The 144,179-nt window shown below is 35.7% G+C and overlaps 6 protein-coding genes across 12 annotated transcripts in view; 3 read left to right on the forward strand and 3 right to left on the reverse strand.

Annotated features, from left to right (window-relative positions):
• The first annotated feature begins 15,571 nt into the window (after window positions 1-15,571).
• LOC125657801 (uncharacterized) lies at window positions 15,572-73,527 on the forward strand. 2 transcript variants are annotated; one of them, XM_056148844.1, is made up of 17 exons: window positions 15,572-15,774; window positions 31,865-32,120; window positions 34,943-35,048; window positions 36,210-36,350; window positions 40,332-40,457; window positions 43,478-43,661; window positions 45,682-45,806; window positions 46,763-46,946; window positions 50,882-51,006; window positions 52,571-52,639; window positions 52,723-52,866; window positions 54,285-54,769; window positions 61,153-61,344; window positions 63,671-63,794; window positions 66,965-67,132; window positions 69,286-69,510; window positions 70,824-73,527. In XM_056148844.1, the coding sequence occupies exons 1-16, from the start codon at window positions 15,744-15,746 to the stop codon at window positions 69,484-69,486; spliced, it is 2,661 nt and encodes an 886-aa protein (XP_056004819.1). In that variant the 5' UTR covers window positions 15,572-15,743; the 3' UTR covers window positions 69,487-69,510; window positions 70,824-73,527. The 2 variants fall into 2 exon arrangements, with proteins under 2 accessions (XP_056004819.1, XP_056004818.1); XM_056148843.1 differs by having other exon boundaries at window positions 15,606-15,774; window positions 31,862-32,120.
• LOC130050094 (uncharacterized) lies at window positions 15,801-19,947 on the forward strand. 3 transcript variants are annotated; one of them, XM_056148847.1, is made up of 4 exons: window positions 16,236-16,496; window positions 16,691-16,709; window positions 17,193-17,492; window positions 19,928-19,947. In XM_056148847.1, exons 1-4 carry the CDS (start codon window positions 16,473-16,475, stop codon window positions 19,930-19,932), a joined length of 348 nt encoding a protein of 115 aa, XP_056004822.1. In that variant the 5' UTR covers window positions 16,236-16,472; the 3' UTR covers window positions 19,933-19,947. The 3 variants fall into 3 exon arrangements, with proteins under 3 accessions (XP_056004820.1, XP_056004821.1, XP_056004822.1); XM_056148845.1 differs by lacking the exon at window positions 19,928-19,947 and having other exon boundaries at window positions 15,801-16,496; window positions 17,193-19,370; XM_056148846.1 differs by lacking the exon at window positions 19,928-19,947 and having other exon boundaries at window positions 15,801-16,709; window positions 17,275-19,370.
• LOC125656675 (uncharacterized) lies at window positions 20,897-22,521 on the reverse strand. The gene is made up of 3 exons (XM_048887277.2): window positions 21,856-22,521; window positions 21,327-21,502; window positions 20,897-21,150 (listed from the first exon to the last, which is right to left on the reverse strand). Exons 1-3 carry the CDS (start codon window positions 21,957-21,959, stop codon window positions 20,975-20,977), a joined length of 456 nt encoding a protein of 151 aa, XP_048743234.2. The 5' UTR covers window positions 21,960-22,521; the 3' UTR covers window positions 20,897-20,974.
• Window positions 73,528-76,635: 3,108 nt separating the features above from the next.
• On the reverse strand, window positions 76,636-92,139 carry LOC125659927 (uncharacterized). Its single transcript, XM_048891732.2, has 7 exons — window positions 91,336-92,139; window positions 89,507-89,855; window positions 87,124-87,186; window positions 86,474-86,710; window positions 83,253-83,612; window positions 82,459-82,806; window positions 76,636-77,763 (listed from the first exon to the last, which is right to left on the reverse strand). The coding sequence occupies exons 1-7, from the start codon at window positions 91,438-91,440 to the stop codon at window positions 77,615-77,617; spliced, it is 1,611 nt and encodes a 536-aa protein (XP_048747689.2). The 5' UTR covers window positions 91,441-92,139; the 3' UTR covers window positions 76,636-77,614.
• Window positions 92,140-95,959: 3,820 nt separating this feature from the next.
• LOC125659643 (oxalate:formate antiporter-like) lies at window positions 95,960-116,332 on the forward strand. Of its 2 annotated transcripts, XM_048891381.2 has the most exons (11): window positions 95,960-96,127; window positions 102,999-103,188; window positions 103,368-103,494; window positions 104,698-104,837; window positions 104,989-105,106; window positions 107,838-107,944; window positions 108,818-108,932; window positions 109,189-109,311; window positions 113,301-113,510; window positions 113,697-113,796; window positions 115,759-116,332. In XM_048891381.2, the coding sequence occupies exons 1-11, from the start codon at window positions 96,037-96,039 to the stop codon at window positions 115,812-115,814; spliced, it is 1,377 nt and encodes a 458-aa protein (XP_048747338.2). In that variant the 5' UTR covers window positions 95,960-96,036; the 3' UTR covers window positions 115,815-116,332. The 2 variants fall into 2 exon arrangements, with proteins under 2 accessions (XP_048747338.2, XP_048747339.2); XM_048891382.2 differs by lacking the exon at window positions 102,999-103,188 and having other exon boundaries at window positions 95,987-96,127.
• A 16,061-nt stretch (window positions 116,333-132,393) lies between these two features.
• LOC125659645 (alpha-latrocrustotoxin-Lt1a-like) overlaps window positions 132,394-144,179 on the reverse strand; it is a 17,604-nt gene continuing 5,818 nt past the window's right edge. The window contains exons 1-3 of one of the 3 annotated variants that reach the window (XM_056148849.1): window positions 143,601-143,651; window positions 138,220-138,393; window positions 132,394-134,955 (exon numbers count right to left, since the gene is read on the reverse strand). In XM_056148849.1, the coding sequence (XP_056004824.1) occupies window positions 134,357-134,955; window positions 138,220-138,391 (771 nt within the window). In that variant the 5' untranslated portion in view covers window positions 138,392-138,393; window positions 143,601-143,651 and the 3' untranslated portion in view covers window positions 132,394-134,356. Of the gene's footprint in view, window positions 134,956-138,219; window positions 138,394-143,581; window positions 143,652-144,179 lie in introns of those variants that run through there. The other 2 variants (XM_056148848.1, XM_048891384.2) reach the window with 2 other exon arrangements.

Below are 144,179 nucleotides of genomic sequence, written 5' to 3' on the forward strand. Positions count from 1 at the left end.
AAACGGTCTTTTAAGGTATCCTCCACAATTTTATGGAATCAGTTGCCCGAGTCTGTCAGAAGCTGTGGTTCTATTACATCTTTTAAATCAGCATATTTGCAGCATTATTACTCAAATAAGTGATATATGTATAGATATGTATATGTTTATTTTCCCCCCAGTGATGTCGTGTGTATATTTTATGTAAATATTTTATATTATGCTATCTATTTTTATATTCTCTCATTTATCTGTCTGTGAATATGTTTTATACAGGACCACAATGTAAACTAGTCATTTGTACTAATTGTGCTATCCTGTCTAAATAAAGAATTTATTATAATTATTATTATATTAGCTCACATGAGAGATTGTACATCAATGGTGAAATGAATTTATATCAGTCATTTGTAATGAAAGGATGAAAGGAAATAAAATTGACCACACATTTCATTTTCTGATCTTTTTGAACAATTAATTTCTCAGCTTACATGCACGAAAGTATGTGCACATTGATAATTTAGCTACCAGAATATTCCAATCTTAGTCATTAAGTACCTATGAATAGATTGATATGATAGGGAAAACTATATGATGTGGGGTGCTTTATTATCTCAAGACTGATCCTATTTTTATGTGCCAATCCATTTGAAATCATATTGCATTCAAAAATCTTTTCTGTAAATTAGCTCACCTGAAGAGTGATAACCATTGCTTTGTAACAAAAGAAATCAACAAAGGAAATCTTTTGAGCAAGTGGTGTAAGGAAGCAGGATTAAATAATGAAACAAACACTTTCTCTGTGATATCTGGTGAATAATACCTCCATCCTGTGACTGCTATCAAAAATTGTGCATTAGCTCACCTGATTTTGACATTGCGCATAACCTACTGAAAAAAGTATAGCACGAGTTTTATGACTGCTTTTAGAGCTGTAATCTATGACGACAAGGCAGAAGGAACATCAAGATAAAGGACCCCTAGAACTATCATTCACCACTTTCAGTTTTGGGCCGTAGTGGTACCACCCGGTGGCTCCCGAGGGTCGGGACAGATTTCGAGTCCCCATTTGTACTCTAGGAGGAGTGACAAGGACAATGTATCCATTGATTGAGGTAGAGATACTAATGGGTACTCGATGCCATGTAAAGAAGAGCTCTGGGATACCTGGAAATATTGTTTAGCTCACCTGAACTTTGACAATTTTCGTTTCTCGTAATGAAAGAGGGGTTTTTATTACTGCTTTTAGAGAATTAATCTTTGAAGACAAGGCGGAAGGAACATCAAGGTAAGGTACAGGACCCCTAGGACTATCATTTACCACTTTCAGTTTGGGGCTGTAGTGGCACCACCCGGTGGCTCCCGGGAGTCGGAACAGATTTTGAGTCCCTATTTCTACTAATTCAGGGGAGACAAGGACAATGTATCCATTGGTTGAGGTAGAGAGTACTAAGGAGTACTCGATGCCATGTAAAAAAGAGCTATGGGATACCCGGAAGTATTGTTTAGCTCACCTGAACTTTGACATTTTTCGTTTCTCGTAATGAAAGAGTGGTTTTTACTGCTTTTAGAGAAGAGATGACAAGGCGGAAGGAACATGAAGACAAGATAAAGGACCCCTAGGACTATCATTTACCGCTTTCAGTTTTGGGGCCGTAGTGGTACCACCAGGTGGCTCCTGGGGTCGGAACAGATTTCGAGTCCCTATTTCTACTAATTGAGGGGAGACAAAGACATTGTATCCATTGGTTGAGATAGAGAGCACTAAGGGGTACTCGATGCCAAGTTAAAAAGAGCTCTAGGATACCAGGAAGTATTTTTTAGCTCAACTAAAGAAAAGGTTTGTGATACCGGAAAGTATTGTTTAGGTTGTCTGAATTTTTCATACATATATCTCATGTATAGAGACTACTCGGTATAATGCATTTCGTCTTTCCATCGTAAAGATTCTCCATTTCTAGACTTATCAATCCACGCATTCTTATTGAAGCCGTAGTGGTACCACGTGGGGGCCCTAGGGGGCCGTAACATATTGATGGTCTTTATGTCTAGTCTTTCATATACTAAGGAAGGGTCAAAGAGACGTGAGGTGGTGAGTCTTTGAGGAACAAGCAAATTATTAATAAAAATGCAATGATTTTCCTTAGAAAATTGCGCGTAGTACAAAGTATCCTTAGTATTGTGAACGAACATCGGTAGGTACTATAGAGAATTGATATAGATTTAGCTAACGACCGCCATTGAAATGAGCTGACGACCGCCATTTAATTTAAGTGGTGACTGCCATTCATTATCTGGCGGTGCAACTTAATTTAAGTGGCGGAATCCACTTCTTGTATGGCAACCGCCACTTATTATCTGGCGGTAGCCACTTAAGCTGAATGGCGTCCATCACATAATTCACCTGTTGTCTAACTGCCGGCGGTCACTTAAAGAGACACTACAGCTCATTTTGCGCAAAAATCATGAAATGACAATTTTCCCAGCGCTTTCTCAATTTTTGTTGCATTGTTGAAAGTATGAACTTTACGAAAATAACACTTATCTAAAGTTAAAAATTATCGTTTTAACGTAAAAATTAATACTTTTTGATGGCCTATACAAAAAATATCGAGTCTCCTCCTTTTAGTCTTCAGACGCATGCGCATAGACAGTAAACAGTGCAGCATGTCGTCCAGTGAGAGAAAGTGTAGTTGATAGATCTAGCATTTTGACAGATTCTGTGAGAAAAGAGGTAAAAATAGAATGAGATAAAACTCATGCGTGAAATAAAATTTACCTAGGGATCAGTATGACCGTTGGAAAACAGAGATCTCGGAGAAACGCATGTAACTCAGTAGCGGATCTAGAATTTTCGAAGAGGGGTGTGAAAGTCAAAGATTAGCCAAAGTAATCGGCCATTCGGGTGCAAAATTTTGATTTTCATTCACAATCTGTGGCGTAAAAAGGGAGGGGGGATACTGGCCCCCTAAATCTGCCATTGAGACTAGCTGCGAAGACACTACGTTTAAAAGTAAGTACGTGCTATTTTTATCTGAACATGTTAGTTGTAAAAACATCGGTCAATGGGAACATGGAAGGGTTTCTGTTGAAATAATTATTTATAATTAGTTATTATAAGGAGCAGGAAATAATCTTATGTACTTGAAAGGTGAGTGTGGACCCCCTTGAAGAGGAATTTAGATAATTTCCTACACAACACCTTTGCTGTCATTCAAAACCACGTGATGTAAATAAGCATTCAAAAGTCCGAGTCAGCATGAAGAAACCTTTGAATTCCGGACGATCTTCAACGCGCAGTTGAGAGTAAATTGATGCATCCCAAATGTTGAAAATTGTCAGTATCGATGTGAATTTTATCATTTTATCAATATATGGTTTAAAAAACACTTCATTAAAATGTGGAAAATGAGCTGTAGTGTCTCTTTAATTCAGTTATTGGCCGCGAAGTGATGATGGTTTTTACTTAATTTATATGACGACCACCACTTCAGTTACTGTAAACCAACTTTTATTCGCAGCTACTTTTATTTCGCGATTTACCTGCGGTAAACTGGTTCGCGGCGAGTAATTTTCGCGATCGACCCTTTTTCGGGCCTGTGACAGACGTTCAAGGACTGGTTTACGACTAGAGATATTCACGATAATGAGATTCTCGCAAATCTCGTGAAATTTTATCGCACCCGAATAATAGTTGGTTTACTGTATCTAGCTTTCTCTAATTTAAAGAAATGTATAATCAACTTTGTACTGCTGCATTGAGGGCCAAATTAACATAAACTCAAATAATAGAAGATATCTTTAATTATTTGAAGATATCATCAATTCATTTGATGCGCGCAACAAATCTATTATATATCTCCGCAAATAATTGCGCACATTAATTGAATTGTTAATAGCATTAATCATTCCGCTGAATTGATGAGCGCTATAATTGAATTGTTGCTCTCTTAAAATGATTTCATTTGAAGAGAGCAACAATTCAATTATTGCGCGCATTAATTGAATTGATGAGCGCCACAATTCAGTTGAAGAGAGCAATAATTCAATTATTGCAAGCATTAAATTAATTATTGTTCTCTTCAATTGAATAGTTGCGCGCATTTAATTCAATTGCCTGTGGTGTCTTTCGCTGATTCCATGTTGCCTATGATGTATTTCGCTGAATCTTTGTTGTCTATTAGTGTCTTTTGTTGATTCTGTGTTGTGTATGATGTTTTGTGCTGATTCTGGGCTGTCTATGATGTCTTTCGCTGATTCTGTGTTCTCCATTGTGTCTTTCGCTAATTCTGTTTTGTTCATGATGTCCTTTGCTGATTCTGTGTCCTCGGTGTCTTTTACTGATTTTATATTGGTATTCACGTCGCCTGTGTTGTCGGGTGTTCCGTCATGTCTATTGTTCTGTGTGAGAACTTGCTTTCTTACATTTTTTTTTGTATTTTGCTAGGCGTATTATCGTTACTACTATCAGAATCATAATTTCCCCCTTTGTGAGCCCGGCATAATATCATATCGTCATCACCGTCAAAGTCGTTTTCAGTTTCCGTCATATTTAGGCTAAATGTTGCGCAAAGTGACCAGTTTCTAGATGTTCTTTATACGCTTTGTTGTAGCATTTTATCTTATCAGACAGTATACCAGTTCTTATTTTAACCTTCAGTACATGGCTTTACCACATAACTTTTACTTCAACTGGCACCGAAGGATAAAATACATGGTCTTTAAAGGTTGTACAGGCCAAATTAGAATTGTTCAAACTAATTTCCTGTTGAATATATCGATTCGATATGTCCTTATGACAAACGGTATGAGCTTTTCCATCGTCAACTTCTCATATTTATGTACCAATATTCCATTATCACCTGCATATGGTGTTTCAAGAATTTGTTATACGTATGATCCGTTTTTAAATCGAGACACGCTACTTGCAAACAGATTGATGTTACAGGGGTTTAAACAATCTCGTGTAAAGTCAGCATTTCGCAACTTCTATGGTCGTTATAATAATCTAGTTTGCCAATACAACATTTCATTGGGTCAAATGCTGTCTGACGTGTTTCATACCAATTGTTAGGCAGTTCTTGGCACACTGATTTGACTACGGATTACACCGTTTACCTGATCAAGAGATAGTTCATTGTTGGTGTGACCGGTCAACAGAGGATACTCCGTCCTCCTAGGCACATGATTCCACCTCTGGTATATCCAGGGGTCCGTGTTTGCCCAACTCTCTATTTTGCATTCCGTTTAGGAGTAATGAGATTGATCACTGTTAGTTATCTTCACCTTTCATTACCTTCCCCATTTTCCCTTTTCTTGAATGTCTCCCTTTGGAGTCGTTTGTACAAACTTGAAATTCCTACACATAGGGATAGCGTGTGCTAAGGTTCGTTGAAATTAAACCAATGGTGCTAGAGAATATGAAATTATGAAAAATTTGACGCAAAGAAGACGTGAGAAACAAAACACATTTATCTGTCGATAGTTGATACCAAGAACAATTGTATGTAAAGCAATGATTACATGTAGTAATTATGCGCGAGTTTTACGATTAAGAGCATTGTTGTCGGTGAAACGTTTGGTTAATTTACAAAGTAGACCCCAACCCCCGCACCTTTGTAAATGTTTCTACGTTGTATATATTCAAGTTTTTGGTATCCCCGCGACTATAGTAGGGGTATATATATTGTTTTTCCTGTCGCTCTGTCAGAAATTTTAATCTGGCTCATAACGTATGAATGGTGAGTGATAGGGGTCTCATATCTCTTATGCAAATTCCTTATTTTCGTACCAAGTTTTTTTTAACCAGGTGAGCTTGGTATTTAACCCACGAGTACATTTAAGAAACCCTATTTAAAACATCCTGGACTATTTCAAGTAATGTTTTCAAAATTGCATATCTATTCCTTGTAGTAAGCCCTTAGCATTTCATGCATAAAAGGTTTACAAGGTCATAGATCATGCATGAAATGTTAAGGACTTACCACAGGAGAAGACGAAGGTAGAAATGGCATAGATCATGGTACTGCATGAAAGTTATTGCCATAAGGAATTTATATACAAAGTATGGAAGCTCTACCTTAAATAGTTAATAAGATATTTAATCGTTTAGGCTTTCTTAGAAGTAGGAGGAACTCGAAGGTTAACCTTCACCTTCTCCAGAAAAAACAAGGTTATGTTAGCCATAATGGTGCTCAGGCATGTTCTGAGAATTCAAGTGCGGTTATGACTTGATCTTTTGAGCCGAAGTTGTGGACACAATGTTTGAGCAAAATTAAAATTACATCAGGTGAAAATCAACAGAGCCAAGGTGACTCAGATGAGCGATGTGACCCATGGACCTCTTGTTTTATAGTAGTAGTGAATGGTAGGAATGGTAGGAATGTGAGCTTGAACTAAAGAACTGAACGCATGCTATGAAGGACGAACCACAAACCAAGCCTAATCAATGATATAGAAGTTTTGGTAAAAGAGAAATGTTTAGATAGTATTATGTTACATCTGACGAGAATTTTAAATAATTTTGAAGACAACTTCTGCACCTGTCGCCACCCCCACCTACCACCCCCACCCCCCACCCCCGAAGTATGAGCCAAGCAAAAAATATGTGGCCCGTAGAATGTCTACAAGCTTTTCTCAACAAGCTTCGAAGTGACATTGACCTTTTGACCCAAAAAGCAGCAAAACTTCGACAAAAGCTACACATTCAATTAGTGATAACTACCAGTTAAACTAAGTAGAGGCCACCAGATATCAAATAGTGGTTGCAAGTTAAATTAAGTGGCGACCACCATATAAATCAATATCAATTATGTATCCTTTCACTTGCCGCCTTTCGTACAAAATGCATAGTGTAGTTAGAACTACGGCAAATTCTCTAACAGAATTTGTTGCATACCAACCCTATTAAACCATTATCTTTTCTATGAGACACAAAAAAAAGGCATAGTTCAGGCGAGGTAAGCAACACTATCAGGTATAACGGAGCTTTTGTCTGTCTGGGATCGAGTAATGAATAGGATCTCCAGCAGTATTCCAACCAATTGAAACATTCGCCCTTAGCATAGTAGAAAAATGGAACTAAAGATCTCTCCCGAACCCCAGGGGCCACCGGGTGGTACCACTAAAACTCCAAACTGAAAGCGGCAAATGATAACTCTATGTTTTTTCTACCTTCTGTTGATGTCCTTTCCGTCTTGTTTTCAAAGATTAGTGCTCTAAAAGCAGGCACTAAATCCCTTCATTCTCTACGAGATACAAAAAATATCAATGTTCAGGTGAGCTAAACAATACTCCTAGGCATCACAGAGCTCTTCTTTACATGGCATCAAGTACTCCTTATCATGCTCTACTTATATCAATGTATACAGTGTCCCTGTCACCCCTGATAGAATAGCAGTCGGGACTCGAAATATGTCCCGATCTCCGGGAGCCAACGCGTGGTACCACAAGAGCCCCACACTGAAAGCGGAAAACGATAGTCCCGAGGGTCCTTTACCTTAACTTGATGTTCCTTCCGCCTTGTCTTCAAAGATTAATGCTGGAAGAGCAGTCATAAAACCCCCTCTTTCATTATGAGAAACGAAAAATGTCAAAGTTCAGGTGAGCTAAACAATACTTCCAGGTATCCCAGAGCTCATCTTTACATGGTATCGAGTACCCCTTAGTACTCTCTACCTCAATCAATGGATACATTGTCCTTGTATCCCCTCAATTAGTAGAAATAGGGACTCGAAATCTGTCCCAACCCCCGGGAGCCACTGAATGTAACCACTACAGCCCCAAACTGAAAGTGGTAAATGATAGTCCTAGGGATCCTCTACCTTGTCTTGGTGTTCCTTCCGCCTTGTCTTCAAAGATTAATGCTGGAAGAGCAGTCATAAAACCCCTTTATTCTCTAAGAGAAACGAAAAATGTCAAAGTTCAGGTGAGCTAAACAATACTTCTGAGTATCCCAAAGCTCTTCTTTACATGGCATCGAGTACTCCTTAGTACTCTCAATCTCAACCAATGGATACATTGTCCTTGTCTCCCCTCAATTAGTAGAAATAGGGACTCGAAATCTGTCCCGACCCCCGGGAGCCACCTGGTGGTACCACTACAGCCCCAAACTGAAAGTAGTTAATGATAGTCCTAGGGGTCCTCTACCTTGCCTTGATATTCCTTCCGCCTTGTCTTCAAAGATTAATGCTGGAAGAGCAGTCATAAAACCCCCTCTTTCAATAAAAGAAACGAAAAATGTCAAAGTTCAGGTGAGCTAAACAATACTTCTGAGTATCCCAAAGCTCTTCTTTACATGGCATCGAGTACTCCTTAGTACTCTCAATCTCAACCAATGGATACATTGTCCTTGTCTCCCCTCAATTAGTAGAAATAGGGACTCGAAATCTGTCCCGACCCCCGGGAGCCACCTGGTGGTACCACTACAGCCCCAAACTGAAAGTGGTAAATGATAGTCCTAGTGGTCCTTTACCTTACCTTGATGTTCCTTCCGCCTTGTCTTCAAAGATTTATGCTGGAAGAGCAGTCATAAAACCCCCTCTTTCAATAAGAGAAACGAAAAATGTCAAAGTTCAGGTGAGCTAAACAATATGTCCGGGTATCCCAGAGCTCTTTTCTACATGGCATCGAGTACCCCTTAGTACTCTCTACTTTAATCAATGGATACATTGTCCTTGTCTCCCCTCAATTAGTAGAAATAGGGACTCGAAATCTGTCCCGACCCCCGGGAGCCACCTGGTGGTACCACTACAGCCCCAAACTGAAAGTGGTTAATGATAGTCCTAGGGGTCCTCTACCTTGCCTTGATATTCCTTCCGCCTTGTCTTCAAAGATTAATGCTGGAAGAGCAGTCATAAAACCCCTTTATTCTCTAAGAGAAACGAAAAATGTCAAAGTTCAGGTGAGCTAAACAATACTTCCGAGTATCCCAAAGCTCTTCTTTACATGGCATCGAGTACTCCTTAGTACTCTGAACCTCAACCAATGGATACATTGTCCTTGTCTCCCCTCAATTAGTAGAAATAGGGACTCGAAATCTGTCCCAACCCCCGGGAGCTACCAAGTGGTACCACTACAGCCCCAAACTGAAAGTGGTGAATGATAGCTCTAGGGGTCCTCTACCTTGCCTTGATGTTCCTTCTGCCTTGTTTGTCTTCATAGATTAAAGCTTTAAAACCAATCATGAAACTCGTGCTATACTTTTTTCAGTAGGTTATGCGCAATGTCAAAATCAGGTGAGCTAAAGCACAATTTTTGATAACAGTCACAGGATGGAGGTATTATTCACCAGATATTAGAGAGAAGGTGTTTTTCCCATCATTTAATACTGCTTCCTTACACCACTTGCTCAAAAGATTTCCTTTGTTGATTTCTTTTGTTACAAAGCCATAGTTATCACTCTTCAGGTGAGCTAATTTACAGAAAAGATTTTTGAATGCAATATGATTTCAAATGGATTGGCACATGAAAATAGGATCAGTCTTGAGATAATAAAGCACCTCACATCATATAGTTTTCCCTATCATATCAATCTATTCATAGGTACTTAATGACTAAGATTGTAATATTCTGGTGAGCTAAATTATTAATGTGCACTTACTTTCGTGCATGTAAGCTGAGAAATTAATTGTTCAAAAAGATCAGAAAATGAAATGTGTGGTCAATTTTCTTTTCTTTCATCCTTTCATTACAAATGACTGATATAAATTCATTTCACCATTGATGTACAATCTCATGTGAGCTAAGTTGCCCATGAGTGTTGTGATTGACATTTACTAATTCAAAACATTTATTAAATTGAAAAATTCCTTTAGAATAGGTTTCAAATTAAATATTTTTCTATGAGTATTTTCAGTCCTTTGATGATTTTCCTTAGTGGCTGCTAGCTTCTACGTGCTTATTGGCTGCTGGTTAGTGGCTGCTAGCTTCAGCCTGGTCCTATGCTCGGCACTTACTGCCATTGGGCAGTGAGGGTTCTTTAGCGTGCCACACCTACTGTGACACGGGACATCCGTTTTCAAGGTAATCTCCGAGGACCCGTGACATTCACACCTGATGCCGAGCGTTTGGCGATGGAATTGTCACTACCTGTTTAACGACTTAGGTATGTCGAGGCTGGGATTCGAACCCCGGCCTTCCGCATGCGGGACTCCTAGTACAAAATATAACTAATATTTGTAAATTATTATAACACCAGCGATAGAAGCCATGTAAGGCGCCATTTAAAACTTTTAGTTAGTAAACAATCTGTCTTTATTGTTCTTGGAACTCTGTCTTCTAATGTTTTGAGAACTGCCCCGTGAAAGATTTCCTTCTCTAGGTGCAATATCACAAGAATAATATTTTGATCAATTTCAAGGTATTTGAGATTTTACGTATATCGGGTATTTAGTGCTTTCATTAAAATGGCAAATCTTGTCAACAGTTGATGCTGCTGAGAAAAAAAAAAGTCGTTTAACGTCTACACGAAGAACAATATTAAGTATGAGGAAGTAAGTAGCGTATAATTGATGTGAAATTTTAATTGACAGGTCCGACATCTTCCACACTTGTCTGAATTTCGCTGCTGTCATAGGCGAGAAACGACACCGTGACCTGGACCGGTAAATGTCCTAGTAAAAATAAACAAGTGAAATCGAGAGAACGATGACGTATATCTCTGTTATTTTAAGAACCAGTGGCTTGAAATTTGGCATGCAAGTAGTTAAAAGATTAATATATGCAAAGAAAACGACAAATTATGCATAGTGTACCTAGTTTAAGATTTGTTAGGCATTTGAAACGAGTGGTTAGTTTTTTTTATCTTGTTCAGAGTTAGACCCCTTTCTATATTTATGGTATCACAGAGTTCGGGCCCAAAATGGGCTTAGCCCCTGTGAGTTGAAGGAGTCGACTTGTTCTAAAATTTCGTTAGAATGATTGATAGATCCTCCTTTCCTGAATATTAGGATTTTGGAATTAGTATTGTTAACCATTTTTAACATTGTAGATATGCAACTTATTTCGAAAATGTTGCCTTTATGTACATGTATCTGATTAATTTAATCTTCAAAGCACCATATCATTACAAAATCAAATGGTTTTACAATTTGAGAAATAGATTGCTATCTGACATCACATGAGCTTTTAAAATGATAAATGGTTGCAAGAAAGAGGATTCCAATTTTAAACTCTCATTTCAATCAAGCAAAGGTTTTCTTGTGGTATATGTGGCAAAGCAATCTGCTCAAAATGCGTGAAGCATGATTTTTACATTTACAATTAATATAGACTTGGTTTATCAATAAAAGTATATTTCCCGAAATCTACACTTTGTTGTAGCAGCGAACATGCGGAGAGCGCTTCATTGATGAAAAGGCTGCAAATCAATTTTTGTGTGGATATATTATTTTCATGTGCCTTAGAGGTAGTTAACCGCCAAATTCCTTGAAGATACGTATCCATGAAAAGCGTTAAGAGTATTATGTAGCTCCTCGGGTGAGTTAGCAAATATTACGGTGTCATCTGCAAACATTTAAAAAACGAATAGACTTAGCTCCTGTAATTCAATAGATTGGCAGTTTTTGTTGATCAAATTGTTTTCCAAGTCGTTGATATACATATTGAATAATATAGGTGATAGAACTTCTCCCTGTAGTAATCCTGTGTTTACGGGAAATTCCTCGGATATATTGCCAGCACTCTTAACACAGGCACGTACATCTATATACATGTAAAGTGATCTAGTGATTAGGAAAAGCTTTCCACTGATTCCGATCTTCAATAGCTTAAACCACAATTTTGTCTGTTAATTGTGTCAAACGCTTTTTTAAAATCAATAAAACAGCAGTATAAGCGTTGTTTGTAATTCAACTTTTGCGCTATTAAGCTTTGTAGTGCAAATATTGCATCTGTAGTTGAGTGCCCTGTTTGGAATCCAAATTGTGCATTTGATAAAATATTTTCGTTGATATTCCATTCCATTATTCTTTTGTTAAGAATTAATGTGAAAATTTTTCCTAGGCTGCTGGTGATATTGATACCTCGGTAGTTTCCAGGGTCATTGGTGCTTCCTTTTCTATGAATTGGAATAATAACTGCTTTTGACCATGATGATGGAAATATACCAGAATTAACAATTTTGTTGAAAAGTGGCACTAAGATTGGAAGTATCATGTCGCTGAACTCCGTAAAGTATTAATTTATCAAATGGTTATTTCCCATGCTTTTGTTTGTTTTTAGCTTGCGGATACAGACTTCAGTGTCTAGAAGTTCAAATACAGGATGATCAGTATCCATGTAGTTAGCGAATGAAAAATATGTAGCTGGAGAATCATTTGCAAGGTTCCGGAAGTGTTAAAAAAAACTCGGACAGCGTGATTTAAAATTTTGTTTTTAGTTTCGTTTGCTGAAATGTTTGAAAAATTGTTTTGGGTTGTTTTTCTTTAGCTGCTGCACCATATCCCCTTGTTGTCTCCCGTATTGGTTTTTAAGTTTTTTCGGGAGCTTTTTGTATTCACTTTTTGCTTTATTAAGTCTATTATAGCTCACTATTTCATGAGACCCATTGTATTCTTCTAAAGCAGACATGTACCGATTATATAATACCTTACATTTACGATTGAACCATGGTTTATCTTCTTCAGTTACCTCTATAGGTGTATTTTAATTATTTTCATACAATACTTGCCTAGTGCAGTATTCAAATGCTCACTGAAGTTGTCAACAATTTGATTAATATCAGTTCCTTTTTCGATACAAGAATGTAAGGCACCCAATCTATTTATAAGATCCCTTCTCATTTGGATTCGGAATCGTTCGTTCCATCTGATTGTAGTAGGAGTATGGGAAGATGTTGGTTCCGAACCCGGAAAAGTGAATTACTTGTTTCCCATTTACATAAAGTCGATCTCTAACAAACATCGCTCGTTGGTTATTTTCTTTGGCCCTCTTGTATTGCGGGAGGAAACGTTTACGCCGGTCGCGATACTCCCTTGGCAGCTGTTCGCTTATGCTGTATTCCGTATGCTTGAGCTTCTTACTCGATTTACGAACCAGTTTCCTGTCTTGAACATTTTTGAATTTTACAAGAATTGGACGCCATCTTCCTTCGCTGGGTTTTCCGACACGGTACAAGCTATCGAACTGTAAATTGTCTGCGTCCCGAACACACAATTTGCTTTTACAAAAAATTTGAACGACTTCTACGCAGTTTTCAGCCTCAGTTTCTTCAATGTTGAAGAATAGTAAGTAATATTTCATTGCCTGACATTTGATATTGTAACAAGGTTTCTCCCAACAAGAATGACTAACGAAACGCCTGTAAGGTCCAGGTCTCAATATATATTTATTCGGACACAGTGATTGGACTTGACAATATATCTCTAAAGATAGCCCTGAAATATGATAAAACAACGATGCAAGGTGAAGATAACGAACAGTGATCAATCTCATAACTCCTATAAGCAATATAAAATAGATAGTTGGGCAAACACGGACCCCTGAACACACCAGAGGTGGGATCAGGTGCCTAGGAGGAGTAAGTATCCCCTGTCGATCGGTCACACCTGCCGTGAGCCCTATATCCTGATAAAACAACGATATAATACTAACTTAACAATCGAAGCCTATGCTAAACTATTATTAATCCTACTGATTTACATCAAGATACGTTTATCATTTAAGGGAGATAACTCTAAAGATACATCATTCTGCAAAATAGTATTTCTCCCGTGAATATTCATAAAAAGTAATTAATGAAATAAAACAATAATATTGTCATACCCTTCTATGGGAAGAAGCTTCCCTCAGTAAATTTACAGCTAGGTCAATATTATCAGGATTCAAGGATTGACTCTATAATTCAATAAAGTACCATGTATGTACAATGTAAAATCACTTTCATAAATTAAACTAAATATCTGCTCATTTTGAACAAAGTCATCAAATACTTTTGATAAGCATTAAGTCTATGTAAACTGATTTATATCACCTTACAATATAGTAATATATATAACTGAATTCTTTAATCGATATAATGAATAATTTCAACTCATTCATTCATTCTTTCAGTCTTTTAGTAAAAGTGCAAATGGGAAGTTTATATTGCAGATATACAGAATATACTTTTAATTAACTAGTAGCAATAGGAATTAGTATAAATACGTTACTTACCAGAAATCAAGGATTTTGCAGTCTGCTGTCAGTATTAACTCTTTCTAAAAAAAAAAAACAAAAAACAAACCCACGTCTATTCAAAATGTCTACCTAGCTTCTGAATAATATTAATACTGCTCAAAACTGGCGGTAAAACTATAGAACTGAGAAAACCAACCAAATGCAACTTGACAATCACTGACCAATAAAAACTCTTCATACAAAATGACCACACTCTGATCCATGACCAAAGCCCCCAGGGTATATGAATTGTAAGTGTACCTCCGTGTAGTGGTGTAAATAAAGGGGCGGATCTAAGATGTAAATATGTATGAATATAAAAACATATATTTGTCAGTAATGGATCATCAAAACTTAGTACTATTACAATATTAAGGATCTCATCATGTAATTTTGCATTGTCTGTCACAAGTTTACTGTTTTTATCTTTTCAAATTCGTTTTGCAGTGTAGCCATCTCCTCTGTCTGGGTCTTAGCGCTATTCTTGATTTTAGTCACCGATTTCTCGAGAGATTTTTGGTTCGAAGAATATTCATCAACATTTTTAGATTTTTTCTCTAAGGCATTGACTCTGATGTTTTAGTGCAGTTCTAGTGTCAAATACCGCGTGTTTAATTTGGTCAAGTTTCTGCATCCCCATCTTTATATCGCTAACTTGCCTGACTAATAACTGAGCCCAAGATGTTTCTTACGCAGTATTATTCCGTCAATTGAAATTATGTTGATGTAAATTAATAACTACAATTGTTTGACATATACTGTATCTATTTTGATTTCATGGTGAAATAATAACCATATCTTATACACATTGTATCTTATACATGTATTTCATTTGTTTTGTATATTTGTATATGTTTTGTCTTGTTTCATGAATAAAAATCTTGAAACTTAGAAAAAAAAATTGCTTTCAATTTGATAAGGATTTCCAATAATTTTATAAAGATAGAAATTGAAAATAGACATTAAATGTCTGACTATATATCTACATGTTCGAATTATGTATTACAATTATTTCAAGTGACCAGCAAGCTTATGGGGTTCTTGTTATATATATACACACGACGTTTTAGAAATAAATCATGTAACGGATTTGTCAAATGCGTAATTTTTAGACTTTTAATTGGCGACGAACCTATACGATATTTCATACGATATAATACTGCATTGTTAATTCTAAAATGAAAAGAAACGCATTTTGAGCATATCTCGACTAACGAGGTTTTGGAAACGCAGCGATGATGTGATGCTTTCATTTTCATGAATCTTGATCGTATAAACAATGACCGAAAACAGTATTTTCAGGACATTGTGGCAAACCATTCGATAATACAACATTGTTCAATTGCCTAATACATTCAAGGAATCATAATTCTTTATTCTGATAACTAAACACAGCGATCTGTATCACTGAATTATCTCGTGTCTAATTATTCGAGAGTCGAATTGCAAGGGTACCGCTACTGAGTTCTATTTTTAGAGCGACCAAATTCCTTTGATTTAAATTTCCGGGTGTTTCAGATATTCCTCTGTCATACGCATTTGCATTTCAAACAATGCCTTGGAATTCTAAATTCGTCTGGATTTAAATTTCTATTCTAATTTGAACAATGATGGCAACAGCAGCAATTCAGGAAGCAGGTTAGTGAATACAATATTGCACGAGAGTCCAAGTGAACAAAAAGATGCACAATATGATTGTACTTACTCTTTGGCCTGTTTTTGCTTATTGATCAAAACCACTGTGACATAATGCATTTATATACATGTATAACTAGGCTATATAGATTTAAAAAATGTTTTGATAAACGTTAGTTACGTAAAAGCGGAAATAGCCGCTTTTCCAAAAATTCAAAGCGAAAGTCTCCCTAAATAGCCCGTTCCCTTGTTTCTGTGGAAACGAGGGAGTTATTTATATTCGGTCTTTCTATCCCCCTCGTTTCTGTCCAAGCCCTCATATAGTATGTGGAAAATCAGTCGCGCTTCTGTTTGAATTTATTTCAGCTTACATTTGATGTGAATCGTTGGAAAACTTACATAAATCAATTCATGAATAATTTTGCCGCAAGGGGATACAATAGTTTCCGTTTCCGGTTTTAAATATTAGTCACGGTTTATGGGGGATACTGAAAACGCTTTATCAATTAGACGCTTGAAGTAAACAATGGTGAAATATTGTTGTGTTCCACTTTGTGGTGGTTTTGGGGGTCACAAGTTTCCCACAGATCAGGAATTACTCTTGAAATGGAGGGTAGCGATCAAACGGATGGATAGGAAAACAAAAAAATTATGGAACCCAGGAAAAGAAGACGTTGTTTGCCATATACACTTCACAGAAGATGACTACAAAATCACCGAATCAGGTTAGATCGAGGTCCTATCAATCAGTTATATAAAGCTGCATCGTCAATTGATTTGTTGAATTGTTTGAATTTTTCCTTCTTTCAAATATTGATTTATAAAGTTTCTTCATTTTGTCTTGTATTCGTGTATTGATAACGTTCTTTTTTACATTCTTGAATGCGTTGCTTTGTGGTTTGTTTTTACTCTTTTTCAGGTGCAACTACTGACATGTGGTATGTATCACAGTATTCATTTAATATAATACTAGGCTATATGACGAGACATATACTGCTTTGATAAAACGTTACAGGATGAAAGAGTGCTATGATACCATATATGTATATATATATACACACGTATAACCAGCTGAGTCCTGGTCTCCACACAATGTAATTAAAATTAGATCTTCCATCCGCTCCCCAAACTGGGGAGCGGATGGAAGATCTAATTTTAATTAGATTGGGTCTCCACATTAACAATCACCATTTTCTGGTGTTATTTTCATATATTTGGTGACCCCCCCCCCCCCCCCCCCCCCCACCTAATATTTTTTACAGTAGAAGTGACTGCTAAAAATGCAAGGTTGAATTTGCTACATGACTATTTATGTAAATCAATTATAACAAATCTAGTTTATAATTAGCGAATCTTAAAGCTTTTAAATATAAAGTATAACTTACAACCAACATTCCTGTAACATATTCAATTTGTGACAGGTGAACGAAGACGACTTAAGTATGGAGCTGCGCCCTCTGTTTTTGACTTCAAGAATACCAGTACTACCCAGGAGTCTGACAGAGCTAAGCGAAAGAGGCTGCGAGAGTCTACTCAAGATACATGTACTCCAATGATTGAAGACCTGCCCATGTATATGGATGAATTGATTGTACATCACGAAGTTGTCGTAGATCAGTCATCTACAAGTATGTCCACATCCATGCCAGAAGAAATGTGTTCAACAGCTGAGAAAGAAATCCAGTGTGACATACCTACCTTAGGTAGATTTTCAATTGAAGGTATGAAACTGGACACTAAGATGCTTTCTTATTACACTGGTTTGAATGGCTATGATCATTTCATGCTTCTCTTTAATATTCTTGGGCCAGCAGCTTTTGACTTGAATTACAAATGTGGCTTATTAAGTCCACAAGATCAGTTGTTTTTAACTCTGATGAAACTCAGACAAGCAAAAGAAGATGTGGAACTTGCTATGCTCTTTAAAGTCTGTGAATCTACTGTTTCTAAAATTGTAACAACTTGGATTAACTTCTTGTATTTTCAATTAAAAGAGTTAGAGGAACAATTCTGGCCTTCTAAAGACATCATTAAAGAACATATGCCAACAGATTTTGCTAAAAAGTTTCCCAATACACGCGTAATTTTAGATGCAACCGAGCAACCAATTCACAAACCATCAAATGTTGAGGCACAATCCAAAACATGGTCTTCTTATAAACACAAAAACACGTTGAAAACCATGGTAGGTGTAACTCCAAATGGAGCAGTATCTTATGTATCCTCTACTTATGGGGGCTCTGTGTCTGACAGACAAATCACTGAACACTCTACTCTGCTAGATGTAGGCAAATTTGATGCTGGTGACAGCATTATGGCAGATCGGGGAATTCTTGTTCAAGATTTATTTGCGAATCAGAATGTTTTTATTAATACACCTACGTTTCTCAAGGGCAAAAGCCAACTTGACCCCGAAGAAATAGTTAGAGATAGGCGAGTTGCCTCAAAACGTATTCATGTAGAGAGGGTGATTGGGCTTGCAAAGAGGTTCAAAATTTTGAAACATGAGCTACCAATGTCAAAAATCCCCCTAGCTTCCAGAATTGTGTACATTTGTTTTATGTTGTCAAATTTTAGGAATTGCATTGTTGATAAAAGTGCTTAAACATGTGCCAGTAGTATATCAAAATGTACATGCATACATGTCTAAGTTTAATAAATGTATGCCCTGCACATACAGTGAATCCCTTGAGAGTTGTGTTCATATTTCTGCTTACAAGTTTTAAATGTATCGTACATTTTTTGTATCCTTTATGCAACATGTGCTGTCAATATTCAAAGGGATACATCATACAAGGATCTTGGTAGACATATCAACTTTTAAGTGTAAAAGCTATTTACCTTGAAAGGGTCAAAGTACAATATCTTTTTTTAAAAATCAATTTAAAAAGTTTAACACTTTATATAACCAACATCTATGCATTGTTACATGTATATTGTCAATACAGAAAATTTCATATCATGGATATGCAATGTATTTCATCTGAAATTGATTGGCATTCTGGGCAGAAACTTAGGCAAAAAAACATGAAGAATCATTTGCAGACTCTAATGAAATCATGAATACAAAAAAGATTCTGTATAAAAAAAATGAACTGTCTCGATAAATCATTTAGAAGAAACTTTTACACAAGTTTGCATATATGCTTCCACTTTACAGCAAGGATAACAAGTATGGCATGAAAAATTTATCATAGAATACATCAAGCTTTGGAAGAAGAGAATTCTGGCAACATTCTACATCAATATGTACTTTCTGGATGAACAAATCTTTGAAAGTGTATACAACAAAATAGCAAATTTGTTTTTTGGCAATAAGCATTTGGCCTTGTATTTGGAAAAAATATTTAGAGGTGGGTTTCAATTTCATTTCACCAGTTACAGAGTCCATTGTTAGATATGGGAAGTACTTTCCAGGCTGAATCTTCTCAAAGCGACCAGCAAAGGGACATTTGACTTCAATTAGTGCATCATTGCCAACGAGTCCATCCGGTGATGCCCCCAAGTAAGGTCGATCCATATCAACAAAGAAACCACATCTTTGAACACCTTGGCCAGTCTCTCTTTCAAAGGATCTGTAATGAGAGATAAAAATAAGAAAAGGCATATAATATATGTAAATAATAATTTACTGATTTGACCAATGCTTATATAGAGCGTTAAGATTTACAAACCAGGTCTCTGCTGTACACGTGATTGTCTGACTAGCTCACACTAAAACATACCTAATAGCACGTGTCTCGTAGGTACTTCCATGGACTAGAGCTTCACTGCGAAATACAGCAGCAGAAGGCTGGTATAGGGACTCGCAGAGTTTCTGCCTATTACGCCTGTCTGTAGCTAAACAGATATCTCCAAATCTTGAGGCTGTGATCCGCCATGATCTCTCCTTGAACCAATTATTTGAGCTGGCTTGTCCACGTGTCTGCTCCTCAATGGCAACTACTTTATCTGCTGTTACCTTTAAAAAATTGTATATAACAAAAACCATATATCTTGTACTGTGTTTTGTAGTATAAAATTGCATGGTATTAGTAATACATATGAACATGAGAAAAAATCCTTGCAATCAATTTACATTGCACATTATATCTTATTTTAACACATATACAACATTTGCACAAATGTCATAAAATTTAATTTTGTTGAAATGCAGTTTAAGCCAATTAACAAAAGACCTACCTCAACAGCTCGTTGAACCCAATACTCTGTGAAGGGTCTTTCCAAATAATCATGGTCCAATACTGCTGCCTAGTGAAACAAAAGGTGTTACAGTTTGTTTGTTATTAAACACTTTATTTTATATGTGCAGTTTTACCCATCACTACTTACTGCTTTAGATTAACAGACTTATAATTTTAAAATCAACATTTTATATGCATTACTAATATAGCTTGCTATAAGTTCACTAGCGAGATACTTTTGACTTGACACTGCTTATAATTAGCGATGTACAGGGACATTAAGTGAGATTCTTGCTTGTGTGAGTAATGCATTTTCATGCTTATGTTTACCTGAATATTTGCTTTCTCGATGAGATATCTGTATGTCAGATTGTCTGAGGTCTCTGCACAATGGTTTAAGACCATATTGCGAACCCTATCCGGGTAACCAGCTACACCTTTTAGATGTTCAGGGCGGGGATCATTTAAAAAATCATCAGTCAGATTCCGCTTCCTGGGCAGATCTTCAGCTTTGACTGGTGAACCTATATCAAAATTTGAATATGTTAAACATGTGGAAAAAAAATAAATTATTGTACTTGATTCAATATATGGTCATAAAACTATTGCTTCTGTTCATCATGGAACATCACATAATATTCATGTATTTTTACCTGAGTATGAATGTTTGGGTTTATGAAATGTCTGCAGGTTTTCTGTGCATGATCTCTGAATCCTCAAACCTTTTCCTTCAGAACAAGAGAGTAAAACTATGGCAACAGCAGCAAGATGCTTGCAAGTTCCATGGGGACCTCGTCCTGCAGGACACTCACAATGGCTGTTCAAGATGTCTCCCGAGTTTTTGTCAAATTTTAATTTGAAGTTGTATGTTACCTTTAATTTGAAATACATACATGTATTCTGGGTAATATAATTTTTTTTAGTTATTTTTACAAAAATATCTCAGTACAGAGTAATAAAATAAGAGAAAATAACTGATAACATACATGGTACATGTACAATTAGTACTACAATGTATATTATATCCACAAATTAAATGTAATACTTGCCTTTGTTTTCATGGTTGCGCCAACAATGCCTGTAAAGAACAGGGAATTATCTTCCTTTAAATATGACACAGCCAAGACTCTATCACTTTCAACAAGCAGCCTTCCTTTCTCGATAGCCTTGACATCACCAGTGCTTTGTCTGTCACCTACACATAAGTACAAGCTCATGATTTTAAAATTTATTTACTTATAAACACATAATTATATATATGTACAAATTATTCTATAAGATATTGCACATTCATTAAATGACTCCTAATGTTAGATGTATGTTTTAAAAAAATGTTGTTCTTAATCATACAAGTAAATTATAAGAACAAACCTGCTAATCTATGTACAAAATACATGTCTATCTGCTCAATGCCTATCTCTGGGATTTCTTCTTTATGTGATTCCTGGAGCTGTTGAAATCCCCTCGTTGGCCAATCAACTTCCAAAGGCTCAGGTATATGAATTGGGTCATTCTTGAAATCTTTATTTCTATCATATGCCTTAAGCCTACAATAAAGTACTGTACAATGTCCACTTCCCATAAAAAAAATATTAGGTACCAAGACGTACTAGTACATGTCAGTGAATGCCATTGTATCATGTATTACAATATTAACAACAGTCCGTATAGTACTATAATTATTACGTATAATTGATGACATAAATATAACTTATATCACATTAATTTATTGAATTTTGATGCATTTTGATAAAAGAATTGTCGCACTGAGCATCAAAACAATAATTAGGCATAATCATGCCGGCGTAAACATCCTCCGTCGTCTGCATGGGTGCAGAGCTACGAATTTGTTGAAATATTACAAACGAAAATAACGGCTATGAGGTATGAAACTACAAACCTGTCTATAAGGTCGGCTTTTCTGCCTCTCGTGGTGGCTCCTTTTTTCTTTAACTCGTCTTTGAGTCGAGAGACGGAAAACTTTACGTAAGTTTCTCTTTCCATTTCAGTGTTTACAAGCGTCTAAGTGAAATAAAGCGTTTTAACGTATCCCCCATAACGACATAATTTTTAGAACCGGTAACGGTCGTCGGCGAATACCATTGAAACCATTTAATTCCACACGAAAGCAACGATAATCGTCGTCATTTCAAACACAACAGCCTTTCGCTGTCAAATTCGCCTCCATGATAAACAATTACTTCAGCGCATGCGTCACCTCATTTTGTAAAACAGCTTGAGACCCAAGAGGGGTGAAATGAGTTCCTATTAGTAAATCGCACACAAATCTAACTTTTTCAGTTTATTTCTCATCACACGCAATGCATTTCATATCTGTGAATGGACTTATTGTTCTGAATATCAAAATAATGAATTACTGGAAACAAAATAAGCAAAAAAAAAAAAAAAAAAAAAAAAAATGTAATTGGGAATAAAAAATATTTTAAAAAGACCACTCAAAGGTGCAAAATGGGCAGTGTGGACTGCATTCCTGAAATGGGATTAGATATCATTAAAGGAACCGCAGCTCATGTATCTGTTTTCCCCCTTTTATATTTATTCATTTTTATTTTCATATTTTGTTATTATTATATATTTATTCATTATACCTTCCTTTTTTTTGGGGGGGGGGGGGGGGGGGATCTTCTTATAGGGAATTTCATACCATGAATTGAAAAACAACAAATCTATGACAGAACAACAAACCTGTGACAGAAGAACTTTATCTGTTTATACAGACTGTTAAACTGGAAATCAATGAAGGTGATTAATTTCAGTCTACTTAACATTTATTGGCGGATCTCGACGGGGTGGGGGGGGGGGGGGTGTGCACGGTCTGCAATCCTTTTGATTTTGGAGTGGGAGAGAGAGAGTTTATTTATGCGGGGAAATTACTTTTAATCGCCCACGTCTCTCCAACACGAGGCCAGCGCTTGGAAACAGAAGTGGTCAGTCGTAGATTTAGTTGATACCAAGTTAAATGCTTGTCGGAATTCAATAAAGATATTTTCCAACCTGCAGAAATTATAATTCTTCATCGGCTGCACCTTACTCGTTACCAACTGCAAAGCAGAAAGGTCCTTTTCATTTCAACACTTACTTGTAAAGATGTACTTTACGTTCCACAATGGGCAAGGAGAGACTTTCTGGAGTGTCATTAATGAACGATTACCCCCAATATCAAACTGGACATTAATTATCTAACAAAGAGATTCATTCACATGCGTCCGAAAGAATCAATTGAACTCTTTTAGGGAAAATGTCAAATCATCAATGCTGGATCAAAACTTAATTTTAAATATTTATGGGGGAGGGGTTCGAAACTCCTGTAAGTTTATGCAATCCGACATCGATATTCATGTACACTGATTATTATTTTCAACATCATCAAATTTTGTTTTAAGGGGGGAGGTGGTGTTGATGAAGACTAAGTGAATTAAGTTTTTTGTCAGATATTGAACATTTATCAATGAGCATTGTAAATATAACGTTTGTCATATTTAATTCTTTTTTAAAGGATGTTTTAATCGGTAACTAACTTATAATACTGCAAGCATACGATAAAAAATAAGTACACTGTACAAAACACATATCATGGTATCAACAACAGTCAACAGATCCTCTGGTTCATCCTCTTTGAAAACCTATATCCGCGCCTGATATTATGGTCGAGATCAATCAAACAATATTTAATCCCATACATTTCAACACTTCTGTTTATCTTTTTTCTTTCTTTTTATTATTATTCATTCATTTCTTTCTTTTTTGTTTTGTTTTGTTACAACAATGATATTTTTTAAAACAAACAGCACAGCAAAAACAAGATGCGCATTTATTTCAGACAATATCGAACTTGCGATTACATTTAAATATATTAGTACATTTTCTTCTATTTTTCATTTCAACAAACACTTAGAATAATTTATGCAACAACTTCCTTTTTATCTATACTGTTTTCTGTATTTTCAAATTCAGAAAAATATGTCCATTCACAAAAATACTATACGTGTAATGAAAAGATAAACTGAAAAAGTTAGATTTGTGTGCGATTTACTAAAGTAAGAAATTTCATCCCTCTTGGGCCTTTAGGTGTTTTACAAAATGAGGTGACGCATGCGCTGAAGTCATTGTTTATCATGGAGGCGAATTTGACAGCGAAAGGCTGTTGTGTTTGAAATGACGACGAAAAAAAAAAAAAACCCCCAAAAAACAAACCGAAGTCTCACGGTGCCACTAGGCATGACTGCTATGGAGTATCCAATAGGGACAATAGATATTATGATCAGGATCACATGAACGAAGTTTTATTGGATTCTGTTTCCAAACCCGAACCGTAGTTTGGAGAAATGTCAGCTATGGGTCCATGCTTGTGGAAGCTTAGATACGTCTTTGATAAATATTCCCAGATCCGATTGAAACTGTCGCGTAATATATATATATATATATATATATATATATATATATATATATATATATATATATATCTTTATATATATATATATATATATATATATATATATATATATATATATATATAAAGAACGACATGCTATAGCATATATATAATTTTTGGGGTAAGAGGGGTTGATCATTTATTTCAATTCTTCGGTTAGTTTGATTATACTTCCACAACAATTAACTTCTACTATTTAAACAAAAACTCACGAGCCAGCCTATAGGTCGTAAACGTGTGGGCTAATCCCCACCTCTACCCCTTCAAAATATTGAATCGCACATGAAAAAACCCCTAATAACTAAAGCAGATTTCAACGGAAAGAATTAAGATTACATTAGATATGGATTTGAACATAATACATGTAATCAACATTGTTCAGGCGTGAATCTAGAAAATTTTTAGGGAGGGGGGGGGGGGTTGAACCTGAGGATTAAGTTTTCATATATCTGATATTCATTTTGTGTATTTTTTTCCGTCTACATTATGTTTTATAGGTTAGCTACCAAATATAAGTACACTTTAAAAAAGAATTTATAATGACAAACGAATTTACAAAGTGGTGTGATAAAAAGAAAAAGCCAAAAAAAAAAAAAAAAACCAAAAAAAAAAAAAAAAAACACCCCCCCCCCAAAAAAAACCCCAACAACAATAAAACTTCATATAATTTTCATTAACACCCCACCACTTTCAAACTAAATTTGATGAATGTTGAAGGTAATGATAATCAGTGTGTGAAAATCGATGTCGGATGACATAAACTTTTACCTCCCCCTTCCCATACGATTTAAATTTAGATTTTTATCCTGCAATCAATGCGATGTAGTAATTAAGTTCCCGGGAAAATATAAATACCATACTCTGGTATCTCTCTTTCTCTCACACTCTTTTTAAAACCATAATCAAAGGTGTATGTGTGTGTTGCAACATCCGTACTTGGTCATCATGGTCATCCAAAATATTGAAAATCAATAATGAAGATTTTATGGTTTTATGATATGCTAAAGATATCTTGACCCTGACCTAAATAAGTAGATGACTGATATTTACAGAATTTGTTGCATCATGACCCAACATTGCCTACGAAAAAATCACACAATAAACACATATATAAAATCAGTGACTAAAATTATTTGGGGAAATAACTCGCGCTGCATTGTGAACAATGTATTAATAGCTATAATATTCCATTTAGAGATCTCTTTATTCAGATACAAGAATTTTTAGCACGTGACATTACGGAAACTGCCAAGATCAGCAATTTTAACGTGCAACGTCATGGAAAAGAACTCATATTTAGTCGATGCGAAGTATATCGATTGATCGGACAAACGTATTTTTGTATCGATCGATCGGACAAGCCTGGATAGTCAAGATCGTAAGGGCTAACCTACAAATAGGGGATGGTGGCTGATTTGTGTCATTTTACAGTGTTGTCTTTTCGTTATTCTGAGGTGAACAGTAGCTAATAATATCATTTTGTCGTCTTTTCGGGACGAAAAGTTGCTAAATATCGTTTTGTTGTCTTTTCTCCACGAAATAATAAGACGATAAAGTGTAAAATACATTCCGTGCCCAATCTCAACATAACACGTCATGCAACGTTGTAATGTAAATTAAATTGCAGAATGTATCAGAGACGCTGCCGATGACCATCAATTTAGTGGACATCATATAATGTAACCATCTCCCAGCATCTGAAAGTTTATCTTCAATTTACATTAAGCCACAGTGTACGTCGTGCCTTTAAAATAATTAATTTGAAATTGTTGCAGTTTCACACACTCTCTAAACTCTTACCGTATCTTTCTCTCACTGACCCAATTTTTTTCTATGTATATATATATATATATATATATATATATATATATATTTGGTCATTGAATAAAGTGCAGCATGGAAACGATTCGAGCTGAAAATTTTCCATTTTTTGATAAATTCCATCAGTTCATACTATCTATTCAAGATTTATTACTGGATTCAGGTACTCTTCACACAATTGCTCTGAAAAAATATAGTTCCATTCATGATCAGCAGATACAACATTACAGCAAATGTTTAGAATATCGATGTGTATGTAATACGTAGAAGAAAACAAAATTAACGTCAAATGATTTTACGAAAATCACGTTTTCACCAGAAATGTGAATAAGAAGTATTCAATATTCCTACGCTAGCTGCCTCCTCAGTGTATTTCACGAAAATATATAGGTCATTCTTCGATAATTATCATACAATTTCTTCTGAGAGAGAATGTTAATCATTAATTTGTGTGTTTGTGTGTGTGTGTGTGTTTTCTTTTTTATATGGATTTCTATGTATAACAGAGCACTTCTGGTAAATGCCGATGATTTTGACATCGGCATTTGTCTTATACAATACGTACAACTACGAGTTATCGACCGTTATAAACAAGCATGGCGCTTTGTCAACACGGCTTCATAGACGCTGGTATTAAATATATGTAATCAGAGCAGAGGAAAACAACTGATCAGAAAGGAGAATAAATGTGATATCTAAAGGAAAACATGTTACGACTGGTAACGGTAGTTTTGAAAGACAAAAGGCTATCAAATCATTTTATTAAAGTAATACATATGTGGGTTTTTCCAACTTCTAAAAATATAACACATGTACGAAATGTACGAGTGACGAGATTTTAAAGGTACTCAACTTATCAACATTTATATTGCAATTTATATGATTTCTGCTTGTTGTCAGTGAACAAAGTAAAGAAACACGTGTAAAAAAATTTACACCTGCAATATTCACTGCAAGAGAGCTCGGTATTGCGTAGATGAGGTACTAGGTGGTACTTTTGCATGGAAAAAAAGTTTACGCAGAAAAGTTTATTTAGGTCTCTCGTTTACGAAATACCCTGCAATTCAAAATGATTCCCATGTTTTTTTCCCCCAACATATAAATAAAATTTATTAAGGCAATGTATACATTTCTTGTTGAATAAGTGCATGGGTTGTGATCCTCATGTACAAAATTTATGAATTCATAAGGATAAGAAAATACAAATATAACCATAACAGAGAAAAATTAAAAAAAATAGGAGGGGTGGATTAAAGGTTTGGAAATGAGATATTTCTACTATTTTTTTTTTTTATCAAGAAAGGGGACACACATTTGATTCTGGGGTGGGAATTTTTTCCAATTAAAAAAGAAATAACCTAGATTGGGCAATTTATTTTCTAGGAAATAAAATTAGATGGGGAGGTAAGATATCATAGTAAATATCTACAAAGTGATTTTCACCTTCTTGATTTTTGCATTACTCTATATATGTATTTTTCAGCTAATATAAAGACAAGATTTTAAATTATCCTTCTTTAGTATAATTTTTTAATATTGTTCATGTAATTGTACATTTTTTTCAAGGTTGAAAGGTCAAGGACAGGTGTGCGCACTGTTTGCTAGTGAAGCAAGACTGGTCACAGTATTTGCTACGAGTAAATTAAAAGTCGAATTTCTTGGATATGGGGTAACCCGTATCTATTCTTGTTATGTTTAAAATGCTTAGCTAAGGTATTTCTAATGGTCAGCAAAAATTTGAGTGTCAGCTGTCGAAGTACATGTACATGGGAGATACAGAGCTCACAATTCATTGTTATGTAAACAAGGCTGGTGCCATGATTTTGTTTATATAGGTTGAATATACTAGCAAAAAGTTCGTTTAAAGCAGATTTTTTAAATTTTCAAATTGATTAATATGAATACAATTAAATGGTTTCTAGTGTTTGGTACATCTCATTTTGTTTTAGACATGCTATTTTCTATCAAGCAATCTATACGTAAACAAAACATGGCACGAGCCTTGTGTACATAACAAAAACTTGTGAGTGCTGTATCTCGCTGATATACAAATTTTGGTCAGGCATTAGAAATGTTTCAGTTAAGCATTGTAAACAAACATGTAAAATAAAATTAGAAAATTTTCAGCTCAAATCGTGTCCATATCCCTTTAACAATTTTTTCCCCACTTATTTCGTTCATCTCCGGATTTGATCACAATTTCTCTAAATTTTACCAGCCTTCGCGTTGTAATTTTTTCGCGCTTTTAAACAAAGGAATTCTCTGAAAATATTTAGCTGTTACACTTCCCAAAAATTTCCGGCCCATAAATTTGGTGCCTGCACCAATGTTTCTTGTTGATTGATTGTATCATGTTTAACGCCCCACTCGAGAATTTTTCACTCATGTGGAGATGTCACCAATACCGGTTAAGGGCTTCAAATTTAGGCCTTTGCTCGGCCATTGAGCAGTGAGGGTTTGTTTTAGCGTGCCACACTTACTGTGACACGGGACATCCGTTTTTAAGACTCGTGCCATTTTCACCTGATGCCGAGTGTTTGATGATGGAACTGTCACAGCCTGTTTTAACGACTTACAGTACTCGGCTATAAGTAAGTTCCCTAAGAAAATTTCCATTATATATTTCATACAAAACCATATATTTTCAAACAATTTTTCTGAACGCATTTCTTGATCAATTTCGATGAAATAAAAAGCACTGATCTCAGAAGTATTCACAGTATCATCTAATAATTTCAGAATAATTATATAATAATCTATTGTAAAGATATGACAATTTTAACACGAAGTTTAATTTGAGTGTACTTACTCTTTATTTAAGTATGTGTAATTTTGGAATTAAAAATAATTAACATTATGAATAAAATGTTATCTCTTTGCAATATTTCATCGTACATGTAACATTGTTTAAAACTATAACAGTTACTTTTGATATATTTCTAAACAAAATGGTTTTTAATTCTTCCGCAAAGAGATAAAATTGGCTCCAAGACAAGATTTTGAAAAAAAGATAGATTTACATGGAATATATAGAGAAGATTTTCTTTGGGAACTTACTTATTACCAAGTACTGTAGGTTTGTCGCGGCCGGGATTCGAACCCCTTTCGCATGCTTTCTATCACGAACACTCTAACCTCTAGACCATCGTAACGGTGAATAATTGTTAACTTTTGAGAAGCGGTAGCGGATTCAAAACTGCAAATTTTGATTAGATTGAGCAAAACCTGCATCAGATTTTTTTTTGATTTGTTTGAAACCAACCTTCACGAAATGATAATTTTTTTTAAAGAACAGTAGAACCCTTCTACAATTGTGAAAAAATGTTATTATTTCGTGAAGATTTGTCTTTAACAAATCCCTTTTCGGCGTAGTGCTACAGTACTCGTTACAAAATAAAGTGAACAAGGAACATTCAACCATATTTCTGAAATTCTTGTGAAAGATTGCGTACTTTTGGAAGACTTTTAAAGGGACATGGTCACGATTTTAGCTTTAAAAAAAATTAATTTTATTTCTTCATTTTTGTTGTTTACAATGCTTAACTATAGTATTTCTAATGGTCAACCAAAATTTGAATATCAGTGTTTGAGTTACAAGTGAGATACAACACTCACAATTCTTTGGTATGTAAACAAGGCTCGTGTCATGTTTTTGTTTACATATAGATTGCGTAATAGAAAATAGCATGTTTAAAACAAAATGAAACGTGCCAAAAACTAGAAACTATCTAATTGTGTTCAGAATTAACTTGTAAATTGAAAAAAAAAATATATGCAGCATTGCTTTAACGAAAATATACTAGTTTAGTACATTGAAAAAAATATATGCTTTAAACGAAAATATACTTGTCTAGTATATTTAACCTATGTTAACAAAAAACAAGGCACGAGTCTTGTTTACATAATAAAGAATTGTGAGCTCGGTATCCTCCATGTATCTCGACAATTGGTGTTCAAATTTTTGCTGATCATTAGAAATACCTTAATAAAGCATTCTAAACATTAAAAATGGGAAAATAAAATTTGAAAAATTTCAGTTCAAATCGTGTCGATGTCCCTTTGAATTATTATTATTGTAAATATTGTTTTCTTTAAAATTTCGTGCACGCGATTTCTCGGATATGCGTCAAAGGAGTTTTATTCAGGGGATGTTTACTCCTAAGCACCTGATCCCACCTCTGGTTTGTTTGCCCCCAATCTCTATTTTGTATTGCTTGAATGGGATTTGTGAGATTAATTACTGTTCATTATCTTCACCTTTCAGGGATGATAAATATTCACTTAAACTCGGTTAAATTGTGTTTTTTAAGCTCTTATGAGCTGAAGGCTGAGACCGCTCAACAGAATTTCGTGAAACTTTGTAGTTATTAAGGACACACTGTGTAGATGTGCATATTCCAAGGAAATTCTGATTCAATAATTTTTCTGGGAGTTATGCACCTTTTGAACTTAGAATGTGGAGCCCATCTGTCTTGTTCTTGCAATAATGCATATCATTATCATTCATTATGTGAGGCATTGTCAGGCAATGTTGGAGCGTGGGTTATGGGAGCTTGCACACTTTTGCTTTCTTTCATTAAAAACTATTGAAATATTGTAACATTTCAAAATATAAATATTAAAGTTAGTAATTCTATCAAATACAATTAAATATGCTGGAATTTCTCATTTACATTATCTTCGCAGTCTTTGGTGATTAGGTCTTCCAACAGTCTGTTGGAATTCCAATGAGCACGAGTTGTGCTCCTTTGTTAGCTGACCTGTTTTTATATTCGTATGAAGCGAAATGTATTAAAAAAACTTCTACATGAGAAGAAAAGAATTTATTTTTGTGGCCTACAACTTGACATTTAGGTTTATCGACGTTTTTATAATAATTTTCATTCAGATGTCGATTCGATATATCCTTGTGGACTCGAAATAAATGAAACCACAGAGTCCTCCACATTTACTTCGTACTTAGATATTCTATTGAAAATAAGTATTAACGGCAAACTAACAATTCAACTTTATGACAAACGAAATGATTTTAGCTTCTCCATTGTCAACTTCCCGGGAAATATGTACGTAGCAATATTACATTATCGCCTGCATATGGTGTTTATATCTCACAATGGATTCGATACGCAAGAGCTTGTTCATCGTTTGATCAGTTTCTAAATCGTGGCAGGCTACTGACAAACAAGTGAATGTCACAGACGTTTCAACAGTCTCGTTTAAAATCAGCATTTTGCAAATTGTATGGTCGTTATAATGATCTAGTTTGCCAATACAACCTATATTTGGGTAAAATGCTATCTGACATAGTTCATACCGATTGTTAGGCCGGTCTTAGCACACTGATTTTGACTACAGATTACTCCGTTTACCTGATCAAGATATAGGACAAACGGCGGGTGTGACCGGTCGACATGGGATGCTTACTGCTCCTGAACACTTCTGGTGTGTCCAGGGGTCCGTGTTTGCCCAACTCTCTATCTTGTATTCCTTAAATTAGTTATGAGATTGATTACTGTTCGTTATCTTCACCTTTCATTTTCTATATAAAAAAACATTATAGAAATGATTTGAATATTTACAAATGTTTGTATTTTAAAATTGACCAGTAATGAATTATTTTTTTCTTTTCAAGTAGTTGTCCGAAGTTCATCGTGTATACAAGACGTAAAATCATTAAAAGGAGTACATTTCCCTACGACAGTACTACATGTAAAGGTCTTAGATGTTGGAGCTCCAACTTTAGATACTAATACGGAGTTACATGTAGTAACAGCCAGGATAGCAGACGAATCTTCCTACACAGATGTTCACGTTTACGACAGTGCTAAATTCCCACTGTTTAGAGTTGGAGAAGCCATCATCGTATCACATTTTGGAAAGAAAGCAGATGGGTAAATATACCTTTAATGATATGAATTATTTTTGTGTGAACCCTTTTCACAGGCCCAGCACAATTTTGATATTTATTTATATAGCTTTATCAAGCTTTTTAGCTTTATAAAGGTATTTGAAATACATGTAGTTTGATAAACTTATTTGGGATATTTGATCCAATCAATTTCGTAAATGCATAAGAATCAAATTTCACTTCCATATAACACATTGTAAGCAAAATATATATCTTAAACTACGTCGCTTAGGTACAATTTTGATTAAAAATTGTCAAATGTTTAGAATTATTAAGTTGGTAAGCAACAATCAATCTTCAGCAGAGGGTAAAAGTCCAAGAGGATCAAAGGAATAATGGGTAGACAATCAGGTTCCACATTGTACAGTCATCATACTCATCTATGCTTCAATGCACACAGGGTAGTGGAAAGTTAACAACACAAAAAGAAATTGTCCTTTCATGAAGATTCTTAAAACAATTTAGCATTGTTATGCAACTTTTGGGATATATGCCATTGAACTTTTAAATTCAATTGAACATAGATTATATATCAAAATTCAATTAATTTCAAAAATTTAAAATGTGACTGGTCAACAGGGTACTTCTAAGGTGTGACCAGTCGACAGGGGATGCTTACTTCTACTAGGCACCCAATCCTATACCTATGATATTTCGTATAGTAGCTATGAGATTGATCATTGTTCGTTATCTTTATATTTTCATTTAAAAGTAATAAAGCTATTATAGAGATTGTGCTGGACCTTTTTAACATTAAAGAAATCTGATGTTTCATTTAATTTGAAATGTGGTATGAAGACATTCATTTTGAAATTTTAGGACTTTTCCTTTGGATTTTTGAAATGCCTTAAACATACCACAATTTCTTTGAAAATCTTGGAAATGCTTTCTACTTCCTTTGGTATGTTTCACTAAATTTCAAGATCTAGTTATTTCGGGATGCATACATGTAATATTGATAAAAATTTGAATTGTTTTATTGTATATAACATTAATATGATTACAATTTAAATCATTTCATTTTAACCATATCTTGGAATATATGTATTAAAATAAAAAAAATGAAGTATATTATTTATTTCTTTGATTGCAAGTTGTTTCCTGTGTATTTGCATACTATTCATTCTAAACAATTTAGTAATGAACAGAATATTTACCATGAGTGTATCTATATGCTCCTTACATGGTGTTCTTTCTTAATTTAAAGGACACATGTTACTAAACCTTTTATTTGTCAGCAAAATGAATTTTTTCATGCATAAAACTACTTTAAATGTGTTTTAAAGGAAATATTTTGTGTAGTTTTCGAGTTTGGAAGCGATGAAATTCATATCTTGCGATATGCCTTATTTGCTTTCGATATTTTACGCGTCGTTATGTGTTACGTCATGCAGTACTTCGGACGAGACCGCAAAAACCGAGGTCCCGTGTCACAGCAGGTGTGGCACGATAAAAATCCCTCCCTGCTCAAAGGCCATAAGCGCCGAGCATAGGCCTAAATGTTGCAGCCCTTCACTGGCAGTGGTGACGTCTCCATATGAGCAAAATATTCTCGAGAGGGACGTTAAATAATATTCAATCAATCAATCGAGCGAGAAGGTTTGAAAACAGTTGTTAGTTATTTCATCAATTGATTAAATTTCATCTACAAAAAAAGCCAATTATCACATTAACGATTTTTAGATAACATTACATCCGGGGGGTTTGTACCGTTTACGGGTGGACTAGCTGTCAGTAGAAAGGATTTAGACTGAGTCCCCCCTCCAAATTTTCGAAGGAAGGTGTGAGGAAAAAAACGTGGATAATTTTTTGTCGGCGCAAGGGCTTTGCCGTAAAAAAGAAGAAGCAGGTCTCCTTTGTCCATGTACTTTTTCAAAAAAAAAAATAAAAAAAAAATTGAACAGAGATTCAGAAAAATTTCAAGAAAATGGTTATATTGAAGCTAAGTATTGCTAGGCATACAACAAATTTGCATTCTGTTGTTCGATACACACCTTCACTTTGTAACAACATATAACAGGTTTTTTTTTCCAGAATGAACTCAAATACAGTATTACGCCGTGCTCCCACCTCCTAACGGCGAGTAGATCACAATTAAAAGAAATGATAATTCTGTAATAATGAAATTGCCTTATCAAAATTTCCATTTTAGTTTGATAATTTTTGTTTATTTTTTTTCTTTTTCGGAACGTACCTGTGTCGTGTGACATTAGGCCTATAGTTGTGAACTATATAACGTACATGTATCGTAATTTGTCTAATCCAAAAATAAATAGTAATTGCACAATTTATTTGTAAAGCAACGCTAATTAATGAGGTTTAAAGGAATAACAATACTAAGAAGTGTTTAGACAGCGACCATGTTCACATTATTTACTCGCAATTGCCGAATTCATACTCTCTTTCCTCGCTAAATTTGGGTATTTACAGTGCTAATCGTATGCAATGGTGGCTAAAACTTGTAAGAATCGGGGAGTTTGTCAACATCGAAATAAATGTTGTCCACGGTGAATAAATTAGACCCTTCAAAGCTGAGTTTTTAAAGTATCTAACACTACTTTAACAATCGGTTGATCGAATAAGGTCGCATGTGACGTCACTGCACCACATGACTACATGCACCTACCTAATAAACAAGACTTTAAGAATTCGAGGCTTAGATTTAAACCCGTATTGTGTCTAATTATCGCAATATTAGAATCAATTGCTATAAGCATAAGGAAGGCAAAATGCATAGAATTATGTATACTTTGCAGACATGCGATGTGTCCTTTAATAGCCACGTTTTTACTTTCTAAATTTTAGAAGTCTGACTGTAACACAAACATCAAATGTCAGAACAACAAATAAAGATATGGTCACTGTACCAGAAGAAATCGTAGATTTATCGAAGAGGAAACCCAAAGTCAAGGTAAGGTTTGCAACAACAGGGAGATAACTCTTGCTGTACAGATATGTACATCTGTGCACTTCACACTATGACGTCATAATGAAAAAGTGCATCACGACATAAAGGAGAATATAGTTGCATCGTGGGGAAAATATCATATATTTTCTCGTTATCTATAACCACTATCAAATGTTAAGCGCTATATAAATCTGTGTGACAAATGTTTCCCACAAGATCATTTACTCCGTTTACCTGATCAAGGTATAGGACATGACCGATCGAGAGGTGATGCTTACTCCTTTTATAGACACCTGATTCCACCACTGTTATATACAGGAGTCCGTGTTTGCCCAACGCTTAACTTTTAATCTGTTACCATGGAAACAAAGCCCAGTAGGTGATCATCATTTGCTTTTATAAATGTTTATGATCCAGATATTATGTTGAAAGTGATTTTTTCTTCTGAAGTAGACCTTGTAAAGCTGCTCAATATGCTTTATTGTTGGCACGATAACCAATTTAAATGTTAACTGATTTTTGTGTTTTGAATTACAATTCCTGTACCAAATAGTATAATCTATAAAATAATGCTCTTTTTAGAATTTTTACTATCCACAACATCATTTCTCAAACATGGTACAAAAACTGTTCATTTGTTGTTACTGTCAATTTCAGCATTTGTTGACTGGTAAGATTTGATTGACAGAACAAATTTGAATTATAATCTTTAAATATCAAAATAATAAACATATGCACGGTTCATAATTTCAATCCCGCGAGGATCCGGGTTAGCATAGGTATTTAGTATATGTAGTCCTTGTTTGTCGTAAGAGACGATTAAATGTAGCGGTCCTTCGGACGAGACCACAAAAACCGAGACCCCGTGTAACAGCAGGTGTGGTACGATAAAGATCCCTCCCTGCTCAAAGGCCATATGCGCCGAGCATAGGCCTTAATTTGAAGCCCTTCACCGGCAGTGGTGACGTCTTCATATGAGTAAAAAAATTCTCAAGTGGGACGTTAAACAATATAAAACCATAATTCCAATCAGACACCTACCTTCCCACTTCTAAATATGCGGGTAGGTGAATAGGAAACCAACAACATTGTTTTTACGGATGTTTATTTAGTAAGTTTTCCTTCCAAGATTGGTTTACATATTAAGTTTTAATTCATTTCTAGACAGGTACACCCACCACAAAACGACTACAGAATACAAGAAAAGAAGTTCCTTCTAAAAGACTCAAAGTTAAGGATGACAATGAAGTGATAGATTTAACTTCGCCATCCAATGTATCTACGTCACGGAAATCGCAAACGAAGGTAAACCTCTCTGAATCTCAGTAGCTGTCCTGTTACCTTCATGCTTATGGTCAGTCCTCCCTTTCTTCCCCGCAATACTATCTGGTATTTCACGCATTTGTTTATATTGTATTGGTATACAAATGTACATTACAGTGTATAAAACGCATAAAACTGTTTAAAATCATATGCGTATTTAGATCATTTTGAATAGGTCAATTCATGTAATTTCGCAATGAATAATAATTAAGAATATAATTTTAATTTGAAAATCGTTAATGAGAATTATTTTTAACAAAAGATTTTTTTTTTATCGAAATCAAATTCGATAAGAGATCGCCGCGTTGTTTCAATGATCATGGCGTATGTGTACTGCATTTAGTACTCATACTTATATTTCAAACTACCCTTTAAAATGACGAAATTCTCGAACATCATGCATCAGTTATATACACATTTGATATTCCTGTCAATGGGATGGATGAATATGAGTTACTGTACATATGCTGAATTCCTCAACTTCACAAAAACTCTTACAGATATACATTGCTGAATCCAGTAAGTGCTCTACCAAGTTTCCATCTTTGCTTCTTACGAAAATGTTAACAGATCCGAAGGAGAAACTTCACATGTATTGTGCCACGTCGTATGTCAGAAGTGGTGTAGATCAAATTCGAATCTGCATTATGTCAGGAAGCTTTCATGTAAATTTCAGCTTTTCTGGCCCAGTGGTTCTTGAAAGGAAGATTTTTAAAGATTTATCCTATATATTTGTATGTAAAACTTTGATCCCCTATAGTGGCCCCATCATATCACCAAGGGCCATGATTTGAATAAACTTGAATCTGCATTATGTCAAGAAGCTTTCATGTAAATCTCAGCTTTTCTGGCTCAGTGGTTCTTGAGAAGATTTTTAAATGACGCTACCCTATTTTTGCATTTTTGTGATTATCTCCCCTTTGAAAGGGACATGACCCTTCATTTGAACAAACTTGAAAGCCCTTCACCCAAGGATGCTTTGTGGCAAGTTCGGTTGAAATTGGCCCAGCGGTTTTTAGAGAAGTCGAAAATGTGAAAAGTTTACGACGACGACACCGACAACCGACAACGGACAAATTTTGATCAGAAAAGCTCACTTGATCCTTTGGCTCAGATGAGCTAAAATGGAAGAAGTAAACATTCATATCTAGTGATGAATGATCCAAAAAATTTCTTTGTTAAACTGATTCTACGCACAAGTACTCTGAAATTGATGTTAAAATATGCTGGAGTTCCTCTTTGACAATATATTGCAGAATATTTTCAAATGCTTTTACACGAGAAGAAATAATCTTATGCTGTGACCTTCAACTTGAGATTTAGATATATTGATGAAGTTTTACCTATCAATAATAACTTGCAATGATACGTCGATTTAATATACCTCGGTGAACTCGAAATAGAAGGCACCACAGTCTTCCACGATTGTTTTTTACTTAGATATCGTATTTAGAATAAATGTTAAGGTCAAACTAACAACTAACAACTCAACCTTTTGACAAATGGGACAATTTCAGCTTCTCCATCGTCAACTTCCCATGTTTATGTAGCAATGTTTCATTATTACCTGCAGATGGTGTTTATATCTCTCAACATATTCGATACACAAGAGCTTGTTTTTCGTATCATAAGGTTTTAAATCGAGCCAGGCTACTGACAAACAAGTTGATGTTACAGGGGTTTCAACAACTTGTTTATAATTACCTTTTCGTATAACGACCTCGTTTGCCAGTACAACCTGTCATTGTGTGGAATATTTTCTGACATATTTCATATCAATTGTTAGGTAGTTCTTTACACACTGATTTTGACTACGGATTACTCCGATTACCTGATCAAGATACAGGAATCACTGCGGATGTGACCGGTCGACAGGGGATGCTTACTCCTCCTAGGCACCTGATCCCACCTCTGGTACATGCATATCCAGAGGTCCATGGTTATCCAACTCTTAAATTAGTATTCCTTATAGGAGTTTTGAAATTGATCACCCTTCGTTATCTACACCTGGTTTGGGTAAGTTTATACGCTGTTTTATAATCCGCTTCGCGGATTATAAAGCGTAAAGTGACCCAAACCACGTTATACTCGTATAACTTGCCACAGAATTAAAGTCATTTCTTAAATAACTGCTGACCTTAATGAAAGTTTGTAGAGGCTAAGATGTCAACCCCCTAGAATTTGAAAGAGTGAAAGATGTTTCAGGTTATAAAAAGGAATTTTTAAAATAGTAAATGTAATGTAATGTCCTCTAAAGGAAAATGATTCTTACCTTTAAGTGAAGCCCAAAAATGTTGCATTTGTATAAAAAAAAAAAAAGTTGAAAATCATTAAACGATATTTGACAATTGACCCAAATTCTAAGGTCAAGGATATAAGTAACAGACGTCAAAAATCACAACTGACTATCTAAATTAGTGTTCAAATATTATGACGTATGAAAAGAGGCATACTTGTCATCACAACTATGTTATTTTGTGATTTATTGCTGTAAAACTGGTATGCGGCACCTAAATTACATGATCCGCCGTGCGCAAGGAACGTCCTAACAATTGTATGGAATACTCCGGACAGCATTTGACCCAATGACAGGTTGTATTGGCAAAATAGATCGTTATAATGACCATAGAATTTGCGAAATGCCGAATTTAAACGGGACTATTGAAAACCCTGTAACATCAGCGTCTTTGTCAGTAGCCTGTCACAATTTAAAAACGAATAATAAGCAGAGCAAGATATTAATCACCATATGCAGTTGCTACATAAATATGGGAAGCTGATATCATCCCATTTGTCATAAAGTTGTTTTTAGTTTGCCTTTGATATCAAAGTACGAAACAGATGTGGAGATGTGGTGTCTTATTTGAAGTTCACAAAGATATATCGAATCGACTTATGAATGAAAATGATTATTGCTTATAAATAAAACGTCGACGATGTAGGCCACAAGAAGATATTTTTCTTCTGATGTAGCATCTTTATCGTGCCAACGCCTGCCGCGACACGGGACCTCCGTCACTGATGTTAAGAGTTGGTGCAGCGTAACGAATCAATAACCCTTGACTTTTGAAGATGCTGATGCAGAAGATTTTGAATAAATTCATGAGAATACAAAAACAGGTCAGCTAACGAAGGAACACAATTCATAGCGGTAGCTCAGTGATAAAGCGTACGCATCGTAACCGGGAGGTCGTGAATTCGAGCCCCGCTCGTGCCATGGCCGCGTCAAACATAAGACGTTAAAATAGGTAGTGATTGCTCCTTCGCCAAACGCTCGGCATTTAGAAGTGAAAATCATGGGTCTTTCTCGTATGACCTTAAGAACGGAGGTCCCGTGTCGCGACAGGCGTTGACACGATAAAGAACCCTCACTGCTACGGCCCTGAGCGATAAGCCTAGGTCTAAATGTGTGGTACTTCACCTACAGCTGGTGACGTCTCAATATGATTAACAATTTCTCGATGGAACGTTAAAAACAAACAATCAATCATTGGAATTTCAACAGACTGTTGGAAGATCTGACCACCAACGAGTTTGTGTGGTGACATCCTCATGTTGTGTAAATTGATATTCAGGTATACCAAGCTAAGTTGGGGTCACAATTTGGGGTCAATACATTTCATGGTAACAAAGATTTTTTTTTAGATCTTTTAAAAGCCACAACAGCTGAACAAGGTCATGTGTTCATATGTTGTTACTGTAAATTTCAGCATTTGTTCACTGATAAGATTTGCTTCAATAATGATAGTCAGAAAAAAAATAACATTTAGCAAAATGTCAAAATGATAGATATCGGTGATGTTTATAATTTCACCCCCCCCCCCCCCAAAGAAACCCCGACCTATCTTCCAACTTTTAAAAATATATGTATAGGTACAGAGCAAACTGGCAATTTTTAAGTTTTTAAGATTGACATTAGTAATGTTTATTTAGTAATTTTCCTTCCTAATGATTCACTTCTAGTCAGGTACTCCCACCAAACAACAACCAAAGAAAACAGAAGTTCCTATCAAAGGAGTGGTAGATTTGACTTCATCATCTAATGAGACTGATACCTCTGTATCTCCTTCACAGGAATCACACACGAAGGTAAATCTTTCCGAATTTCAGTAGCTGTCTTGTTACCTTCATGCCTGTGGTCAATTTTCTCTTTCTTACCAGCAATACTATTTGGTATATGACAGACTTGTACTGAACATGACTCATTGCATATACATAGTTGAAACTTGGACATGGGTATTGGCATTGCATGGTATTGATTCCGAGCTTCTGACCACATTTGTATAAATGCTTTCAGTGGGAGTGTGTGATTCTGGTGGTATTCCCACTGTGTGGTTAGACGACATTTTTGGTGTACATGTATTTTTGTTGAATGCATTGTCCGTACTGTTGAGGTACAGTATGTAGAGGTGATATGTGATTCATGTTTGGCTGCGTGATAGCATGCTATGGCATGACCTATAGTTCATACATGTACTGTTGTACCACATTAAATTGTTAAGATTTAATTCTGTCAATGACGTTTATGACGTTGGAAAAAATTAACAAACTACTGCTCAGCATCTCTGACAAAACACCCATGACAAATTCTGTGAATTACCTACAAAATCATACAATTTTCAGGTCAAATTTGGAAAGCACTGGTTTTACAACTGTGATACCTTATATGCCCATTCTTCACTGCCGACATTTGTCTCAAGCTTTGTAGTTTTACTTGGACAGTTTCAGGTGTCTTAACACACCCAAATCTCTTCTCGAGAAGTTCTATATTATTTCTGAACACAATGTGCCTTTCTATTGGCAACACAATGGCATGATACCCACTGACCTTATGCAAAAGCATAAATTGTTTCTAAACTTCGAAAGGATCCCAGTTCCTATGTTCTGCATTTCAAATTTCATATGAGAAGCCCTCCAGTTTCCCTTCTCATCAAACCTAAGTGTTTTAGCAGGTTTAGTAAAACGTTGAGGTGAAAGTTGCGCAATATTTGAAATTGGCACGTACAGCTGAAGTAATTGTTACTGCTGTGATTGTGCATGTTTTTGTTGTACTCATTATTGTGCATGTTGTTGCACGTGTGGTTGTGTATGTTGCAAGGTGTTTATGGATTTTGTTGAAAAAATGATAAATTAATTGCAATTTTGTATTTCTACTACGCTCCCTCCCCTCTTTGTGAAGATAATATTATGGCAGAGTAAAAAAGCAAATAACATGTTATGAATGAAAGATGAATATAACGAACAGTGATCAATTTCATAACTCCTATAGGCAATACAAACTAGATAGTTGAGCAAACATGGATCCCTGGACACACCAGAGGTGGGATCAGTTGTCTAGGAGAAGTAATCATCCCCTGTCAGCCGGTCACACCCGCCGTGGGCCCTATATCTTGATCATGTAAACGGAGTTATCTGTAGTGAAAATGAATGTGCAAAGAACGGCCAGTGTGTCCAGGGGTCTGTGTTTGCCCACCTCTCTGTTTTGTATTACTTATAGAAGTTATGTGATTGATCACTGTTCGTTATCTTCACCTTTCAAATAGAATATTAGTATTAATATTTGGTATTTATTGTGTAAACTTTAAACACCAAATGATGCCAAACAAAAGATCAATAAAAGATGTTTGATGTCTTTAAAATAATTGATGTTTTTCTTTTTATACGGATGTAAACTGTACATACCTGAACCTGGATGTTTGACCTACTTTTAATAAACATTCAAAATGCCCTGAACTATATCAGGTAGATATTCCATATCTTGTATGTAAATTTGTTAAGGCAAGATCTAGTGTTTCATATCATGACCTTTCACCTTGTGACCTTGAACTCAGAATTTTACCTACTTTTAATAAATCATAACTTATAACGTACATCCGCAACTTTTAGGTCACATAAGCTGAAAGCCTGTTATCCGTCGTCTGTCTGTCTGTAAACTTTTTACATTTTCGACTTCTTCTCCACTGGACCAATTTCAACTCAAATTGACAAAAAGCATCCTTTTGTGAAGGGCTTTCAAGTTTGTTAAAATGAAGGGTCATGTCCCCTTCAAGTGGAGATAATCACAAAAATGCAAAAATAGGGTGGGGGTCATTTAAAAATCTTCTTCTGAAGAACCACTGGGCTAGAAGAGCTGAAAATTACATGAAAGCTTTCTGGCATAGAGCAGATTGAAGTTTGTTAAAATCATGATTCCAGGGGCCACAATAGGGGATCAATGTTATACATGCGAATATATAAGTAAAATATTTAAAAATCTTCTCAAGAACCACTGGGCCAGGAAAGTATAAATTTACATTAAAGCTTCTTGAGATAGTGCAGATTCATGTTTGTAAAAATCAAGGCTCTGGGGGTAGGATAGGACCACAATAGGGGATCAAAGTTTTTAATTACTAATATACATGTATAAGGGAAATCTTTAAAAATCTTCTTAAGAACCTGGGCCAGAAGAGCTGAGATTTACATGAAAGCTTCCTTGCATAGTGCAGATTCAAGTTAAGTAAAATCATGTCACCCGGAGGTAGGATGGGGCCACAATAGGGGATCAAAATTTTACTTAGAAATACATATGGAAAATCGTTAAAAATCTTGTGAAAAATTACGGGGCCAGAAAGGTTTAAATTTACATGAAAGGTTCCTGGCATAGTGCAGATTAAAGTTTGTTAAGATTATGCTCCCGGTGGAAGGGTGGGACCACAATAGTGGATCAAAGTTATAAATACAAATATATAGGGAACATTTTTAAAAATCTTCATCTCAATAACCACTTTGCCAAAGAACTTTGCATTTATATGAAAGCTTCCTGACATAGAACAGACTCACATTTGTAAAAATCGTGGCAACTGGGGGTAGGTTGGGGCCACAATAGGAATCACAGTTTTACATGCGAATATGAGGAAAATCTATAAATATGGACCAAGGTGACTCGGGTGAACAATGGTGCCCTTGGGCCTCTTGTTTAGGTCAGGCTTTCATATCTCTCTCATTATGCTGAAAACTGATTGTAGTTGGCTTTCAAAGGGAATTTCTAGTTTTGGGGGGGATTTTGACAATTTCCATGAAATTGAATAATGAAATGATCATCTCTGAATTTTAGAATGTTTTTCTAATAGCATTTAAGTTCTACAAACTCGGTCCGGCCTCAGCAGAGTGTAACAATACAGCCTCCTACCTCGGCTATCACACAACAGGGGATTTCACAAGTTCATCTTAGTACTGTTGTCACCACTGCTACCTCTGTACCTAGCCTGGGCTGCAAATCAACATCATCGCCAGCCATTCACCCAAAACCATCAGGTAAGATGTGCAACTACTGCAAACCCCAATGTAGTATTTAATTTGTAGTCTATCGTTTAAGAATTATTTAATGAGGATCCAATGTTAGTAGTTTGGATGAGTTTGCTGACATCACTAAAACTGGATAATGCTGACAATTCTTTCATGCCATTATTGTAAATTCAAATTATTTTTCTCGGCAGTCAGCTCTTAAATTCGTATGATTAAAGAATTCTGTACATACTAGCATTAGTATGATTAAAGTCAGATTTCTTTATATCATCTTAATTAATCAGATATCATTCCTGAAGAAGAACCATATGATAATTTCAATGTGGCCAAAATTAAAACATGTCCTCATTTGATTAAACCTAACCTTGAAAATCTAATGAAGATTTAGACAATTATTTAACCATAATTCCTGTCACCCTAATATACTTCATTTCGAAAAGTCTAAACTCTTTACGTTGCATGTATCAGAAGTTTTTTCAAATTCGGAATGAAGAGGTTTGCTAAAATATCTTGCTAAAGTATCCGATTTAAAAAAAATGCAAATTTTCCATCTTGTTATAATTACCACTTACACGGTATTTACGCATAACTTCCATTCTATATTACCACTTAAAGAAAAGTTTTAGATTCTGATTATATTCACAGCTTATATTTGATTGTAAAAGAGTGATTCACATCAACATCAAATTTCATCATTGATAAGAAAATATATCAATTTAATTTTCCTCACCAAACAGAAAATTCATTTACATATCTTGTTGTAAATATTCAGAATGAAGTTACATTTGTGACGTCACTTGCGGCATAAGAGGGGAAATAATTCATATATATGTAATTGGTGATATCTATTGGATGAAGTAGTAAACGTGATCAATAAAAATAGTTTTGAAATACATCCTGTTTTTGTACTATTTCTCTGTCAGAAATGAGCCTAGTGACGACCATCTAACTGTCTTATTAGCATACTACCTGTAATTTTTCAAAACTTCTAGAATGTTGGCATATTTTGCTACCCTTCAGTGTTTGAAACACTATCTGCTATACTGAGCTGTGTGTGATAATCCCTTGCTTCTATATTTTCAGTAGATAAACTCGATTTCAAAACTTTCTGACGCGATCGTTTTCTTTCTGACCACTCGTGACATGATTTGTTAACACATGTTGTAAATATTGACAACGAACAAGATGTACATATTCAGACATAGCTTATTGGATTATATCATAATCATACCTACAGTTCAGAGGTAAGTTTTACCAAGTTTATTATACTATGTTTTAATAGTTAATACTTTGACAACGTTATAACGATCTACTTCGTCAGTACAACCTCGCATTGGGTCAAATGCTGTCTGACGTGTTTCATACCGATTGTTAAGCTCTTCTTGGCATACTGATTTTGACTGCGGATAACTCCGTTTACCTGATCAGGATATAGGGCTCACGGCGGGTGTGACCGGTCAACAGGGGATGCTTACTCCTACTAGGCACCTGATCCCACCTCTGGTGTGTCCAGGGGTCTGTGTTTGTCCAACTATCTATTTTGTGTTGCTTATAGGAGAATGACATAACAAATTTATGCATCAGATGTGAGTAATGTAAAACGTATACAGGTACCAATTTTGATGCACCAGATGCGCATTTCGAGAAATAATGTCTCTTCGGTGATGCTCAAGCCGATATTTTGGAAATTCGAAATGACAATAAACTTGGAAGAGCTAAAAGAAAAACTAAAGTGCCAAAAACTGGAGCCAAATTCGTCCAAGGGTCAGAGCTATGCATGGGGGAGATATAATCCTTAATAATTAATTAATATTGTTTTGTCCTGTCTATCATTCTGTAATTCTGTCTGAAACTTTAACCTTCCCAATTACTTTTGAACAGTAATTGCTAGAGCTTTAATATTTCACATGAGTATTCCATGTGACAAGACCTTTCCGTGGGTACCACCCTGTGACCTTGACCTTGGAGTTTGACCTACTTTTAAAATTTTGACATTGATCATACCGTTGAACTACTTTCTTCATTCTAGGTGTATCTCAACAACTTCCTAAGTCTGTGGGCGAAAGAAACTCGGCCATTATTGGACAGCCTACAGAGTTGTCATCCAATCCTACCATTTCTTCAGCATCTACGTCACAGAAATCACAATCAAAGGTATACCTCTGTGAATCTTAAAATATGTCCTGTAACCTTCCTGTCTGTGGTCAGTACTACCGCTCTTACGAGCAGTGGTATTTTGTTATGAAATAGCTTTACCTGCTTGCGAAATTATTGTTATAAATTGTCGAGGACAATATATGTATATATCTTATCTATTGGTAAAACTTTACACAGGAAATTATGCCAATGAAAAACTAGTTCTAATTGTAACGGGGACCGTTACATATGTTCCCCAAACCTCGCCCAAATAAAATGTGATGTCCTTGTGAATCTATAGCAAAAAATCATTTTATTTTAGCCTTTAATTACATGTAGTACGTTCAATATGGTCATTTCAGTACCAAGAAATGAAAGAAAGCGTTGCACGTGCACGTGCAAACTTTGTTTGGGGAACATAATAAATAAGACATATTTAATCTATATATGTAACAATGAAAATAAGTGATATTTATCATTGTAACGGATATAAATGGTGCATACAAGATCCTTTGACCCTCACCTCAATGTTTGACCTACTTTTAATGAAAATCCGACCTATTCAATCTACCCTGAACTATTTAAAGTAGATATTTTATAGTTTGTGTGTAAATTATTAAGGGTAAGACCTTTCATTTCATATCATGTCCTTTCACCTTGTAACCTTGAACTCGGAGTTTGACCTACTTCTAAGAAAATATAGCGTATTTTGTATATCCGTAACTATTCTAGGTAGAACTTTCATATTAATCTCCGCACATTGTATGCTGAAAACTTATTGTAGTTGGCCCTCAAAGGGACATTTTTAGTTGGCTTTTTTTTTGGACAATTTCCATGGGATTGAAACAAGTGTAGATTGTAGAATTCATCAAGATCTCCACAAAACTTTAATAATCATGTCACGACGTTCTTTTAAATGAAATAAAAACTTCAGATAATAATCACAGTTGAATTTTGAATCCTTTTTCTTATAGCGTTCAAGTTCTCCATGCCCTGTTCTCCCTCAGCAGAGTATGACATTACAGCCCCATAAATTGGCTATCAAACAGCAAGGGAGTGCACAAGTTCATCTTAGTACTGTTGTCACCACTACTACCTCTGTACCTAGCCTGGTCCGTACATCAGCCCCAGGATTCGGCATTCAATCAACGCCATCAGGTAAGATGTTCAACTACTGAAAACTCCAATGTAGTACTTTATTTGTACACTATCATTGAAGAATGTTTTAACAATGATCCAATTTTAGTATTTTGGGTGAGTTTGCTGTCATCTTTACTAAAACTGGATAATTCTAACAATTATTTCGTTCCATTATGGGAAATTAAAGTTATCTTTCTTGGCAGCCCTGCCACGACAATTACTCTTAAAATCGTATGGCTAACAATGCTTTACATATTAGTATTGATATGATTAAAATAGGACTTCTTTTTGTCATTCCAAATTGATTAAATTCCTGAAGAACGCTGGATAATTTTGATTTCGCAAAAAAAAAATGTTTAGAACATGACCTCATCTGATTAAAACTCACCATGAAAATCAAATGAATGATCAGAGAATTATTTATCCAAATGAAAGGTGAAGATAACGAATAGGGATCAATCTGATAACTCCCACAAGCAATACAAAATAGATAGTGGGGCAAACACGGACCCCTGGACACACCAGATGTGACACATAAGCCCTAAACTACTAACACATCTGCATAAATCGGTTCTGGTTTCGACTTCTAGTTTAAGGGTATTATTTGTTGTACGACAGTGCCTTTTCTTTGGTATTTTTTTTTATTGTATAGTGAATACCGGCACTTTATGGCACATGCTGAGACTTCATTGATACAAAAGTAATAAAAGTGAAAGTTAAGGATTATTTTCTCGGGATACCAGTACCTGTCTTCCAATAATTGTATGATTTATGCTTCCACTTTAATTCCCGTCATCCTAATATGCTTCATTTCGAAAATTTTAGACTCCTTACGTTGCGTGTCAGATATTTTTCAACTTCGGAATTAAGAGATTTGCTAGAATATCATGCTAAAAATACCCCATTTTAGCTCTTCTGAGCCGAAGGCTCAAAGAGCTAATCATATGGCCATATATGTCTGGCGTGCAGTGTGCGGTGTGCGTCAACTTTTTGTAAAAAGGGCTATATCTCAAGAACCCCTTAGCCAATTTTTGTCAAATTTGCCACAGGGTATCCTTGGCCCATGGGCTTTCATTTGTACTAAAACTAAAACTTTAACAAGGGGAGATAATTAGGAAAATGCAAATAAAAGTAGTGGTTGCTAAAAAATCTTCTCAAGAACCACTGGGCAAATTATCACCAACTTATGCATAAGGATGAGGATAGGTTGTAGATTAAAAATTGTTCAAGGCATCATCCTGGGGCAAAGGGTGTGGTCTCAAGGTGACTTCAAAGTTGACCTTAAATTTTGTTTTGTTAAAACTTTGATATTTTGCTTAGTATAAGGACTAGGATCATCAAATTTTGTCAGTTGATGCATCTTAAGGACCTAATATCATGTTGTCTCGAAAGTAGGTCATGGTGACCTACTTTTTGAATTTTGCAGGTAATTATTATTAAATGGATTTTGATGCATATCTTGGACACTTTTGAGCCTATGATCATCAAAAGTTGTCAGTTGATGGATCATGGGACCTTGAAGTGCGTCATGAGAAAAGTATGTCACCATGACGTACTTTTTGAATTTTATGGCTGATCATTTATGAATATATTTTAGGCTGTTATTTTAGATACCGAGAGGTTTAGAATCATCAATCCTTGTAAGTTGCGTATAGAGGCCTCGAAACATATTTATAAAAAAAGTAGGTCACAGTGACCTACTTTTTTAATTTTGCAGACATTCAAATTTCACATTTTCAATTTTAGATGCATATTTTGGACACTGTGAAAGCTAGGATCATCAAACTCTTTCGGTTGATGCATCTTGAGTCTTCATAGTTTGTTGATCAAAAAGTTGGTCACTGTGACCTATTTTTGGAATTTGACGGCTATATTTTAATATTTCAGATACTATTTGACTTACAATTATCAAACTTTGTCATTTGATGCATGTTGAGTCTTCAGAGTGTGTTGACTAAATAGTAGGTCACCGTGACCTATTTTTGGATTTTGACGGCTATATTTGAATATTTCAGATACTATATGACTTACAATCATCAAACTTTGTCAGTTGATGGGTCTTGAGTCTTCAGAGTGTGTCGACCAAAAAGTAGGTCACTGTGACCTACTTTTGGAATTTGTCGTTTATATCTGAATATTACAGATACTATTTGATTTCAATTATCAAACTTTGTCAGTTGATGCATCTTGAGTCTTTGGAGTGTGTCGACCAAAAAGTAGGTCACTGTGGCCTTCTTTTGCAATTTCACGGCTATATTTGAATACTATTTGACTTGTCAGTTGATGCATCTTGAGACTTCAGTGTGTCGACCAAAAGTAGGTCACCGTGACCTACTTTTGGACAGTTACATTTCAATTTTCAGGTACTATTTGACTTAACATCATCAAACTTTGTTAATTGATGAATCTTGGTTAGTGAGAATTTTTGCCTTTTCTACAATGTATCAGAAGAGCGATTCTAGGCCCATGGGCCTCTTGTAAAAATTCTAATTTTGCATCTCGTTAAAATTACCACTTGCACAATATTTACGATTTCATTATATATATCACTTCTAGAAAATTGTTAACTTCTGATGATGAATCAATACTAAAAGAGGTATTCAAATCAACATCGAATTTCATCATTGTTTCGAAAATACATGTATATCAAGATTTATTTTCCTTCACCAAACAGAAAATTTGTTTACATATGTTGTTGTACATATTCAGAATGACATAACAAACTCATATAAAATTTACTTACATTGGTGATGTTACATACGGTGTAGGAAAGCGTGGTGTAATAATTTACATATATGTAATTGGTGGTATCTACATGTGATCAATAAGAATAGTTTCAAAATACAGTCCGTGTTTTACTGATTTTTGTCAGAAATACCATATTACGTGCAATATTTCGAAAATGTCTAGGATCCGTGCATATCTAACTACCTATTTTAGTGCTTTACGCATAATTTATCATAATGAATTTAGTCTGATAGGTCCTTACTTCTATATCTACTGTTGATGAACTCGATTTCTAAACTTTCTGACGTGATCGTTTTCTTTCCGACTACTCGTGACACAATTTGTTAACACATGTTGTAAATATTGACAACGTCTAAGATGTACATATTCAGATATAGCTTCTCGGATTACATCATAAGCATACCTTTAGATCAAAGGTAACTTTTACCAAGTTTAATGTGCAATGTCTCTATATTTTTAATAGTTAGTACGTTGACATAGATGTGATTCAGAATGAGATAACGCATGGGGTATTTGACCAATGTTTTAGCTATTGCTGTTGTAATTCAAACAGGAAGAACAGTGCCAGATTGTCCCCATAGATGTAATACAAACATTGTTTACATTTATGTATTTTTATTTCCAATGTGTTTGCTTTTGATATCTTTACAAATTGAGATGCTTGCCATTTCCTGATGAATTACATGCAGTTGTGAACTCTTCATCAATATCGTACATCTATTTCAACAGTTCGACATACCACTAGATATTAAAGTATAATGCAAATACATGTTTGTTTTTTTCATTTTTAAAAATGCATCAGGGTATGAACTGCTAAAACGCTTCATGAGATTGATCACTGTGCCTTATATTTACCCTTTCATGAAGCATGTTGGTGTGCAGTATCTCAGTTCTTTCAATTATGTACACTATACATGTATTTTCATAATGAAATTGATTTTTTGAATGTTGCTGATATATTTGAAAGGTTGATTAAATATCTTGGTTGAGTATTACAGTAATATATACATGCTGTACATTTGGTTCTAACATCAATAAAGTAATATATCAGAATATGACCTATAATGGGGTCCTAATTTTCGATTTTATTAGCGATCATAGATGATTTCTACTCAAAGGGCATGCAAGTTTCTTCACTGAGCTGACAGGATTTTTTTATCATTGAATATTTGACATGCATTGTTGGACTAATTCCTTTATTTTAGGCGCACCTCAGAAATCACACGAGTCTGTCTGCGAAAGAAACTCAACCATTCTTGTTCAGCCTACAGGGTTGTCATCCAATGAGACGGCTATATTTGTAGCTACGTCACGTGAATCACAATTGAAGGTAAAAGAAAGACCTCTCTGAATATCAAAATATGTCCTCTTACCTTCATGCCCGTGGTCAGTCCTCTCTATCTTACCAGCAATGCTATTTTGTATATCACACTATTGTACTGGATATGATTCCGTGCATATACATGTACATGAATGGAACTGGGACATGGTAGTGGCTTTGCATTGTAGAAAATCAGAGCTTTTGACCACATTTGTATAAATGTGTTGAATCGCAGTGTGATTCTTGTAGTATTCCCAATGTGTGGTCAGAGGATAATGTTTGTATACATGTATTAGGTTTTTGTGTCTGAATACAATTTATGCATATGTATGACAGAATGCGTTGTCCCTACACAGTATGAACATATGACATGCAAGTCATCTTTGGCTGCATGATATTCCACTCTGACATGACATATGTACTGTTGTACCTGATTATATTCTGTCAATGACGTCAACGACGTTAGTCAACATTAATAGAACATTGCCCAAATCCCTGTCAAGACGTTCATCACAAATTATGTAAATTACCTGGGAGATCATCATTCTCATGTAGATTTTGAAAAGCACAGGTTGCCAACTACAATACCTTATCTGCCCATTCTTCAATGCTTTCCTCAAACATTTGTTTCAAGCTTTGGAACTTTACTTGAACAGTTTTCAGGTGTCTTAACACACCCAACTTTCTTCTCGATGCGTTCCATGGTCTTTCTGAACCTTAGGGGATCTTCCTTTTCCAACAGAATGGCATAATACTCACTGACCTTCCTCTCGAGGTAAAAGCATAAATTGTCTCTACATTGTAAAGGAATCACATTCGTAAGATCTGCATATTTTTCAAATTTCATTTGATCCCCACCCTTTTTGGACAGCTTACAGTTTTCATATTCTTTTAATGCAAAGTCAGTCTTTTTCATATCCAATGTTAAAAATATTGGTTGATAGCACCCCACTTCCCAATTATATTTAGATCTATAGTCTTTGAATAGAAGACAATGGAGCTTATGTTAACATTTGAAAGCTTGAAATAATGAATTGAACCCATGTAGGTGCTAGTGACAGCCCTCCTTTCGAATTTTTTAGTTATGGCAAATTTAGGCCTACCGCTAGTGACTTTTTAATAAGTAGGCCTATGATTTTCAGAAAATTGTTAAATCAATTTCTCCACTTTGAAAAACGATGGTACATGCTTTAAAGTTGTCTTAAATTTAAAGGTTCTTGTACAAAATTTAGAATTTTACTTTGAAAACGATGTACCTAGATGAAATAAAGACTATTATTGATCACCACCGGTTTTACGTACACCCACGATTCCTCAATATTACTTCTCCCACGAAATCATCTTCCTTCTATTCTATGATTCATAAATCGTTATGGATAGTAATGCGGTATATTTTCCTCATCCCACTCAACCAAAGAAATTAATATATGAACAATTAATGATTTATGATGGTCTTATGGTTTCTCCCCATCTAACAATAGAAATGAATACGCGACTTGGGAACAATAATACGTATCTACAAATATGAAAGTAGGATATTCCTTTCACTGTTGTATTGTATGTTACGTTTCAGTCGACAGAAACCTCAAAGGGTCTACCACAAACATGCGTCGGTGACCAACCAGTTCCCAAAGCAAGTGAGGTATGTCTACAAATTCTTAAAAGGGAAAAAAATACTATTACACTAATGATATCTTTTTATGACTTCGTGACGATTTATTCTAGGATAAAAAAGGCCCTAAACGAGACGGATCTTTAACAAGTCACCCGAACTATGACGGAGATCAAGGTGGAAACCAAGGTGGAGTTCGTGGCGAACATTGCACAAATGGGGGTGATCAAAGTGACATGTCCAAAGAAGCAGCTATGGTGAGGTTTTACGAACTAGCGCGATGTGAATAAAAACACTTGCCTCATTTGCGATCGATTAATGTACAGTATCCTGCAGATTAGTGACGATCCCGAAGAAATATTGTTGGGAAAGACAATTGAAACAGAATTAATGTAAATCATATTCTTATGAAGCAGAATTTATTCAAAAACTTTTACGTGAGAAGAACAAATATCTTTTGCTGTGGCCTTCAATTCGACATTTAGATACATCGTCGACGTTTTATCTATTAGCAATAATATGTCAGTTCGATGTGGACTCGAAATAAGAGACACTATACAGACGTCCACTTCTGCTTCATAATAATAATAATAATAACCTTTATTTATCCAGGATAACACAAATTAACATATAGCTAGTTTCCATTGTGGTCCTGCATTAAAATATATACACAAACATAAAATTAACATCTAAAATTAGTATCTAAACATGAATACAATATAAAAGGAAAAGGGGAAAAATATAGCATAAGACACACCTAATTAGTGATAAAATTATTACCTAAATATGAATACATGACATAAAAGGAAAGAAGAAGAAATAGCATAAGACACACGCACACACAGTGCCATATCACAACTACATTTGGCACACCTGAACAAAAAGAGGAAAGCACGACGTTTAAGTGCTACTTCTATGAAAATATTTCATCAAATACATAGCTTTAAAAATGCGAACCGAACCAGAGCTTCGAACATTTTGAGACAGTTTGTTCCAAAGGAATGCAGAAGAGTAGCTGTATGAACGTTTAAAATTTTCAGTTTTAGCTCTTGGTAAATATAATAAATTAGACATATAATCATTCGACCTGGTTTGGCGGCAACTCACATCTCTTGTATATTTAAACACGCTTAAGTAATTTGGCATTTGATTATTTAAAACTTTGAACAGAAAGACAAACTTTCTAAACATAAAATAATCCTGAATTGGCATCCAGTTCAAACAAGAAAATAAAAAGCCAGAAGAGGTCCTGATATCTCGAATATTTAAAAGTATTCTTGCTGCCCTCTTTTGTAGCTTGAATTTTTTTTTCTAAATATAGTTGATTTTGTACGTTACACCAGACAGTACAGCAGTAAGTAAAATGTAGAAAAACAATACTATTGAATACCTTGATATGTGCATTTGGTGGCCTAAAATAACTCACTCTCTTAAGTACAGCAAGTTTTCTTACAATTTTCTTTGCAATAGACTCCATGATGAAGTATTATCTATATAAACACCTAATAGTTTAGCCTGCTTCACAAATTCAATTTGTGCGTCTTTAAAAGCTATATTTAACATTCGACATTTCAAGTAGAAAATTACAAAACAAAAATGACGACGCGATTGACGCCGAAAGTGATCGTTAAAGAGCGATAAACACCCTTCTTTTCAATCATTAATCTTTTTTTAGCAAGAACGTCTGTCAGTACGAAAAGAGTCACCGGGAGGAGGGTCAAAACAAATTCAACGATCCTCATTTAGCGCATATCCTGCCTTGGGAAACAAAGGTGAACACCCGCGGACCACACCTGAGAAAAAATCATCTGCTTCTACGTTTACAAAAGAATCTCTTGAAAAATTGAATGTTTCGTATAACGAGAAACCTACGGAAATGAAGGATTTCTTTAAAATGGTAAAATCAAAAGCCACTGAAAAGATAAGTGGAGCAAATTTAAAGGAGACTATGGATACGTTTAAACGTATTACAAAAGAGCAGTTGAAAAGGTTTAGTATAGATCTTGATGATCTTACTGAAACCAAGAATCAGAACAATCATAATACCAAGTCTCGAAAAAAGGAAGTAATGCACCACATTACGTTTATAAATGATGAGATAGATATTTTCTTTAAAAAAGCTGTGCAAAAGAAAGAATACAAAGAACCAAGAATAATCAGGTGAGTTGACATATGTATGTTCCAAATGGGGAAGAAGGGCAAGGCATAAAACAAGGTCATCTTTAGAAATTGTTTGCCCTCTCCCTACCTAGTATTTAAAATTTGGGTAGGTAGGAAGGGAAAATATTTCTATGTTCCCGTAATCAGAGATTCGGAGGCATATGTTTTTTGGTTTGATGTTCATCTGTCTGTCTGTCCACAAAAACTTTAACCTTGACTGTAGCTTTTGAAAGTTAAGTACATGTATCAAGGCTTTCATATTTCACATGTACATTCCTTGTGACAAGACCTTTGAATTGGTACCAAACATGTTTGACCTTGTAACCTTTACGAATGAGTTTGGCCTAATTTTGTTGAACTTTAACCTTGACCATACCTTTCTTAATGATTAGTGATAAGTGATAAGAATTTCATATTTCGATGTATTTCTTATGACAATACCTTTCTTTTAGACGTCTTCATATGAGTGATAAAATTTCTAGTGGGACATTAAACCGGATCCCACGTTTGGTATATCCAGGGGTCCCTGTTTGCCCAACTATCTACTTTGTATTGCTTATAGGAGTTTTGAGATTGATCACTGTTCGTTATCTTCACCTTTTACAATATACAACCAACAACCTTTCTTTGATCACCAAAATGTCTAAAGCAACTTTCACACATTCACGGATGAGACGCCGGATTATCCCAGATTGTACGTGACAATCCGTCATCACCGTGTACAAACCGTGTTTGCATTCGGCGTCGTCCGGGACAATCCGCCTTGGCTAAGCCAAACCCAGAAAAAAGAATTAAACATTTTTAGGTCACCTGAGTAAACTCAGGTGACCTATTGCAATTGGTTTTCGTCCGTCGTCGTCTGTCGTCCGTCGTGCGTTAACAATTGAACATTTTTAACTTCTTCTTAATAACTATCAGTCCAATTCAAATTTGGTATGAAGTATCATTGGGACAAGGGGGACATAAATTGTAAAGTTCAGGACTTCAGCACCCCTGGGGCCCTAGGGGCGGGGCAAAAACTGCCCAAAATTGACCCATTTTCAAAAATCTTCTTCTCAAGAACTACACACATGTGAGAAAAACTAAATGCATAGTGATGTAGAGCAGTGAGGCTTCTACCAAAATTGTAAATTTCATGACCCCCAGGGTAGGGGTTCTGACCCCAGGGTGGGGCCAAACTTGTTATATAGTGTTTATGTGGAAAACACTTAAATAACATCTTCTTTAGTGCTATCGATACTAAATTGAAAGTAAATAGATATTTAGAAAGAACAGGTAGTCTTTTACCTGGCCATAAATTGTAAATTGTAAATTTGATGATCCCAGGGGTAAGGGTTTTGGTATCAGGATGGGGTCAAATTGGTCAGTTATGAAATGTGTGAACAATAAACATTTTTAACTTCTTGATAACTATCATTCCAATTCTTTTCAAATTTAGTATGAAACATATTTGGAACAAAGGGAACATAAATCATAAATTTCAGGATTCCTGCACCCCTGGGACCTATGGGGCAACTGCCCAAAATGACACATTTTCAAAAATCTTCTTCTCAATGACCACACACATATAAGAAAAACTAAATGCATAGTGATGTAGAGCAGGAAGGCCTCTACCAAAATTGTAAATTTCATGATCCCCGAGGTAGGGGTTCTAACCCCAGGGCGGGGCCAAACTTGTTATATAGTGTTTATGTGTAAAACACTTAAATTACATGCTCTTTAGTGTTTTTGACACTAAATTGAAACTAAATGGATAGAGCAGGTAGTCTTTTACCAAAATTGTAAATTTGATTTCCCTCAGAGTAAAGGTTTTGACCCCAGGGTAGGGCCAAACTTAGTATATATAGTATTTATTTGTAAGTTTACTGATACTGTATAAAATATAAGTGCATAATTAGAAATAGCAGAAAAGGATGTACAAAAAATATCGAATTTCATAACCCAGGGTTTAGTGTTATGACTTTAGGATGAGTCCAAATTAGTCATATATTTTGATGTTTTAATGTTAATACACCTCTTATTTAAAGCCTTTCATCAGTCTATGCACTTTTGAGGACAGTGAAGTTTTAAGAACACATCTTGTTTTATACTGTTACTGAACATTATAATTTAGCTTAGATACTCTAACAGGATTTTTTTTACTAGATTACATAGCCCATGGAAGTAGTGATACTTTTTCACTAGTATTCAGGTGACCGATAAGGCCTGTGGGGCTCTTGTTAATTTTTACCCCGGATCGTCCCGGAAGAAAATCCTCCGTATTGATCCGTGTAGGTACCGTGTACCACCATGTATCAACCGAGAGGTCCGTGTATTAACCGAAAACTCCGTATGGCCACCGAAGTAACCGTGTAAAGTCCGGGGTCATCCGTGCACGAAACTTTTCTTCTGAAAAACACGGATGTCTACGGTCTGTACACGGTTTGTTCGGGTAACTACACGGACATACACGATAAACGCAGGAATGAAAGACCGTGTATCTGCGTGAAAAACTGTGTATGGACCGGCAGTAACCGTGATCTTCCGTACGCTCCGTGATCATGCCGGCACCAACCGGGATTTTTCCCCGGGACATAAGGGTAGTTACCGTGCTTATCCGCAGAGAAACCGGCGTTTTCCGTGTCTGCATCGTGATAAGACCGTGTTGACATCGGATTATGACGTCATAGAACCCAAAGGCGTATGTATATATATATATATATATATATATATATATATATCCAATAATAAAAGTCAAGAAACACAAAACTCGAATAACATTTCACTGTTAGCGCTTTCGGCTTTAATTCCTCTTCAGACAGTTATAACTGTTTATAACTGTCTGAAGAGGCATTAAAGGCGAAAGCACTAACAGTGAAATGTTATTCGAGTTTTGTGTTTCTTGACTTTTATCATTGGATGTATTTACTGTATCAAATACCGAATTCTTTATTTACAAACTATATATATATATATATATATATATATATATATATATCGTAAATTATTCAGTAAAACTTACCAATTTACGTGTTTTTGCCAACAATCCGATACGCGTAACACAAGCTACGTAAATCCATATTGATTTTGGTTTTTTTGTATCTGTTAAAGAATCTTTCACTCATATGGAGACGTCATTATTACCGGTGAAGGGCTGCAAAATTTAGGTATATGCTAGGCACTTAAGGCCTTTGAGTAGGGAGGCAATTTTATCGTGCCACTCCTGCTGTTTTTATGGTCTCAGCCGAAGGATCGTCCCTTTTAGTCGCCTTTTACGATAAACATGGGGTACAGAGGACCTCATTCTAGTTGCAATAGGTGAAATAATGTATGATATATTGTACAGTCTCATGAATATGTACGTGCTATTATTTAACGGTGCTTTTACAAGATGGACAACATTTTTTGAAATTCCGATACCATTATTTCTGGTGATTTTTTGGGGGTGAAATTTGTTGGGTTTCTTTAAATATCGCTGGATTCAAAATACAAGTACATGTATTATCAATTCACATGTAATTCAATTTATTCTACTCAATTTCTGTATGAATGATGTTGGCAGAGCTTTTCAGTTTGTTTTCAATATATTCAAGTCAATAATATTAATTTAAATTTATGATTGCAATTGTAAGGTATTTACCAAACAAATGATTAGAATAATAATTTGAGTTATCTTAAGTTTCCTTCCTAAGAAATCAAGTTCAATTATGATATGCCTACCTCAAAATCAAGATTAGCTTCACCCCGTCATATTTCTACAGGAAGTTAGGTATTTGAATAACATTTAATTGCAGTGTTTGCAAAAAAAATCATTGACAGGTTTTTGAGGAGTGCTTCATTTAGTATCTGGACTACCCTGTTTTTAAGTACTAATTTCCACCCCCAAATCCATAAATTTTCCCAATTTCTTATTATGTGGTTATGTTTAAGCATGTTTTTATTATATGTTTTATATTTTGCATATATTCTAAAGATTATTGTAAAAGATATACTATTAGATAAAAATTCCATCATTTTTTTTTTTTTTAATTGAAAACCGGAATGATTTTGTAAAATTCACAATTTTCGAAAAGGGGGGTAATTCAAAGCTTATTATCTCCCTTATATACCTAGAAAGTGGCCATGAAATTTATACACATTGCACAGGACATCCTGATGGTGCTTCATGAAAATAAGAAAAAAAAATTCATCGACTAGGTATTTTTGGCCACATCGTCCCGCATGTCCTTAACTGTCACTACTATCTTCGCTGTAGATGAATAGGAACAATAACATTAACGTTAATAAAAACACCAGGATAGACTTACACAGTACTGACTAAATCTGGAATAATATTTCACTCGGTCCATCTTGGATGATTACTCAACAAACCACAAATCAACAGATTTATTGATATACATTTTAATTACCTATAACCAAAGTAATGCGATATAGATCTAGTGATTGATATTAGCGATTCTTCAAGCACTTTGATTTTAGAAACAATTTCAAGATTGCTTTAAAAACGAAATTAGGCTTTTAAAAACATATTCGATAGTCAATCTTTAATCTGTGCCTGTAGTATTTCACTGAAGATGTACGTACACTTAAACTTTATTAACATGTATCATTCTCTGTCACTACGGACAGCTGACGGACGTTTCAAAGATACGAGATCTCTGAGAAAATTCGAGTCACTAACCTGGTTGTTCGAATGTTCTCGCATTTTCTGGACACCTTATCGATATGTAAAGAAGTTTCTGGTGTATCTGTCTTTCCTGGCTGGATTCCCTCTCAAATATGACAACAATAAGCAGAAGTGTTTCCACAGACGAGTCGGCATCATCATCACTACGTCGATGACGCTCCGCTCAAAATTATAGTCAAATGTCAAGGCCAGTAGTGTCAATTTTTAATCAGTCTAAACGTTACACAAAGTGTAGAAGAATTTATTTCTACTAATTCTGGAATAAATAAACCCTACGTGACCACCCTATCTGCTATTTTAGAAAACCGAATCACATCCGTATAGTAACTTGCGTTTTTCTGCAGAAGTTTGGAAAGCCTGTGACAGTGTCATTATTCGTAGGGGAAAGTAGTCCCGGTCCGGAGAATTTGACGCTGTACGGAGTTTGACCACAAACTAATTGATAAACAATCACACCAATCAATTCGAGAAATCCCCAATCTCGTAAAAACGCTATTAAATCATCGCACGTATGTAGTTATGAGACTGTACGACATATCATAAATTATTTCACCTGTTTTAACCCAAATAATTTGATTTTAATTCGATGTTTACAAATAACCGCGTCACTCTGCCATTTCAAGTGACAGTCACGTGACCAGTTCAAACTTTCAGACCATCGATGGTATTATCTGTGTAAAGCTGTGTATTTTGTTATAACAGTACCGTACCATAAGTTTAATAGAAATGAAAATATCAAATACCTTTTAGTAATTCGTTGTTTTACGCTCTTTCAGCCTTAAAACTAGACAGTTGCGTACATCATGTTGGGATTCCCCTGACGCGCGTGGGTCTATTTATAGACGTCTATTATGGGATGATTTATATATGTAGCCACTATATTTACTTTCTAAATAATATTCGCACTGTTTTCTTTTACATGCAGATGTTTTGAAGCATGTAATTAAGGGAAAGTTAATAACTTTATAAAGTAATTAATCTGCTTTAAAGTAATTATGTACACCAAAAAAAATACATGGACATCGGGTCATACAGCTTTAAGTAGATACAGACTGGGCATATAACTTAACAATTCTGTTGTTTCCCGTCACAGTCTACAGCTACCTAATTTGAACCTTTTCTACTGTCCTATCACCTGGGAAAATCACCGAGACATTATCCCTGATACAAGTCACCAAGACACAATTCTTAAGTCACAAAGCTTATATTACAGTTGTATTGCTTTCCGACATAATCCCAATCTTGTCCAAATTACCAACTGAAGATTTTCGGTCAAACGACCTCATTGGAATTGGAACACAGTACTAAAAGACTAACTGAGGATGATAGGGCGGCTCTATTTATACCCTCGGGATTCTGGTTAATGCACAATGATTGACTATTTATATTATTATTGTGATTAGGTGACTGTACAATGATAAGAATTACACCATCTGATTGGTCTATCATAAAGTATGTTTCAATCCACTCTACAATAGTTTCATCACACAATTTGGTTTACTAAGTTTATGTTGTTGTTGAGTCGGAATTACTGAAGTGAAGTGAAAATTAAAAAAAAAACACGAACCCTTCAACATTTGATCTTTTTACCATGTTTAATAAACTTGAATGTATCGTATCGAAAATAGCTGTATTGTGCAGAATTCTACGATACGTATCATGTCGTGAAGGAAGAATATTGTTTCACCCCTAGAATATGATTGGTCTGTAATTTTAGGCTACTGACGCATTGGAAAACAGCTGTGGCCGAGTTCATGCAGAACTGTGCCGATGTTGTACACAGTATATTGCAACCAGAGATACTTCCACGATTGTTTCCTTCTGATAATGAAGTAGAGGAAAGTCCAGGTGAAATACTGTACCATAACCTGTTTATGAGTTTTTCAAGAATTTTCTTGCTTCGTCCAAGGTTAGTGCAACAGAGATCAAAATTTATGTTCTTCTATACAATGTGTTACTACATGTAGCTCTCGTGAGCTGCATGCTCATGTTAGCTCTTCTAATAATCTTTTGTCTATCGTATGTCTGTCCATCCATCTTTCTGTGAACTTTTCACATTTCCACACTCAAGAACCACTTGGCAAATATCAATCAAACTTGGCACAAATCATCTTTGATTGACGGGGATTCAAGTTTGTTTTTTAAAAAAGGGCAACAGTAGGGTGGAATCATATAAACGTCTTCTCTTCAAGAATCATTTGGCCAGAAAAGTTGAAATCCTGGCATAGAATACATTCAAGTTTGTGCAAATCGGGGGTGGGGGGTGGGTAGAGTGGGGCCAAAATAAGGAATCAGTTTTACATTAGTTAGGGATATATATATATATATATATATATAGGGAAAAACTTTTAAAATCGTCTTCTGAAGAACCACTAGGCCAGAAAAGTTGCAATATACCTGAAAGCAGTCATTCGGGTTCATTAAACTAAATCTGGAGACATTGATTTCTTTGGTTTGGGACGGATTTTTGGAATGAACAGCTGATTTATGACAGTTTGTAAACATTCTCGTGTGGAAATTCAGCTCTGCATTAAACCAGCATCGAACATTGATATTGTGTACATATCGTACGGTAGTAATTTGATATTGATATCAATTGTTATTACAAAGTAGTATAGCGCACTTGGTATGCAATTTCGCCTACAAAAATACTTTTTTCCTGAATATCATTTTTTACAAATATTCTGCTTTTTATGTCAGTTTGTACTTGTGATTACCCAAATTACTCAATAAAGATATACATTGCATATGTGTTGATAGTTTCTTTATTTGATAAGCATAAACATCACCGTGCCTATATAGAGTATATAGTAGATGTAACGCAATGGGCCTAAAAAATTCCAAACTGTTGCAAAAGGCCACTCTAAACCAGAAATAAAACACTGAAATTGTTTTATTTGAGTATCACTGTCCATTTTAGGAAATTTGGTTTAAGTTGGCCCTCTTGTTGAAAATGGCTAAAATATTTTTTTTAAATCGTTCTCAAAAATTTACCTTGAGATTTAGCAGCCTGTCAAACGTAAAACCCCTGGGTGGCCTAGTGGTTTAGGTGTTCGGTAATCTTACACTTAAGCATACATTGCGAGTTCAAGTCCGATATTTTCTCATTCAACCTTTTTGCCTTTCATTTTTTAGGGGTTCGTTTCCTTGGGGTAGGTATAAATGTGATACATATATATTTTATTTAACAAATATTAGTCATTTTCAAAAAATAAGTCAAGGGAGGAAAATAATTGTTATACAGTTTAACTTCTCAAAAGTAAATATTAAAACTAATGTAGCAACTGTCACATAATATTTAGGCAAAGGTAAACACTCGAATTAATAACCAAATGCAAATAAACTGATGTAATCTATTAAAGGTGCTGCAACCATGTCAGAAAAAGACAGTGAGCTAAGTGATGCCATATGTAAAATGGTTGTTGTGTGATATGAATGCACCTATGAAAATTTTGTACTATTCATCATTCCACATATGAACATGGTTTATTGATTAAAGAACGACTCGCATAAATGTCAGTAATGCTAAACCGCAGCAGTTATTTATCTTGGTTAACAAAACATTAAAAACGTTGGTCTATATTTAAAAATAATACGGAAGTCTATTATTGAAAACCGGCGTTTTCTTTTTAGATTTCTAAGTCGGCCGTTTCGTCAGAAAAAAGCGCTATACCTCTTTCTTTCCATAATTATATACGTCTCCATATGAGTGAAAAAGTCTCAAGCAGGACGTTAAACTACATACATGTACACCCAGCCAACCATCAATAATTGTAATAATTTTATTACAGTGTCCCCAGTATTACGTCATTTTATTATGACAAAATGGTAACGGTAATAATGGGATAATAGTATGTGCTAAACTGATTCCTGTGTTCTACTTTTATCTATTCATGTCCAACGCATACTTGACAAGATGCATCAGTAATCCGAGTGGTCAATCAGGCCTCAAGCCCATAAACTGATAATAGACTTAAATCAAAATGTTGATTATTTGTATCTAAAGATTTATCTTGCACTGATGTTTAAAAAAACTGCCGGTTCATCAAAAATATTATGCAAATTATTATTATAAATAATGCTTATGAAAATCAATTCAAAAGTTAATTAGATTCGACATTTAAATGTATTTCTATTCTCAGTTTATGATCTCGAGGCCTGGTAAAATGTAAGAAAATGTGTATTTTTTTTTTTATGTTTGTGTATATGATTGATATGATGCATATTTGTTTCAGGCAGCAAAGAAAAGTATACAATAAAATTAGGAAGGACATCATTCCCTGTCAATCAGACATGTGTTTTCTGCAATCATTGTTTTCGCCATGTACAGATGCTCCCAAGCTAGTAATGATGTGTGAGGTAATGTTTTAAACTCCCATCAACCATAAGGCTTTAAAAAGTGAGTAGTTTCTATAAAATTAAATGTAAAATTTCTGATTTCGACCAAACATGGCAGTTTGATTCAAATGTATTCAAAGAGATGGAACAGGGATTTATCATCACCTTCTCAAAAGCCGAAATTCTGCCCCAGTGTCCATAGCTTCTATTTCTATGTATAGTGAACAAAACCTGTTCATAGTCAAAAGCCGAAATTCTGCCCCAGTGTCCATAGCTTCTATTTCTATGTATAGTGAACAAAACCTGTTCATAGTCAAAAGCCGAAATTCTGCCTCAGTGCCCATAGCTTCTATTTCTATGTATAGTGAACAAAACCTGTTCGTAGTCAAAAGCCGAAATTCTGCCCCATAGTTTCTATTTCTATGTATAGTGAACAAAACCTGTTCATAGTCTTTTAGAAGGGCACTCTTTGATATATATATATATATATATATATATATATATATATATATATATATATATATATATATATAAAAGCTTTTATATATATATATATATATATATATATATACATTAAAAGAAATAGAATAAACAATACACAAAGTTAAAAATTTAACGCAAGCGCTTTCATTTTATAATCCTCAGGCGTTACATTTTAAAATGTAACGCCTGAGGATTATAAAATGAAAGCGCTTGCGTTAAATTTTTAACTTTGTGTACTGTTTATTCTATTTCTTTTAATATTTTATACCGGAGACTGTGATTTTTTTTAAAAAACACAATTTGGATATATATATATATATATATATATATATATATATATATATATATATATATAGGTAAAAAATAGGTAGAAAATAAAAATGATTTGAAATGAAAGCGCTAAAGCTTTACTAAACGTCTTCGTGTATCTTTTTCATTTTTTACCTATACTTTTACCGATCATTGCGAAAAGTAATTATTATCTATCTATATAAAAAGTAATTATTATCTATCTCTCTCTCTCTCTCTCTCTCTCTCTCTATATATATATATATATATATATATATATATATACACATAACACCAAACAGAGATTTACGTCGATGGCATATTTTCCAATATTCTCAAAAACCAAACAGAATTTTGTAAGCTTCATTGAAGCAAAAGTTGTTTGTTTTAACGTTCTGTAAGTGGTTATATTAGCAAAATGATAATTCATTACATGATGAGGCTTTATTGGGGAATAATGTACAAACTTTAATGCTTTCTGTCCCTTAAACGGCAAAACATATTTTGTAAAAAAAACAACAACATTTTAAAGCATAAATGGGACTCCAAACAATATAGCATCTTCAAATTTTGTCTCGAATTCCCTTTAAAGGAATTCAAGGGATGACCTCTAAAACAAAATATGTTGTCTCTGTTGAAAATTGAAAACATTTTGTTAAACGTTGTAATACAGAAGTTGTAGTCAATGACTAAACCTTTCCAACGATATCAAGTGTTGTGTTATGTGTAAACTCCCCAAATAAGGGGCCAAGAGAGATGAAAAGTATTTTCTGAACATCTCAAAAGCTCATTTAAAGTTCATTAATGATCTAGTTGGCCAATATTTGTCAAATGCTGTCTGACGTGTTTCTACCAATTGTAAGTCTTTCTTGGCACACGGATTATGATTACATATTACTCCGTTTACCTGGTCAAAATATAGGGCTCTCGGCGGGTGTGACCGGTCGACAGGGGATAATTTCTCCTCTTAGGCACCTGATCCCACCACCTCTGGTATATCCAGGGGTCCATGTTTGTCCAACTCTCTATTTTATATTTCTTAAAGGGGTTATAAAATTGATCACGGTTCGTTATTTTCGTCTTGAAGAGATTAAATTCAGGAGATTCGAAATTCTCACAGGATTTATTCATTTTATTTTATTTATCAAGTTCAACAAATGATATTAGAAGATTTTTCAATGATATTTCATGAAGAGTTTAGAATGTATATCAATTTTAATTTCACTATATTACAGTCGTTTTAGATAAATATGTCCAACTTGCTATAATTCTATAAAAAGAGTTCTTAGAAACATAATAGTGAATAAAGAGATTGATCACTGTTCGTTATCTTCACCTTTCCTGCACATTTTAGGGATTTTAATTCTAGTATATATTAGTGAAAGTGAAGACAATGAACAGTGATCAATCTCATAGCACCTATAAGCAATACAAAATAGAGAGCTTGGGCAAACACGGACCCCTGGATATACCAGAGGTAGGATCAGGTGCCTAGAAGGAGTAACCATCCCCTGTCGACCGGTCACAACCGCCGTGAGCCCTATATCTTGATCAGGTAAACGGAGTTATCCGTAGTCAAAATTAGTGTGCCAAGAATGGCCTAACAATCGGTATGAAACAAAGTTTCAGAAAAATATCCCTTTAGAATAATAATCCTATAAAAAGTTGTAAATGTTTGCCTGTTTGAGGTATTCTGTTCCTATTTTCATTTTTCTGTCACATATCAAGCTGAAATAGCCCTTTGTGGGTCACTCTAGGTCATATTGCAATTTTGATTCATTTTGACTTTTCTTTACCCCTTTATTTGAAAATTCATATCAGTGGAGGATACATAATGTGTCCGGTTAACTCGTCCCACAATTTTCAAGTGAGGAATTTCTTGTTTTACGGAGTGTTTGAATGGATATTGTATATGAAAAAGTATTCTCCAGAACCCAAATAGAATCATTAATTTGCAAAAAATCCCAAGGTCCCTGGATTCAATGAATTCGACATAATGCATGTATAAAATCTTATCTGTGACAGCAAGGTAAGATGTTAGTAATACCGGTATTGATATTTGTTTGGATGAAGCCACAGTGTCATTAACAGAACAAGATTGGGGTAATCTTTTAGACATCTTCTGAAGAACAGCAAGGTGACTCTGGTGAGCATCGTGTATCATGGATCTCTTGTTTATATAACTTGAAATGTTCTTTCATTTTTAACCCTGAAAATATTAGGGTTAAAGTACTAGGAGATCTTGCAGTGTATTTAGATGTGCTTTTGTAAAGTCATGTGAAAATTTTGTTGGCATGATAACCCCAACGTTAGTATGGGATTAATGTTTAGCATGGGAAAATAAACTGCTTTTATAAACCTCTCGGTTTTTAACAGTTTTAATGGTCAAAACTCATGGAGTGTATGATTTGTTTTCACAGGTAAAAAGAAAGGAACCTTTCAAACGCGGAAGACAAAATAAATCAATATGGATAGAGAAGAAAATTGATTCCAACGCTATGGGGCAAATTGGAATGGAACTTCTCTCCGAAAGTACTGGTTCCTTTTTTTCTCCGGGTGTTGCTGGAATAGCATGCTTGAGATCAGAGGTAACTGATCACCATGCCCATCTCTGTATGTTAGCATTTTCTGCAAGATTGCATTCAAAACTAAAAAATATATGTACATGTACATAAATATTCAAACTTGGATGAAATAATACTCATACATGTATATGTATATGAGCTTTGTGAGATTGTGATGGAGAATTGAACGGGAGAAGTTATCATGAGTGTGATAAGACATAGGCTAATTGAGTATTCAACGTACATGTATTTCTAAAACTAAACAGTCAGTGCTTCGTGTTAAGAAAATGGATGTATTGTGTGTGTGTGTGTGTGTGTGTGTGTGTGTGTGTGTGTGTGTGTGTCGCTCCAATGGTCACGCCAAAGTGCAATGATCTGCGCCAAAGTCGATGTTTTGTTAACGTTACGGACGCCAAAGTGCGATGGTCACGCCAAAGTCCATTGGTCTCCTATAGACATACAACGCCAAAGTGCGATGGTGTGACACGCTCATGGTGGGGGTTTAGTAACGTTTGTGACGTCATGTTATTATGACGTCGTTCGTAACATCTCTCAAAATCAAACCGAAGAAATACAAGGTTCTTTCTGCTGGCATCGTCGTCTTTGGGATATTGTAAGAAGGCACGGATGACTAAGATTGACATGTACGATAGCAAGGGCAAGGTTTACACTGTTGAGGATTGTGAGAACAGCAAAGTACATTTCTTGTCGAAATATCTACTTTGCCCGAGCATGCTTTGATTCATGATCATTTATTACTTGTGATGTACATGTAATAAATGCATGGGGGTATGATATAATGCAAAATATTCTTTGCGATTTCGCGTTTGAAAAGTGCGCTTAATATATGAAATAAGTTATTATTATTATTTTGCATGGATTTTGCATTGGTATTTTGGTTAAACAACACACAGTTGGTACACAATGTACCAAAACACTGTCCATTCAGTTTTGCAAACTAACAGATTTCGGTATGTCACTCCATCGTACTTTGGCGCATTAATGTGTACCATCGCACTTTGGCGTGTCACACCATCGCACTTTGGCGCGTTCGTCTCACACCATCGCACTTTGGCGTGTCACACCATAACACTTTGGCGCATGAGAGTGGACCATCGTACTTTGGCGTACACACCATCGGGGTTCGACGCAGACCATCGCACTTTGGCGTGGCCATCGCACTTTGGATTCCCATCGCACATATATATATCCAGGGGGTCGTGTTTGCCCAACTCTATTTTGTATTGCTTATAGGAGTTATGAGATTAATCACTGTTCGTTATCTTCACCTTTCATATATTACTTTCTCGATTCAAATTGCGCACCATGTTTGGTGAACTGAAGCTGAACTTCCCTTTGTCAAGTTATTTGCATAAGCACATATAGCGTAGTGTTTACATCCGTGTATATGTACTTGTAAGGAACAGAAAGCGCTTCCCTGATATCTTGAAAGTAAAACAACGAAAGAACAGCAGAGTGTAATTTTTTTCTGCCATCATATGATTTTCCTTTCTTTATCGGAATGACTGGAGTCCATGTAGAAGAAGTACATTTTAGTTGATTCCCAACAATATTTGGGTTTTCTACTTGCTGTCTAAATATGGATAAGCTCCGTCTCCACCGCTGACAGGATCTCGCAATAACAAGCATTGCGGAGCAGACGAAGAATTTGCATGTTGTATATGATATTTAATGAAAAGACATATATTAGACATATCCAAGTGTTAAGTTCTTCTTTGTAGTTTAAACAGCATTAGAGACAACACACTGGGCTCATATTAGGTTATTCATAAAATCATTTTGTACCATTACAAAGATCCTTTGGAATTTTAGCCCGAAAGAGTCCGAATAAAAAAATGGAGAGGGTTACATTATTACACTTAGTAGTTACTGTGTTGCACACTCTTATACATTCTTACGTAACCTGACACATATCTAATTTTTTAAACAAAACGTTTTTCTGATCAAAGTTTGTCAATCATTTATGTTTTAAAGACAACACTTTCAAAACTCTTCCAGCATCTTCCCATAAACAAAACGTTAACACTTTAATTTTTCTGGCCAACAATTGATGAAACATCAATATTTTTTGTCATAATATTGATCCAGTCCAAATGAGCTGTATATTGTACAACTGTGTGTGTTACATATTTGTTTAAATTCACACCTGTTTTCAGATTATGTTCCTGTTCTTGGACATTTCTGAAGATCACATCCAAGCCCTAAAAGAAGACGACGCATCTTTGGATGGGAAATATGCTAAGATATACTACACTGAAACTTATGACATTCTAAAACCGGATGATAGAATTAAATTCATGGATATTCTGTTATATTTTGCTGCTATCCAGAGCGGCAACTTCATTTATCCACTCTAAGCAAGAGTCGCTGGTGCACATCAGGTTTGCAATTTGCTACTGTGTTTACAGTTATTCATAATTCTTAGGTACATTAATTTAAGATGACCAGACAAATGACAGCTTGTTCTCTATGTGTAATATATTGACCTGCAACAACTATTATTAATTAATTGAATTTTAGCTCACCTGAGGTTAAAGATCAGTGGAACTTTTCTGATCACTTTTGTCTGTCACCTGTCCATCTGTTTGAAAACGTTTCACTGTTCATCAGAACCACTGGACCAGTTTCAATCAAACTTGGCACAAATCATCCTTAGGTGAAGGCATTAAGTTTGTTCAAATAAAGGTCCATCATCCCTTCAAAGGGGAGATAATCAAGAAAGGGCAAAAATTGCGTGGGTCATTTTAAGGTCTTCTCAAGAAGCACTGTGCCTAAAAAGTTGCATTTTAATTTACATGAAAGTATCCTGACTTTAGATTTAAGATTAAACCCTGGGGTGGGTAATGTCACAATAAGATTATTGATATATATGCACATTCAGAGAAAGCAGAAAAGGGTATAAGTTGTGAATTTCGGAACCCCAGTGCTTTGACTCTAGGACGAATCCAAATTAATGTGTTCTTGTTACATACATTATGTTACGTAAAGTCCTTCATCAGCATAGGCACTTTCGGGGGGCATTTAAGAACACATACTGCTGCTGAATATTAGAATTTAGCTTAGATATATATGAAAATGGAATGTTTTCTAGATTCCATAGCCCATGGGGCTACTGATACTTTTAACTAATACCCAAGTGACAAATAAAGCCTGCGGTTTGGTTGTTTTTTGTTGTTGTTAAGTCTTGTGGCAAGATCGTTATAATGATCTAGTTTGCCAAATACAACCTGCAATTGGGTCGAATGTTGTCTAACGTGTTTCATACAAATTGTTATGCAGTTCATTACACACTGATTTTGACTACGGATAACTCCGTTTACCTGATCAGAATATAGGGTTCACGGCGGGTGAGACCGGTCGACAGGGGACGCTTACTCCTCCTAAGCTCCTGATCCCACCTCTGGTATGTACAGGGGTCCGTGTTGCCCAACTCCTTTTAGGAATTATGAGATTGCTCACCGTTCGTTATCTTCACCTTTCCATGTTATACCTTGATTTATGTGACCTTGAGCTTCTCCCAGAACAGCAAGGTCATGTTAGTCATATTGGTGTTGTGAGACTTAATGGTCAGTTATTTAGGGACCCTTTGTAATTTTTCATGGAAATATGTGGCCCATGAACCTCCTGTTTGTGTAGTGCTTGTTTAATGTGTAATACAATTGAATTTTCAGAGAGAAATTTGTTATCTTTTCAGCGAAAGACGTTCCTGTTGTCGTAAGGATTTAAAGTATTTTCAAGTCAACAGAGTTTCTCAGGTGACATACTGCTATTCGTGGCTGTATGTCTTTATTCTGATCCATCATAAGAGTGTCTCATAAAGTTACTCTCCTAGGCACCTGATCCCACCTCTGGTATGTTTAGGGGTCCGTGTTTGTCCAATGTTTTATTTTGTATTTCTTGCAAGAGTTATGAGATTGATCACAATTCGTTATCTACACCTTTCATTATTGGAATTGAGCTTTGAAAATAATTCTTTTAAAATTCACAACAGCTGAATGATGTGGCCCATGGACCTCTTGTTCATTTTACCAGTTACATGTAGGTCTGGTTGTTACTAATTCAGGTAACATTTACAATGCAGCAGAAATATATTATGTACAGTCATGATGAGCAATTACGCCACTAATATAATCCATAGTCCCAAGATGTTAGGGTGGTGTCGTTATGCTTTTTGTAGCAAAATTGTTAATGAGCTTGGATGCCTCTAATAAATTCATGAAATTCGTGAGTATCTGACAGGGGCAAGGTGTTACCGAAATAGGTTTGTAGCTTAAATGCATTTGATATTTGAATATTTTCTTCATTGCTTCTGTGTGCGGTGAAGAAATACTCTATAGATGGTCGTAAAAAGTATGTAGTAGCTGTCTACCAAAATGAAATCCCTCACTCCTGTGCAAAAAGTTCAGGGTTTGGATGGGGGACCACATAAGTATTTAATAAAAATGCGTGTAATCATTGAAAATGTCGTATTTACGTCTTATTCTGTATATTGTGCATGGATACTTTTATTATACAACCATCTTTAGACAAGAAATATTAACTTACAGTGATGTCTATACGTTCTTTCGTGGGGTTTTCTGTATTGTGTATTTTTGCTATTTCTGTATATATTATGTGATATTGTTGATGTTATTGTTGGAATCTGTTGGAGAAAACATATTTTTATACATAAATGCGATGGACAAGTCACAAACATGATTCATTTTCTTTACGTAAGGCACTGTATTGACTTTGACACTGCATCATGTACACCATACCGCTTTGTGAAGTCAGCACACATTTGTTCAAGTATGAAGCTTGACACTTAATCACAGGCTATTCACACAGACTCATTACCAAATACACGATACCGCTTTGTGAAGTCAGCACATAAATGTGAAGCATTAAACACAGTAAATTTATCCAACATGCATGTTAATACATATTCTTATTTTTACATTTTTAACTTACATATATGTCCATTATTGGCACAATCTTTCATGCATTAATTTTCTTGATATTGGATCTTCCAAAGCTACAATGTAGAAATATTAGAAATTTCTATTCTTAAAAACATATTTTATCTGGTGTTTATATAATCCATATATTCAGATTTAGATGTAGTAAAATTGCATGCTAATATTTGTAGTTGTTATGAAAGCATGAATTAACCTTTGTTATATTGTTTCGCCATTTTAAATCCTGTTACTTTCTTGAATTTACATAATAAGTAAGCATACAATGTTCAAATGATAGACAAGAAATGGATGTGAAGTAAATATACGATGTTCGAATAATACACATGAAATGGGTGTGTGAATTATGTGTTCAATTTAGAAATAATAACTGAATTGAAGATGCGCAAGTAAATTATAACACAGGTGTATCAGAAATTGAAATAGATGGATAGGTTTAAACGTGGAGATGATTTTATCTTATCAAGCATGGTTTGAAATCTAGTTCATACCTACCCCCTCACAATTCATTGCGTGAGGGGGTATAGTGTATGTGGGTGATATGTGTGACACTGAGCTTGTAGACCTCTTCAGGCCACAATTTTGTTCATTGATTTGGTACTTCAGATGTAGTTTGTTATTAAGAGAGAACGAACCCTATTGATTTTGGGGTCAAAAGTCAAGGTCACTATGGGACTTAATTCATACTTTTTACATCATAAAACGTAGACCTTCCATATTTGGTATTTGTATTCCTTGTGGCAAGACCTTTCCATTGACACCAAAATATAGTCCTGGTGACCTTTACATTGACGTTTGACCTACTTTTAGAAAATTCGAATATAAGCCATATCGCAAAAACTTCAACTACAATGCCTTACAGTTCCACATTGTTGTAATCCGGGGCATCAGTGTTTCACAAACTAATCTTGTTCCACGTTGTTTCAGTTCAGGGATCTCTCTATTTATTTGAATTGAAACATTTTATTTCATTATTTATTTATTTATATCAAACGCCTTTTATAGTTTTATGTACTCTTGGTTACTATGTTAACCCCAGTTTGATATTTTTAATGTCTTTTTATGCATTTATTGTTTTTTGTTTTAGTTTCTTTTACACGTAAAGCGTTTAGAGTAAGTATGCAAACATTAGATAAGACAAAATATAAATGCACAATAACAATATTACCAATTGTATATGTTTGTTATGCATTGAAAATTAATTCATTCAATTTGAATTTCAAAAAATAGAAGCAGAATAAAATCCTAGTTTATAGTATGCTGAGGAATCAATAAATTTCGTATGTTGTGTATTATGCCTATAATTAGAATTAATGAACGTTTACCCACTTGATTTATTCAGTAATTTCACAATTTATATCTTTTTCACGTTGTTTTTTTTTTTAAATTGATGAATGCATATTTATTTGTGATTTGTGCAATAAATCTACAATAATTAGTACATAGCAAGTGAATTGTGTTTTTTTTGCCGCTCTGATTTCGATGATTGTCCTTTCCAACAAAGTTAACGTCTTTTAACCGGCCTCGGTAGCTCAGTGGTAGAACTTTAGCTTCGTAGCCGGGAGGTCGTGAGTTCGAGTCCCGCTCGTGCCATGGCCGCGTCAAACCTAATACGTAAACACGGGTAGTGATTGCTCCATCGCCAAACGCTCAACATTTAGAAGTGAGAATCACGGGTCTTTGCGATATGACCTTTAAAACGGAGATACGGTGCCGCGGCAGACGTTGGCACGTTAAAGAACCCACACTCCTACGGCCGTAAGCGCTAAGCAGAGGTCTAAATTTGTGGTACTTCACCTACAACTGGTGACATCTCAATGAGTGGGAAAAAAAATTTGACGGTACGTACAACAAAGAACTGTTAAATGTCACTGGTGAAAAGAGCGAGAAAACACAGAAATAGAAATAAAGTTGGATATGGTGATAGATAGTGACCGATCTACAGGGGATGCTTAATCCTCCTAGGCACCTGATCCTACCTCTTGTATATCCAAGGGTTCAAGTTTGCTCAGCTCTTAATTTTGCATTCCTTGTGGAAGTTATGAGATTGATTTACTGTTTGTTATCTTCAACTTTTCATAATTAGAGGAGTTAAATTATTTAATAAATGAGTACAAAGTATATGATTATTTCATTCGTCGTCATACCGAAGTCGTATTCTTCTCCCCTTTATCTCATATGTGAAAGGTGAAGATAACAAACAGTGACCAATCTCATAAATCCCATAAGCAATACAAAATAGATAGTTGAGTAAACACGAACCCCTGGACACACCAGAGGTGGGATCAGGTGCCAAGGAGGAGTAAGCATCTCCTCTCGATGGGTCACACCCGCTGTGAGCCCTATATCGTGATCAGGTAAACGGAGTTATTCGTAGTCAAAATCAGTTTGTTTTCCTCTGTGTGTTTCTCTTCTACACGTTTGTTGATGGAGAAAATATTTAGAAGATACAAAGAGAATTAAAAATAAATGGTAAAATTTGTATCATTCCACCCCTACCAACCTGAGACTAAAATGCTAATGATATTATACAGGTAGACGTACGCCGGGCTTACTTAGATTTTAGGGGCCAGTAATTTCTAAATTTTCGAAAACCAAAACAATTCATAAAATGTAAAACTGAAGCAAAGTTGTTTGTTTTAACGTTCTGCAAAAGCTGATGTCAGCAAAATGATAATTGATTATGAACATATAGTAAGGGATGTTTTAAGAGGAATAATATACGAAACTTTGGTACTTTCTACATGTACGTGTATCTCTTAAACGAAAACCATTTTATAAAACAGTATAGAACATAAATCGGTCGGAATGTGACTCTAAACAATATGTTAGCATCAAATTTTGTCTTTCAAAGAATGCAAGGGCCGGTCCCAAAGAGTAGATTAGTGATTTAGAGAGAATACCGTATGGAACAGTTCATAATCGAACGGAAGGCGTATTCGTTGCTCACAACGAGATCCTGTCTAGTTGTTTTTATCATTATTTCAGGGTAGGTTTATTAATCGTTTTCATGTATAGTTTGCGATCTTTACAGTTTTCTTGTCACGGTTTACACATATCTGTATATGTGTGCGATTAGAATGGTTTTACATAGATGTACCAGCTTTGTCATACAAATAATCTACACTTTATCGGTATGCATGTTACATTTTATATACAGTATCAGGCACAATTTGCTTTTTTATTATATGAAAACATGATATTGATTTCACTAGGACGAAAATATAATTGGTAGCATATGGATACTTGTGTGGAGCATACTATACCCACATCTATGCTTATAAATTAACAATTTTTTTTTCCAATAAACTCCGAAACGCTTGCTCCATAGCTACTGCTTACACCTTCGATATTGTTCCACATGTGAAGTGAAGTCCGTATGCTGCTATAAAATCTTACTTGATTAGTGAATATCGTAAAATTAATTGATAACCTACTTTCGTTTAGATACGCTTTGGCTGATCTAAGCCAGTTTTATTCTTTTGATTTTGATAACAACTTATATGAAGTAAATCCGTTGTCTTTCGATGCTTGATTTTGATCTTACAGAAGAAATAAGTTTCCACAATATTTTTAATAATTGAAATACGTCTGTTCTTTTCTTCGATCCGTGAATTTAGTCTTGAATCAGCCTGATATGGAAATGTCCAGAACGAAGCGCCATTGGCATTACATCACTATAGACGCTTATGTCTACTGTAGTAAGTAGTGTCAATGGATTGATTTAAGGTTTCATGTCCAACGAAGCGTAACGATTAGGATTTACGAGGGTAGATTGTTAATTAATTGGGAGTACACAATGACTGACCAGTGTTTTACATTCAATAGTCGTGTATATTTGGTCATTAGTCGTCCCGGCGAGCTAAAAAAAAAGTGCAGTACATAACTTTTTTTTTTATATATAAAACTGATTACTCTTGGGCATTGAAAAAAATATCTGGAAAGCTAAGACAATTAAGTCTCCCGTCTTCGGGGGAGGGGGGTGTTGTTTTTTTACCTTATGTACGTCAGTTTGTCACAAAATCTTGTGAACGTTTCTCCTCCTATACGACTTATCGGATAGGCTTAGAACTTTGTGCAATGCCTCATTGCCTTTCGTAGATGTGCATATTGTCGGGACGTGAGGATCCAACTATTTTCCTAAAACTTATAGTGGATCTCAGAGGGGTGAAGGATGTAAAATAGTTTGTGAACGCTTCTCCTAAATGGATTATCCGATAGACTTGAAACTTTGTACAATGCTTCATTGCCGTTTGTAGATGTGCATATTATCGAGAGGTGAGGATCCAACTATTTTCCTAAAAGTAACAGTGGATGTTACAGAGGTGGAGGATATAGAATATCTTGTGAACACTTCCCTTAAATGGCATATCCGTTACATTTTAAGCTTTCTACAATACTTCAGGGACATTTGCAGATAAGCATATTATCACAACAGGGGAGAATTTTCAAGTCTGTAGATCAAATTGATATCTAGCCCCATCTTCCATTTTAAAAAGTCTAATATCTATTAGTATTTGTAGACTTAGGCTGATCAATTATAATTCGAAATAGATATACATATGCAGCTTTAATGTATCCACATTTAGTCTACGACTGTCTGGAAAGTTCAAATAGCAATATGTCTTATTAAAACCAGATTGCTATTAATGCAGGTTTATCTGGTTATAATATGATTGGTAAATACTGAAAAGCTGTATTTCTGCAATTATATTGCCTGTACAGAAAGCTTTCATACTTTCAAAAACACATTTGCTGATAAATTTAACTCGTAGAGATTAAATTAAGACCGGTTTTGAAAAGAAATGTCCATTTCAGTATTTTAAAGTCCATCAGACAAAATCATAAGGTAGAAAGCAGATATATATTAAAAGTATATTTTTAAGAAATGAATTTCGTTTTTGAAATTGCATGAGGTATGAACAGCAATGCTTCACATCGACATACTTCCTGAAGCGTCATAGCTTCAGTACAAGTATACTAACGTGAAGTGTTGCAGTTCATACCCTCATGCGGGTTTTTAAAATTCATTTCTTGTATTCACATTTTACTTTCATTTCTGTAAGAATTCCCAGCCGTTGTATGTTAATCTTTTTCACGAGGAAATGGCTATCATTACAATTTGTAGAGATATCAAAGTCTAGAAATGGAAATGTAATATAGAATAATAAACTTTGACATGTATATGGAATAATAAACTTTAACATGCATCGATATGTACAGATATATGTTTAATTTCCTAAATGTTGTTTAAGACAAGTTAACCCATTCCAACTGGCATAACTGTGGTGGAATTTAAAACCAACAGACCACTTCCAGGTTCATTTCGCATTTCTTTGATCACTTTTCGATTAGCGGTTCAGATCGGCTCTATCTTCAGTTCACACTTGGTACTTTCGGACACTGCTCTATCTATCCGAGGCTGTGACGCAGAATGTTCTGATTTATACGTGTAATCCATCTCTCCACACGTATTCTGTATATCACACATTATTGTTTGTAGTGAGGCGAGTCCGGCTGTTCTAACAGTCTACTCACACGACCCCTTTGCCTCATCAAAGCACGCTGTTTCTTTGGGACACTCGTACACGTTGATTTTCTCTGTACACATTATAAAGAGTCTGCATGTATAAGGGTGATTTAAGTTCTTGTTCTTCTCTTTCCCATCGCAAAAGTTTGCTGTGGAACAAATAAATTTACAAGAAGTTAGAATAACAAAGGTTGTATTCTTAATACCTGCATATACAACAGAATAACAAAGGTTGTATTCTTTATACATGTAGATATATTATTGAAAGTAGACATTAATGGCAAACTGACAACTCAATTGTATGACAAACGGGATGATTTCAGCTTCTCCATCGTCAACTTCCCATATTTATGTAGCAATATTCCATTATCACCTGCATATGGTGTTTATATCTCTCAACTGATTGGATACACAAGAGCTTGTGCTGCGTATGGTAAGTTTTTAGCTCACCTGAGCTGAAAGCTCAACTGAGCTATTCTGATCGCCTGTTGTCCGTCGTCTGTCCATCTGTCTGTAAACATTTTACATTTTCGACTTCTTTTGCAGAACCACTGAGCCAATTTCAACCAAACTTGGCCAAAGCATCCTTGGGTAAAGGGCTTTCAAGTTTGTTCAAATGAAGGGCCATGTCCCTTTCAAAGGGGAGATAATCACAAAAATGCAAAAATAGGGTGGGGTCATTTAAAAATCTTCTTCTCAAGAACCACTGGGCCAGAAGAGCTTCCTGACATAGTGCAGATTCTAGTTTGTTAAATTCATGGCCCCTGGGGGTAGGATGGGGCCACAATAGGGGATCAAAATTTTACATACAAATATATAGGAAAAATCTTCTTCTTAAGAAACATTGAGCCAGAAAAGCTGATATTTACATGAAGGCTTTCTGACATAGTGCAGAGTTAAGTTTGTTCAAATCATGGCCCCCGGGGGTATGATGGGGCCACAATAGGGGATCAAAGTTTTACATACAAATATATAGGGAAAATCTTTTTAAAAACTTCTTCTCAAGAACCACTGAGCCAGAAAAGCTGATATTTACATGAAAGCTTCCTAACATAGTGCAGAGTTAAGTTTGTTCAAATCATGGCCCCCGGGGGTAGGATGGGGCCACAATAGGGGATCAAAGTTTTACATCCAAATATATTGGGAAAATCTTTAAAAATCTTCTTAAGAACCACTGAGCCAGAAAAGCTGATTTTTAAATGAAAGCTTTCTGACATAGTGCAGATTTAAGTTTGTTCAAATCATGGCCCCTAGCTGTAGGATGGGGCCACAAGGAGGATCAAAGTTTTACATACAAATATATAGGGAAAATCTTTAAAAATCTTTTTCTCAAGAACCACTGAGCCAAAAAAGCTGATTTTTACATGAAAGCTTTCTGACATAGTGCAGCCCCGGGGGTAGGATGGGACCACAAAGGGGAATCAAAATTTTACATACAAATATATAGGAAAAATCTTCTTCTTAAGAAACATTGAGCCAGAAAAGCTGATATTTACATGAAGGCTTTCTGACATAGTGCAGAGTTAAGTTTGTTCAAATCATGGCCCCCGGGGGTATGATGGGGCCACAATAGGGGATCAAAGTTTTACATACAAATATATAGGGAAAATCTTTTTAAAAAATTCTTCTCAAGAACCACTGAGCCAGAAAAGCTGATATTTACATGAAAGCTTCCTAACATAGTGCAGAGTTAAGTTTGTTCAAATCATGGCCCCCGGGGGTAGGATGGGGCCACAATAGGGGATCAAAGTTTTACATCCAAATATATTGGGAAAATCTTTAAAAATCTTCTTAAGAACCACTGAGCCAGAAAAGCTGATTTTTAAATGAAAGCTTTCTGACATAGTGCAGATTTAAGTTTGTTCAAATCATGGCCCCTAGCTGTAGGATGGGGCCACAATAGGGGATCAAAGTTTTACATACAAATATATAGGGAAAATCTTTTTAAAAAATTCTTCTCAAGAACCACTGAGCCAGAAAAGCTGATATTTACATGAAAGCTTCCTAACATAGTGCAGAGTTAAGTTTGTTCAAATCATGGCCCCCGGGGGTAGGATGGGGCCACAATAGGGGATCAAAGTTTTACATCCAAATATATTGGGAAAATCTTTAAAAATCTTCTTAAGAACCACTGAGCCAGAAAAGCTGATTTTTAAATGAAAGCTTTCTGACATAGTGCAGATTTAAGTTTGTTCAATTCATGGCCCCTAGCTGTAGGATGGGGCCACAAGGAGGATCAAAGTTTTACATACAAATATATAGGGAAAATCTTTAAAAATCTTTTTCTCAAGAACCACTGAGCCAGAAAAGCTGATTTTTACATGAAAGCTTTCTGACATAGTGCAGCCCCGGGGGTAGGATGGGACCACAAAGGGGAATCAAAGTTTTACATACAAATATGGGGAAAATCTTTAACAAGAGGCCCACATGCCTTATCGGTCACCTGAATACTAGTGAAAAAGTATCCCTACTTCCATGGGCTATGAAATCTAGAAACAATTTCCTGTTCTGAATATCTAAGCTAAATTCTAATGTTCAGCAACAGTATAAAACAAGATGTGTTCTTAAAAAATAATACGTGTATTAAATTAAAACATCAAAATATATGACTAATTTGGACTCATCATAAAGGCATGTGAAATTCACCTTTTTTGTAAATCCTTTTCTGCTATTCCTAAGTATGCATTTAGATTTTATACAATATCAAAAAATATACACATAAATACTATGATATTGTAATAATAATATTATACTAAGTTTGGCCCCACACTGAGGTCAAAACCCTTACTCTCGGGAAAGTCAAATTTTCAATTTTGGTAAAAGACTACCTGTTCTATCCATTTAGTTTCAATTTAGTATCAAAAGCACTAAAGAAAATGTTATTTAAGTGTTTTACACATTAACATTATATAACAAGTTTGGCCCCGCCCTGGGGTCAGAACCCCTACCCCGGGGATCATGAAATTTACAATTTTGGTAGAGGCATTCCTGCTCTACATCACTATGCATTTAGTTTTTCTTACATATGTGTGGTTCTTGAGAAGAAGATTTTTGAAAATTGGTCATTTTTGGACAGTTTTTGCCCTGCCCCTAGGGCCCCATGGGTGCAAGAATCCTGAAATTTACAATTTATGTTCCCCATTGTTCCAAATATGTTTCATACCAAATTTGAAAAGAATTGGAATGATAGTTATCAAGAAAAGTTAAAAATGTCTATTGTTCACACATTTAATAACTGACCATTTTGACCCCACCCTGATACCAAAACCCCTACCCCTGGGACCATCAAATTCACAATTTTGGTAAAGAACTATCTGTTCTTTCTAAATATCTATTTACTTTCAATTTAGTATCAATAGCACTAAAGAAGATGTTATTTAAGTGTTTTACATATAAACACTATATAACAAGTTTGGGCCCGCCCTGGGGTCAGAACCCCTACCCCGGGGATCACGAAATTTACAATTTTGGTAGTGGCCTTCCTGCTCTACATCACTATGCATTTAGTTTTTCTTATCTGTGTGTGGCTCTTGAGAAGAAGATTTTTGAAAATTGGTCATTTTTGGACAGTTTTTGCCCCGCCCCTAGGGCCCCAGGGGTGCTGGAGTCCTGAAATTTACAATTTATGCCCCCCTTGTCCCAATGATGCTTCATACCGAATTTGAAAAGAATTGGACTGGTAGTTATTAAGAAGAAGTTTAAAATGTTCTATTGTTAACGCAAGACGGACGAAAACCAATTGCAATAGGTCACCTGAGTTTACTCAGGTGACCTAAAAATCTTCTCAAGAACTATTGGGCCAAAGAAGTTGACATTTACATGAAAGCTTTCTGACATAGTGTAAATTCAAGTTTGCAAACATCATGGCCTCCAGGGGTAGGTTGGGGTCATAATAGGGACTAAGGTTTTAGATGCAAATATATATGGAAAGTCTTTAGATAGTATAGGCCAAGGTGACTCAGGTGAACGATGTGGCCCAAGAGCCTCTTGTTAAATCGAGGCAAGCTACTGACAAACAAATTGATGGTACAGGGGTTTCAACAGTCTCGATTGAAGTCAGTATTTCGCAAATTCTATGGTCGTTATAACGATCTAGTTCGTCAATACAACCTATCATTGTGTCAAATGCTGTCTGACATGTTTCATACCGATTGTTAGGCCGTTCTTGGCACAGTGATTTTGACTACGGATAACTCCGTTTACCTGATCAGGATATAGGGCTCACGGCAAGTGTGACCGGTCGACAGGGGATGCTTACTCCTCCTAGGCACCTGATTCCACCTCTGGTGTGTCCAGGGTCCGTGTTTGCCCAACTATCTATTTTGTATTGCTTACAGGAGTTATGATATTGATCACTGTTCGTTATCTTCACCGTTCATGCATATACAATAGAATAACAAAGGTTGTATTCTTAATACATGTATATACAACGTAGTTGAGCTTGTCATTATCTGCCCTATTCCACATTCTTAATCTTTTAAAGCTAGACCCAACTATTCCACATTCTTAATCTTTTAAAATTATACCCAACCATTCCACAATCTTAATCCTCTATCATTTTCCCTCAGGCATTCCTCATTTTTTCAACTTCCAATTTCTATCGATCTATCACTCAGTTCCTCCCATGATTCACAGATATGACACTATTACTCGTAAGCAATATAAATTTGATAAATCAGTCAAAGATTTGAAGACTTTAGGTTTCACTTTGTTATATCTTGAATTAATGTAGAATTCCAGGTTGTGAACAGAGCAATGCGATATATAGGTCTTTTAACATTAGGATTTGAGCAAAATCAAATGAAATGTTAAGATTTTAAAGAGTCTGTTATACCCCTACTTACCCGGGACCACTAGTATTTCCTGTATCACGTGTTCCACCTTATGTCTTTGTGACTCCGCGAGATACTCAGGAAGAAAATAGGGCTGAAGTTTAATTTTAGTCTGGTTGAACTGCATAGTTGGCGTCAGGCTGATCAAGCTTGCAGCCTCGTTCTCGCATTCTTTGGTGTTGACGGTATTCTTTACCTCGGTCCATGGGTTTTCCCTGTCGCGTCCTGGTGGAATTATGTACCAGCCGAGTTCGCCATAGCTTTGTGGAAAGCCACTGCTCCAGCGGCCCTTGATGGAAATTGGTTCGTTTTCGATAATGGAAAATGGGATTTCTAGAACGGGTTTACTTCTTGGGTAGCCTGTAATGTAAGATATTCACATATTGTATCCCGTAAACATGAAAGTTTTTTCTTCATATAATTGCGCTGTCTATCAAAATTTATTTTGGGTGGATGGTTTATTCATGCGAATTTCTGAGAGAATGGCTCACATGGCTGCGTACAACGTACGGCGTATGAATATTGATTATTTGACATTAAGCAAGATAATTTTGATACAGTGTTTTTCTCTGCATTCTTCATTATAATTCTAAGAGCTGTACACATAAGAATCAAATTTCAAATGAAAAAGAATTTGCTATAAATCGCATGATTGCATTTTTTGTACCCATGGTATGTACATGTAAAAGAATAATTTCTTTAGAAACACTGTAAACTGGGGTTTTATTTGCTTTAATACATTCCTTCATTCAATTTTGGAATATCGTCATGACATAGTATTCAATTTTATTTGGACATTGGCTTACGTTTAACGGTCAGCGAGTTTGTCACTTTATAGGCCGTTGGACCATCCACCCAGCATTCATAATTTCCCATATCTTGGCACTGGATTTCACTGAAGTGAAGAACCATCTCGATGTCGTCGTACTTTGCCGATGCTTTTCGGGTCTGCTGAATATCAAATTCTGTTGTGATTCGACTGTCGTTACCTTCCAAACAGGTCTCGTTATTACTCAGCAGCTTAAAAGATAAGGGTGTGTCTTGGCCTTCGACATCCTTGGTTCCATTAATAGAGATAGCGTCCCACATCCGGATCCGGTTGATTTTACATCGCAGTTTAGCGGTCTGTCCGATTTCGTAGGTGTAATCAGGGAACTCGACTATTTCTGTGATTGAAAAATAAAATTAATAGCAAGTCCTAAACCGTCTACTTTCAGTTTAAGAGGAACAAAATAGACGTGTTTTTTTAATCTATCATAATTATTCTATTTCATTTACTATGACTCAATGGTTAAGGAACTCGCTTAGTGAGCAGGATGTCGTGGATCCAAGCCCCGTTCGTACTCTGGTCTTAATCAAACTAATCTAAATTAGGTAGTGACTGTCCCCTCATCAAATGTTGGAGATTTATAAGTGAAAGTCGTGGATCTTTCGGAAAACATTGGTCCCGTGTCGCGGTGAGCTTTTGCATGTCAAAGAACCCTCACTGCTATAGACCCTAGCACCATGCACGTCTAAATTTGTGGCACTTCTCTTACAGCTGATGTCGTCTTGATATGAGTGAAAAATCATGGAAGGGACGTCAAAGAAACAAACAGCAGCGAGAACGTTTATTATTTTGTCCGTATATTACGTATCCACAATGTCTTTTATATGGTTTCTGCAAGCCTTGGTGTAACATTGTATAAAGATTTGGGTTCCATTTTAGGGTCATCGCCATATAGAAAATGTTCGAGATACGCCTTATCTTGGCGGTATTGTTCTCCTTCATTATACAATCTACTCCACTTATATTGAAGTCCCCTGAATTTCATTATATCCGGTGTAGACTGTAGTTATAACTAGTGGTACAAGATGTAGTGAAAGAATAATCATAAAGAAAGTTTATTGTATAGCTAACATCTTTTCACTGAAAAAGCCACGACCCACTTTGGAGGCAATGTAAATGTATATGCATCTTTCGGATATGATTCAACTGATACGCAAGCAATGCTGACTACGCAGGTGAATATTTCTTTAGATTGCACAATGCAAGTTGACGAACACGTTTAAATACTTTCCATCCTGGGGTAAATGCACCTAATCCATATTACCCCCTATGATTTTGTGAATATCCTGAACGCACTCACACATTTACAACAAAAATGAAAACGCAATCAATGCATTTTATTACGAAAAAAGTAATTTAAACTTCACGAATGAACGAATAGAATATCTACAACACAGCCATATTAAATGTCAGCAGTTAGTATACACAGCAGCTATTCAGCAATACAACCACACAGATGATGTAAGCGGCAATTGGTACAAAGATGATGTAAGCGGCAATTGGTACAAAGATGATGTAAGCGGCGGTTGGTACAAAGATGATGTAAGCGGCAGTTGGTACAAAGATGATGTAAGCGGCAACTGTTAGATGATGATACAACATGTAGTGGACGATTTTCCTTTAGGTCTCGAGGTCATTTTATAGTTGTCCTCAGTCTACCAGCGACTGTCTATCCTACAGGAAAATCGAGTATGTTAGTATACTAATTGGTACAACACACAAGGGCATACAATACTGAGCATTCTAATGCAAACCGTGGTCAATTTTACCTCCGAAATTTTATGTTTACCTTGACCTCATAATTCTAAAAGTTGTGTCTTTCATGGAGCGATATAACTGCCGTCATCAAATATTTAAACGTTAATGTGATATTGCAGTAGGAATTTCTTTTAGTTTAATAACTCGCCATTTTATCCCTAATCAGCAACAGAAGTGGCATCATACATATTCTTTCAGTGGAAAGGTGTTAATTTGTACCTTTCAAATCCTAGTAGTTTGATATCCAAAATGACAGACTTTTAACATGAAGGCAAGTCGATTACTGTATATCCCTTATTATTCAAAAGTAATCAATATTCGCGTTAATTTGTTCAAAACCTCGCGAAATCTGATAATCATCACTTTTTTTTCGATCTATGTCCTTCAGAATATGGCACTCCATAGGTTAAGTTCTCGCGATCTGATACTTAAAGGCGCTGTCACCGAATCAATTACTCAGACGTTTTATCAAGGAAATTATTTCATGTAAACTAGAAAATTTCCTTCACGTTTTCTTTAAATATCGATTTTCTAGGAAAATGCTATGCTTCAGCGAATAAAGAAAATCAACGAAAAAAGTAAAAGATAGTAAAACAATTCTGCAATGATGTAATTTGTTAAACAAGCCGAAGCAAATGTATAAAGGTTCTCCAGACGTCACACGTATTATACAGGCCAAAATAACATGTGCTTCAGGTGTTACACGTATTAAAAAGGCCAAAATAACATGTGCTTCAGGTGTTACACGTATTAAACAGGCCAAAATAACATGTGCTTCAGGTGTTACACGTATTAAACAGGCCAAAATAACATGTGCTTCAGGTGTTACACGTATTAAACAGGCCAAAATAACATGTGCTTCAGGTGTTACACGTATTAAACAGGCCAAAATAACATGTGCTTCAGGTGTTACACGTATTAAACAGGCCAAAATAACATGTGCTTCAGGTGTTACACGTATTAAACAGGCCAAAATAACATGTGCTTCAGGTGTTACACGTATTAAACAGGCCAAAATAGCATGTGCTTCAGCGTGTGATCAGATAGTACACGTACAAGTCCGATTTTGTAACCTTTTTCTGGGTGGGAGAAGGTGAGATTTTGTAACCCTTTTCTGGGTGGGAGAAGGTGCGATGTGTACTTTTAGATCTCTTTGAAAGATTTATTTTTATATCCATGGATTTATGGATGTCTACTCTGCTGACTAATCAGATCCGAACGCAGTATTCCACTCTAATATACATGTACATCTTCTGAGTGTAAGAATGGCTTTGGGGCACGTGTTATGGGTTTGAGTATAGAGTACTTATTCAAAACATTTTATAACCCCAGGCCAGATTACAATGTATACTGACATGGAATCCTTGCAGTAATCTCGTCTGGGGTGCTCTGAACGTAGGAAGTCACAATGTCACTAACTTGTGATGTAAAATGTCTTACTAGGTGGCGCTGTCTCCGGGGCTGGTGTAGTGGTAGATGTGGTAGTCTCTGGTTCTGATTCTTTGTCTGTTTTTACAGGCGCTTCCGTCGAACGTGGCACGGAGAACGTCTCGGGGTCAGACACATCGATGTCCACGCTGCTCCCGTTGTGGGCAGTTTCTGCCGGTGACACAGTGGTCAGTTTTGGTCCTATCTTCCCTAAGTCATCTATTGAAATGTCGTCTTTATTTTCTTCGACTATAGAAAAAGAAATGAGCGGTTTATATCTGGAATTCGTATCATTCATAATTCAAATATATAAAATCATGACCCAAAAATCTTACATTAATTTTGAAGGTCATTCTACACAAGTAGATTTAAGAATTATGAAAAGATATAGGGCTCATGGTGGGTGTGACCGGTGAACACGGGTTGCCTACTCCTCCTGGGCACCTGTTGCCATCTCTGGTGTGCCCAGGGGTCCGTGCTTGCCCTACTTTTAATTTTGTTTTCTTTATAGGAGTTATGAGATTTATCACTTGCCGTTATCTTCACTTTTTCATATAATAATCAATTAGCCAAAACGAACATGTTGAATTTGTGAATTGTTTTATATGTTAATTAGTATGCGCATTAATCATCATTAAAGAAGAAAGATAATACGTCCTTACTTAAATCGGCTCTAGTGTTGTTGTTGATTAAATTCAGCTTGTGGTCTGTTATTCGTTCATGCTCTGCAATTTAATAAAACACACAAACTTATAACAAGAGTTGTTTATTTCTTTGAGTATTAAAGGTAATATAAACACACTGGACTGACATTCTGCATTTGAACATTCATGTGAGGAATAGCACAGAGCCCCATTCAAGACTTTTTGATCAATTCGTTTTCCTTACATGTTTTATTACTGGGAATCAAACAGAGGGCTCTGTGGAAAAAAGAATAGGTTACGATATGAGTAGCATATGACACGTGCCTTTGACTTAAGAATTACAGTTTTCCTTTAGGTTGCTGAGAGAAGTAGAGATAAATTACAAAAGCCAAACCGAGTCAAACGTTACTTCAACTCGAAAATTCGTGAGGCCATAGGTATACACATTTGCAATCTGATGAAAGGCAGATTTTTTGACCCGCTCACGTAGTCGCTATACTGTGTAGCGATCTATGTGAGCGGATCAAAGGATATAATTTTAATAAGATTGATACATTTGCTTCTACATTTTACCAGAAAAAAATGATAAATAACATTATGGGTGATTGATTGTTGTTTGTTTGTTTGTTTTACATCCCTTAGAGATTTATTCACTCACATTGAGAGTCACTAGCTGTAGGTGAATTCCTATGCTTAGTTGTGAGGATTCTTTAACGTGCCTGAAGCGACACGAGACCTTTGTCATCGAAGTCATATCCGAAAGACCTGTGAATCTTACTTTTACATACCGAGCGTTTGGCGATTGATTGTTTGTTTGACGTCCCTCTCAAGAATATTCCACTCATATGGAGACGTCACAACTGCCGGTGAAGGACTGCAAAATTGAGGCCTATGCTCGGCGTTTATAGCCTTTGAGCAGGGACGGATCTTTATCGTGCCACACATGCTTTGACACGGGACCTCGGTTTTTGCGGTCTCATTCGATGGACCGCCCCATTTAGTCGCCTCTTACGACAAGCAAGGGGGTTCTGAGGACCTATTATAACCCGGATACCCACGGTATGAGCGTTTGGCGAAGGAGCAATCACTACCTATCTTTATGATAGAAAGTCTGACTCAACTGAACGCTTTTTAAAGCTTTATGAAAAACAAGACTAGTATGCATATGGCAGACAAGGAAGGGTATCTTCCGCCCCTCTTTACAACACCGTTAATGTTGACCTTGACACAGTTCTAGTTCATTCTACAGCGCCATAAATGTTGAACTTGATTCAGTTCTAGCGATATTTTGTATATGAAAGCTATAGTGGGTGGCCTTATTTTTGTTTGTGACCCCCCCCCCCCTAAAAGGTTAGTTCGTCAGATTTCCGGGCATCTAAATAAGAAAGAAAACTTTGTAATTTAAAAACCGTTACACACAGGTTGTTATTATTGGCCTGTCTGCATTATGTAATACCCCCAAAGATGTTGGGACGCTCGCTTCGCAACCGGGACGGTTGGTTCTCTATTCCAGCGCTGCGCCATCCCCAAAATGTCAAACATAGACAGTGACTGTTCCTTCCTCAAGCTTCCGGCATTAGAAGTGAATTACAGGTCTTTTGTACGTGACCTTTACTACGAAGATCAAGGTAGCCGTTGGCTCGATAAAGAACCCTCACTTTTTCGGCCTTCACCACATTGTATAAGCTGAAAGTGATACTTCACCTAGAGCTGATGATGTGATTCAACTGATTTCACCTTTCATTCAACACAAAATTTCATCTAATGTGAAAGAGCAGACGATAACTCATGAAAAGTACCAGTAAGAACTAAGAGACAACTACTAATATTCGATCAAGATTAAAATATTTTCCCACTTTTATGCAATAAATAAAAAAAATCTAAAAGTCCAGCATGTAAATCTCTGCTGTAGGAATTCAGATGGTCGCGAGAGTTTTCAAGAGACTCATCTATACAATTTAGAACATTAGCGCGAGTTCAGGATTAGAATGGTTTAGTCAAAGTCTCAGGTTTTCTTCCCATCTTCGGGATCCTTCATATAATTTAATATGTTTGTGTTTGTATACTTGGTGCACTATACATGCACAACCTATAAAAACAAGTCTATACAACTGTCGGTTCCAATCACTGTTACATATAAATCAGATGAATTATTTCCTAAACTTCCCAAAATACATATGAAAGAGAAACCAGCCTATCAATTAAAAGGAATTTCATTGAACTTCTAATCGATTTGATATAAATACCAGCTGATATTTATATGCCAAAGACATTTTGAGCACCTACATGTATGTGCAATCAGTCAAAATCAAAAGGCGAAGTTCGATCTCCGTCATCGATAATGATAGTACTAAACCTACCAGACAGATGCCTTCAGCAAAACACGAAAACAAGTAATAACCTGTTATAAAGACGTAGTGGATGATGAGCGCCGTGGCGGCAGCGGCAGCACCGATTAAGAGAATTCCGAAAAAGACAAATCCAACTGTGTGCCTGTTTCTGCGCTTTTGAGCCTCCGTGAGGGCATTGGTGTCCGAGGATGTGGACTGACCGCCGCATGGAGCTGCACCGTAGGGGGGCGGAGAGTCGCGGGACGGTCCCTTTTCACCGTCATAATAATGATCACTGTAATTTGGATTTCCGTTTTCATGTGTACTGAAACTTGGTGGGATCCAGTTAGTTTCGTTGCTGAGCATAGGCGGATCTGTGAGTGGCGAGTTTTTGTTGCTCAAAACTCCAAATCTATCCATCTATCAAATAATAAAATAAATAAATAAATGTTTATTCGGTATATACATGCATACAAACATACATACATAGATACCAAGGATAACCCATGAAAGCCCGAAAGCTTATTTCCAATGGGGTCCTTTGATGTAATAAAATTCAAAAGAAATGTCTATCATTTATTGCTAATCGAAGTGGGATGAATTGTTATGATAAAGTACATGCACGTGTTTTGAGACATGTGTACGCTTTTGTATGGTGACGCAGAATATCACTGAGCAATAAACATACATGTCGGATTCGCGGAACTTGATTTAAATTCAAACATGATTTGCGTTACATTTACCAGATATAGAGATTGATGTTTAATCAATAGCACTTTATCACATTTTACCAAAATCAAATATTTGCTTTAGGTATCCCCTCGAGATATTTTCCATTTTAGAAAAAAAAAAAAAAAAAACCACATTGAAATAGTAGTTGCCAATTTTAACTTCAGTTAACTCTATATCTTGTTCAGTATTTCTTATTTTCATCATCATATTTTCACTGTTTAATACCCTATATAAAATTGAAAACACGAAGTATTGAATTTTTTGAAAAGGTTTTGACTCTGAGAAACAGATGATCTAGTATCGTTCCAAAACTGATTAGTCTATGCTAAATCAAAATTCTAAGCAGTCGGTATCCCTCAACTTTTTATTTTACATTTTTAAAATTCTAATTTGTCTACGCTTACTAAATAAATATTATGCAACATTTAGGTATGCAGCTATTCCACTGAAACGACGAATAGGAGGGTTTTTGAATTAGGCTATTCATTTTCAAACACATAAATATGAAGTAGGATTAACTGGTGTACATGTCAACCTGTCACATTTTTTTTAAAGAACACAATATGCTGAAATTTGTGTTAAAAAAAACGAATGGAATGAACACAACACACAATGCTAAGTAAAAACATGGGTGTTTTTTGTTGTTGTAAAATTACATGAAAATTGGTATTTCATAAAATATATCAGGATTCGGGTTATTAGTGCAGGCATATAAAATCCACAGCACACTCAGGTAAGCTGCAAGGTGAATCTATATCCCCTGTGTTTTATACATGTATGTTTCATTACTTCGCATTATAAGAAACTTGAATGGATTTCCAGTAGTATTATCACCCAGTAGTATTTTCCTAGTTATGCACATGTTTGAGGTTGCTTTGCAAGGAGTGTGAAATGATTTATAAGTCTTCAAAGCTCCTGTTTGTTTAAAATCGACAGCATGAAGGGAAATGTCACATTCCAGTTGTTTTATATCTTCCTGAATTAAACATGACCCTGTTATTAACATTAATTACGGGCGTGGATTTTTCTGTGTAGTTTTACAATCTGTAAGGTATATGCAGAAAATTACGAAAACGATGGTACACATTTTTAATACTGACATATCAGCTCATTACCTGCGTTGCAAAGAATAATTCAGGTACGAAATTACGAAAATGAATGGGCTCACCTTGGAGAGATCATGGTTTTTCATATATTCTACATATTTCTTGTAAAGTGATCCTTCAAAAAACAGCGTCCAGGGGGGCACGGACTGGTCCTCAGGGGTATCCATGTTACGATTTATTTTTTCTGGTTTGCTTTTCGAAAAAATCCAAATAGAATACAGCGGATGCTTTAAAACTTAGTCCTCCTGAAATAAGTTCATAATTCCCCTCACAATTCAGGTGGATAGGCTTACGACGTAAAACTACTCTTCTAACCTGATATAAAATGGTCCTTTTGTTTAAAGGAATTCTCTTTCAGTTTTCTGGATTATGACAGTCGTACATCTACCTCTGATGAGATAATAGCATTCTTTGAAGCGCCCGACTGGTTTTCACGTGCATCGTTTCTTGGTCGCAAAAATGCAAATCAGGATTGCCTTATTAATTCACCACAGTGACATTTATTAATTAAAAATTTTCAAATTTTTAAACGAGGCTTAAATTTAAACACAAATGAAAAGATTTTTACCAATCATTTTTCCATTATGTCGGACATCGTGAAGATGAACTATCGGTAAATTAACGAATGTTTGCCATTTTCTTTACATATTAATTCAAAAGTAATTTGAAATGGCTGAGAGTGATACCTCCTGCGAATCATATTTACATTTGTAGTGTTAAGAAGTTTCTTAACCTTGGGAACTGAGTTTATATATCGAATCCAGGTGACAGAAACAGATGAATGAATTCTAACACATGAAACAAAGGTTGACAGAAAACACACATGTAACAGCGACAGCTGAATGGAGTACTAGATACAAATGATTGCTTACAACCGTCAGTGGTCATCTAATAGAAATATATTCTAAAACAGAAGAGCAATGCTCGTGAAATATTACGCGCACTTTTATGTAGTCACGTGATTTATTTGTCAAAGTAGAAGCCAAGCGTGTTTTTGTTTTAAAGTACGTGAGTTTACTTAAGGTAAAGCGTGAATCGGAACATCACTCGGCCTATTCCGGAGAATAAGTTTATTCTCCGGAATAGGCCGAGTGATGTTCCGATTGGGTAAAGCGTGGAAGCAAAATATATCCTTAACATTTTAACAAGGCTTGCTGTTTTATAGCGTGTGGGGATTTTGTTTCATTAGCATTTTAGTCGGATTAATATATTTTTTTTTATAAAGCAACAAGGGTTGTACTATAAAGTCAGTTCTGACAGCGCGTGAAAGAACTATATATATAATATATAATATATATATATATATATATATATATATATTGGGATAAATCTCCGATATAATCTTCTAGAGTGCTCGACGTGGCCTCACGGAGCTACATAAATTGACGATCAGATGGAGTTCAATCACATAACATTTATTTCTCTACAGGCTGTTTCGTGAGGGGATGGTTTCCCCTCACTCGTCGGGAGAAAAATGACATCTAACGAAAAACATCCGCGTGGCTGAGAATATGTTACACAGAAACATACTGGATAGTTGCTAAGCATGATTACACACAGGATTGAGTAAATAGAAATTTATGGGAATGACGGCAAGTGCTGACAAGTTCTGAACGCTTATTCAATGAAGATTTTTCGGGATGACATATTATAAAGAATTTCTCTAGAATACAGAGGTTGCACTTTTTTGAAATGTTTGAGTATGATGATGTTTTTCCTAAAATTTCCCACTTGATTTTGTAGTCAATATTTTTGTCTTTCAATGTCCATATGAATTTGCTGAGCTCGGTGGTATTCTTTTTCGTGGAATTACGGAATGAATGAGTGTGGTTGGCGTATCTTAATTTGAACTCGGTGTCTGCTAGTCCCACGTAGCTCTCTTCTTGTCCATTATCGGCTCTGACTCTAGCTAAATACACAATTCCGTGGGCGCGACATTCACCGTTGAGCGGGCATTGGTCTTTGTTACGGCAATTACACCTGTTACATGTATCTCCGGTCTGGCGCACTTGTTTAATTGAAGCGTTATGCGAGTCAATTACATTTTGCATGGATGGCATACAACTGTATGATATTTTAATAGTGTTTCTGTTGATAATCGGGCGTAGAACATGGCCTATCGGGAAACACTCATCTATAATTTTGAGAAACTGTTTACCCAAGTTTGTTTTTACGTTACTATCATATGGGGGGTTAAACCATGTGATGTTACGGGAACGATTTCTTCTGCTGTTCTGTTTAGTTTTGGCTGATTCGTCGTATGTTAGCTTGTATTTATAGCCGCTTTCATCAAGTGCTTTTTGGTATATGCCGGCGGCTTTGACGAATTCCTCTTTGTCCGATGAAATTGATGACAATCGGTGATTGATGCCTGATGGTATAGCTTTAAGTATGGAAGGCGGGTGGTTACTGCCGGAGTGTACGTAACGCGGAATGTTGCCGGGTTTCAAATACGGGGAATGTTTACTTGTATGTAAGTTCAACGTTACGTCCAAATAGTTGACCACCTTCTTGTTGGCATCTATAGTGATACGGAGACCATGATCCTCAAATATCTTGCACAGACGTTGTTTTATCTTCTCTGTGACTCGTGCGCTGCATTTCGTAACGCCTAGTCCGTCGTCTCTGTATAGTCCTACGTTTAATAGGCTACCGAACTCGGCTTTGATCACTGACAGCAGGTAGATGCCGACTAATTCACAACACTCAGCGCCATCGTATGAGCCCATGGTAATATCGAATAGATTTTCTTTGGCTTCTTTCTTGACCCACGGTTCGTTTTGACATAGTAATAACGACTTCTTTGTGTGCATAATGATGTGACTATCCGCATCGGAAATATGATGGAACTTCGATGCGTAACTGAGAGCATTGTGGAGTAATTGCTCAGATATGCTGGGATAAAAGTCCACGATATCAAAACAGATGAATGAAGATGAACTCTTGTCAGGTATACTGTCGAACCATTCCACTACGGATAAAGTTTTTCGCCATAATTTGTGTCTAGTGGCTGCCGCTACTGTTTGTATAATACGTTGTAGATTTGATTTACTGATTTTTCCGAGTTCGGACTTCGTCGGGTTGATGAGACGGCATTTCGGGTCGTTTTCAAAGTTCTCTTTGTGATCTTTCAGTGTTATAAAGCATTCTCTTTCGGCTATACGTTCGGTTCTGTCGCTGATACCTAGCTGCTCAGCTATGTGCTTCCCTTCAGAGTTGATCTCGTTTATTTTCCCACCGGTAGATTTCTTGTACGTTTTATGTACGTTTTTGTCACGGAGGGTTGAGTATTCTTCATTCGTGAGCTCGTAGTAATTAGATGTTTTGTCGGCTTTAATAATTAGTTTGGGGTTCTCTTTGATCCTGCGCTTGTCTTCATTCAATTTTATATGAATTTTATATTCAATTATATATATATATATATATATATATATATATATATTTGGCTCCCTATTCAATAATAACGATAAAGAAAATGGTGTAATTTCATGTTTTTTAACGAAGAGTGTTCGATCTCAGAAATCTAATAAAGAATACAAAATCAAGAGAAGGGCAAACACGGACCCCTGGCAGGTGCCTAGGAAAAGTTATCATCCTCTGTTGACTAGTCACACCCACCGTGAGCCCTGTATCTTGATCAGGTAAACGAAGTAATCTGGGATTGGTTTTTTATCTATTTATTTTAATTTTAAAATTTATTTTCTTACACAAGTTACACTCAATTTACAGATTACAGAATGTAATTTGTTTTCTTCCTAGCGTCACAGATTTTTATTTATTTATTGTGCACTGTTCAATAAAGTTAGCGCGCAAATGGAAACTGAAAATAGAACATTAGGGCGTTGTGTAGATTTGTAATCAGTATAAATTCAAATACACCTTGGATTGATTTAAAATACAATCCTAAAAATTTATAATTTGAAAGGTGGCACACACTATCCAGACCACCTGTGATATCGATGTGTTAAAATGTTCGTTTCACTTCAACGTAACTGCTTATTTTTAACTTTTCCTTGTTACTATATTCAAACATTATGACAGTTTCCCTGTTATAGGTCAACCACTGACCCAATTATGTAGTCTTTATCATTGTCTCCACAAGTGCTTGCTACACTGTGGGTAATTCATACCCACTTGTAACATAAGAACATCAACATCATGCTTCTCTCTCTCTCTCTCTCTCTCTCTCTCTCTCTCTCTCTCTCTCTCTCTCTCTCTCTCTCTCTTCAGTATGTGTGTTCTGTCCCCTTTGCCGTGATATTGTCAATAGATATTTGATTGACTGGTCACAAGATAACCTGTGGAGGAGTGTAGTTTACATCACGGTGTATTGACTAACTTTGTTTACTGTTTTGATTTTATGATATGCGTATGCCAGTTATGTAACAGGTTTATAAGTCCTTTTATGTTTACATTGTATAGAACATCGTTATACCGGTACGCTTGCTTTCGACATCCATACACAGTTCCATTCAATCAGGTTACTGGATAAAAATATATACTGATAAAACTAATATTTCCTGTTAATCGGTGAAAATACACGTGTCTCTAGATATTGATTTATTTAATCCATTCCTTTTTCTTTCATATCATTCATAGGAAGTAATTTTCTTTTGAAAATATATTAATTTTAAAAAACACGCACATTGCAGTCCACCGTCCACTGTACGTATTTCAATCAGTCACGTGTCTGATTAGATGTCGTCTGCTACATGTAACCCCATGATAATCCGTCAGACGGGAGAGCTATTCTGAGTAGTAAAATGATGTGTGTCAGTAGAAAATGGAGGGGCTACTCCGTGATATTAGGTGGAGTTCTGATTCACTTGACTCTGGGAACTATATATACATTTGGTACGTCTTTGTGTATTGTAAGATTATATTTTTTTTTTAAATGGTCGATGTTAATTTATCGGATCATCTCCAGTATACGGACAAATAATTCATTACAGTGTAGTATTAAGCAGTAATTCGCCCTGTGTTATTATGGTTGACAGGTCGACAGCTGACAGTTCAAACATTTATCGACGGTTGACAGGTCGACAGTTGACAGTTCAAACATTTTATCAACGGTTGACAAGTCGACAGTTGACAGTTCACATATTTGTCGACCAGCTGACAGTTCAAATATTTGTCGACAGTTTACAGTTCAAACATTTATCAACGGTTGACAGGTCGACAGTTCAACCTTTCCCTAGTCGAGTGATACCATAAAAAGTGTCAACTGTCGACCTGTCAACCGTCAACCTTAGCCTCATCAAGTGATACCATGAAAAGCGTCAACTGTCAACCTTACCTTCCTCAAGTGATACATGAAAAGTGTCAACTGTCAACCGTCAACCTTCAACTTTACCCTCATTGAACCAACCAGCAATAAAAAAGATATTTGCGTAATAATTTACAAAATAAAATTTGAGAAAGGAATTATTTGTCCGTATACTACTATACCACCCTACCCCCCCTCCCCCCCCCCCCCCCCCCCCCCCGGGAGGGGGGCATGATCTGAGCAAATTTGAATCTACTTTATATCAGGAAGCTTTCAGGTAAATCTCCACTCCTCGGGTTCATTAGTTCTTTAGAAGAACATTTTTTAAAGATTTTCTTTATATACATGTACATTGTATTTGCATGTATAACTTTGATCCCCTATTGTGGCCCCAACATACCCCCAGGGGTCATGATTTTTACAAACTTGAATCTCCACTATGTCGGAAAGCTTTCATGTAAATTTCGGTTTTTCTAATTCAGTGGTTCTTGAGAAGATATGACCCCACCCTATATTTGCATTTTTGTGATTATCTCCCCTAATATGTTGTACGGTGTGACCGTTGAGACGAGTGAAGCCCATTAACATCTTGCAACACGACTTTTATCCGCCTCTTCATTTAACGCGGGAAATATAACGCGATTGGTGTAAACAGTTACAAATTGTGACGTCAGATTAGCTGCAATGTTTTTTCTTCTCTCAAACCAAGCAAAAACAAAACGTTTGAAGCTATGAGAAAGTTTGTCTGGAATTTAAAAACGTTAATTGTACTTTCTAAACAATCTAATTATTTTAATTACGGGATTGTCAATGAAGTATACCGCAGTGACGTCGACATTTTTCCGGAGGCATTATGGGTAGTCCCCATCATTTTTCAGCTGATGAAGAGCAAACCACGTGACTCAATTTGCGTAATCATTGGAGCGAGCTCGTCGCGTCGCTTCGCGACGTGAGCTTCGCTCGCTATAATCATACAATACCAAATTTTGACGCTAAGTTATGGACCCCAAGTATATGTGTGCGTGGTCTGTTTGCATCATCTACTGTCCAGTCAGTTAGTATCAGAGGTTTATGTCATTGTCAATCAAAAGTAAGATAAATTGGCTCAACAGTAGTATCTTAAAAAAATTCTTCTCAAGAACTAATGGACCTGAAGAGTGGAGATTTACTTGAAAGCATCCTGATAATATGTATACGGTGTGACCGTTGGACCGAGCGAAGAATGTAATGGACATTGGAGTGTCCCAAGTGGTAATCATAGCGAGCGCAGCGAGCCAGCGCGGAGTGCTGGCTCGTACTGCGAGCTCTAATGACTAGAGTGCGGGAAATAATCCGAGCTAAATCTCAACCTCTAACAAGAATTTTTTTTGGACACCAGTCCCAGAAGTCCCTCGTACAAAATGGCGGATGGTTCGATTCGTAAAATAATAATTAAAAAAATCTTTGAAGTATTACAAACCTTTCTTATTTGAAAGGAAAGGATGACTATCATATTCTTCCCCCTTTCTTTTTCTTTTTAAAATATTGTCTAAAGAAATGTAAACAGTCACGTCACAACTACCAGGCTACGTCACAACACGCTCGTTGCATTTCCCGCTAAACTGGTTCCTACATTGGCGAGAAGAGCAAGACAGTAATCCTACGTATTGACAGTGAACCAGATCAGTTTTCCTTGTTTTCAATATAATTTTTTTGAAAATGTATTCAGATATGCTGCGCTCGCCCCAACGGTCACACCGTAATCATATTAATTCCATTAAGTACGGTAGATTATGATTCATTTAAAAATATATATTTTGAATGAAATTTTCATTGCGCTAAACACGCAGTAAAATCTCAGTATTAAAGGGGTTTATACCGAGCGAAGCTCGGACGGGCCAAAGGCCCGTCCGCGAAGCAAGGCTCTAAAGGTAACACGTATGTAAAAGAAAAAAATCAAAATCAGCAAAAGAAAAAGAGATAATCTCTATATACGTTCACTGAAATTTTCGTGATCCATATGGGCGCCGCCATTTATTTTTTCATTACCTGCTTCAACAGTTATTCGTGTTTTATTTTGAATGACAATAATAGAAGACACTGACGTGCAATTCGTAATTTAAACACTCAGTTTGTTCAAAGTGAATAGTACAATTATCATTGTAACAGGTTTTAGCAAATAAATACATATAAAACCGTAATACGACTAAATAGATGAACGAGTTCATGAGTTTCTTTGAATAAGAATATACGATAAAATTACGGTTACTTTTTTACCATTTTGAATTTATTGGTTAATTTTGTTTAGTTTTAACGGCTTTTTTCATTGCATACGGAATGTATTATTGTTGTTTATAATTGTTTGCTTTGAAAAAGAGAAAAAAGTCGAGGCTAAATGTGACGTCACAATGCAGTTGACGTCGCCTTGCGTTTTATTTCCCGCGTTCAGTGAATAGGCGGATCATGTAAAACTGCTGTCCCCATATAAACTTCTTTAATGAGATGTTACTAGGTGTTTAGCGCAAGGAAATTTCATTCAAAATATATATTTTTAAATGAATCATAATCTACCGTACTTAACGGAATTATGATTACCACTCGGGAAACGGAGTTACGTACATGCTTCGCTCGGTCCAACGGTCACACCGTATACATATTATGGGGACAACAGTTTTAAGGGATCCGCCTATTCATTGAACGCGGGAAATAAAACTCAAGGCGACGTAAACAGTGCATCGTGACGTCACATTTAGCCTCGACTTTTTTATCGTTTTCAAAGCAAACAATTATAAACAACAATAATACATTCCGTATGCAATGAAAAGGCAGTTAAAACTAAACAAAATTAACCAATGGATTCAAAATTGTAAAAAAGAAAAAGGAACCGTAATTTTATCGTATATTCTTATTCAAAGAAAGTCATGAACTCGTTCATCTATTTAGTCGTATTACGGTTTTATATGTATTTATTTGCTACAACCTGTTACAATGATAATTATACTATTCACTTTGAGCAAACTGAGTGTTTAAATTACGAATTGCACGTCAGAGTCTTCTATTATTGACATTCAAAATAAAACACGAATAACTGTTGAAGCAGGTAATGAAAAAATAAATGGCGGCGCCCATATGGATCACGAAAATTTCAGTGAACGTATATAGAGATTATCTCTTTTTCTTTTGCTGATTTTGACTTTTTTCTGTTACATACGTGTTACCTTTAGAGCCTTGCTTCGCGGACGGGCCTTCGGTCCGTCCGAGCTTCGCTCGGTATAAAGTAGATTCAGATTTGCTCGGATCATGGCCCCCGAGGGCAGGGTGGGAGCACAATAGGGGATCAAAGTTTCATATGCTGATATATAGGAAAATCTTCTCCAGAACCACTGAGCCATTTCAATCAAACTTGGAATAAATCATCCTTGGATGAAGGGGATTAAAGTTTGTTGAAATGAAGGGCCATGTTCCATTCAAAGTTGAGATATTTATTCACAGGGTACGATTGGGCCATTTAAAAATCTTCTCTAGAACCACTGAGCCAGAAAAGCTGAAATTTACTTGAAAGCTTCCTGACATAGTGAGATTCAAGTTTGTAAAAATCATGACCCCTAGGGGTAGGATGGGGCCACAATAGGAGATCAAATTTTACATGCGAATATATAGGGAAACGTTTTTAAAATCTTCTTCTCAGGAACCACGAGGCCATATGAGTAGAGATTTCAGTGAAAGCTTTCTAATTTAGAGTAGATTCAAATTTGTTCAGATCTTGGCCTCCGAGGGTAGGGTTGGGCCACATACAGTATACAAGAAAATCTTCTCCAGAACCACTGGGCCAATTTCAATCAAACTTGAAACAAATCACCCTTGTGTGCCTACACATGTATATTGGCATGTAAAACTTTGATCCCAGGGGTCATGATTTCTGAACACTTGAATCTGCACTATTTCAGGAAGCTTTCTTGTAAATTTCAGCTATTCTGGCTCGATGGTTCTTGAGAAGAAGGTTTTTAAATGACCCAACCCGATTTTTGCATTTTTGTAATTATTTCCCCTTTGATGGAGGCATGACCCTTCATTTCAACAAACTTGAATCCCCAAACTTCAAAAAGCATTCTAAAATGAAATTTGTTAATATGAAAGGCCATATCCTTCTACAAAGGCATATGATTATTGATGAATTTGTAGTCAAGTTTAATAATTAAGTTTGATAATTAATGAATTTTTAGTCGCTACCTTTGAATTTTTTTTCTGAACAGAGCTTTTTGTATAATGATAGTTTTGTTGAAGCTTGTTTCTTGCTAGGAACTGCTGCTCAGGTGGGCGATGTGATTCATGGACCTCTTGTTCGATAAACATGCAGATATATGTGCAAAAAAATAAAACAAAGTTCTTCTATATTGCAGAAAAATTGTAAAGCTTCGTTATAAAAACAGTCAAAATGTGAATAAATTTTGATAGGTATAAATGGACCTAGATATAGAAAGCTTTCTGTTTGTTCCTTAGGCTGAAATTTTTCAAACCAAAATGTATGAAATAAATCTCAAAGAAAAGCGTATATTGATTTTCACAATAATGATTTATAACTCACTATAACTGAGTATGTGTTATGATAACTCTTTTTCTTCATGTTACACGTTAGAGTCGCCTGGTCTCAGAGAATGTCTAATTTTTTATTCGTGGTATGAAAATAAGTTAACTCACTTTATCATTTTTAACTTTCGCCCACAGAGGGCAAGGCACGAGGGTAATATAATTTTTCTAGGGTAAATAGATCTTCATATCTCCCGAACATCCATGCAATGAGTCGTTCTTGCCGACGCAAAGAAAGACTACAGAAAATGCATTTGAAATCGGGGTCCGCTCATGTGTTGCTGAGATCGCCTTAACGATAGCAACGTGACGTTAACGTAATAGTATGCACAACAACAAAATAATATTTTAGTGATATAATAACAATTTCTTATGTTTGTTTTCTTCACTTGCATGCAGGGCCGTAAATTACATGGAGGCGGGGGAGGCAGCTGCCTCCTCCAACTTTTGAGCCAAAAAAAATTAAAATTTAAAGTTCATTAGAATTTATGTTGTTTCCAATAACTAAGAACATGATACCTCCCTTAAAAAGCATTCCAAATCTTTCTTTTAGAATGAGTTAGTCAAGTAACATCTTAGAAGGCCCTAGAATCAAGGATTTTGCACGAAACGTGTTCAGTGTGCACAAAATGTGCTCAGCGTCTGGGGGCCTGGGCGGCCCCCAGACCCCCGCCTAATTTCCTGCCTCCTCCAAATTGAAGGTTGATTTACGGCCCTGGCATGGTATGTGTATCAACCAAAATCAGGTGATTTAAATAACAGTGTATCAGAAACCCGCGTATAAACGAATTCTCTCTGTGAATGTCCCATGGGGATCCGGGTTAGAATAGGTCCTCAGTACCCCTTCATAAGGCGACTAAATGGGGCGGTCCTTCGGATGAGACCGAAAAAAAAAAAACGAGGTCCCGCGTCACAGCTGATGTGGCACGATAAAGATCCCTCCCTGTTCAAAGGCCGTAAACGCCGAGCATAGGCCTAAATTTTGCAGCTCTTCACCGGCAATGGTGACGTCTCCATATGAGTGAAAAATTCTCGAGTGGAACGTTAAACAATATTGAATCAATCAATCTTTCTGTGACTTGACTATACGAACTATGAAAGTTCACTAAGTGAAATGACTTGTATGATAACACGTTTTACATTACATCATACAATATCTGTATTCTATGACGTCTTACATTACATCATGCAAGTATCTTTATTCTATGACGTCTTACATTACATCATACAGGTATCTGACAGTGTATTCTATGACGTCTTACATTACATCATACAAGTATCTGTATTCTATGACGTCTTACATTACATCATACGATATCTGTATTCTATGACGTCTTACATTACATCATACGATATCTATATTCTATGACGTCTTACATTACATCATATGATATCTGTATTCTATGACGTCTTACAGTACATCATACGATATCTGTATTCTATGACGTCTTACATTACATCATACAAGTATCTGTATTCTATGACGTCTTACATTACATCATGCAAGTATCTGTATTCTATGACGTCTTACATTACATCATACGATATCTGTATTCTATGACGTCTTACATTACATCATACGATATCTGTATTCTATGACGTCTTACAGTACATCATACGATATCTGTATTCTATGACGTCTTACATTACATCATATGATATCTGTATTCTATGACGTCTTACAGTACATCATACGATATCTGTATTCTATGACGTCTTACAATACATCATACGATATCTGTATTCTATGATGTCTTACATTACATCATACAATATCGTAATTCTATGACGTCTTACATTACATCATACGATATCTGTATTCTGTGAGGCCTTATATGATATCTTTCACGCATTCGTATTCCAAGATGCCTTATATGACATTATGTATTCCAGGAAACATGACGCCTTATATGACATCATACATGAAAAAACATAAAGTGGATGAAACGCTAAATTATGCAGAGAGTACATGGATTAATTCGATCGCAGCAATGGGCCAAGGAATGTCCATGTTTCTGGGCGGAATGCTATACAAAGCTATTGGTCCAAAATTCTCAACTCTTATAGGTGCTTGGATTGCAAGGTGAAAACACATTTAATTTCCCGAATTTGAACCTTAGTTATTTAGTGAGTGTTTTTGCTGAGGCTATGACAAATATGTATACAATCAATCAATTGAATAAATGTTGATGCAAAACAAATAACGATTGGCTATAAGTCATTAGTCCTTATTCATTCCTCCGGTCTGGTTCTAAATTTCAGTGCTGGTGTATTATTAACATTCTTCACCATAAAGTTTTCATTCTACTGGACTTTGTTCACCTATGGATTCCTGTTTGGGATCGGTGTGGGGATAGCCTACGCTACACCGATGGGATGTGCCATGAAAGTGAGCTTTAATGTTTTGATAGATGTTTAACGTATTTCAAAGTATCGATATTATTGATTTTTCTAGAGGATCTGAATTAACTTCTATGAAGTGATTGACAACAGAGATGATCTTGTGAAAGCTAATGTGAATGCGTCTTGAATTTTAACGTAACTGATTTAGACCTAAGAGTTTAGACTTATCCCGTTCAGAGTTTGTTCAACTGATGAAATAAACGTAAAGCACGGGGCAGCTGACTTCATCTTTGGGGATTTAATAACTGACGTCATAGAAAGAATTTATAACAACTGACGTGATCTGTGTAGTGTTTGTGACGTGATCTGTGTAGTGTTTGTGACAGCTGACGTGATCTGTGTAGTGATTGTGATATCTGACGTAATTTGTGTAGTGTTTGTGATATCTGACGTGATCTGTGTAGTGTTTGTGATATCTGACGTGATCTGTGTAGTGTTTGTGACGTGATATGTGTAGTGTTTGTGATATCTGACGTAATTTGTGTAGTGTTTGTGATATCTGATGTGATCTGTGTAGTGTTTGTGATATCTGACGTAATCTGTGTAGTGTTTGTGATATCTGACGTGATCTGTGTAGTGTTTGTGATATCTGACGTGATCTGTATAGTGTTTGTGATATCTGACGTGATCTGTGTAGTGTTTGTGATATCTGACGTGATCTGTGTAGTGTTTGTGACAGCTGACGTAATATGTGTAGTGTTTGTGACAGCTGACGTAATCTATGTAGTGTTTGTGATACCTGACGTGATCTGTGTAGTGTTTGTGACAACTGACGTAATCTGTGTAGTGTTTGTCAATGCTAATGTAATCTGTGTAATGTTTCTCACTGCTAATGTAAGGTGTAGAGTTTGCAGAACGTCATTTAGAATAAAGTCTATAATAAGATTGTAGGACAAACTTCATTTTCACAAATTATATTGTATAATTGTCAATTAGCAGGGGTGGGAATAATTTTCAATGTTTCCACTCATTGTTTGATATACTCGTATTCTAATTTAAATCCCACTGACCTCGAGGGAGAGAAATAAGTAGTGTTAAATAAATGCTTCAGCAGCGAAATAAAAACACAGAGATTGTGATTTTTGTTTTCAAATTACGAAACTTAACCTCTGCCGAAATGAATGAATAACAAAAGATCTATATTGTATACTCTCACTTGTTTTTGTGATTTTCTTTTGTTTTCTATCAGTGGCTTCCTGATAAGGAAGGGTTGGTGAATGGATGTGTGGTTGCTGGATTTGGAGGTGGGGCTTTCATCTTCGACCAAATTCAAACAGCATACATCAATCCTCATAACGAAAAAGCAAATTTGGACGAAAATGGCGAAAAGTATTACAGAACAAGTGTTTAATTGATTGTTTCGTTTTGTTTTAACATGAATGTTTCGATTTGAGTGCTTTTGGAAATCTCATTCTCACGCGTACATTTGACTGCTATTCTCGTGATAAGATTCTTATTTAAAGCGAATTTTGTGTTTTAGGTATTTTACACAAGACGTTATTTTGGACAGAGTTCCTTCCAGTTTTCTATTGTTAGGTGGTTGTTATGCCGCCATGCAGTTTATCGGATCCATGTTGCTTCAAGATCCTCCACACGATGTAAGGAACCAAGCTTTCAGTTGTTAGGTACATCTGTTTTGATATGCAAACCAATCCTAAGTAGAATTCCTTAGAAATTGTTTATACATTATGTGCTATGGCATATTTATTCAGGTATAAATATATAAATCACCCTAAAACACTTTCAACAATGGAAAACTGTATCAAACACAACCAAGATCAATGAACAAATGAAGATAACGATTGGTGATCGATCTCATAAATCCTATAAAAGATACAAAATCAAGAAAAGGGCAAACACCGAACTTAAAACAAACATGTACCAGAGATGGGATCAGGTGCCTAGGAGGAGTAAGCATTCTTTGATGACCGGTCACACCCGCCGTGAACGTCCTACATGTAGGCCCCTATATCTTGATCAGGTCAAGTAAATGAAGTAATCCGTAGTCAAAATAAGTTTCAACAGTCAGAAAATTGCTTTATGCGTCTTCATTTACCTGGAGTTTTATTGTGAAATCATCTTGATTTCTTTTATCAGCCGAATCATTATGTATCTTATGAGTCAATGTTAAATTGACCGGTCAGTATCTTTAAGCACCCCTTGGTGAATATTTTCCATATTCATTCAATTTCACAGGAGTTTCAACAGTCTCGTTTAATGTCAGCATTTCGCAAACTTTATGATCGCTATGATAATGACCTAATTTGCAAGGCCAAGATTTCACTCGTTCGAATGCTGTGTGACATGTTTCATACCTATTGTTAGGCCGTTCTTTACAAATTAACTGACTACAAATTACATCGTTTACCTGATCAAAATAAAGGGAAGAAGTCGGATGTGACCAATCAACAAGGGATGCTTACTCCTCCTATCCACCTGACCCCTCCTCTGTCCGTCTGACAAACAGAGGATATGACGCTTGCAAGGTACAATCTGCAACCTGATATATACGGGTATGCCTGATGATTATTTGATTTTATAGGCTGTTAATGACTTGATATATACGGGTATGCCTGATGATTATTTGACTTTTTAGGCTGTTAATCCTCTGACATACGGGTATGCCTGATGATTATTTGACTTTTTAGGCTGTTAATGACTTGATATATACGGGTATGCCTGATGATTATTTTGACTTTATAGGCTGTTAATGACTTGATATATACGGGTATGCCTGATGATTATTTTGACTTTATAGGCTGTTAATCACCTGATATATACGGGTATTCCTGATGATTATTTGATTTTATAGGCTGTTAATCCTCTGTTTCATGAGTTGGTCCACTTTGTTACCTTTCTTTTGTCTTTTTGACTCCATGCAATTTATGCATAGTGCTTCATAAGGAATCTTTTCGGGTAGGAGTTTATATTAAACTTGATTACCATATATATATATATATATATATATATATATATATATATATATATATAACTATTTATCCCCAACTGCATCGCTTGATCCATCCTCTTTCTTCCCACAGTCCAGTCGTGTATTGTTTGTTGTCTCCCACGTATTTATGTACATTTGTATGAAATGTCTTATTTTTCTTCATGCCGTTTTCTATTGTTCTGCTGTTTATGAAATGCAAATTTTTCTCTCGTTTTCGGAACTTATAGTTTATCGATACTTGTCGTTTTTGCGTGTTATTTGTTTATGTAATATATGTCTCTTGATAAAGACGCGGGTTGCGTCGAAAATTTGAGTTTTAAATAACCAACAGTGTCGTGGCCTTTTCAGTGCTTTTATATATATATATATATATATATATATATATATATATATATCCAAAATTGAAAGAGTCTCAGTAATTGGATAACAATATCAAAAAAATATGAAAAGAAAACAGAAATCCTCCGTAAAGCTTTAGCGCTTTCATTACATCTTCAAAAGCTCTGCAAAAATCTGAAGATGTAATGAAAGCGCTAAAGCTTTACGGAGGATTTCTGTGTTTTCTTTTCATATTTATTAATATATATATATATATATATATATATATAATCCCATGGGGACCCGGTTAGAATAGGTCCTCAGTCCTCAGTACCCCTTGCTTGTCGTAAGAGGTGACAAAATGGGACGGTCCTTTGGATGAGACCGCAAAAACCGAGGTCCCGTGTCACAGCAGGTGTTGTACAATATAGATCCCTCCCGGCTTCTAGAGAAGGACGTTAAACAATATATATATATATATATATATATATATATATATATATATATATATTCCAAGTAGAAAGAGTTGATATCACACAGTCAGAATAATTCAATAAAAAAAGCAGAAAAATATACAGTTCCAAAATATATTTAAATCACTAGCGCTTTCTGGATTTTAACATCCATCCTCAGGTGAATACAAATTTTAAATAATGAATACAAAGTTGTTTATCTTACAGACGTCTCTAAGATAAACAACTTTGTATTCATTATTTAAAATTTGTATTCACCTGAGGATGGATGTTAAAATCCAGAAAGCGCTAGTAATTTAAATATATTTTGGAACTGTATATTTTCCTGCTTTTTTTTATTGAACTATATATATATATATATATATATATATATATATATATATATAACAGGGTTCCATGCAAAAATGAATTTGCAAAACCTCTTGTTCAGTTATTCCATATGTATGATACCCCATTTAGATGATTTGTTTCCCAGTGTTTATTTTGTAGCTGCTGATGTTTTGTTTGTTTCTTTTGTTTTTGCCGCCAAGACTCACGACAGGAAATTTTGTGCATATACTAATTAATTATATAATTACTTTTCTTCAGTATCATCCACTGATAAGCGCCAAAGACAATGACGAAAGTAATCCTGGAGAAGCCGACAGTTTGCATAATGAAATTATCAGTTTCGCAGAAAATCAAGATCCTGTAAGGTAAAAGCATCAATACATTTTTATAAGACAATGATTTCAAATATTTATTGTTCTGATATACAGTAAACTGCCTATTTTTGCTGTAAATTTTGACATTGTCGCGGGTATATTGAATTCGATTATTTTGTTTCTGATAATTAGATAAAATAGACTAAGGTATTACTTTTAGCAAGAAAGCATTTCGATACACAAAAATATATAATTTTTTAACTTTGTCTACTTTTTTCGGTTTCATGGTACATGTATAAGATACTGGGCACATAGTTTCTTATGTGTTTGGATAAGCTACGATCATTATCGATTCCTCGTATTCCCTCTCAAACTTTCTTTAAGCCATCATCAAAAACACGACACCTAGACCACATGTAGGTATCGACTTTTTCCCGGTAGGTATTAGTGCAAATGTATCTATAATTTACGAAAGTAGGCAAAACACGTAAAAGAAGGTTTCAACAGCTCGTTTGTTTTACACCCATTTCACAACTGTAGGTAGGGTACCATAAATCTAGACCTACATTTAGGCACTGCCCTCGGTTGGTTGTATTGAGAGTTCTTTATCATGTCAATGCCTGCTGCGGCACAAGGACCTACGTTTTTAAATCTATTGTCCGAACGACCTGCGAAGCTCATTTCTATACGTAGCGAGCGTTTGCAGAGAGAGCAGACAATACGTTTTACGTAAGAGAGGTTTAACGTAACCAAGGTAACGAGCAGTACGTATTAAAGTGACCGTCTGAGCCAGTGAGACCTTACAAAGTGGCAAATTGCACTTAAGCCTTGTGAATATAAAATCTTCTCCTTGTGAATTTCATTTTGGCAGTAAATACTTTTGTGCATGCCCTGATTGTGTCTTTGTATGGTTTTTTTTTTTAGAACGGAGAGAGAATTTTCACCGAGGGAAACATTGCGGCAAAAGGCATTTTATAAACTTTGGTTCATGTATTTGTTTAATGGACAAGGAATCAATTTTATATCGTCGTTATACAAGGTATATTTGAACGAAATACAAGTAAAATTCAATATAAAACTGAGAGTATACTAGAATTTGTATATGATTTGCACACCTAATCCATGTAATACCAAGTTTCTCAATTCTGTGTCGTGGCCACGGAATAATTCTAATTTAGTCAGAATTCTACACAAAATGAAATTAAATTCATGTACAAAATATTTTTTGACCTTGAGAACTGAATGTATTGTAAATGATAATAAACTTTTAAATTGAACAAACGTGCGTATTTTAGGCATTTGGACAAACCTTCATTGGTGATGACTACTTCCTTGCCGTGGTGGGATCGCTGGCAGCTGTTTGTAACGGGGCAGGACGGATAATGTGGGGAACCCTAGCAGACAAATTTTCCTTTAAGGTAGAACACTTAGCGGTGTACAGCACATTTTCTTCTTCACCAATTGTGAAGAACGTACGTAGATAATTAAATGGCGCTGTATTTCACCAATTACGTTAAAAAAAACCTTGTGCACGTGCAAATAAGACTCGCGTTGCCATGTTACCAATGGACCAAGTCCAGCGAAGTCAATGATCCAATGGCTTGGTGATAGTCTGGAAGACTTCAACTTACCGCGTACCACAGGCAATTGCATCGCTTGGGGGTCGAATTTACTATATAAAGTAAATTCGACCCCCAAGCGATGCAATTACCTGTGCCGCGTACGAAGGCAAAATATATACTTCACACTCCTAGTATAAATCACCCATTGAATAAAATATAACACTTTCATCTAATACATAGTGTCTGAGTTCTTGTGCGTAGAACATCAACAATGATGGTATTTTATATTTGCTTTATCAAATGCGTTGAAATGGTGTAGATATTCACAGGACAAAGCATCGAGTTGTGTGAAGCAAATATAAAGCATTCTATAGAGATATTTTCTGTATATGTAGCTGTGTATTTTGAAGTTATACAGTACTTTTGAATTTTGATTTAGAACAAGGCGTCATTCTGTAGCACTACTTCCTCGCACTTTTGCCTCTAAATCAATTTCATCCTATCCGACGACAGTAATTCCAGTCATCGACAGACTGAATACTGTCACATTCGTGGGGGTCAATGCTCGTGGGTAAGCAAAATTTTGTTGGCTCGTGGGGACGTAATTTCGTGGATAAGTGATACAATGTCACCAAGAGAGATAGAGCCCTACTTGGTTTTAAAAATGTTCGAAGACACGTAAATTCGTGGGCAAGAGTGAACCACAAAATCCACGAACATTAATCCCCCACGAACAATGATGATTCCACAGTTTTTCACAGTGCCAATATATTACCCTGTATCAATGTATTACCTTAAATCTGTAATATGTTTGCTGGAAATAAAATTTTGACAATTTTACGGGTCTTTGAGAGGTGACAATAAAGAACAGTGAACAATCTCATAAAGAATACAAAATTAAGAGTAGGACAAACACGAAACTCTGGACAGGTAGGATCAGGTACTTACACATGTAGGAGGAGTAAGAATCCCTTGCTGACCTGTCACATCTGTCATGAACCCTCTATCTTGATCAGGAACAATCTGTATTCAAAATAAGTATTTAAAGAACAACCTAGCAAATTGTGTGACAGTTTTATTTGTAAATAACTTGAGATTATTATAGCGAGAATAGAATTTTCGAAATGCTGACTTTTAAAGAGACTTTTGAAACCTCGGTAACATTAACTATTTGTTAGTAGATTTCCTAGATTCAAAATTGATCATACGCAGAACATGCTCTCGCGTATCGAATCAGTTGAGATACATGATAGTAGAATACCACTGTATGAATATGGGAAGTTGACGATTGGGAAGCTGAAGTCATCCCCTTTGTGATAAAAGTAAGTTTTCAGTTTTCAGTTTGTGTTTTAGATCGATGTTCCATAAAATACCCAAATACGAAGCTTCTGTGGAAGCTTCTGTGGTGTCTTTTTTTTTTTTATTTATATATTGAGTTCACTGGGATACATGTATATCTAATCAACGTATGGATGAAAATGAACATTGCTGATAAATGAAACTTGGTCGATTTATCTAAATGTGGAGTTGAAGGCCACAGCAAGAAATATTTTCTCCTCCAATATAAGAATATACAAACAGATCGGCAAATAAAGGAGCACAATGTGTGCCCGTGAAAACTCCAACAGATTGTTGGAAGACATGATCACCAAAGACCACGTAGATATTGTCAATGAGAAACTCCAGCGTCTTTTTAATATCAACTTCGAAGTACTTGTGCGTGGAATTGGAGTAGTGCTTAACAAAGTATTTTTGTTGAAGGACTGCAGTCACAATACATTAATATTTCCGTATTCCATTTTATAAAATTCACAGAAATATACTTTGTAGAAATAAAATAGCCTGTGTTGTCCTTTAGTGACAAAACTAATTCGCAAAATTTCAATACGCAAAAACTAATCTACAGCTATTGGACTCATCGCAAAAATGAGAACCCTCCTTTTAAAAAAAAAAAAAAAAAAAAAAGCTATATGGTATATTTACGTAGTCAACTATAATTGATTACGTAGCCTATCGTCTAAAGCAGCCGCTGTATTTTTTCTGTAATCGAAAGTCACTGTAAGAAATTAACAGATGTCAGATCATATATGGTCAAACAGATGTACACAATGTACTGTCGAGCTGATGCATAATATACTGTCGATCTGATGTATAATGTACTATCGATCTGATGTATAAAGTACTGTCAATCTTATGTACACAATGTACTGTCGATATTATGTATAATATACTGTCGATCTGATGTACACAATGAACTGTCGATGTGATGTATAATGTACTGTCGATCTGATGCATAATGTACTGTCGATCTGATGTATACTGTACTGTCGATATGATGTACATAATGTACTGTCGATCTGATGTACACAATGTACTGTCGATCTGATGTACATAATGTACTGTCGATCTCATGTATAATGTACTGTCGATCTGATGTACACAATGTACTGTCGATCTAATGTACACAATGTACTGTCGATATGATGTATAATGTACTGTCGATCTGATGTATGATGTACTGTCGATATGATGCATAATGTACTGTCGATCTGATGTACACAATATACTGTCGATCTAATGTACACAATGTACTGTCGATCTGATACATGATGTACTGTCGATCTGATGCATAATGTACTGTCGATCTGATGCATAATGTACTCTCGATCTGATGTACACAATGTACTGTCGATCTGATGTATAATGTACTGTCGATATGATGTATAATGTACTGTCGATCTGATGTATGATGTACTGTCGATCTGATGCATAATGTACTGTCGATCTGATGTACACAATGTACTGTCGATCTGATGCATAATGTACTGTCGATCTGATGTATGATGTACTGTCGATGTGATGCATAATGTACTGTCGATCTGATGCATAATGTACTGTCGATCTGATGTACACAATGTACTGTCGATCTGATGTACACAATGTACTGTCGATCTGATGCATAATGTACTGTCGATCTGATGTATGATGTACTGTCGATGTGATGCATAATGTACTGTCGATCTGATGCATAATGTACTCTCGATCTGATGTACACAATGTACTGTCGATCTGATGTACACAATGTACTGTCGATCTGATGTACATAATGTACTGTCGATCTGATGTACACAATGAACTGTCGATGTGATGTATAATGTACTGTCGATCTGATGTACACAATGTACTGTCGATCTGATGTATGACGTACTGTCGATCTGATGTATGACGTACTGTCGATGTGATGCATAATGTACTGTCGATCTGATGTATGATGTACTGTCGATCTGATGTATGACGTACTGTCGATCTGATGTATGACGTACTGTCGATGTGATGTATAATGTACTGTCGATCTGATGTACATATTGTCTACAGTTGATTCTCATATTATCCAGAGATAAAACACGTCAGGAAAATAGAGCCTTTATCTGCAAAATTACTCACCTTTTATCAAAACGTATTCAATACGTAGGAAGTTGTTCTGCATGTGATAAGAATTCTATAGTTGTTTTAACGATCTAGTTTGTCAATACAATCTATTATTGGATCTAAGCTGTTTAGCGTGTTTCATACCAGTTATAAGACCGTTTTTGGCACATTGATTCTGACTACAGATTACATGTACTTCGTTTGCCTAATCAAGATAAAGGGTTCATGGCGGGTGTGACCGGTCGACAGGAGATGCTTACTCATCTTAGGTACCTAATCCCACCTCTGGTATATCCAGGGGTTCGTGTTTGCCCAACTCTTTATTCTGTATTCCTTATAGGAGTTATGAGATTGATCACGGTTCGTTATCTTCACCTTTTCATTAAGTTATACGAATAGATTTTTTTTTATTTCAGACAGCCATGGTTTTTTCAACAGGATTATTTTCATTCTTCATTTTAACCTTTGAATTGACCAGCTTAGTGGGGAAACCATTGTACCTCATATGGGTGTGTTTTTTATTTCTCACATTTTCCGGAAATTTTTCACTCCTACCAACAGCCACAGCCCGAGCGTTTGGGAAGACTCACTACGGTGTTAATTATGGCATGGTATTCACTGCATCAGTAAGTCATAGTGCTTGTTTTTCTTTGCTTTATATGATTATTTGTAAGCAAGTAGTTTTTTTTTCAAAAGACAGTCAAAAAACCCACATTATTGCAATGTTTTAAACTACGATAAAGGAGGTTTTTCCCAGCATGTTTCCGGTGCATTACGTATGTAAACAATACCCTCTGCTTTTATAATACCAGGTCATATCATCTCCTATATCAGCGTTACTGACATCCAAATTAAAAGTGGTCATTCAGTGGTATGGGATGTTTTACATGGTTGCAATCTTTTCCTTCATCAGTAAGTATCATGATTTACCGTGACGATCTTTTGAATGTGTTTATCAGTAAGTATCATAATTTATCGTGACGATCTTCTGAATGTGTTTATCAGTAAGTATCATGATTTATCGTGACGATCTTCTGAATGTGTTTATCAGTAAATATCATGATTTATCGTGACAATCTTCTGAATGTGTTTATCAGTAAGCATCATGATTTATCGTGACGATCTTCTGAATGTGTTTATCAGTAAATATCATGATTTATCGTGACAATCTTCTGAATTTGTTTATCAGTAAGCATCATGATTTATCGTGACGATCTTCTGAATGTGTTTATCAGTAAGTATCATGATTTATCGTGACAATCTTCTGAATGTGTTTATCAGTACGTATCATGATTTATCGTGACAATCTTCTGAATGTGTTTATCAGTACGTATCATGATTTATCGTAGATCTTCTGAATGTGTTTATCAGTACGTATCATGATTTATCGTGACAATCTTCTGAATGTGTTTATCAGTACGTATCATGATTTATCGTGACAATCTTCTGAATGTGTTTATCAGTAAGTATCATGATTTATCGTAGATCTTCTGAATGTGTTTATCAGTACGTATCATGATTTATCGTGACAATCTTCTGAATGTGTTTATCAGTACGTATCATGATTTATCGTGACAATCTTCTGAATGTGTTTATCAGTAAGTATCATGATTTATCGTGACGATCTTCTGAATGTGTTTATCAGTACGTATCATGATTTATCGTGACGATCTTCTGAGTGTGTTTATCAGTAAGTATCATGATTTATCGTGACAATCTTCTGAATGTGTTGATCAGTAAGTATCATGATTTATCGTGACGATCTTCTGAATGTGTTTATCAGTAAGTATCATGATTTATCGTGACGATCTTCTGAATGTGTTTATCAGTAAGTATCATGATTTATCGTGACGATCTTCTGAATGTGTTTATCAGTAAGTATCATGATTTATCGTGACGATCTTCTGAATGTGTTGATCAGTGAGTATCATGATTTATCGTGACGATCTTCTGAATGTGTTGATCAGTGAGTATCATGATTTATCGTGACGATCTTCTGAATGTGTTTATCAGTACGTATCATGATTTATCGTGACGATCTTCTGAGTGTGTTGATCAGTAAGTATCATGATTTATCGTGACAATCTTCTGAATGTGTTGATCAGTAAGTATCATGATTTATCGTGACAATCTTCTGAATGTGTTTATCAGTAAGTATCATGATTTATCGTAGATCTTCTGAATGTGTTTATCAGTACGTATCATGATTTATCGTGACAATCTTCTGAATGTGTTTATCAGTACGTATCATGATTTATCGTGACAATCTTCTGAATGTGTTTATCAGTAAGTATCATGATTTATCGTAGATCTTCTGAATGTCTTTATCAGTACGTATCATGATTTATCGTGACAATCTTCTGAATGTGTTTATCAGTACGTATCATGATTTATCGTGACAATCTTCTGAATGTGTTTATCAGTAAGTATCATGATTTATCGTGACGATCTTAGAACTGAATGTGTTTATCAGTAGACTTTTGTTGTTTGTTCCACGTTCCTTTGAAAAAGACTTTATTCATATTGAGACGTCACTAGTTGCATGTGGGTAAAGAACTAAAAACTCTAGACCTTTGGTTGCGACCCTGAGCGCTGAATATAGGTCAAATTTGTGGTACTTCACCTATAGTTGGTGACGTCACAATATGAGTGAAAAATTTTCGACGGGACGTAAAACAAACAATCAACCCCTGTACACGTGCAGATATCTTTGAAACTTTTCCTGTAAACAACATATAATTAACTCCACGTTTATCCCACTGTTAACCGATAAAACGATCGTGAAGTACAGAAATTGTAAATCTAATTATCTTTTCTTAAAGCTGCTCCTCTTGAGAGCTTGAAATATTAATCGTATGTAACAAAATTTTGTAGGTATGTGCTTAGCGTGGTCGTTTGATGTGAAAGATTCCAAGAACGACGACATTTGAAGAACAAAGAGCCCCATATCAGTGTTCCATGAATTGTCAAAGATCATTATTTCTGTACATGGTGTATATATATATATATATATATATATATATATATATATATATATACACATGAAAGAGTGTACTGTTTATAATTTTTAACCTTGAAGGGTAACTCTCTTGTGAATTATATTTATATATTTGGAAAGATTACTCATATTATATAACTTTTTACATGAAAAAAGTTAAAGAATTTTATAGCATTTGGTCTGTTTGTGTATTTAGAAGGTAAATAAAATTTTCTACTATCCATAAGAGCTGAACAAGTCATGATACAGTGAAACTCATCCCAACCTCATTTTCACTCAAATTACAAATTCTCTGATTTCTGGGCACACCACTCCATCTGCCTGTCTCAATAGTAGCCTGTGATTACTTGTTCTAAATTTTGCCAATGTAAGAATAATATTTCTTGGTACATTGGCTTCTAGATAACTTCTCGACGTAAAAAACTATTGGTAAATAAATTATGAAATACACCTTTTCCTGATGTATTACATTCAGAAACCCATTTCTGTTGAAATTGATCATTCAGAGTTTGTTTGATAACAATAATCAAACATTTTTCATTTTCTACAGATTGTAAAATCCAGATTTAATTTAAACCACATTCTTGTATAAAATACTAGACAACTTTGTGTCTTTACCATTCAACAATTCTAACCAAAATTTAATCATTCTAATTTTGACATGTATACACAATGGATATCTATTAAGTTCATGAGATCTTTTCTCGTACTTATGAGATAATTATCTTGTAATTACGAGATCTTTTCTCGTAATTACGATATGAATTAATTTTTCTTCATGATACTAATAGGCTTTCGTAGTTTTGGTATCAGGGTGGGGCAAAAATGGTTAGTTATCAAATGTGTGAACAATAGGCATTTTTAACTTCATCTTGATAACCATCATTTCAATTCTTTTCAAATTAAGGAATGAATTTATTATTTTTTCGTTGGATGGAGGAATTCCGCGAAAAAAAAAAGAAGACGAAAAACTCCATGATTGCGCGTAGCGCATGATGCAAAAGTTTTCCGTCTTTTTTTTTTTTTTTTTCGTGGAAGTCCTCCATCCAACGAAAAAATAATGAATTCATTCATTATCATTTAATATTCTAAAACATTGAGTTTATATGATAAAATATTATTTGATTTGAGTTGAATTAACGAGTTATTCTTGGACTACATTCTATGTCATTTCGAGATGGGCGTAGTGATGTGTGAATACACAACTTTAAAAATAACCTAAATCCGTTAGGCCTAATGGCGACTTCCACGAACTGTTGTTTACTGTTGAGCAAACGGGTTTCTTGTGGACTGAAGAATGCAGTTTTAAAAGGATGAGTTAGGAATAAGTTTTGTTGAGAGAAAATTGCAGGAATTTTGTTGAGTGGAACTGGAATTAAGTGCAAAGTTCGATGTCGGTACTAACGGAAAGCGTGGAACACGTGCATAATCAAGATGTGGGGTGCATAATCAAGATTGGGGATGCAAGGTAGAGTTCTCTTGAGGGTTGTCACGGCCTCCAGGTGGACAAGTGGGTGTTACAGAGGGTTTTTCGAGTTTTATCAGTGCAATCATAAGGTGTCACAGCTGGTGTAACGTCATACGGAAGCCTCGTTTCAGTGCCCACTCATAACCATATTTAGTCCGAAATGTCCGACGTTTCCCTGGCTTTTTTATGATTTTGATGTTTACCGTGCCTGGCAGGATTATGGAAGAACATATTATGCCGGGGTTCGAAACCATAGTCGTTTTAAAGGGCTACGGTATTCCAATATCTCTGAGGCAGTGTGCGGTGTATCTGGTATTTGGGTTCGTGACATGATAGTTTCTGTGGAAACGAGGGGGTTATTTATATTCGGTCTTTCCTATCCCCCTCGTTTCTGTCCAAGCCTTCATAAAGTATTTGGGAAATCAGTCGCGCTTCGGTTTCAATTTATTTCAGCTTACATCTGATGTGAATCGTTCGAAAACTTACATAAATCAATTCATGAATGATTTTGCCGGAGGGGAATACAATTGAAACCATTCAATTCCACACTAAAGCAACAATAATCTTCATCATTTCAAACACTACATCCTTTCGCTATCAAGTTCGCCTCCATGATAAACAATGTCTTCAGCGCATGCGTCACTTCATTTTGTAAAACACCTAGTGGCCCAAAAGGGGTGAAATGACTTACTACATGTACTAGTAAATCGCACAAAAATCTAACTTTTTCACTTTATTTCTCATCATACGCATTACCTTTCATTTCTGTGAATGGACTTATATTATTCTTCTGAATATGAAAATGATGAATTACTGGAAACAAAATAAGTAAGAATGTAATTAGGAATTAAAGATATCAAAAGACCATTTGCGCAGTGTGTACTGCATTCCTGAAATGGGATTAAGTATCATATTAAAGGAACCGCATCTCGTGTGTCTATTTTTTCCCTTTTATATCCATTCATTTTTATTTTCATATTTTATTATTATTAAAATATTTATTCAAAATACCTTCCTTTTTTAAAGGGGGGAGGGGGTCTCTTCTTATAGGGAATTTCATACCATAAATTGAAAAACAACGAAAATATGACAGAACAACAAACCTGTGACATTAGAACTTTATCTGTTTATACAGACTGTTAAACTGCAAAGTTGCAGTAAAGGTGCATGATTAATTATACCCCCAGAACGAAGTTCAGGGGGGTATATAGGAATCACTCTGTCTGTCTGTCTGTGCAGATTCGTGTTCGGGCCATAACTTCTTTGTTCTTTGACTTAGGCATACCATATTTGGCGAACAGGTGGATCACCATGAGACAATGTGTTGAGTACCTTCATGACCTCTATATGACCTTGACCTCAAGGTCAAAATTAAAGGTGTTTTTTTGTTGTTTTTTTTACAATGGATTCGTATCCGGGCCATAACTTCTTTGTTATTTGACATATTCATACCATATTTGACACATGAGTGTATCACCATGAGACGATGTGTCATGTACCTTCTTGACCTCCATATGACCTTGACCTCAAAGTCAAAATTGAAAGTTTTTACAATGGATTCGTGTCAGGGTCATGACTTCTTTGTTCTTTGACATAGGCATACCATATTTGACACACGAGTGTATCACCATGAGACGATGTGTCGGGTACCTTCATGACCTCTATATGACCTTGAACTTTGACCTCAAGATCAAAATTGATTATAGGGTTTTGACATAGTCAAACCATAAGACATGGGTGTATCACCATGAGACTATGTGTCATGTACATTCATGACCTCTTTATGACCTTGACCTTTGATCTCAAGGTCAAAATTATAGGTTTATGTCATGGGTTTGTGTTCGGACTATATCTTCCATTTTCTTCTCCAAAGGCATACCATATTTTTACACTCAGGAAAGAGGTAATTCATACCTATTAACAACACCCTTTAGGAGAGTGGGGTAAGCGGGGGGTATTCTCAGTGAGCATTGCTTCAGTCTACTTAACATTCATTGCCGAATCTCAACGGGGGAGGGGGTTGTATTTCCCATTTTTTGGAGAGAGAGAGAGAGAGAGAGAGAGAGAGAGAGAGAGAGAGAGAGAGAGAGAGAGAGAGAGAGAGAGAGAGTTTATTTATGCGGGAAAACGACTTTCAATCGCCCAAGTCTCTCCAACAAGATGTCAGCGCTTGGAAACAGAAGTGGTCAGTCGTAGATTGAGTTGATGCCAAGTGGAGTGCTTGTCGGAATTCAATAAAAATATTTTCAACCTGCAGAAATTATAATTCTTCATCGGATGCACCTTACCCGTTACCAACTGCAAAGCAGAAAGGTCCTTTTAATTTCAACACGTATATAGATGTACTTACGTTCCACAATGGGCAAGGAGAGACTTTCTGAAGTGGCATTAATGAATTATTACCCCCAATATCAAACTGGACATTAATTATTTAACAAAGAGATTCATTCACATGCATCCGAAAAGAATCAATTGAACTCTTTTAGGGAAAATGTCAAATGATCAATGCCGGATCAAAATTTTATTTTAAATATTCATGGGGAGGGTTTCAAAACTCCTGCAAGTTTATGCAATCCGACATTGATATTCATGTAAACTGATTATTATTTTCAACATCATGAAATTTTGTTTTAAGGGTGGGGGGTGTTGATGAAGACTAAGTAAATCAAGTTTTTTGTCAAACATTGAACATTTATCAATGAACATTGTAAATACGGTTGTCATTTTAAATTCTTTTTTAAAGGATGTTTTAATCGGTAACTAACTTATAACACTGCATGCATACGATAAAATAAGTGCACTGTACAAAACACATATCATGGTTCATTGTATCAACAACATTCAACAAATCCTTTGGTTCACCTCTCTTTGAAAATCAGGACCCACGTCTGATATTATGATCGAGATCAATCAAATATTATTCAATCCCATATATTTCATCACTTCTTTTTCTTTTCTTTTTTTTTCTTTTCCTTTCTTTTTTTTTTTTTTTTTTTCCTTGTTTGTTGGTTGTTTTTGTTTTTTTTGTTTTTTGGTTACAACAATGACATTTTCAAAACAAACAGCAGAGCAAATACAATATGCGTATTTAATTCAGACAATATCGAACATGCGATTACATTTAATTTACATTTTCTTTTATTTTTCATTCCACCAAACACTTAGAATAATTTATGTAACAACTTCCTTTTTATCTTTATTGTTTTCTGTATTTTCATATTCAGAAAAGTATATCCTTTCACAAAAATACGATGCATGTGATGAAAAAATGAACTGAAAAAGTTAGATTTTTGTGCGATTTACTAATAAGTAAGTCATTTCACCCCTTTTGGGCCTCTAGGTGTTTTACAAAATGAAGTGACGCATACGCTGAAGTCATTGTTTATCATGGAGGCGAATTTGATAGCGAAAGTATGTAGTGTTTGAAAAGACGACGATTATCGTTGCTTTAGTGTTTTGAATGATTTCAATTGTATTCCCCTCCGGCAAAATCATTCATGAATTGATTTAATTATGTAAGTTTTCGAACGATTCACATCAGATGTAAGCTGAAATAAATTGAAACCGAAGCGCGACTGATCTCCCACATACTTTATGAAGGCTTGGACAGAAACGAGGGGGATAGGAAAGACCGAATATAAATAACTCCCTCGTTTCCACAGAAACTAAGATATTTTGAATTTGTTTTAATATCTTTATATAAACTTAATTAAGAGTTGATTTACTTTTACATGTACTAGCCACTTCATTCTTATACTTATGAAGCAACTTGTTCTCAAATCACAAGTGTCACACAAAAATGTCCTATAAGTATTCTATATTTTCTGTAGAATTTAAAAATAATGACTTCATTTGTGTTGTCCAGTTAGGCTTGTTATATTGATTTACACATGTTTAGTAATGTTATCCATTGATAGTAGACGATTCCAGTATCGTAGAGTAGTTTATACAGTGTCAGTGGTAAGGAATCGTATAGTAGTTTATACAGTGTCAGTGGTAAGGAATCGTATAGTAGTTTATACAGTGTCAGTGGTAAGGAATCTTCCATCCGAATGCGCCATGCAGTGCAGGTAAAGGAATGAATCTGTGATAATGACGAAGTGTGCGATTGCGAACCATCTCAATGTTGTGGTAGTTTCGGAGACCCCATCAAGCGTTCTATCACTACCTGGAAATTAAAAACTCGGTGCAATTCACGTGTGAGGTACAAATGCCTAATGCTTGGAAAACATTTGATTTTAGTAAATGATCAGCTGGAAATAATTCTTATGTATTAGCACAGCAGATATGTGAAAATTCCGGTGAAATTGTGCCTTTGATGATACAAGCATGAAATTTGGCACACATTTAGGTCATACCATTACAATGAATTTAGGAGGTAGGGACATTCCATATTCCTCAAAGGGCTAAAATGGCGGCCATTTTACAAAATGGCGGCTATGAATTGCATATTTTGCCTCCTATAGTTTAGCCATGCCATGTGTACTAGGTATGAAATACAATGCAGTGAACATATGCAATAACGTCATAACTTCATTGGCTGGTAACAACTTACTAACATACCTATGCTATTTTGTTTCCTGATTTCAAGTGATAATCCTACTGCACAGCACCTTCTCTCATACACTGTACTTGATTGGTGTTGGTTCCCAGTTTGTATATTGACTGAATGGAGGTGGTGCATATTGCCTGAATGACAATGGCCAATAAGCTATTAGATCCCCAACAGCTCAGTACATCTGCCTTATATGACAGATTGAAAGAAGTATGTGTTATGTCAAGAGGACACTGCTGAGATCCTTTCTTGTCCAGTTGATTCCAAGCGACATACAGTTTGGATTCATGCAGACAATATCCACAACTTCAGTCAGATCGGTTGCCTGCCAACATCTCTAAACAAGTCCCGCCTGGACGATGGGTGGAGGGGGGGGGGGGGTATCTAGTCGACCTTCCAGAGCCACAAGGCTAAGTGGCATGATTCATGCAGACTAAAGTATAACAAAACTGCACTGCATCGGACACAAAGATGGAAACTAGTGAAGAATCTGAATGTGTCTTAAGAAAGTACAAAACATCAGAGCGTACATGCATGTAGACCACACACAGTTACTTCCTGATAGTGTTTCGTTTGTGACAAACCAGCGAATAACAATTCTCTGTGCAAAGATTTCATCTTCCATCTTGATAAACTTGTCAGGGCAGCTGCTCTGAAATTAGGAAACAAGGTAGGATTAAGGCTAACTCTAACCCTCTTTCTAAACTGAGACCTTATAGCACACGATTCCTAGTATCACATGAAGTGTCTGTTCTCCTAGCTAGGGTCACAAAGACAACAGTGGATGATCAAAATGATATCAATCATGGTATAGCACATGGAAAACTGGTGACCTAAATTGATGATGCCCACATGGATGCTCTTATGACATCAGTGTTCAAACTGGTAAACCTGACACGATTGTACACCACTAGGCTGGAACAGTCTCGACCAAACTCAAAGATCGAATTATGACATATTTTCAAGACCTGAAGAAGCACAAGTATGGTCAATATATTCTGCTTGCTGTCAACCAGGATGTTGACTCTCCCTGCAGAAGACATGTGAGCACGATGCTGACAATAATTTGTCTTCCTAAAGCTGTACACATAGTCCAAATAGACATGTTGAAAATGATGGCACCTTTCGTGGTTCATTTGAAACACTCTGCCAAGAAATGCCGGTGCCTTCCTCTCCTGTAGCACTAGGTGGCATGATCTTGAATGGTCTTAACATCCAAGTATTGAAGAACAGTCAAGCCACTCATATATATCAATACCTACTCCTACAATCTCACAACTCGTGTTCGACAGCTACGCACACCGCCGAGAGAGTACCAGTAGTATAGAGTCTATCAGACACATCCACAGTTGGAAGACCCCATGCATGTGTACCTGGGCACTCTAATGCACTTAAAGACTCGGAAACGAGACATGGTTGATGCTTTGTTTCACCTGGGTCTCTCGATCGATCTGCTATGATAGGGTGCTGGGCATCTCCATGGATTTGGTGAGCATAATATGCCGCTTCGTCCAGAAGGCGGGTCCATTTTGCCCCATAGGCTGGGAAGATCAGTTTACAAATGGGGCAATGGATAATTTTTGATCATAACTTCAGTTCAACAAGTGCTTGTTGAAGTCATGATCTTGGATGGATCGTCAACATGCTGCACCTGGCATGGCAAAGACCTTCTCTGAGTATACATTGTATTCTTGCCATACATTACATGTCCACTACAGCATTCAAACAGGCTAGATATTGTTTGGGATAAATAAACAGTGAGGCGGGGCTATACAAAGGTGTCGATCTTCACAATGGACACAGATATTGCAATCCTTGCAGTGACAACAGCTGGACGTCTGGACATCGATAAACATTGGTTTACTTTTGCCACAGAAAAGAACATCAGGTACTTGGCAGCTCGCAAAATGGCTATGACACTGGAACTGAACAAGTGCCGAGAGTTGCCATTCTTACACGCCTTCGCTGGGTATGATACCGTGACATGCTCCAGTGGGAAGAGAAAACAGCATGGGAAACATGGAAATCCTGTGATGTCACTATAGCTTTCTGTGCATTACATTGTAACTGCCATGCCAAACCATTGCAAATGTAAATGACTACATGGATCCACTGGAATGTTTTGTTGTCCTCCTTAACCATCGAACCAGCAGCCAGGAACATGTCAATGAGGCTTGCAAGCATCTCTTCACCCAGAGTGGCAGATCAATAGAGGCCATCCCACCAACTCGAGCTCTCAGATAGTATATCATAGAGTTGCCTACCAAACCGGCTTCTGTTGGGGTCATGTGACGATTTGCACACCAGAGATTCCTTCGCAAAGTAAATAGGGTTGGGTTCAGATTGATAATGGCTGGGGTTTATATTGAACTTCCCATATTTATGTAGCAATATTCCATTATCACCTGCATAATTATGTTGTTTACATCTCCCAACTGATTCGATACGCAAGAGCTTGTTCTGCGTATGGTCAGTTTTTTTTTTAAATCGAAGCAGGTTACTGACAAACTAATTGATGGTGCAGGGGTTCCAACGGTCTTGTTTAAAGTAAGCATTTCGCAAATTCTATGGTTATTATAAGGATCTAGTTTGCCAATACAATCTATCATTGGGTCAAATGCTGTCTGACGTGTTTCATACCGATTGTTAAACCGTTCTTGGCACACCGAATTTAACTACGGATAACTCCGTTTACCTGATCAAGATATATAACTCGTGGCGGGTGTGACCGGTCGACAGGGGATGTTTACTCCTCCAAAACACCTTATCCCACCTCTGGTGTGTCCAGGAGTCCGTGTTTGCCCATCTCTCTATTTTGTATTGCTCATAGGAGTTATGAAATTGATCACTGTTCGTTACCTAATTGAAAGAGATTTTATTAATGATCTTAATGCTGTTGATTGGAACTCGCTGAAATCATTACCCGACATCGATAGCATGTGGTCGTCTTTCCATTCTATGTTCATGACAGTTGTCGACAAGCATATGCCCATAAAAGAACGACGTATTCGCAGTGACTCTGAGAAGTGGATAAACGATGATATTCTTTCAGAAATGCGACAGAGGGATATATTACACCGCCGAGCAATAAAGTCACGTGACGAATCCGACTGGAAATTATATAAGACCGCAAGAAACAGGGTTGTGAACAAAATTAACGATGCTAAACGCAAATTTGTGGAAAGTGCAATAGATCAAGCCAATACAAAACCAAAAGACATGTGGAAAAAATTAAAACAATTCTTACCAACGAAATCGGCAACCGCTACGCCAACATATTTAGAAATGGACGGACAACCCGTTACAGATACAAAAGAGATGGCCAATACGTTTAACGACTTCTTTTGCGGCATTGGACACAAATATGCAGAGAAATGGGGGTTCCGGTCACGTGATGGCAGTAGGCTGACGTACTTTTGAGTGCTCCGCTAAAAATTCGATTTTGTTTCTCAAAAACTTTATAAAAGCTTCAAAAGACGCCTAATCAAATAAAAGACCGATTTGTGCATGTTTCTGTGGAATTTCTGTGCTATTCTTTGCGGTTTTGACTTTGTATTCCTTGAAGTTTAAAAATCATCGTGAGCAGAGATCTACTCACTGGAATATCGGAGAACATGGACGGGAAAGAGAAAACGGAGAAAAAGAATGAGAAACGAGTAGATCGCAGCGGAAAATCTCTAGAGAAAAGGTTGGTACAGAGTCAACTGACGATAGATTCGGTACCATCATCTATAAGAACTTTAAGAAGTACAAATGTCTCGGACAAAAGGCTACAACAACGGACTAGTAGTTCCGACGTAGAACCCACGACACCCATGTCTCCAGGTGCCGACATATCGGGTGAGTTAAAAAGAATTCATGAAAGCCTAACAGAGATCAGGGAATCTATGGTAAAGAAAGACGATATCAAAAGCATAGTTGCAGTGATTATGTCAGAAATGAAGGGAGAAATAAAAAATGAAATCATCTCGGATGTTAAAGAGACACTAACAAAAGAAGTCATTGAAAGCGTGAAAGCTCAGGTGAAAGACGAATTTGAAAGCAGAGTCGACCAAAAAGTAAAAACGTTTGTGTCGAAAACTAAAGAAATTGAAGATGGGGTGAATATGGACTTAATAAACATAAGAGAGAAGTTTCAAGAACACCTTAAAGAATTGAGATCATTACAGAGCACGATGAAAAGATATCGATCCCTGACGGAATCAGCGTTGACCCTCGCTAATCACAACCAGCAGTATTCTCAGAAAAACAATATAAAATTTCTAGGATGGAAGGAGAAACCACAAGAAAACCTTCGAGAAGAACTGTGCGTCATAATGAAGGAAGCAGCGAAAGTGACCATCGACCCCGCTGATATTTTAGCCATTCACAGAATTCCAGGGGCGAACGGAAAAATCAGACCAGTAATTGCAAAATTCAAAAACTCAGAATCTAAAATTACAGTTATTCGAAACAGGTCTAAGGAAGAAGTCAAAAAATGCTTCAAGATGTTCGATCATATAACGCAGATGAACTCTCAATTACTAAGAGATCTCAACAACGACGAGAAAATCCAGAGTGCCTGGTACTACAACGGAAAATTTTTCGGGTTGGACCAGAAAGGTGTTCGACACAAGTTCGATATTATGGACACAGCCTGTTACCCTGTAGAAAGCTAAACAAACTTTAAATTTCCATGCGGGAGCAACAAATTTGGATCGGGTTTGAAATACCATTATCTGATGAGCGACAGGACCGGGATCGGGATCATCGAACTGATACAAATTGTTTACATGTGTTTGTGTTATTATGTGAGTGTTAGTGTGTGTGAATGGGTAAACGATGGACGGGTAAGTTACTTGCTGAAAATGTCTAGATGTTTAGTTGTTTTACTTATTTTTCTGCGATGTCGTTGTCTGAAAATATTTCAATAGCCACAGTGAACTGTCAGGGGCTGGCAACTCCATCTAAGCGTAAAGATGTTATTAATTACTTGAAACAAAAGCGTTTTTCTATTATATGTCTACAAGATACTCATTTTATTTCTGAATGTGAACCATATATTGAATCACAGTGGGGATACAAATGTATTTTTAATTCTTATATGTCAAACTCAAGGGGTGTGTGCATCTTGTTCAACAATAACTTTGAGTTTAAAATTCATGGTATAAAAAGGGATTGTGAAGGTAATTTACTTGCACTTGATATGACAATTGAAGAAAACAAAGTAACTCTTATTAATATATACGGGCCTAACACTGATAACCCTCAATTTTACGAAAATGTACGAAATATTTTCTTGGAATATGACAATGAATTTTTTATTCTATGTGGCGACTTTAACCTCACATTAAACCCTTCACTGGATACTTATAACTATTGTGGAATCAATAATCCCAAAGCACGTGCTAAAGTTCTAGAAATCATGGACGATCTACAACTTTTAGATTACTACAGAGTGCTAAATCCAGATAAAAAAGCTTATACATGGCGGAAAAAAATCCCTTAAAACAAAGTCGCCTTGACTACTTTCTTGTATCTGATAGTTTGTCAAATTTGGTTGAAAACTGTACCATAAAGCCAGGATATAGATCTGATCATTCTGTTGTTATTCTTGAATTAAAATTTAATCCCTTTACAAGAGGGCGTGGCCTTTGGAAATTTAATAACAATTTATTAACAGACAAAAAATATGTTATGAAGGTCAAAGAAACTATTCAATCTGTTACTAGCCAATATTTGGATAACATAGATAATATAAATTTTCAGTGCAAAAACGATATTGATGAAAGTTTATTTCTGGAGGTTTTAATGATGGAAATTAGGGGAATTACTATATCATACTCAGCATTTAAGAAAAGAGAAAAAGACATCAAAGAAAAGAAACTTTTAGATGAAATCGAAATTTTAGAGTCTGACTCTCCTATTGATTTTGATATTCTAGATGAGAAGAGAGCAGCTCTTGAAAACATTAGAAAAGAAAAGCTACAAGGTCACATGATAAGGTCTCGTGCACGTTGGATAGAGGAAGGGGAAAAACCTTCAAAATACTTTTGTAATTTAGAATCCCGAAATTATTTAAATAAAACTATCAAAAAAATTCAGTTGGATACTGGTACAATTTACAGACAGTCAGATATATTAGAAGGTGTCAAGAAATATTATGAAGCCTTATATACTAATAATGATTTTAACTTAATTAATGTCGACCTGGAAAGTATCATCTCAGATTACAATTCTCCTAAGTTAGATACACATGCAACCAAAAAACTGGAGGATGATATTAAAGAAGCAGAGGTTCTTAAAGTATTAAAAAATATGAAAAACAACAAATCCCCGGGTAGCGATGGATATACAACTGAATTCTTTAAAAAATTTTGGAATGACATTAAATATTATGTTGTTAGAGCTATTAATTGTATATATCATAAGAGGGAACTTCCTATTTCGCAAAGACTAGGAATCATTTCATGCTTACCTAAAGGGGATAAACCAAGACAGTTTTTAAAAAACTGGTGACCAATTACACTTTTAAATGTATTATACAAAATTATATCTGGTTGTCTCAGCTTTAGAATTAAACAAGTTTTGGATTATATAATATCCGATACACAGTCTGGTTTTTTAAAAGGTAGATATATAGGGGAGAATACTCGATTTATATATGATATTATGTCATACACCGAAAGAAATAATATCCCAGGCCTTCTAGTTCTCGTTGATTTCGAAAAGGCCTTCGACTCAATGTCATGGTCATTCATATATAAAGTTTTAAAGTATTTTGGTTTTGGGGAAAACTTTATTCAATGGATAAAAATCTTAAACACAAATTTCAGAGCCTCAGTTTTACAGAGTGGCTTTTTATCTGAACAGTTTGATATACAAAGGGGATGTAGGCAGGGTGATCCCATTGCACCTTATTTATTCATCCTATGTGCAGAAATTCTTGCAATATTAATTAAACAAAACAAAAGTATAAAAGGCATATTTATAGAAAACACAGAACACAAAATATCGCAATATGCAGATGATTCTTCACTAGCCCTTGACGGATCACCTGAATCGCTTTTTGCAGCTCTAGATACGATAGAATTTTTTTCCAGTTTTTCTGGTCTAAGGATTAATTCTTCTAAAACAAAAATTGTTTGGATTGGTTCAAAGAAATTTTCAGATCAAGAGAAATATGCTGCAATTCAAGCATTTAAAATACATAACTTTGATAAAATATGGATGAAGTGGGAAAATATTTTTGCAATTGATTAATTATTACTACATGTACTTATCATTATTTTTAGTACATGTATTATTGTTATTATTATTACTTTCACTATTGTACAGCAAGTAACCTAAACCACAGAGAGATGTATGCATGTATGAAAGGTATGTTTGTGTAAGTGTTTGATGTATTGTATGTAACCAAAAAAATAAATAAATTATATAAAAAAAAAAAAATATGCAGAGAAATTTGACAGTTCGTTACCTGAAATTGAACAATTAATGCCTAGGGGGTCTTTTAGCATTCCAAATATTTCTATTAATTTTGTCAGAAATTAAATAAATGCTATGTCAAATTCCAAGGCTACGGGGTTAGATGCTATTTCTGTAAAGCTGTTGAAAATTAGCTCGGGTGTGATTGGTGAAATTTTAACATATCTGTTAAACATGTCTATCAAAAGTGGTGTGGTTGCATCCGAATGGAAAAGAGCTAGAGTTACCCCTCTTTTTAAATCTGGTGACAATTTTATGGTGAACAATTATCGACCCGTGTCAGTTTTAGCAATCGTGAGCAAAATTATAGAAAGGCATGTTTTTAACTCATTTTACGAGTATTTGGATAAAAACAATCTTTTAACGGAACATCAATCCGGTTTTAGACCAAAGCATTCTTGCGAAACAGCACTTCATAACATTATTGATAAATGGTTAAGTAATATAGATAGTGGCAAATTAACAGGTGTTCTTTTTATTGATCTTAGTAAAGCCTTTGACACTGTAAACCACCAGGTATTGTTACACAAGCTTTCATCATTTGGTATTTGTCAAAATTCTTTTAAATGGTTTCAGTCTTATCTTAGCGGAAGATCACAATGTGTTAGATGGAAAGGTGTTTTGTCAGATGAAAAAGATGTTACAATAGGAGTGCCTCAGGGGTCCATTGTTCTTCATTTTATTTGTTAACGATTATCCTAAATGCCTAAAGCACTCAAATGTCTCTATATATGCAGATGATACATCTCAGGATGTTTCGCATCAATCTATTGATGTTATTGAGCAAAGGTTACATGATGATCTTTTAAACTCTATGAAATGGATGGAAAGTAATAAACTTACGATGAATTTAGCGAAAACACAATGTATGTTGATTGGCACTGCACAAAAACTCTCAAAGTGTAGAAAAATGTGTATCAAAGTAGGAGATATTGTTTTAGATACTGTTAAAACAGCCAAACTTCTTGGTGTACAAATAGATGAATGTCTAACCTGGTCTGTACACATTGATTCTTTATGCAAGAAACTTTCACAGAAGGCATTTTACGTCGTCTGCAAACTTTTATGTCAAATGCAGCATTATTGAAAGTTTATAACACTGTTATATTTCCTCATTTTAACTATTGTTGCACAGTTTGGTGCTCAGCCAAAAACAGGGTTTTTATTGACAGACTTTTTAAGTTACAGAAAAGGGCAGCCAGAATTATATTGAAGGTGAAAGTAACTCAGACTTCTACAACTGATATTTTTTAGTGTTCTTAAATGGATGCCTGTTCATGATTATTTTGTATATAGAAAACTAGTGCTTGCTTTTAAGGTTCTTAATAACGTGACACCAGAATATATGAACGTTTTTAGTTTTGTCAGCCAAGTTAGTTCCAGAACAAGAAGTAGCGATAGTGGCATTTTATATTTACCAAAAGTTCGAACTGAATATTATAAACGGTCTTTTAAGGTATCCTCCACAATTTTATGGAATCAGTTGCCCGAGTCTGTCAGAAGCTGTGGTTCTATTACATCTTTTAAATCAGCATATTTGCAGCATTATTTCTCAAATAAGTGATATATAGATATGATGTATGTTTATTTTCCCCCAGTGATATCGTGTGTGCATTTTATGTATATATTTTATATTATGTTATCTATTTTTCTATTCTCTAATTTATCTGTCTGTGAATATGTTTTATACAGGACCACAATGTAAACTAGTCATTTGTACTAATTGTGCTATCCTGTCTAAATAAAAGAATTTATTATTATTATCATTATTATTACCTTCACCTTTCAAAATCCTCCCGGAGGCAACTGGGGCATACCGGCAATTTATTACATGTGATGCAAGATGGATTTCAGAGAACAGTGCAAGTACGTTCAGTGCACAGCTCTCTGCCACTGCGGAAGGGAGTGCACAAGATAGTTTACAGAAGAGATTACACTTTTGTACACAATTATGTAGAATACTATATCACTTGGATCCAAGCCTTTTCTGTGCATTATATTCTACGTAAAAGTCTAATAGAAGCACTCCTAGAGTATTAAAGTGACATATCCCGTTCATTTTCATCGCGTTTCATTAGTTTGTTTAAAAAGTTCAAAAAGTATTTTTGGTCAGAAGGGTCAGTTAAATGGTATGTAAGCTTTGACACATTTAATTGGCACCACAAAACCTGTTTATGTGAGGAGGAAAAAACGGCAGTGATATGTTTTTTTAATAAGTACATGTAAATATAGTTACATGTATATTGAAATGGATCCTGTGTCGCATATTACCCGAAAATGGCCATTTTAAAAGAATGACCTCCATTTTGTCCTAATGAGAAATTTGGAATGTCCCTATATCCAAAACTTTTCTTAACAGAATGCTCTAACAGTCTACTAAATTTCATGCTTGTATCACTAATAGCACAATCTTCCCACATATCTGCTGGACTATATGTAAAATTAGAAGCCAAGTTCAAGGCCGCTCGTGCCATGGCCGCATCAAACCTAAGATGCGATTACACTTTCACTAAATGCTCGACATTTCGAAGTGAAAAACATGGGTCTTTCGGATATGACCCTAAAAACGGAGACCGTGTCGCGGCAGACGTTGTCACGATAAAGAATCATTACATGTGGTATTTCACCTATAACTGGTGACGTCTCAATATTACACACATCACACACAATATATATATATATCTATATATATATATAATGAAAGGCTAAAGCTTTACTAAACGTCTTCGTGTATCTTTTTTTTTTTTTTTACCTATTCTTTTACCGATCATTGCGAAAAGTAATTATTATATATATATATATATTCATGCATTATTCTTCTGTTTGACTTTGTGAGGAGGCTGTTGAGTGTACTTAACAACATTCCTTTGTGCCTAGCCAGAGCACTTGTGACAGATGTGTATATGTAACTTGTAGATGAATGCATGAAGATTGTCAGTGTTATATTTAGGGTTATCCACGTGACATTTTGTGATCTGCTATTTTCCATAACACATAGATGAAACATTGAGCGAATCCTTGTATTGTTCATAATAAATTTATTTTGCAAACAATTTCAACAATTCGCACTTGGAAAAACAGCCATTCGGCGTTTCTAGGAACGCATGTTTCGCCTTCCATTACGTAATAGATCCTGGTATATATATCAAATGATCCACATGCACTTGGAATAGTAATGCTAAATACATGTATCATAGTTGTTGCAGTACCTTACAAAGTTCTTAAGTGTGACAAACAAACAAAGCAGTATTATCACGTATCCTTATATGCATGTTCTTCCAACACAGCACATATAGATTACGTTTCATACAGAAAAAACAATGACAAACTACAGCACATACAAAATAAGTTAAAAACACAAAATTGGAATCCTACATTTTCCATGAAATTCTCATGCAGCTGTCTTAATCAAGTTTAACAAGAGGCCTATGGGCCACATTGCTCACCTGAGTCATCTTGGTCCATATTTACAGATTGCCCCTACATGTTACTATATATATTCGAATGTATAACAACTTTGATCCCCTTTATGGCCCCATCCTACCCCAGGGGCCTTGATTTTTACAAATTTGAATCTGCAGCACTATGTCAGGAAGTTTTCATGTAAATGTAAACTTTTCTGGCCCGGTGGTTCTTGAGAAGAAGATTTTTAAAGATTTTCTCTATATATTTGTATGTAAATCTTTGATCCCCTATTGTGGCCCCACCCTACCCAAGGGGTCCGTGATATTAACAAACTTAATAGGCACTATGTCAGAAAACTTTCATAAAAATGTGAACTTCTCTAGCCCAATGGTTCTTGTGAAAAGATTTTTAAAAGCTTTCTCTATATATTGTATGTAAAACTTTGACCCCCTATTGTGAGGGGGTAGGGGCATGATTTTAACAAACTTGAATATGCACTATGTCAGGAAGCTTTCATGCAAACGTTAAAAAAAAAAACACAAAAAAACCCCACTTTTCTGGCCCAGTGGTTCTTGAGAAGATTTTTAAAGATTCTCCCTATATATTCGCATGTAAAACTTTGATCCCTTATTGTGGCCCCAACCTACCTCCGGGGGTCATGGAATCACTACTCCCAATGGCTAAATTCCTGTTCTGAATATCTAAGCTAAATTCTAATATTCAGCAACAGTATAAAACAAGATGTGTTGTTAAAACTTCAATGCCCTCAAACATTCATAATATATGTATTAACACAAAACGACATGATTAGTTTGGACCCATCCTAGAGTCAAAAACCTTGGATAGCGAAATTCATCATTTTTTGTACATCCTTTTCTGTTATTCCTTATATGCATTTAGATTTTATACAGTATCAGCAACCTTAAAGAAGTCCTTCAAATCATCATGATAATTTTAACACCATCCTAAAACCAAACCCTTACCCATAAGGATCATGAAACTCACAATTTTGGTAAAGGACTACCCACTCCTTCTAAATATCCATTTAGTTTAAATTTAGTATCAATATCATTAAATCAGATATCATTTATGTTTTCAACATATATACTAAATATGCCAAGTTTGGCCCTGCCCTGGAGTCAGAACCTCTACCCAGGGGAAACTTTACAGTCTTGGTAGAGGCCTTCTTGTTCTATATCACTACTTCCTGTTCTATATCACTACTTCCTGTTTTATATCACTATGCATTTAGTTTTTCTTAAAAGATACATGTATGCAGGTGTAGAGAAGAACATTTTTAAAATTGGTCAATGTTTGGCAGTTTTTGCCCCGCCCCTTAAGTCCCGGGAGGTGTAGGAGTCCTGAAATTAACAATTTATGTCCCCCTTGTCCTAAAGATGCTTCATAACAAATTCGAAAAGAATTGGAATGGTAGTTATCAAGAAGAAGTTAAAATTGTTCAATTCTTAATGCACAACGACGGACGACAACCAATCGCAATAGGTCACCTGAGGTGACCTAACGAGCGTAAGCTGTACACAACTATGCATAAAATCTCATAAGGTACCTGTGGAGGTGTTTATGATTTGTGTTTTATGTTTATATTCTCAATGAACTTATAGTATTCACTGATGTCGCACAGGAGAAGATAATCTTTAATGTATTTTGGGATGTGAAGTCTTTGTAGTGCAACATATACATAAACTGTTAAACTTTTCCTTATGATATGACGACAGCTTTCTTGGAGAGTTTTCGGTTGGGTTTTCCAGAAGAGGCCAGTAAGATCTATGACGTCATTCATTTCGTGTATCAATGCAGACAGTCTTTTCATGGCATTTACTTCCTTTTCCTGGTTCACTCCACAATGTAGAAGTATCCGAGTCAATCGTGTATTATTCTTTTGCACAGCTTTCTGTAGACACGAGACGCCAAAGGGATGCGACAAGTTTGGATCCGCTCCTGAAATAAGCAGCAATTCCGCAATTTCAGTTTTGTCCATATTAATGGCTCTGTATAATGGAGTTTCCATGGTCCCAAAACATTGATAGTTTAAACTGCAGTTCTCGGTAAGAAAAACTTTGAAGACCTCCACGAAATCCAGAAAATCGTCATAGACAGTCACCGCAATATGCAAAGGGGTGAGGTTATTGTATTGCTTTCGAGCATTCACATCGTACCCTGCAACAACAAACGAAACAAACCTCAGTGACATCAAATAAGCTTTATACACCAGAAATCTACACAAGTAGTAGTATGATGAAAATATCACAAAGCCGAATGAGTATATTCATTCTTTATTCTCCTGAAGAATTAAAGAATCTAGTCGAGTATACTCAGTCATCTAAGCCATATTGTTATTTTCAGCGGTCGACAGAGGATGCTTACTCCTCCTAGACATCTAATCCCACCTATGGTGTGTTCAGGTGTCCATATTTACCCTACTTTTACTTTTTTTATTCTTTAAAGGAATTATGAGATCGATCACTGTACGTTATCTTCACTTTCATCAATCAAGCAAATGAGGAATTTTTAAACTTATCTCATCAATTAATGCTTCTTCTGAGTTACTTAAAAATTATATTGATTACTTCATCATTGATTAATTGTCCTGAATATCTAGCTGCTAAGTTGCAATAACATCCATCATAATAATATACCAACCATAGTATTTCTGTACAATACGTCATCAGCATTGTTTGTTTGTTTTTACGTCCCGTCGAGAATTTTTCACTCATATTGAGACGTCACCAGCTGTAGATGAAGCCCCACAAATTTAGACCTATGTTTAGCACTCATGATCGTAGCAGTGAGGGTTCATTAACGTGCCAACGCCTGTTGAGACACAGGACCTCTGTTTTTATACGCCCGTCTTTAGACGGGACGAATCATAGTACAGTGATGTCTGTCCGTCCATTCAGGGTTTTCTGTTTCTAGACTCATTTCTCTGTCACATATCTAGCTGAAACTTGCTATGTAGCTTCTTTGTGGATCACTCTATATCATGTTGCAATTTTGATCCTCTCTAGTAGGAATTTTGCCCCTTTATTTGAAAATTATTGTTATTTGGAGGGTACATAATTTGTCCAGTTAACTCCTCCCCCAATTTTCAAGTAAGGGCCATCTTGAGAAAATTACAGGTTGTTGAACTTCTGTTTTGAGGAAATATTATATTAAATAAAGGATGTGATTTGCCGTTTTAACTCCTCGCACAGTTTAGAAGCTAGGGTCTTTGTAAATAACTTGAAGCTGTGCATAGTGCAAGGATTTTAATTCTCAACATTTTTTTATTTTCTTTTATGTTTTAAATATTTACAGGTTGCTGCACTTGGTCAAATTTGGGGAAATATTTTACACACAGAACGGTTTGTCTGTCTACCTCTTAAGCTAATACCCTTTATTCATACAATGCAAAGATTGGATGAATACAACAACCATGACACCTCTGTCGCATACCACCTCAAATATTATGCCCCAACCCTTCCCTGGGAGAGGATCGAAGCACATTGGATTGCACCTATCAATAGACCAAATATTATCTGTTTAATATCTAGAGAACCCTTCGATTAACAGATATCAATCCATCTTAATACACTGGCTGGACCTGCATACTAGATTGTCCCTATTAATTCTGAGGTCATGTGGTCAAGGGTCACTGAGTTTTGTTTTTTAAAATAAGAATAAAACAAAATCTGCCTAACGGTCATCAAACATAGTAGCTAAGTTAATCATGTATATTACATGACTTTAATAGATTTTTCAACTCATTGATAAAAGAACAAAGACTTGAAAGCATGCACATAGTAATTGAGGAACCATTAATTTATTCTTATCGTATTTGACTTCATAGGCAGGTTTGGGCACAGGCATCTGAAGTATGGATATTACTACCCCCGACCCCCTTTCTGATAATTTTTTGGGTGGCAATAATTTCTCAGAAATGTGTGAATTCTCGGTCTATCTCATCCCTCTTTCGATTAATGTTATCGTTTCACGATTTTTGTAAGATTTAGAGATTGACCTTCTACTGGTATAATAAAATACACTGATGAATTTCAGGTCAAAGAAATTATTTGTATGTAAAGCAGAACCATTTTATTTTCCAAGCTATTTCATCATAATAAGGGAGTCATCATAATAAGCATATCATGATAAAATACAATTTATTTTTGATACAAAAACTGGTAACGTTGAACGTTGAACATAATACTGTATGCTTGCTTTCAATTCTAGGTATGTGTAAAAGTTTCCATTGAATCCATAATATATTATATTCTCTTAAAATTAACACACAAATAAAACAAGAGGCCCATGGGCCACATTGCTCATATGAGTCACATTGGCCCATATTTAAAGATTTTCCATATATATTTGCATATAAAACTTTGGTCCCTATTGTGGCCCCAACCTACCCCCAGGGGCCATGATTTTTACAAATTTAAATCTGCACTATGTCAGGAGGCTTTCATGTAAATGTAAACTTTTTTGGCCCAGTGATTCTTCAGAAGAAGATTGTTTAAGATTTTCCCTATATGCATGTACATTATTTGTATTTAAAACTTTGATCCCCTATTGTGGCCCCATCCTACCCCTGGGGGCCATGATTTGAACAATCTTGAATCTGCACTATGTCAGGACACTTTCCTGTAAATTTCTACTTTCCTGGCCCAGTGGTTTTTAAAGAGTTTCCCTATATATTTGCATGTAAAACTTTGATCCCCTATTGTGGCCCCAACCTAACCCAGTGGTTTATAAGGAGAAAATTTTTAAATGACTCCATCCTATTTTTGCAATTATCTCCCCTTTGAAGGTGGCATGGCCCTTCAATTGAACAAACTTGAAAGTCCTTTACCCAAGAATGCTTTGTGCCAAGTTTGGTTGAAATTGACCCAATGGTTCTGGAGAAGAAGATGAAAATGTGAAAAGTGTACACAGACACCAACGACGACACACAATGGATAAATTTTTATCAGAAAAGCTCACTTGGGCCTTCAGCTCAGGTGAGCTAAAAAATCAGTTAATCAGCACACATAACTAAACGATATCAATAATTTTTTATAACAAACTTTTCAATAGGATGTATATGTACGCCAAAAATTGCCCAAAATGTGAAGCGAAGTACAGTGTACATATTCTTAGTCTTATTAAAAATCTTCATCTGTCAAGCTAGCTCAGTAGATCAAGGCATTAGTCTGATAATCTATATATCGTACAGTGAACTCCCGTACAAGTTTCAATGGGTTTCTTCTTCTTCATGATGTATTCAATATCCAATACCACAAATTTTACATATTTTACCTAAAATTTGCCCTTTAATATAGTTTTTTTTTTTATCTATATTTTTCACTCATGATAATTCTGAAAGGCATGTTCGGCTTTCCCTGTGAATTCCTTTGAATTCTTGTCACACTTTCAGTACCACCTGGATGAGTGGTCTCCCCTTACCTGCATTAAGTAACGCTTTTACAACAGTTAAATTTTTCTGTTTCACAGCGTAGTGAAGAGGGGTGTTGCCCTTACAGTCGATTTCATTCACCATGACTTGTCTCCCTTCCCTTAACAAGCATAATGCAGTGTTCGTAAAGTTGTTCTGTACAGCTAACTGCAACAAAGCCATGCCTGAAAATCAAAATACCATATACAATGAATGGGTGATGTAAAGTCAACAGTTAAACAAGCGGGTTACGGTGGATCGCGTCATCACTACAGGCTCTATTTAACAGTTAAACAAGCGGATTACGGTGGATCGTGTCATCACTACAGGCTCTATTTAACAGTTAAACAAGCGGGTTATGGTGGATCGTGTCATCACTACAGGCTCTATTTAACAGTTAAACAAGCGGGTTAAGGTGGATCGTGTCATCACTACAGGCTCTATTTCTATATGTTCACCTGCAGATATTGATATTTTAGACAATTTCAATGGAGATTTGGGCAAAAATCTCAAACTTTGTGACATAATGAACAAAATTTCTAAATCTGGGCACACTTTTTGTTGTTCATCAATTCTGACATACATCTGACAAAGAAAATTTGTCACGGTAGCTCAGTGGCAGAGCATTGGCTTCATAACTGGGAGCTAGGTTGTGAGTTCAAACCCCGCTCGTGCCATGGCCACGTCAAACCTAAGATGTAAACATAGGTAGTGATTGCTCTTTCGCCAAATGCTCGGTACTTAGTGAGAATCACAGGTCTTTAGGATATGACCATAAAAACAGAGGTCATGGCAAGCGTTGGCACGTTAAAGAAGCCTCACTGCTATGGCCGTGAGCACTAAGCATTATCATGGTACTTCACCTACAGCAGTATCTTTGCTAGCCAAAGGCTTTTGGTCAACACCACTCCCCACTCTGTTAGTGAGGACTCCCCACTCTGTTAATGAGGAGCAAAGTGGGCCAAAAACCCTTGGCTAGCAAAGATGCTACAGCTGGTGACGTCTCAATGAAGGGATGTAACACAAACATCTGTAAAAGCAAACATAAACAAGTCTTTCAAATGATAAAGACAATAATCACTACAACAATTTTGGTCCCACCCCGGAACCAAAACCGTTACCCCTTGGGATCATGAAAATTTACAATTTTGGTAAAGGTCGACCTATTCTTCCTAGTAAATATCTATTTAGTTTCAATTTAGTATCAATAGCATTAAAGAAGATATCTTTTAAATGTTTTACACATATATACAATATAATACTAAGTTTTGCACACACACACACACACACACCCTTTGGGGTCAGAACCTTTACCATGGGGATCATAAAATTTACAATTTTGGTAGAGGACTTCCTGCTCTACATCACAATGTATTTATTTTTTCTCACACATTTGTGGTTGTAAAGAAGATTTTTAAAAATTGGTCAATTTTTGTCCCACTAAGGTCAAAGGGGTGTCGGAGTCCTGAAATTTACAATTGTCCCCTTGTCCCAAAGATTCTTCATACTAAAAGTGTAAGGAATTGAAATAGTGCTTATCAAGAGGAAGTTTAAAGTGTTTTATCATTCACACATTTAATAACAGACTATTTTGGCCACACCATGTACCAAAACCCTTACCTGGGATCATCAATTTTGCTAAATGACTGTGCTCTTTCTAAATATCCTTTTAGTTTCAATTTAGTATCGATAGCACTAAAGAATATATTATTTAAATGCTTTACACATACACACTATATACCAAGTTTGGCCCCAGGGATCATGAAATTTACAATTTCGGAAAAGCTTTTCTGCTATACATCACTATGCATTTAGTTTTTCTTAATCGTGTGGTTGTAGAGAAGGAGATTTTTTAAAATTAGTCAATTTTTGTCTCACCTCTGAGGCCCCAGGGGTGCAGGAGTCCTAGCTGAAACTTAGAATTTTTAGATTCTTCATACTAAAAGTGAAAGGAATTGGAATAGTACTTATCACGAAGAAGTTAAAAATGTTCTATTATTCACACATTTAATTACTGACCATTTGGGTCCCACTCTGATACCAAAACTGCTACCCCTGGGATCATCGAATTTATAATTTTAGTAAAGGACTCTGTGCTCTTTTTAAATATCCGTTTAGTTTCAATTTAGTATCAATAGCACTAATTAAGAAGATGTTATTTAAGTGTTTTACACATAAACACTATATACCAAGTGTGGCCCTGGGGTCAGAACCTCTACCCTAGATTTTTACGGAATACATAACACAATTTCTATTTTCGGCGTTATTCATCTCTTAAATTGGGAATTGCTTGAAATGTGCGTTTAGCTGTTCAAAGGATATGATCATATACCTATTTAGGACAGGTGTTTTTTTTAACGTGTAAGGTCTTGATATCAAGGACCTGGGCCTTTCCATTTGGGAAAATAAGCAACATTTGCATGAAATTGGGAAAAATGTTCCATGGGTAAAAAAAACTAGGGAGAAAACCAAATCAGTGCATTCAGGAATAATTGGATTCCTTCTGACTTACCTTTCGGTCAGAGCTTACCTCATTTAAATAAACAGAGGCCAAAAAAAATTACTTCACAATTTGAAACAAAATTGTAATCCAGCTGTGAGCCTGTGAAAATTTATGAATATTAATGCTACCCTGCTTTGATTTGTTTTCATTGTTTGGGAATTTCAAAACAAAAATTGAACCGAATAGCCGATAACAACTGAATGTCTGATGACAACCAAATAGCCAATAATGCGTTTACCCGTGTGATGTTGTATATGACCATAAATACATTATCAGTTGTTTGATCTAGCTATGATTATCTATATGGATACTGGAAGTGACTCATCAGCTGAGTACAATGACTCCAGGGTTGTTGTGCATATTTTGAAAGTTACTGAATCTAGTCCTGTCAAAAGTATAGCCTTTTTAGTGTAGTAGTTAGGGTTATATGAACTGTGGATTAATGGCCTGGATAGCTTAGTGGTGAGAGCACCTGACTAGTAATGTAGGGGTTCCAGGATCGATTCCTGGTCCACCCAAAAACTTTCCTCCTTATACCCATATTACTATAGTGGGTAAAGTGTTTGAAATGCTTCTGGTGTGTACATTTTTAAATACCAAAGCACAGTATTCAGAAAGTGTGATGCCCTGAACTTAGTTGTTAATCAATTATATAAATACAATGGCTGATCATCTAACCATGAAACTTGTACTAAGTTATGGTTAAAAACTGTGGCTATAAATATCTAGCATGTTGCAGTTTATACTAGGAATCAATGTAGTGAATATCTAGAGCAGTTTATAGAAATAGATGTAGTGAATATCTAGAGCAGTTTATAGGAATCGATGTAGTGAATATCTAGAACAGTTTATAGAAATCGATGTAGTGAATATCTAGAGCAGTTTATAGGAATCGATGTAGTGAATACAGTTCGATTATCTCAAACATTCCATGTATACCACGCAAGTTATTTAAAAAAAAAAAAAATTTTAGGTGGCTTAAGTGACAAACAGAAATAGATCAGACATGCTGCTAGCCTACAAGAGAGATATAAATATATCTAGGATATTTTCTCCCTCTGGTGTATCTGTTGAAGTTATGCCCCATCACTAACACTTCATCAAAATAGTATAAAATGTGTATTGGGGGGGGTCCGTGGAATTACCGGAAACACCATAAACAACAGGTAATTCCCGAAAACACCAATAAAAGTACCGAAAACACCAATGTATTATGAAACATAGTTCATGCCTGTAAATACATATATCCAAAGTGTCATTCATATTGGTTAATTTTATATCTTGTATTTCAGACTGCATTTATCGGCGCCATTGGCGTCCGTGTTAGCCAACCAGAATGTCGTTCCCGGCAGTTGATTCAAATTCGACACGACTATGATTTATGTATTTTAACAAGCATAAATCCAAAATAAAAGTTACATCTATTAACCCAATACCACTGGGGAGAGAGAGAGAGAGAGAGAGAGAGAGAGAGAGAGAGAGAGAGAGAGAGACGCAGTTAAATTTCGAATGCAAGCACTTTCACTTATATATATATGCTTTTTTATGCATTGATCCCTAATACGGGACTTTCGAGATACGGATCCACTCTGACTTTTATCGCGCGTTGAACGTAATTGTAGGGCATGTCACTTCCGGATTACAATAACAACTAAGTAAACAAACATGGAATATTTCAATTGCTATCAATTTCCTGCATTTAAATGCTATCTTTGATAGAAAGGAATAACTACAACCATTTTTAAGGAAAATACAATTGATTAAATTATGCGAGTCGGCGCGGGAAATAAATCTAGGGAATATCTTGAGGATATCGGTAAAACTTCATGCCTTGCATCCAATGGTACGCGTCTAAATGCGCCTTTTCCCTTCCATCTAATTTACACCCAGGTACTAAGCACCAATAATGACTTGGATCGTCATCGTGGGACTGCGCATAGCTCTTTACGGGCCGTCTGTTAGCGAAACACCATATGTATCAATGTCAACTTTGCCCTACAATTGGGTTATTATCACGTGACCGTGGTGTATAAACGTCAAATATAATCGGTCGTTCCGGCATATCCCGAAAGTTCCGTATTGAAGAAATCCACTGTACAAAATATGGGGTCATGAGTAAAGTGTAAAGAACGATGTCCGTAACTGATAAGAAAACCTATATTTATACACAGGTCATTGTTATAGTCATAGATCATAGTCCCGCTAACCCGACAAACATTTTTTTTTATTTTAAAAAAGTTATTGAATGACGAAGTACATGTATGACCAAACTGCATGCAGATTAAACTTTATAGAGCCCCGTGCTAACATAACTTATATTTTTTTAATGTATCAGAAGGGGCATGTTGCCGGTTAATTTGTATATAATTCTTGACAAGCAATAAGATAACAACAAAAAATGGTGCTTCCGGTAATTCCATGGACTGGTATTGGGGCTAGGTCACAAAGCAACAAATCCAGCAACCTAACTAGTCATTTGAAACACACAGGGTCAGTTTTACATATATCATATATAGTATATACACTATACACTTTATATACCAGTTAAACTGTTTGCTCAGATTGTGTCAAAACCTTGTGATTATACTCTTTCAACTAATCTCAGAGAGATTCGTCGAGGCTGGATATTTGGACTGACGTCTCTTCCGAAGAGGCGTCAGTCCAAATACCCAGCCTCGACGAATCTCGCTGAGATTATCTTTCAACATGTCTGGTCCGTGTCGCTCCGTTCGGCACCAAATCTCTTGGTACTCGAGAAAAGCTTACCAACATATACATATAACATTTGCATTTCATATAATTGTTTGAGCAAGTATTACACAAGCTAAACCTTCCGATGATTATTTGTAAGCATCATTTCAATAAATTACCTGTTTAAAAAGCATTTACCTTAACCCTGCATGTTTAGATTTTTCGATAAAAGTGAAAGTGAAAAGTATTAGATAATTCGATCATAAAATTGGTTGGCAGTCAATGGCGGATCCAGAGGGGGTCCCCTTTCGTCAATTTTTTTTGTATAGAATAAGGGCAAAAATAACACATTTTAAGGGTGGACCCTACCCCCCTTGAAAACCAAATTAATGGTTTTCTTTCAAAAATTCCTGGATCCATCCCTAAAAGTACATGTGATTGCACACCAGCTCTCTCTTTTGAAGGGGGGGGGGGGATTTTATAAAACCAATTCAGATCTATATCATAAAATCAATTCGGGTTTAAATGCTAAGCAAAAGTCACTGTAACTGAACTAGTAGAGTTATCTATTACGCGTTTGTAATGATATAATTCTGTAGTATTAAACACTATATTTATATATATATTTTTTTTTTTTTTACAAATCCAATTCTGGGCCCTGTCGGGCATACAAGCTTTAGAAAAGAAGAGAGAGAAAAAATGACAATCAAAATACCAGATACAAAAAACAGAGTGTACAGCAAATTAAGCTGTCCAGAAATACAGTATATGTATAAC

The sequence above is a fragment of the Ostrea edulis genome, chromosome 9 (genome assembly GCF_947568905.1).
Source record: "Ostrea edulis chromosome 9, xbOstEdul1.1, whole genome shotgun sequence".
NCBI lineage: Eukaryota > Metazoa > Mollusca > Bivalvia > Ostreida > Ostreidae > Ostrea > Ostrea edulis.

Coding starts and splice junctions, on each gene's coding strand:
- LOC125657801 (XM_056148843.1), top strand. CDS start 15,744: ATGATGGCAACAGCAGCAATTCAGGAAGCAG. Junction 15,775..31,861: donor AGCAGCAATTCAGGAAGCAG/GTTAGTGAATAC, acceptor TTTCTTTTCAAG/TAGTTGTCCGAAGTTCATCG. Junction 35,049..36,209: donor AGAGGAAACCCAAAGTCAAG/GTAAGGTTTGCA, acceptor ATTCATTTCTAG/ACAGGTACACCCACCACAAA.
- LOC130050094 (XM_056148845.1), top strand. CDS start 16,473: ATGACTACAAAATCACCGAATCAG.
- LOC125656675 (XM_048887277.2), bottom strand. CDS start 21,959: ATGGAAAGAGAAACTTACGTAAAGTTTTCCGTCTCTCGACTCAAAGAC. Junction 21,503..21,855: donor AAAGCCGACCTTATAGACAG/GTTTGTAGTTTC, acceptor ACTTTATTGTAG/GCTTAAGGCATATGATAGAA. Junction 21,151..21,326: donor TTTTGTACATAGATTAGCAG/GTTTGTTCTTAT, acceptor ACTTATGTGTAG/GTGACAGACAAAGCACTGGT.
- LOC125659927 (XM_048891732.2), bottom strand. CDS start 91,440: ATGGATACCCCTGAGGACCAGTCCGTGCCCCCCTGGACGCTGTTTTTT. Junction 86,711..87,123: donor CAACACTAGAGCCGATTTAA/GTAAGGACGTAT, acceptor CTTTTTCTATAG/TCGAAGAAAATAAAGACGAC. Junction 83,613..86,473: donor CCCGGAGACAGCGCCACCTA/GTAAGACATTTT, acceptor TTTCAATCACAG/AAATAGTCGAGTTCCCTGAT.
- LOC125659643 (XM_048891381.2), top strand. CDS start 96,037: ATGATGTGTGTCAGTAGAAAATGGAGGGGCTACTCCGTGATATTAGGT. Junction 103,189..103,367: donor ATAGGTGCTTGGATTGCAAG/GTGAAAACACAT, acceptor TCTAAATTTCAG/TGCTGGTGTATTATTAACAT. Junction 108,933..109,188: donor TTATATCGTCGTTATACAAG/GTATATTTGAAC, acceptor TGCGTATTTTAG/GCATTTGGACAAACCTTCAT.